Source organism: Cetorhinus maximus, chromosome 6 (genome assembly GCF_964194155.1).
Source record: "Cetorhinus maximus chromosome 6, sCetMax3.hap1.1, whole genome shotgun sequence".
Lineage (NCBI taxonomy): Eukaryota > Metazoa > Chordata > Chondrichthyes > Lamniformes > Cetorhinidae > Cetorhinus > Cetorhinus maximus.
In genome coordinates, this window is record NC_135884.1 from 99843258 (window position 1) to 99987436 (window position 144179).

Genomic DNA, 144179 nt, shown 5'->3' on the forward strand with positions numbered 1-144179 from the left:
AAGGAATTAAATGCATGGCTGAAAGATTGGTGTGGGAGGAAGGGCTTTTAGTTCATGGGGCACCAGCACCAGAAGGGAGCTGTTCCAATGGAATGGGCTTCACTTGAACCATGCTGGGACCAGTGTCCTGGCGAATCGAATAACTAGTGCTGTAGAGAGAGCTTTAAACTAAATAGAAGGGGTTGGGGGGGGATGGGTTCTGGAGAGGGCATATGTATGCTTACAAAGCAAAAGGATATGGCAGCATTGCAGGGCAGCTATTTAGGTAATGATACCAGAGTGTGACAGGAAGGGATAGTGTACAAACATAAAAACAGGCAGCAAATAGGGTCAAAGGGGGAAAAATGGGAAAAAGGCAAAATTAATGGCTCTTTATTTAAATGCATGTAGTATTTGGAACAAAATAAATTAATTAATGGCACAAATAGAGGTTAATGGGTACAATCTTATAGCCATTATGGAGACATGGTTATAAGGAGATCAAAGGTGGGAACTAAATATTCAGGGGTATGTGACTTTTCGAAAGGACAGGCAGGAAAGAAAGGATGCTAGGGTAGCTTTGCTAGTGCAAGATGAATAAGTACGATAGCAGGAAATGATCTTGAATCACAGAATCACAGGATTGTTACAGTGGAGAAGGAGGCCATTCAACCCATCATGTCTGCACTGGCTCTGTGAGCATTTTAACAGTGTCAGTCTCCTGTCTTTTCCCCGTAACCCTGGAAGATATAGAATCCATATTGGTGGAGGTAAGAAATAACAAGGGGAAAAAGACACTGGTGGAAGTAGTCTATAAGCCCTCTAACAGTAGCTACACTGTAGGATAGAGAATAAATCAGGAGATAATAAGGGGATGTAAAAAAGGCAGTATATTAATTATGGGTGACTTTAATATTCATGTAGATTGGGAAAATCAAATTTCCAGAGGTAGCCACGAGTAAGAATTCATAGAGTGTATTCAGGACAGTTTCCCAGAACAATATGTTGTGGATCCAACCAGGGATCAAGCTATTTTGGATCTGGTAATATGTAATGAGGCAGTTTTAATAAATGATCTCAGAGTAAACGATCCCCTAGGAAACAGTGACCATAACATGGTTGAATTTAGCATTCAATTTGAGAGTGAGAAACTTGGGTCGGAAACAACTGTAATAAACTTAAATAAGGGTAATTACAAAGGAATGAGGGCAGAGTGGAATGGAGTGGACTGGGAAAGGAATTTAGCAGAAAAGACGGTTGATGAACAATGGCAGGCATTTTAGAAAATAGTTCGTGACTCACGACAAAGATATGCCCCAGTGAGGAAGAAGGATTCTAGGAAGGGGATAAACCAACCATGATTAACCAAGGAAGTTAAGGATAGTATCAAAATCAAAGAAAAAAAACATATAATGTGGCAATGATTATTGGTAAACCAGAGGATGGGAAAGTTTTAAAATCCAACAAAAGATGACCAAAAAATAAAGAGGATGAAAATAAACTTTGAGGGTAAATTAGCAAGTAATATAAAAATTGACAGTAAGAGCTTCCTCACATATATAAAAAGGAAGAGAGAGGCCAAAGTGAACAAAGGCCCCTTAGAAAATGAGACTGGGTAAATAATAATGGGGAACAGGAAATGGCAGAGGAGCTGAATAAATATTTTGCTTCAGTCTTCATGGTAGAAGACACTAATAGCATTCCAAAATACTAAATAATCAAGGGGCAAAAGGTGAGGTGGGGGGGTGGTAGGGAGAAAATAAATACAATAGCTATCATTAGAGAAAAAGTACTAAGGAAACTACTGGGGCTAAATGCCAATAAGTCCCCTGGACCTGATGGGTTGCATCCTAGGATATTAAAGGAAGTAGCCACATAGATTCCAAGAATCCTTAGATTCTGGAAAAGTCCCAGAAGATTGGAAAACTGCCAATGTAATGCCCTTTTTCAAAAAGGGAGGGAGTCGGGTAACTATAGGCCAGTTAGCTTAACATCCTTCATTGGGAAAATGTTAGAGTTTGTTATAAAGTGTGTAACTGCAGAGCATTTAGAAATGCATAATATAATCAAGCAAAGTCAGCATGGCTTCATGAAGGGAAAATCATGCCTGACAAATTTATTAGAATTCTTTGAGGTGGTAACAAGTGGGATAGATTAAGTGGAACCAGTAGATGTAATATATTTGGATTTCCAAAGAGCATTCAATAAGGTACTGCACTAAGGCTACTTAACAAGATAGGAGCCCATGGTGTCAGGGGTAGTATTATAGCATGGATAGAGGATTGGCTAACTAATAGAAGACAGAGAGTTGGGATAAGGGGGGCATTTTCAGGATGGCAACCTGTAACTAGTGGAGTGCCACAGGGATCAGTGCTGGGGCCACAATTATTTACAATATATATTAATGACTTGGATGAGGGAAGCGAATGTGCTATCACCAAGTTGCACAAGATAACACAAAAATAGATGGGAAGATAAGTGGTGAAGATGACACAAAGAGTCTACAGAGGGGTTTAGACAGGTTAAGTGAATGGGCAAAAACTTGGCAGATGGAATATAATGTGGGAAAATGTGAGGTTATGCACTATGGCAGAAAGAATAGAGGAGCTGAATATTATTTAAATAGAGGAATACTGCAGAAAGCTGCAGCACAGAGGGGTTTGGGAGTCCCCGTGCATGAATCCCAAAATGCTAAAATACAAGCTCAGCAGGTAATAGGGAAGGCAAATGGAATGTTGGTCTTCATTTCAAAGGAAATAGAGTATAAAGATAGGGAAGTCTTGCTAAAACTATAGTTAGACTACACCTAGAATACTATGAACAGTTTTGTCTTATCTAAGGAAAGATATACTGGCATTGGAGGCAGCCCAGAGATGATTCATTAGGTTGATCCTGGGAATAGAGGGATTTTCCCATGAGGAGAGGTTGAGTAGGTTGGGCCTGTACTCATTGGAGTTTAGAAGAATGAGAGGCGGCCTTATTGAAACATGTAAGATTCTTAGGGGGCTTGACAGCTTAGATGCTGAGAGGCTGTTTGCCCTTGTGGGAGAGTCTAGGACCAGAGGGCATAATCTCAGAGTAAGGGGTCACCCATTTAAGACAGAAATGAAGAGGAATTTCTTCTCTCAGAGGGTAGTGAATCTGTGGAATTCTTTGCCGCAGAGGTCCTGTAGAGGCTCGGTCATTAACTATATTCAAGGCTGAGATAGACAGATTTTTAATCAGTTAGGGAATCAAGGGTTACGGGGAAAAGGCAGGAAAGTGGAGTTGAGGATTATCAGATCAGCCGTGATCTCATTCAATGGTGGAGCAGATTCCTAGGCCGAATGGCCTACTTCTACCCCTACGTCTTATGGTCTCGCAATATCTAAATGATGAAGCAAAGCAGCGACAAAGAAGGAAAGAAAAGGAAACAAATCCTGCATTCCAGGCCCCACTATTTTGTGAGACGTCCTGCCCCCTCTATGTGCCCAAAGAACTGTGGATCAATAATCAGTCTGTTCAGTTACATGAAATTTCATAGCAGAAGCTCACAGCCCTGAGTAGACATTATCCTTGAATCAAGGGACAATTGACGACAAGATCCTCATTATCAGACTTCAATCAATTCGATTCTCTACACATGATATCAAAAAATGGCTGACCATACTGGATAAAGCAAAGGCTATGGGCCCTGGCAACACCCCAGCTGTTGTGCTGAAGATTTGTGCTCCAAAACTAGCCACACCTCTAGCCAAGCTGTTCAAGTACAGCTACAATACTGGAATCTATGCGACAATATTGAAAATTGCCCAGGTCCCATCCTCAAAAAGCAGGACAAATGCAATCTGGACAATTACTACCTACCAGTCCACTTTCGATCATCAGCAAAATAATGGAAGGTGTCATTGGCAGTGCTATCAAGTGGCACTACACATCATGGCCTGCTCACCGATGTCCAGTTTGTGTTCCATCAGGGCCACTCAATCAAGACCTCATTATGATTTGGTCCAAACATGAAAAAAAAAGAGCTGAGTTCCAGAGATGAGGTTAGAGTGACTACATTTGACTTAAAGGCAGCATTTTACCTAGCATGGCATCAAGGAGCCCTAGTGAAATTGGCACCAGCGAAATCAGGGGGAAGACTCTTGACTGGCTGGAGTCATACCTAGCACAAAGGGAGATAGATGTCATTACTGAAGGCCAATCATCTCAGCCTCAGAACATCACTGCTGGAGTTCCTCAGGTAAAATATTGTTTTGTGGTGTTTTAAATGGGTATTAGAGAATGCTGCTTAGATGGTCCAAATATATTATGGGGCCATCGTTTAATTTGCCTTTAATTTGGGTCTGAGCCCAGCACAAAGCAGATGAACCTCATTCTGAGAACCACAAGGTGTCTTTGGGCTGCATTTTGACCTACAAAGCCTCAATGCCAACCCTCCATCTTTGTCCTGGAGACTCCAAGAATTAAAGCCACAGCTGTGAGCATCCCAGAAGAAAAATCATAATGGCATTAAAAAGAATTGTATGCTTCTTTTAAATTTTCTTTGAACACAGTTTTTTATTAGTGACAAAAATAGTGGAAATGGGCCAAAAAAGGCAATTTGACTGGGTGCAGTGGTTACATGTGGGAGGTCAAATGATGAATTATACAGGAATTTGTCCAACCTGAGCTGGCAACCCTCTGTCAATGTCCGATGTGCAATAGCAGTGAAGATCATGTTAGCTTTTTAAATTAAGTGTGTGATTGCACAAGCATTGACATTGCTGCAGCTACCTTGTCCTATTGGTTCTTATTCATGCATGAGCATGAGCAATATGTGTTGGCAAGTTAGATGACCACAAAACCTGACTGTTCTCACCTAACATCCACTTACATGCACTTTAAGCAGGGCCCAATGGAAAGAAACAAGACTGAGGCCCCTTTCCCAGCACTGAGGCAAATCGTAGGATCACTAAATGCTGCCATGGCTGACATCAGCTAATGCAGCATTGGCTGGAATGCCCCTGTTATGTACTGTAGGGTTCAATACTTTGAAGTATTTAGACTTGACCTTGTTTGTGCTGAGCTATGCAATAAAAATCTCCTTACTCACATTATAAATGCTGAAAGAATTTTCCCTGAGGAGTAATAGAGGCAAAACGTAAATCCTGGCCCAGTTCTGAATGGTCAGTTTCCAAACCCACGACCTCAACCACCTAGATGCGCAAGGGCTGCAGATGCATGGGAGCACCGCCACCTGCAAGCTCCCTTCCAAGCCACACACCATCCTGACTTGGAACTATATCGTCGTTCCTTCACTGTTGCTGGGTCAAAATCCTGGAACTCCCTCCCTAACAGCACTGTGGATGTACCTACACCACAGGGACTGCAGCGATTCAAGAGAGCAGCTCACCACCACCTTCTCAAGGGAAATTAGGGATGGGCAATAAATGCTGGCCTAGCCTGAGATGCCCAACGCCTGTGAATGAATAAAAAAAAAATTTGCTGTCAATCAAAAACATTTCAGACTGGTGTATCCAGCTTGAAATGTGTATCCAGTATCTGTAGCAATAAGCGAGAGTCCAGACAGCTGTGTTTCCTGCCTGTTGCCAGTGTTTGGGACATCTGCTCAGGGCTGGAGAGGAACTTACAGTGGGAGGGGGAGGATCCAATTGTCATGGTCCACGTAGGTACCAACAACTTAGGCAAGATGACGAAGGACAAAGGCATAGTCAGTTTGAGGAGCCAGGCACCAAATTAAGAAGCAGAACCTCAAAGGTAATAATTTCCTGAGCCACATGACAAATAAGATTAGAGAAATGAACACGTGGCTCAAAGGCTGTTATTGGCGAAGTGGGTTCTGTTTCATAGGGCACTAGCACCAGTACTGCGATGGTCTACACCTGAATCTTTCTGGGGCTGGCATTCTAGCAAGCCACATAACTAGGGAAGCAGAGGAGTTTTAAACTAAATAGTGGGGGCAGGGGATCAAATTTGGGAAGATGTGGTAAATCAAAGAGTAAAGACAAGGCAAGAAAGTAAGGTACTAATACGGGAAATGGAAATCAGAGTATGATAGGAAGGGACAGAGAGTACAAATCGAAGAGTAAATCAGCAGATAAGGCTAGATGTTACAAAAATAAATAAAGGACAAAACTAAAGACTGAATGAACGCAGCATTTGAAACAAAATAGATGAACTGAGAGTGCAAATAGAAATAAAGATGACCTGATAGCCATTACAGAGACATAACTACAGAATGACATAGATTGGGACCTGAATGCTGAAGGGTACATTAGAGAGGACAGGAATGTAGGAGAAGGTGGAGGGATTACTCTGTTAATTAATGGTGGTATTAGCACATTAGAAAGGGATGGCCTGAGTTCAGGAAACTAGGATGTAGAAGTGGTTTGGGTTGAGATGAGAAATAATAAAGGCAAGAAGTCACTTGTGGGAGTGGTATAAAGGCCCCATAATTGTAACTACACGGTAGGACAGAGTATAAAAGAAAAGGTAATGGGAAAGTATGGTTGCTAAATTTGCTGAAAACACAAAAATAGGTAGAAAACTAAGCTGTGAAGGGGACACAAGGAGGCTACAAAAGGACATAGATGGGTTAAGTGAATGGGAAAAGATCTGGTAAATGGAGTATAATGTGAGAAAATTTGAAATTGTGCATTTTGGCCGGAAGAATAAAAAAGAAGCATATTATCTAAATGATGAGGGATTGCAGAGCTCTGAGATTCAGTGGGATCTGGGTGTCCTAGTGCATGAATCACAAAAGGCTAGCATGCAGGTACAGCAGGTAATTAGGAAAGCAAATAGAATGTTATTGTTTATTGTGAGGAGAATTTAATAAAAATGTAGGGAGGCTATACTTCATTTATACAGGGCATTAGTGAGACAGGGTACTGGGTGTTGTATGATATTGTTATGTGCCTGCATGCCATTCTAATGTAAAGGCAGAGCAACGGTCAACATGGGACTGGCGAATAGCAGCACCCACAGTATGATGCATAGAGTCACATGAGTCAGGATTTTAAGCGTCGGCGAGCGGGGGCAATGCCCGCTCACCGACGGGTAAAATGATGCACGGTGACGTCGGGGGGAACTCCCAACATCACCGCACCCCATTTAAATTTTCAGGAAGGCAGGGGCACAGCGAAATCAGTTGCTCGCCCGCCGACCTGCCAATGGCCAATTGAGGCCATTGACAGAGTCAATTATGTAATTAAAGGACCTGCCTGTCCAACCTTAAGGTTGGTGGGCAGGCCAGGAGCCCCGGCGCGAACTAGAAAAAGCATGAAACCTCTTCCACGGGCGGGATGAGGTTTCATGTAGGGTTTAAAAAATTTTAATAAAGTTTTTGTGACAATTTTGGACATGTCCCAACTCATGTGACATTGTCACATGAGGGGATATGTTATGGAAATTTTACTTTTCTATTTTTAGATTTTGTACATTTTGAACCAATCTCCCTGAGGCTGCACAGAGCCTCAGGGAGATGAGTGCGTTCTTTTGTGCACATGTGTGAAAGAGCGCACTCTAGATTTTGGGAATCCAACCCCCCCACCACCCGCACAGGGAGCGCATAGCGCTTCTGTGCGGACATCATGCTGGATGGGCCTTCATTGGCGCTCCCACGTGTGTTAATGTTGATTTGAAAACATTCTTGTGAAACACCTTGCATTGGACATTGCACTACAGTGCAGGCATTGTATAAATGCTGTTGTTGCTGACTGGTACCTGTTGCCTTGTGAGTTCTTGCTGAAATAAGAGTGGGAAACTTGAGATAACCCCATGGAAGCAAGAGACAGAAATTTGCAAAGAGGGTCAAGCCCTCTGAAGTATGACAAAACAAACATTTTTATATCTCTGTAGATTAGGGCAGATAAGCCATGAAGTGGTGAGACTCATGCTTGCTGCCATGCAGGCTGAGATGCTAGCATCATGGCTGTGGATCTTAGTGCTCAAAGGAACATGCAGGTTCTCACAAAGTCAATCTGTCTACAGGTTACAGTTTAGCATTGGCTTCATGAATTTCCAGTTAGGGCCTCTTATCCTTGGTGATGTTTTGTTACTAATGCGGTGTAAGTCTCTTTCCAGTATTATCTTTGTTTCATTATCTGCTGACGAACCCTTAATGTATTCACAAGCTTATAGTTCAATGAGAGTCATATTTGCCACCCTCAGTAATTCATTCCTTGAACTGTGTTTGTTTCTCTTTAAATAGCTGTGCAGATTTAAATTGATTTTTCTCTCAGATTCTTCTATTACTTCCCACAGTCTCAACCCATTAATATTTCATATTCGCCAGCTGTCTTATTTCCGCGGGTGACTTTACACAAATTTACAGAAAGGATCAGCTAATCCTACTCTACCTAAATAAATGACGCCTGAAACCATTCATTTCCATTCTGATTCAGGTCACCAAACACTGTAATTCATTTTTAAAAGTCATACCCTCCTTAATGATAAATTATGTTGCACTAATTGTACTGAGAGGCAATGGTGTTAAGGCTTCACAGTATGTATCAGGCATGATGCATTTGTTTGATTTGCACTGTGCACTTGAACTAACATCTTCTGTTTAAATAGAGTCAGCTGACATTGTGGACATTGTCGACAACATCACAAACTTGCTATAAAAAGTTGTGTCCATCAGTGACTTTGCAGAAACTGGGACACAAACTATTGGCCTCAGATACCACAATGCTTAATGGCTTTTTGGTCGTAAACAGAATCTTAGAGGACAAGGGTAAAGATATAACAATAAACCTGTACTGGCTAGCTCACAATTAGAATTCTGTGTGCTGTTTTGGTTATTGCCAATACAGAAAGAGTATTGAAACAATAGAGAATGTTGCACCACTGGTGGTTGTGACATCAGCTGCTGAGACCCAAAGCTCTGGAATCCCTTCCCAAAACCTTTCCATCTTGCTACCTTCCTCTGCTACTTTAAGACGCTCCTTAAAACCTACTTTGCCCACCAAGTTTTTGGTCATCTGATTCCAGAGATGGGAGTCAATAATCATAAGCAGAGACTCCCCTTGGAAAAGGCTATGAGAAGATTTAATTGGTGTTCCTGAAATCCTGAAGGGTTTTGAAGGAATGGGTATTGAAGAAAATATTATTTCCTTTGGTTGGGGAATCAATGAGGGATTATCACAGAATCACAGAATCATAGAATCACACAGTGCAGAAGAAGCCCTTCGGCCCATCTAGTCTGCACCGACACGTGAGAAACACCTGACCTACCTACCTAATCCCATTTACCAGCACTTGGCCCATAGCCTTGAATGTTATGACGTGCCAAGTGTTCATCCAGGTACTTTTTAAAGGGTGTGAGGCAACCCGCCTCCACCACCCTCCCAGGCAGTGCATTCCAGACCGTCACCACCCTCTGGGTAAAAAAGTTTTTCCTCACATCCCCCCTAAACCCCCTGACCCTCACTTTAAACTTATGTCCCCTTGTGACTGACTCTTCAACTAAGGGGAAGAGCTGCTCCCTATCCACCCTGTCCATGCCCCTCATAATCTTGTACACCTCGATCAGGTCGCCCCTTAGTCTTCTCTGCTCCAACGAAAACAACCCAAGTCTATCCAACCTCTCTTCATAACTTAAATGTTTCATCCCAGGCAACATCCTGGTGAATCTCCTCTGCACCCCCTCCAGTGCAATCACATCCTTCCTATAATGTGACGACCAAAACTGCACACAGTACTCCAGCTGTGGCCTCACCAAGGTTCTCTACAACTCCAACATGACCTCCCTACTTTTGTAATCTATACCTTGATTGATAAAGGCAAGTGTCCTTTTTCACCACCCCACTAACATGCCCCTCCGTCTTCAGAGACCTATGGACACACATGCCAAGGTCCCTTTGTTCCTCAGAACTTCCTAGTGTCATGCCATTCATTGACTACTTCCTTGTCAAATTACTTCCAAAGTGTATCACCTCACACATTTCAGGTTTAAATTCCATCTGCCACTTATCTGCCCATTTGACTATCCCGTCTATATCTTTCTGTAGCCCAAGACACTCAACCTTACTTTTAACCACCCGGCCAATCTTTGTGTCATCTGCAAACTTACTAATCCTACCCCACACATAGTCATCTATGTCGTTTATATAAATGACAAATAATAGGGGACCCAGCACAGATCCCTGTGGTACGCCACTGGACACTGGCTTCCAGTCACTAAAGCATCCTTCTGTCATCACCCTGTCTCCTACAACTAAGCCAATTTTGAATCCACCTTATCAAATTACCCTGTATCCCAAGTGCATTTGCCTTCTTTGACAAGGTCCCACATGGGAGACTTATAAAGGCTTTGCTGAAATCCATAAAAACTACATCAACTGCACTACCCTCGTCTACACACCTGGTCACCTCCTCAAAAAATTCAATCAAATTTGTTAGGCATGACCTCCTTCTGACAAAGCCATGCTGACTATCCCTGATCAAACCTTGCCTCTCCAAGTGGAGATAGATTCTCTCCTTCAGAATTTTCTCCAATAGTTTCCCGACCACTGACGTGAGACTCACTGGCCTGTAGTTCCCTGGCTTATCTCTACAACCCTTCTTAAATAGCGGAACCACATTAGCTGTTCTCCAGTCTTCTGACACCTCCCCCGTGGCCAGAGAGGAATTAAAAATTTGGGTCAAAGCCCCTCCAGTCTCCTCCCTTGCCTCCCTCATCAGTCTGGGACACAAATCATCTGGACCTGGAGATTTGTCCACTTTTAAGCCTGTCAACACCTCCAATACCTTGTCACTCCCTATATCAATCTGCTCAAGAACCTCGCAGTCTCTCTCCCCGAGTTCGATACCTTCATCCTCATTCTCTTGGGTGAAAACGGATGTGAAGTATTCGTTCAACATTCTACCGATGTCCTCTGGCTCCACCCATAGATTGCCCCCTTGGTCCCTTATGGGCCCTACTCTTTCCCTGGTTATCCTCTTCCCATTGATATACTTATAGAATATCTTGGGATTTTCCCTACTTTTACAGCCAGAGCTTTCTCATATCCCCTTTTTGCTCTCCTAATTGCTTTCTTAAGCTCCACCCTGCACTGTCTGTACTCCACTAATGCCTCCGCTGATTTGCTTCCCTTGTACCTGCTAAAAGCCTCTCTTTTCCTTCTCATCGTAACCTGAATATCTCTGGTCATCCATGGTTCTCTGGGCTTGTTACTCTTTTCTATCACCCTAGAGGGAACATGCTGAGCCTCACCCTAGGGGGAACATGCTGAGCCTGTACCCTCCCCATTTCCTTTTTGAACGCCCCCCACTGCTCCTCTGTAGATTTCCCCACAAGTAACTGTTCCCAGTCTACCTTGGCCAGATCCTGCCTTATTTTACTAAAATCCACTCTCCCCCAATCCAAAACAATTTTTTACAACTTGAAGGTAAAATTATCACAAAAATGTGAAGAGAGAAATTTCTTCATGTGCCACAGGAGGGGTTGAATAGAGACCTTTGCATATTTTGGAGGAACACTGAATAAATATTTGAAGCAATTGAAGATAAAAGGCTATAGAGAGAAATCATAGAAAGAGAGTTAATTATAGATTGCTCCTGCAAAGAACAGCTACAGACACAACAAACTGAATGGCTTCATCCAGTTCTATGCTTTGGCTCATGCCAACTTAGAGAAGATGGGAATGACAATGTTTCAGAGCATCAATGATAGATATTTAACAGCCGTATCATGTTTGTGAACAGGAAGTATCCAAATCCATAACTCCTGAAAGCACAATTCTCCTTTTCTGTACATACTTTCCCTATTGCATGATTACTGCATACTATATAGAAGCAACTAAATTTGCAGCGTGAAGGGTTTACATATGTTTATTTCCTTTCTTCACATTACACTAGGCACCATTCGTCAGCCAGTGACCCACATCCTGGCCTCTGTAGATGGTGATCTGTAATTGGCCTGGCCTGGACCCCAGCCCTTATGGTGGTTTAACTGTTACTGGTAAATTTACTAAGAGCAAACAAAAAGTCTCACCCATCAATTTTTGCACAATGTTAAGGCCTATTAACAATTTACATGGCCAATGGAAAAAGAAGTATGCATTGTGACTCATCATTCAGAATGAGTCCCTGTGAACACAATGAAAATGGCATCAAACATGAACACTGCCAAAACAATGGCACAACTATATTAACAAAAGGTAACTTCTAGGGGGTTAACTTGCCCCAAAAATGGGCACAGGGATCATGATGCAATATTAACCTCTGCCCGTCGATTGTAATGCAGGAAGGAAACCAACTTCATGCTTCCTGCTTATTTCCATGATTGCTGTGTGCAGCCAACACTTTCCATGCTGTTCATTGGTTTCATGCTGGGGGTCCAATATTGTGAAGGTCAAGTTCTAAAGCTAGCCTACATCTCTTAAAGAGGAGGTCCATTGTGGCTGCTAATGGTGCTGAGATCATTTTGAATATTGTGCTGTGGGAGAATTAACAAAGGCAGACCACAGGAGACATCATGCACCAAGGTTTTCGGACTCTGCACTGGAGGTCTTGGTAGAAGATATGGAAAGAAGAAGAAACATCCTGTATCTCAGGGTGGCCAGCTGCCTTCCAGACACATGCTCACAAGGTAGTGAGAAGAGATAGCAGCAGAGGTCAAAGCCAGGCGTGTAGCCTCAAGGACCAGGGTGCATTGCAGGAAGAAGTTCAATGATCTCACACAAGTTTCCAAGGCCAGTGAATGCATCTTCAAATGCCATATCTTGCTAACTGCACCACAAGCCTCATTCACTGCTCAATTCAACAAATCCACATCACTCAGACACAATCTCTATCAATCAGGACTCATATTTAACATGCATATGTTTCACCTTACCCTCATGTACCCATGGCACTGCTGCAAGCCTCACACCCACATCTCAAGCTTGCACGTGTTGGCAGCTATCCAACCATGCCAGCTAAATCATCCAAACATATTGCACAACACTCACTTACACACTTTCCTCTTTCTTGTATGGAAAAGAACCCAAACACATGGCATTGCAGCAACAGCCAGAATAAATAATCCAGTAACTAACATGCAAGTAGCTCAAAAAGCACGAGAGGGAAGGAATACCTTCATTTAACTCTGTGTCTAGCTTTGCCAAAGGAGGCTGAAGTTGCAAAATAGCAACACTGGTGTCAAATCAGCGTTATACACTGATTGACGTCATGCAGGACCTGGGAGCGGGGAGCGCACAGGATGCTAATCACTGGGTTCTGTGCCTTTTGGGGGAGTCGGGATTCGGGCAGCACTGCCCCTCTTTCAAGTGGCCACTTCACGCCTCAGTGCTCACAAACAAGTGCGCCACCGTTTTGTTTCGCTCTGGGATAAAGTTCCAGCACTTGAGATCCAATTGTCCCGAAGTGAGAGCCTAGGTGTGTGAGGCCATTTGTTTTGACAGCCAGGGTGCATTCTGGGTGATGTAGTCTGCGCCCACCCTTGGCCGTGCCCTCACCCACCTGTGCAGGTGCCGGCCCACTAAAAGACTATATGTGCTATTTTCAGAGCATGCTCTCCCTCATGGGTGATTGAAATATCTTCACCCGGGCTTGGCAGACTGAAGATGTGGTAAGGCTTGTAAGTTTTTAAGTTTCTTATTTCCCTACTGTACAATTTCCTCTGATTTATTACAATGGTTTTAGCATTGTTCTAGATGTTTTATTCGTGCATGACAGGTTACACATAACTAGTAGACCATTGCCGTTGGGCCATTACTCTTTTATTTCTCTCCTGCTCTCACGTTACCGTATTTATCTGATTAATTGCTAATAGACCAAGTTCTTAATTACTACTATAAGTCATGTTGATAATTGCTGTACTGTGAGCTTATTCTTAATTACTAGCTTTCAATATCATTTATCAAATCATTTTCTCTGTTTTAACTACTAAGTCAAACACCATTGCTAATATATGTGTGATATACATGGAATGCCCTTAGCAACTATACTTCAAGTTCAATTATCTAATTTCCTTCTAAATTACTTTTTTATTTAATCTGACATATGGAAACACACACACACACACACACCGGCTGCTCATTGCGGGGACAAACACACACCCTCCCCCTCCTCCTTCTTCCCCAAAACCTATCCACACACTGGGCCAGGAGAGGAGGAAAACCCAAGCAACCCACTTTCAATACCCACTTTCATATGAATTCCACCAAGGTCAGCTCGGAGTGTGCACCACCAGAGACGAATGCAGGGTTGGTGTTAGTTAAACCCAACTCCTTAGCTCGGCCCCAGTTCCCACCCCCGCTCCCTGGTGATCAAGACTTGGGGCTTAGTCTGTCTTTCTCTAGCTTGGCTTCTTCAGTGAAAAGGTAAAAAAATATTTTATTAGTTAGCTCTGCTGCTTGGCACTTTTTAATGATCATCTTTATTAATTATTCATTTTTTTAAATTATCAATTTATTGCTTTGATTTAGTTTTTTTCTAAGCAAGTTGTATATGTTTTCTTCATATCTTGATTTTTTAAAAAATTCATTTTTAATGTTGTGCCAAACCAGATATCAGGCAGCTGCTGCGAGGTTTCTTGCTGAAGGGGGAATGAGAGGCTCAGAAGAAATCTGATTGCTTTTTGAGGGCTGGCAGAAGCGGTTATTTTTGCTCCAATAGAAACGGGAAGTGTTGGAAATGCTCAGCATGTCTGGCGGCATCTGTGTAGAGAGAAACAGAGGTCAGTGACCCTTCATCAGAACTAGTGCAGATCGTGGACATGAAGCATTGACTCTGTTTCTCTTTCCACAAATTGGCCTACTGAACATTTCGTACATTTTCTGTTTATATTTCAGATTTCCATCTGCAGTACTTAACTCTCCCAGTATTTGCTCCATGCTGGACATTTGTAAGTGTGGTTAGTTTCAATTTAACAAGAGAAACTATTTATCACTTAACGCAAAGTGTAATTTTTCTGTTAACAAAGCGCCCTTGTGGATACAAATAGCACTTTATTGCAGGTGAATTTGTTGGTGCTAATTTACTGGAAGAGTTTGCCATTTTTAAATTTGGAAGTGAAACCAGGAGTCATGTGCCAATAGAATACATTCAAGATTTTCTCATTTGTGCATGGGATTGTTATTTGAAGCTCTTGTGAATTTAAAGTCTTTTGGATGTTCTGCCCGAATGTTGCATAGGGCCAGGTTAGGGTTAGGGTTAGGGTTAGGATTAGGGTTAGGTTCAAAGAAGCGAAGCTTGTTGCATAATATGAATGACCAAATGTGTATAATTGTCTTACAAAGCCATGGTTGTAAAGTATATCATACTGAAGCCTGGGCTTTCAAGGGGCTTTATAAATACAGGAATGGAATACAAAAGCCAAGAAGTTTTGCTAAGCTGACATAAAACAGTTCGGCCTCACTGTGACTATGGTTCCCAATTCTGGGCTCCTAAAGGATGTGAAGGGGAGGGTTACGGTTATACGAACTAGGTGCAGGAGTAGGCCACTCAGTCCTGCAAGACTGCTCTGCTATTCAATAAGATCATGGCTGATCTGATTGTAACTTCCCACCTACTCCCAATAACCTTTCACCCCCTTGTTAATCAAGAATCTATCCAACTCTGCCTTAAAAATATCCAAAGACCCTGCTTCCACTGCCTTTTGAGGAAGAGAGTTCCAAAGACTCATGACCCCCTGAGAGAAAAGATTTCTCCTCATCTCTGTTTTAAATGAGCGACCCCTTACTTTTAAACCGTGACCCCTAGTTCTAGATTCTCTCACAAGAGAAAACATCCTCTCCACATCCATCCTGTCAAGACTCCCCAGATTCTTAAAGATTTCAATCTAGTCATTTCATACTCTTCAAAGCTGTGGATATCAGCCTAACATGTGCAACCTTTCTTCATAAGACAACTTGCCCATTCTTGGTATTAGCCTAGTAAACCATCTCTGAACTGCTTCTAACGCATTTACATCTTTCCTTAAATAAGGAGACCAATACTGTACACATTACGCCAGATGTGATCTCACCAGTGCCCTGTACAACTGAAGAATAACCTCCCTACATTTGCATTCAATTCCCCTTGCAATAAATGATAACATTCTATTAGCTTCCCTAATTACCTGCTGTATCTGCATACTAACCTTTTGTGATTCATGCACTAGGACACCCAGATCCCTCTGAATCTCAGAGCTCTACAATCTCTCACCAATTAAATAATATCTTCTTTTTTATCCTTCCTGCCAAAATGGACAATTTCACATTTACCCACATTGTACTCCATTTGCCAGGTCTTAATCTATCTATGTCAAGGTGAGGAGGGGGAAGTAAAGGACCCGGAAGCAGGAGAAGCACTAGGGCCCATGATTTCTCTCCCTGGCCCTGTCGTCAAGATATTCCTGCTCTGCCAGCAGTCATTAGGTGCACATGCGGAAACCCCTTTACTGCTAACTTTTTCTGCTGAAGGAAGTGTGTGTGTATGCCATGGTCGTCATTTTTACAGTTTAAGAGGTTTCATAGCACCCAAAAAGCATGTACTACAGAGCCCAACTTCGCCCCCTGGTGTCCTTAACTCACTTTGAAATTGCACTGAAGAGCAGCAATTAATAAGGGAGCCAATACGGATTATCAGGGTCTTTGATTTGTGGCAGATGCTCCTTTATTCTTATTATATAATCAGTTTAGGAATAGTTTAACCTCTGAGGGTTGCGATAACCTGCATCATCTTAGCGGCCTTCCTAGGAATCTTTTTTCTCACTCCTGCATCCAAATTTGAGAGGAACAAAGGACTGAAAGTTACCATTGTCATCCTTTAGATTGGCTCCAGTGTTCAACAACTGACTTCCCCACCCTCTCATGGTAGATTGGAAGCTAGATGTGCTGCAAAGTAGAAATTTGCACTCTGGGTTTAGAATTGTTTCCTTAGTTTTATTTATTCTTTTGTTGGGAGATTTAATCAGTGATGTGGAAATGGACTCTGCAAAGGGACATAGATAGGTTAAGTGAGTGAACAAAATTTTGGCAGGTGGAGTATAATGTGGGAAAATGTGAATGTGTCCAGTTTGGCAGGAAGAATAGAAAAGCAGTGTATTATTTAAATAGAGAGAGATTGCAGGACTCTGAGGTACAGGGGGATCTGAGCGCATGAATCATAAAAAATTAGTATGCAGGTACAGCAAGTGATTAGGAAGACAAATGGGATGTTGTTGTTTATTGCAAGGGAACTGGAATATAAAATTAGAGATGAAAGCAAAATACTGCAGATCCTGGAAATCTGAAATAAAAACAGAAAATGCTGGAAAAATTCAGCAGGTCTGGTAGCATGTGTGGAGAGAGAAACAGAGGTAACGTTTTGAGTCCATATGAGCTGGTCTCTCTTCACCGCTCCACTGGCCAAGCTGCTGCCATTCCCATCTTTTGGAATATCCCATGGCAGTGAGAAAATGTTGAACTTCATTTTCTAATGCCTTCCATAACTATTTAACCGGCCCATCTACAGATTAGCAATGAATGCTGTCAAGATGTACTGGAAGTCCACATTGTACAATTACTCAGAATGTGAGCATTATTTACCTTTCAGATGATACATTCAACCGAGGCCATGTCTGGCCTCTCAGGTGGCCAAAAAAGGCCTCTTGGTCCTATTTCTGAAGAAGAACCAGAGAGTTTTCCCTGATGTCCTGGAAAATGTTTATCCTTCAACCAACACCACTAAAAGAGATAACTTGATCATTTTCAGGTAGTTATTTGTGGGAGTTTTCTGTGCTCAAATTGGCTGCTGCATTTCCTACTTTACAACAGTGATTGCACTTGGAAAGTACTTCATTGTTCGTAATGTCCTTGGGGATGTCCTGAGGTTGTAAAAGGCACCAGTCTTTCTTTCTTCTTTTACCTGGGATCTCCCTAGAGCAGCAAATCTCTCGCCTACTCCCAGAGCTGAAGTACAGACAAGACAGCATTAAGTCTATCCCCCACCTCCACACCCAGGGTACTCTAGTGTTGCTATCCATTGGATGGCGGCAGCTTAGCTTCAAGGGCCTCCCTCTGCAGCAACTCCAAAACAGCTTCATTTTAAAGGAGCAGTTGACATTCTGCAACTTGCTCTGCTCATATGCTCCCGAGGCCAACTTTAAGAGCAAGTAGGAGGTCTCTAAGGAATCCCTGAACACCCTCTCCCCAAACCCAAATGCTCCCAATACAATTATATAAATGAGATGATGTCACATTATGGTGCAAGGTGAACTGAGTGCTTTTTTTTCTTTATTCTTTCATGGATGTTGGTTGTTAGCAAGTCCAGCATTTGATGCCCATCCCTATTTACACTTGAACTGCGTGGTTTCTAGGGCCATTTCAGAGGGCAGTTAAGAGTCGGTACATTGCTGGGGTCTGGAGACACCTGGAGTCACGTGTAGGCCTGGTAAGGATGGCAGATTTCCTTCCCCTCAAGTACATTAGTGGCCCAGATGGTTTTTACAACAGCCAATTGTTTCATGGTCACATCACTGAGACTAGCTTTTGTTACGACCGAGATGGAAGGACTGTGCACGAATTATCCAAGCCCAACTGCTCTGCAGGCCGTACCGTTAATTTAAATATTTGATTTTGTAACCAAAATGGCCAATTGTGTACCTATACCTCTAGTATCCAAAAGAAAATAGACTCTGACCCCCAGGCTTCTTTCAAAAACTTAGAATGATTAATTTATTGTAAAACAAAACTTCTTTTAAATAAGTTTCAAGTACTGGTTAACACACAATTGTAATCGGGAAGTATAACTATCTATCTCTTCCTAAAGAATTCCCGCAGCACACACACATACACACACAAACAAACAAAGGACAAACAGATAAAGTTTCTCTGCAGAGATGGGCTTTTGAGGATGAGCGTAAAAAAAAAGGATAAAGTCCACAGGGTCTCGATGCTGTCGGCCTGGAGTTCCCTCGTATGAAGACGGACCACATGGTCCCAATGGCTGTCTGGAAGTTCTCACTAACTGGTTTCAGCTTTGCAGGCACAGATGCAGACTAGTTACACTCAGATGAAGGTTCTCTGGCTACAAGTTGATAGCCACACACGATTTTAGGGAAGGTAGAGAGAGGGATCCAGCTAGGGTAGCCTTCCTTCCTCAGCTTGTTCCCCAACAAGTCTGCCTTCAAAACAAGCAGGTTCACAATTTAAGTATTTTTCCTCTCACCCATGTGATTTCCAGCAAGTTACCAACCTTCCTTTTTCAGTTTTTCCCCCCTCATCAATTAAAGTGATTGCATTTCGAAACAAACAGCCAGATCTTCCTCCAGTACCATCAAGGTCTAGTGATTTCTTGGAAGAGGCCTGCATGCTGACAGTTCCAAGGTGACCTTCTTTCAAAACAAAACCCAGAGCAGAATCCAAATGTCGAGATCATGCCAAGTCCTTCCATTTTGTAAAAGAAAAATTTAGTCTTGAGAAATATGGCTCTAACACTTTCAACCCCAGATTTAATTAACTGAACTCAAGTTCCAACTACTGCTATGGTGGGATTTGAACCTGTGTCCCCCTGGATTACCATTATATCACTGCCTCCCCCAGGAATCTACGCAGAAAACCCAAGGAGCAGCAGTCCCATATTCTGATGCTGATGTACCACATTATCGGCCTATAAAACAGTGTCTGTTGGAACAGAGAGAAAAGAGAAGAAAATCCAGAAAGAGAGAGGAGTAGGGGGGAAACGTAGGAATACATATTTTTTTAAAAGTTGGGTTTACACCAGCGTGACTCAGCTGTCTCTGGAAGGGGCTCTCATTTGCACCAATACCAACAGCAATCGCAACATGGTAGCACTGAAAGGGAAGCATAACAGACTGGCAAGAATAGAACAGGACATTCAGAAAGCGAAACCAAAGGAATAAAACGCAAACATGGCAAACTCTCAAACAGTTAGAATCTTTACCACAAAAGACAACTCTCACAAATACTTATGTAACTGAATTTATTCTAAAAATGCAACAAATATCTTACGTATACATAAGAGTAAATGCAACATAAATGCCAAAAATACAATCAACAGGAGAATATTAACTAAAATTAATAATAATACAGCAGGCCACTCAATAATACAACAGCATCATTATTTCCATTGTCTTACCATATTAGACCTAGTTCCCTTCTCAGTACTTTACACACTTCCAGAAAATGTTTCAATTTTATAATTTGTTCTGTGGTTTATTATTAATAGCAAATTATTACAATGCAAATATATTTAACGGGAAAATATTTCTTGTTACCCAAGCGTTTCTCGGCATCATATAGTGCATTTGTCATATAGTCTAAAAATCCATTTATTTATATACAAAATGCTAGAATCTCAATACAAAATGCTTAACTTGACAGTGCTGCATTTCACCATGCCAGGTTCTTACACTAGCCATTAGGATGTAAATTATTGATCTCTGAATCTTCCTGAGTGAAGTTAAGAACACACACATAAAAGACATTGTTATAGACACAGACTATTATAGTATTCACCTTTTAAGTGCTGATAAAGCTCATTCCCTCTCCACGATCCATGGATTCCGTCCTCTCTCTAATAGGACATGTGATCCTCAGACAAGATTCTGGCCCAGGTCACAAGTCACCTGCAGCGCTCATGCCTCCTTCAGTTATCCTCTCAGGGCCGGAAACTAGACATAAGATTGCCTTGGGCAATCAGATTCAAACCTGCCTGCCCTTTATTAAAAATACACATAGAAAAAACATAACATTTTAAAATGTGTCTCCACTTCTCTTATGATGTATGCACAGTGTTCAGAAGATAGATAAACTCCCTCTCTGTATTATCTGACCTACTGGCTTGTTTAATTCCCACTGCTATGAACAATAAAATTGATTCTTTTTGTGGTATTCGTTCAAATGGACTGTCAGTTTTCTTTTCGCCTTTTCCTTGAAGATGATGACATTATCATGAAGAATGAGCAAGATCCTGCTGACAGTTTCCTGCTGTGGGACTATCCAGTCCCAGCTGTGCAGATTAAGAAGCCTTTTGATTCCTTTATCATGCCAATGCAAATGATTTTCATTTTCATTGGCACCTCTTCCCCACACTAGAGTTATGAAAAATAGAGTCATAAGAGAGCGCAGGAAATCATCATGTCTGAGTCGCATAGCAGGAAATCAGCTTTGAATACTGGCCTGGAGAAGTAAAGGGCGATTCCACAATCTCATGCTGCCAGCAAGGGGGCTGCGCTTGCAGGCAACATAACCAAGAGAATCAGGGCTATGATACTGCTGGCTACACTCCTAGTGAATACAACTTCCCAAAGAGACTGCGAGATTGCAATTAGCAGCCCTGTAGTTTCACCCATTGCAAATGTTCAGAATGCAACAATTTGAAGGGGAAATATCAAACTACAGAACATGAATTGAATCAACCAGCCTCACATCTGGTAACCAGTTCCGAGCAATGGTTATTTCTTTTCCATTTTCATTCGGGTTGCCAACTGTGATTAAATGTATCCCTGGAGATTTCATCACATGACTTACTGCCATGCTCCAGCTATTAGTCGGCCAACACATCCATCCTTGTGACGCACTGCCTTCCTACGCCAATTGGAAATCAAAAAGACTCATTAGCCAACTGATGAGGCTCAACTGTTAGCCAAGCAGTCTTTTTTCCCCCCCATTTTCAATGTTTTCATATCTGGTAAAGAGAATTGTTCAAAGAAAATTTTTTAAAAACTATCCTTTTCAATGTCCCGATGATTTTTCTCCAGGATTGCACACTGCAGTGTCCTGGAGATTGACCTTCAATTCCTGGAGACTCCAGGCCAATCCTGGAGGGTTGGCAACTCCAATTTTCATGCACTAAATTCACTTTAAAATGAATCCTTCTGGACAGTGGCCATTTTTGGCTGTGTAGACCGTGTTAGCTGCATTCTTGATGGTGTTAAGCCACTTGCTGCTGATTGATGAAACACTGCTGCAGCACACCGCCACTTTCTCAATTAGGGATGGGCAATAAATGCCAGCCTTATCAGCAATGTCCAAATCTCATAAATGAATTAAAAAAAACTAAAACGGTTTATTAATTTGGAGGTTTCATTGTTAATCTTTATTTGTGTTTAAACCCAGGAGGGTGTATTTTAACATCCATCTGGTTAAAGGCAGGGGAGGGGGTCAGGGGCAAGGAACTTAAAGCTCATGCAGTGTTAAGCAGCAATTTGTGTAACACGGCAAATGCATTTCACAAGATCGCTTGTTAATAAGCTCTCTGCTGTAATCTGCTTGCTGGAAGAGGGAAACATCTGCAATTCATTTTGTTGTCACATGAACCAAGAAAACAGAATTGCAATAGGGCTGCAGCTCTTGATCAGTCTTCTACCCAAATCTCCCTGAGCACTTTAAATATATCTCCAGGTACGGTCAGCAACATATGTAAATGTGATACCACTTTGTTAATAAATAAATACTGTCTGTTTGTAACATATTGCTCATAAGATATACTGATAAACAGCCAGCGGGACTGTGAAGCCCAAGTTGGATTGTCTGTCGGAGGGCAGACTGGAACAATGGAGGAGTGAACTGCCACTGTGCATAGGAAACACAGCAGTGTTTTTTCCAGTACATACAGGAATTATGATGGTACTTGAGAACCCTGAATTAGTGTTGGGGGCTGTCTGCATATTGAATGGACCTTGTTAGGAATGTGGACTGTACCTTTAATGATACCCATCTTTCACCTCGGTCAGTTGTACTTCAAATTCACTTTTCTTTGCTGTGGGAACTGACCAAAATGATTTAGGGTATTTCATTCAGGACAGGATCCTCACAGATGGTGTCTGCAATGCTCTACAGTCTGTGTTTTGCCTGTTCAGTATATTGTATATGCGTGTGAAAGCAATCTCATTTTAATTAAATCTCTTTCACTGCAAGGTGCATGAAAACTTTCATTAAAATTATCTAAAGCATAACTTGCACGATACTAGCTACTCCATGGTAAACCCAGAGCAGTCTGTTAATCTGCACAGGGCACTATCTTCCCCCAACCTCACACCAGTATCCACGACAATAAGAAGACATTAGCTGTCATCATAAATTCTGCTGTGCCAATTTATTTTATGTGATCATGATGTCCCTAATAATGGTTTTAGGCTAGTTCAGTACGCTGGTTTTACTTTAACTTTTTACCACATATGGTCACTCACTTCTGTGGCATATTTTAAAAATTGCATGCAAATTACATTGCAATTAAGAATGAACAGCATTGTGGGAAGATAATGTTTGCAGTGATATCTCTAGAACCACTCCATTTATTGATATAAGTCATATTTAAGATGAATATTTAAATAACTAACATCTATTATTTAAGCCACCAACGAACATGTGATATAAACAGAAAGTATGATGAGGAGCTGTGGGATATCAATTATATAAATCCCACTTGTTAACTTGATCTAACTGTAAAAGCTCTCACTTGCAAGATCAGGTCACCTGTTTTTGAAATATGAATCATAGCACATAATTCCTGATCTTGTATCCTCACTGTCAAATTTTGTTTATTGGCTTTGATCTTTTTTCCCCATTCTGCCAATATTCTTGCCTCCTTAGTTCTCTCCTAAAGGTATTAACTCCTTGCCGTGCTACAATTCCACTGGTATTCTCAAGCAAAAAGCAAAAAACTGCAGATGCTGGAAATCCAAAACAAAAACAAAAATAAAAATACCTGGAAAAACTCAGCAGGTCTGATAGCATCTGTGGAGAGGAACACAGTTAACGTTTTGAGTCCGTATGACTCTTCAACTGAACTAAGGAAAAGTAGAAGAGAGGTGAAATATAAGTTGGTTTAAGGGGGTGGGGGTGGGACAAGTAGAGGGCCAGTGGTATGTGGAGATTGCCAAAAGATGTCATAGACAAAAGGACAAAGAGGTGTTGACGGTGGTGATATTAGCTAAGAAATGTGCTAATAGGTGACAATAAGGGTAGAAAGCAGGATGAGCAAGGTACAGATAGCCCTAGTGGGGGTGGGGTGGGGGGAAGGGATCAAAATAGGCTAAAAGGTAGAGATAAAACAATGGATGGAAATACATTTAGAAATAATGGAAATAGGTGGAAAAAGAAAAATCTATATAAATTATTGGAAAAAAGGGGGATCAGAAAGGGGTTGGGGATGGAGGAGAGAGCTCATGATCTAAAATTGTTGAACTCAATATTCAGTCCGGAAGCCTGTAACGTGCCTAGTCGGAAGATGAACTGGAGGAACAGCACCTCATCTTCCGACTAGGCACTTTACAGCCTTCCAGACTGAATATTGAGTTCAACAATTTTAGATCATGAACTCTCTCCTCCATCCCCACCCCCTTTCCGATCCCCCCTTTTTCCAATAATTTATATAGATTTTTCTTTTCCCACCTATTTCCATTATTTTTAATTTTTATTTCCATCCATTGTTTTATCTCTACCTTTTAGCCTATTTCGATCCCTTCCCCCCACCCCACCCCCTCTAGGGCTATCTGTACCTTGCTTGTCCTGCTTTCTGCCCTTAATGTCACCTATTAGCACATTTCTTAGCTAATATCACCACCATCAACACCTCTTTGTCCTTTTGTCTATGACATCTTTTGACTATCTCCACCTCTCCCTGGCCCACTATTCAGCTCTACTTGTCCCACCCCCCCACCTTAAACCAGTTTATATTTCACCTCTCTTCTATTTTTCCTTAGTTCAGTTGAAGAGTCATACGGACTCGAAACGTTAACTGTGTTCCTCTCCACAGATGCTGTCAGACCTGCTGAGTTTTTCCAGGTATTTTTATTTTTGTTTTTGTTTTCGTATTCTCAAGCACTTTGCCCTAGTGGTAATTATATATGTGTACACAGACAGTGAGCATTGATAAGCCTTCTCATCACAAAGGACATCAAAGCCAAGACCAAACCTGTTCTTCCTTAATGCCCACAGCACACATGCACATCCCCCACCCCGCCCTGCCACCCAACAGACAACAACGCACTTCATGCACGGTCACTGGATACCAACTAGGGATAGGGCTCCTGGCTGAATTAACCTCTCTAACTATGGTTACTACTATTGCAATGGCTGAGATTGGCTAACTCTTTTACAGATTCGGGACAGGGGGAGTGGGGGTGGTAAACCTGGGACTTTCAGGGTCAAGTCTGATCAGAATTGGACCAGAGCATGACTGGGGCCTGACCAACGTCATGAGCTTTGACCCGACAGTAATTTCCATTGCCCGAATCATTGCATGCCAGACAAGCTCTAGGCATCAGAAAGGCTGTTCACCCACTGGGCGGCAGTAAAGCTCCTATAGGATTCAAAGGCCTGTAGCAGCAACAAGTGACGGGTATCCTAATTTTTTCATTGTAGCAAAGTTCTGGGAAGTAAAATGCCTGGCCAGTCTGCAGGAGGACTGAGTGTCCCCAGATTCACAGACACTGCAGTGGAGTTATTGTTGCAGCAAGTGAAGGCAGAGGAGGGAAACCCTTACTGATGTAGCTAAGCAATTGTAGGGTTTCACAGTGGACTGCCCACAGCCAATGGACACTGATGATTAGGGCACTGAGTATCAATGCAACCTATAGTAAAAATGCAACAACAACTTATATTTAAATACACATAGGAAGCAGTTTTACGAACATATGAATTGGGAGCAGGAATGGGCCACTCGGCCCCTCGAGCCTGCTCCGCCATTCAATAAGATCATGGCTGATCTAATTTTAACCTCAACTATGCATTCTTGCCTACCCCCAATAACCTTTCACCCCCTTGCTTATCAAGAAGCTATCTACTTCTGCCTTAAAGATAGTCAAACACTGCCTCAGCCACCTTTTCAGGAAGAGAATTCCAATGTCTCTCAAACTTCTGAGAGAAATAAATTTTCCTCATCTCTGGTTTAAATGGGCAACCCCTTATTTTTAAACAGTGGCCCCTAGTTCTAGATTCTCCTACATCCACTTTCAATTCCCCTTAGGATCTTATATGTTTTAATTAAGTCGCCTATTACACTTCTAAACTCCAGCAGACACAAGCTTAACCTGTCCAACCTTTCCTCATAAGACAACCCATCCATTCCAGACATTAATCTAGTAAACCTTCTCTGAACTGATTCTAGATATCTATTTATATCTTTCATTAAATAAGGAGACCAATACAGTACACAGTACTCCAGATGTGGTCTCACCAGCACTCTGTATAACTGACGCATAACCTCCTACTCTTTTATTCAATTCCCCTTGCAGAAAATGATAACATTCTATTAGCTTTGCTAATTACCTGCTGTACCTGCATATTAACCTTTTGTGATTCATGCACCAGGACATCTAGGTCCCTTTGCATCTTGGAGCTCTGCAATCTCTCACTGTTTAGATAATTTGTATCTTTTTTCATGCATCCTGCCAAAATGGACAACATCACAATTTCCTACATTATACTCCATTTGCCAGATCTTTGCCCACTCATCTAAACTATCTATATCCTTTTGTAGCCTCCTTATATCTTCTTCACAACTTACTCTCCTACCTATCCTTGTGTCATCAGCACATTAGAAAAAAGAGTGAGGGATATTTTCTCCAAGTATGCACTGTGCTAAACGGGTCAATCACTTACAATGACTCCCTGTTTTAATTGCTTACCATCAGTACCCATGAAACAGCATGGTGCCTTTAACACCCACGGCCTTCACCGAGAACTGTTCCTTCAGTCACATCCTTACATACATCTTCTCTTTCATGCAGCTCGTTGAATATATCTGTGATCTCTCAGTAGGGGCTACATGCTGACAATTGGATCTTACCTCATGTCGTGTTAATGAAAGGTCATTCTCACTTATGACATTCTTTTCGAAGAACAGAACAGCCCACAGCGCAAGGGAGGTTTGCAAACCTTGAGCTGTCAGCTTTCAAATTCTACTAATCCCCTTTCTCCTCATCTCAAAAGTCTTCTCTTTTTCTCATTCCCTCCTTCCACCTTCTTCTTATCCCTTCACTCACGGCTCTCTCTCATTTCCTTTATCCCCTTTATCATTCCCCCTCTCTCTCTTTGACTGTCCTTTCTCTCGATCAATGTTAATTTGCAATATGATCATCCGTGGTGATGATCGGTTAATTCACAATCTAGGATTATGTGCTCCTATGAATTCCCTAATTAACACTTCGGACTCTAATATTTTTGTCAGGTGAGGTACAAGAATAAAATAAAATAATTTTAAGGCAGTTCATCAAGAAAACCAACACTTATCTTCACTGCTGAATAATTTTGCGCCTATTATCCATCCTTCGACACATCGAAATGGAGGTTAAAGTCTAGCCTGACTCTATTGTTAAGATTTCAATCAATCTGCTTTACAATACTTGCATGAGAGATTTTAATATTAATGTCCACAGCGTTGTACTCGGTAGAGATTCCCAAAGCTGCAGATTACAACAGTCTGATTAAAGCAATCTTTTCAATTTGCATTTCAAAATGTGCAGGGGATTGTCCGGCTTACTATGTAGTAACGGAACAGAATCATTCCCAACACTTAATTATGCAACTGAATCTCAAATATATTCAAATTCAGAAGAAACTAAACCCAAAGCTGATATAAAAGCTGGGGTGCATCTCTTGGAAGTCATTGTTTAACAGGCCCACCCAGGCACTCAGCCATACGTCTGATCGTGCCTTTTGTTGACTGGGATCTGTCTCACATCAGGTCTGACTTCCTGGGTAAAACATCCAAAGAGCTGCATTTCAGATATAGAAGTGTCGAACACAGCTTGGAGATACCAGTTGACCATGTATAATGCAAGGTTCCTGACTCAAAAATTAAATTAACTATGGGTGCTGGGGTCAAAGGTTGACTAAACCAGGATTCTTCAAAATAAATTCAATCAATAAGAGAAAAGCTCCAAGACTAGACTATTACAGTGTTGTGTTGTAAGAGCTAAAACTCAGCTCTGTAAAACATATGAAAAGTGTTAAAAATATAAATTTCCATGGCGTGGAATGCCCCATACCCTGTAGAAAATAAACCTTGCACCTTCAATGCTTGTGCTGTCTTTCAGAAGTCAGCCACTACTGACTGGTTACCTTTTAACAGCAACAAACTTTACATGGAATTATATTGAATGTATAGCACAGAAACAGGCCATTTAGTCCATCTGATCCATGCCAATGTTAATGTTTCACATGAGCCTCCTCCCACCCCTCTTCATGTAACCCTATCAGCACAACTTCTCATTATTTCTCTCTTATGTGTTTATCTATATTCTCCATAACTGCATTGAGCTGCCCCTGAACTTCATTGAATATGTGCACTTATATTGTGTTTCTAACACAGAAAAACATCCTAAGGCACTTCACAGAGGCATGGTGAAACAAAAACTGACAACAAGCCAAAGAAAGAGACAGGTTAACAAAAACATAGTCTAAGAGATACTTTTGAAGGAATCTCTTATAGAAGAAGCAAGGGTTGATGAGGGAGAGAGGCTGAAGGAGAGATTCTAGCCCTTAGGGCCTGGATGATAGAATAGAAGAGCCATCAATATCCTAACCAACTTAAACAATGCATTATCATTTTCCTTTGGTTGATGCTCTGCTCCCCCATTGAATCCATCATGCCATATTTCTAACCAATGGAGTGCAGTCTGTGAGCTGTTCCTGATCTCTTCCCATGCCTGTGCTTTCTGGCCTGGAGCAAATTACCTACTTTTGGATTTGCCTGCGACACAAGGTGTTATACAATCTTTTTGTCCAACAAGATGCTTAGGCAAAAAATACACATTCTCACTAATTGTTTTCCAGCCCCCACCTTAATCCATTTTTGGAAGGGAAGGAACGATCAGAGCAAAGTGAAACAGTGCAGAACAAAGCAGTAATGCTTTCTACCACATCTCAACGGGTTTTACCTTATATTTATTTTTCACTACGATATACGATCAAAATTTAAATTGCTGCTACAGGCTATCTTGGATTCTGACTAAATAAATCTAATTAGAAAAACCAGAAGGATATTGGTTGCAGGGGATTTCCTGCAACGTGGATTAAATGAACATATTAAACAGTTACTCGTTGTATTTGCGTATGGACGCTCAAAACAGCAGCATCCATTATGCTAAAAAGGATCTTAAAAGTTATTCCACAAGAGAATATTCCCTTCATTTTTTAATATATCTTTTATATTTAAATAATCCAGCCAATCCCATCTCCCTTCCAGTTTACCTTACAGGATAGCTGCAGAGACAAAGGCAATTGAGAACCTATTGTGACCGTCACACTGCAGGTATTTAGGTACTTGTTCTTTCATTGAACAATTTCTCTTTTAGCTCGTCTCAATTCCTCAAAATAAAAGTTGTGGCTATGCAAACTCATAAGGTCCTAATTCCTGCCTTTTTTTTGCAGTCCTGATCAAGCCTCCACCCCCAATTCTTTTTCCGGTGCATTGATGACTGGTCGGTGCCACTTCATGCTCCGTCTGGAACTGAAAGACATCATCAACTTTGCTTCCAATTTCCACCCTTCTCTCACCATCACATGTTCCATCTCCAACTCTTCCCCTCCCTTCCTCAACTTCTCTGTCTCCATTTCTGGGGATAGGCTGTCTAACTAATATTCATTACAAGCCAACCAACTCCTACAGCTACCTCGACTATGCTTCTTCACACCCTGCTTCCTGTAAGGACTCCATTTCATTCTCCCAGTTTCTTCCTCTCTGTCACATTGATTTTGATGATGCAACCTTCCACACCAGCGTTTCTGATATGTCTTCCTTTCTCCTCGATCGAGGATTCCCTCCCACTGTGATTGGCAGGGCCTTCAGCCGTGTCTGACCCATTTCCTGCACTCCTGCTCTCACCCCTTCCCCTCCCTCCCAAAACTGTGATGGCGTTTCCCTTAACCTCACTTTCCATCCCACCAGCCCCCACCATTTCTGCCACCTCCAGTATGATGCCACGACCAAACATATCTTCCCTTCCCCTCTACTGACAGCATTCTGAAGGGATCGTTCCCTTCAAGGCACTCTGCTCTACATCTCACATCCCCAATACCAACTCCCCTTCCCACAGCACCTTCCCATACAATCACAGGAGATGATTGATGAAAGGGAATAAGACTAATAAGATTAATTAATAAATATTAACAATAATATAAGACTTGCCCATTTACCTTCTCTCTCCTCACTGTCCAAAGCCCCAAACACTTGTTCCAGGTGAAGCAGCGATTTACTTGTACTTTTTTCAATCTAATACGCTGTATTCACTGCTCACAATGCAATCTCTTCCACATTGGAAAGACCAAATGCAGATTGGGTGAACGCTTCACAGAACATCTCCGTCAGTCCGCAAACATGACTCTGAGCTTCTGGTCACTTGCCATTTTAATTCACCACCTTGTTCTCACACTCACATTTCTGTCCTCGGCCTACTGCAGTGTTGCAGTGAAGGGCAACACAAGCTGAAGGAACAACACCTCATCTTCCGATTAGGCACTTTACAGCACTTTACTCAATACTGAGGTCAACAATTTCAGACCGTGAAGTCTGTCTTTCATTTTGATTCTGTTTTTTTTGCCATGTGCTGGTCTGAATCTTGTTTCTTATGTTCTTGCATTTGGACAGAGCTGCTCATTATTCTGACACTCACACTCTGGATAAATGCTTTGTTTCTTTGCTATAACAATTTAAACTCTTGCCATTTGTTCCATGACATCTTTGTCAACCTCTCCCGCTCTCTACCCTATCCCAGATCTTCTCTTTTGTTTTTTCTCCCCCTCCCCCTTTCAGTGGCATAAAACCCATCGCATTTCTACCTTCCTTCAGTTCTGAGGCAGAATCGCATTTGACTCGGAACGTTAACTGTTTCTCTCTCCACAGACGCTGAGTATTTCCAGCACTTACAGTTTTATTTCAGGTATTTAGGGTTAGGCAATGCTCCTCAGCTAAGAGCTCACTGAGAATGTGGCAGCCTGAGAGTTACGGATGTGCTGCTCAGCTGATTATGAACTGATAAATATTACCTGTTTCATTGTATTTGCAAGCGGCGGGTAGTTGGTGACATTAGTGATTCCAATTTGAAAGACGCTATATAAGTGCAGGTCCTTTCTTAATTAAGTACATATAGAATTTTTTTTCTCATTTAGTTGATGCAGTCAGGACAAGGGCGACCCGACACATGCAGTTAGCTTTAATTACTGGAACAGGTGGCTCTATTTTATTAATGGTTCCACTTTCGGACAGGGATCCTTTTTTAGGTAAAAACTTTGCTAATACATGAGTGACTTATGTATGACAACAAGTGAAAGCAAAGTGAGGAATATATATCTATCTATTAACCTTTTTTTAAATCTTTGTATTCCCATATACTAATTACAGGAAATAGTCGCTCGTAAATCAACATCACAAAAGCAGAGTATCTGGTTATTATCACATTGCTGTTTATGGGAGCTTACTGTGTGCAAATTAGTTACTGTGTTTCCTACATTAAAATAGTGGCTACACTCTAAAACTACTTCATTGGCTGTAAAGCTCTTTGGGATGTCCAATGGTTGTGAAAGGCGCTATGTAAATGCAAGTCTTTCTTTTATATTCATACGTGGTTGCCATCTTACAGGTTCTGTCAGGATGTCCCTACCTCACAGCACCACATGAACTGCAGTGGTTCAAGAAGATGACCCATCACCAGCTTCTCAAGGGATGGGCAATAAATGCTGGCCTTGTCAGCAACTCCCACATCCTGAGAATGAATTAAAGCAAAAAACATTCTACATGACATAATGGTCAAAGAAGTGATTCCTCCACCACCCCTCTGTTCCTGGTTTTCACTGTGTGTCATACCACAGAGAAATAGCATTATACTTCCATAACACAAGAATGTCAAAGGATTAGATTGAGTTAATTTCTAACTAGTTTGCTTGTTTTTAAAAAAATCATAAATAAGAAAAGAAAGTAACAATATGAAGATATTGTCAAATAAAGTGGGAATGTTTTGAGAAAATTCAAACATGCCCACAGGTGTCAAAAGTAACCTAACCTTGGTGGTCGCAAGTTACAATATATTGCTCGGGCTGTTACAGCTCAAATGTCAGAAGTGCAGGGTGTACTTCTTTCAATCACATTATCTCTGCTGTTGCTACAGAAAGCTGGTATCCAATGTGTCAGGAAGCCCAGAAAGAGTCACTGCAATCATTTGTGATTTTGTGCCTTGGCCAAGTTATTTTTATGGTAAGCTATCAATTAGGACAACTTGCTTATTTGATAGGACTTCAGTTTGATGCCCTCTGCCCCTCGAATGCATTCACTCAGCCCCACACTTAAGTATCAGCCTAGATTATGTTCCCAAGTCGCACGATTTAGAGGTGAGAGCACAGCCAACTGAGCCAAGATGACATAAGCTGGTGTGCATGTGAGTGAAAGGTCAGTTTTTACTCAGTAGGCAGTATACATTTCCAAACTACTGCACATGCTTTTAGTTTAATTAGATTTGCTTGGAAGGCACATATTCACGTCATCCAGGTTCCCCATACTGTTTCTATTTTTGTATATTCCCATAGCATTAACATCTATTTTAGTTTCATACTGATCTTTGCATTTCTTTATCCCTTTATCCCAGCCCCCCGCCACCAAGAGGGGCTGAAACTTGCTAAGACGCTGTTCCACAGACACCAACAGCTCTCCACTATCTCCACTGCCTGACTCTAGGCAGTGAGAATCACAAATTATTCGATCATGGGAGAGCATTGTAGCCGGGGAAAATCCTGTCCTCACCAGATACCCAACACACGTGCACCTTCCAACATGAGTGACTGAACAGCAGTCAATAATAGGAACCCTGGCCGGTATTTCCTCCTTCGCCTAGAGACATTGGGATAGCCCAACTCCCTAGTCTGAGAGAAGCTAAGTCAGCCCAGACGAAGGTTTGAACCTGGGAGCCCCTGGTCTGTAAAATCACAGTACAGTTACTCACTAAGCCAGCAGGGCAACTATTTTTATTTTTATGTATTTAATCAACTAAAGGTTAGAGCTGTGTGGCATTCTTTGAATGAAAAGTACATTAAATTAATGTAATTTGAACACAATATAAAAACAACCATCCTTGACCGACAGAGAGGCAACATTCAAAGACAATCAAACAACAGCCAAACTTTGTGTCTGTATCAATCGTGTTCTTGTCTCTCCGGTGAAGGGATCAATGTTGGGACCTGACCTGGAGATCATGCTTGGGTGAGTTTGCTACATGTTGACCACCAGTACAGCGATTGACAGGACGGGAGTAGTGAGTCCATACCACAGTGAGCTAGCGGAACCTGTCAGGCTTTCTTTATTCGATTCGCTTCTATCTGTGTTTTCCATGGTGCCAGATGGCCTGCCTCTTGAGCTGCACAGCTCGTGCAAGTTGCCTTGGAACTGTAACTTTTTCGACTCCTTCCTCAGAGAATCCCAGATGGAGGCAGTATCCGCAGGGCAACCTTCCAGAACCGAGTCTGCACACGCGTGGAAGTCATCCCAGGACCTGCACAGAAACATGGGACAGAATAATTTGACCTTCTCAGAAGGTGTAAGAGATACATACACACTTAAGAAAAAACGCTCCGTAGTAGCTAATTAACAGGCCTGTCATGGGAACACCATTAAGCATCATTGGGATTCATCAACTGGTCCAAATGACCTGCCATTTACTTCTAAACCAGCATTGTGCATCACAATATACAAATTCCCCATGTGGAGCGATGTAATCTCCTGGGAGATGTCAGAAACCAGATCAGAACACAGGCCATTTGGGTGGGGGGAAGCTGGAAAATTCCTCTTTGACCTCCTCAAGTGACCAAAGCTGATCCAGATCAATATTAGCAGGTGCCTACCTCCCACGGCAGAAGAGTCATATTCGACTCAAAACGTTAACTCTATTCCTCTCTCCACAGATGCTGCTAGACCTGCTGAGTTTTTTCAGCATTTTCTGGTTTTGTTTCAGATTTCCAGCATCTGCAGTATTTTGCTTTTACTTATCTCCTATGTCATGAACTCTAACGAGTCTGTGAAGCTCTGCAAAGGTGAAGATTATTGACTTCTAAAACCAATGTGGAACACTAGAAAATGAATTGATACATCCCACGAGGCTATCTAACTTCAAGAATGCCAAATTGATTGTGAAGCCTGTGAAAAAAGATTCAACTCTGTCTTCGGAGAATATTTAATTACATAACAACAAATTGCATTTCTATTGTGTGATTAGTATAGTGAAATGATCTAAAGTGCTTCACAGGAGTGTCATCAGACAAAATTGGGTACCGAGTCACAAAAGGGTTCATTAAGACTGGTCAAAGCTTGGTCAAAGAGATGGGTTATAAGGTAGAGAAGGAGCAGGTAGAAATACAGAAATCTAAACATTTAAGGAGAGAATTCCAAAGCTTCGGCCTTGGCAGCTGAAGGCACGGCAGTCATGGGTAGAGCAAAAATAATTGGGGATGTGCCCAAGAGGCCAGAATTGAAGGAGCGCAGAGATCTCAGATGATTGTAGGACTACCGCAAACAATAAAAACACTGTGGAATTTCTGAATGTGGTACATAAATATCAGTGAGTATTCATCCAAGGCAATAGTGGTGGGATGACACTGTGGGTCACATTTTCTATGGTCACTACTTTAGCAATGTTGAATGCTACTCATGCCAGCATTTTATTGATGTTCAGCAATGCTGGGGCGGGGGGAGTTCCAAATCTAGATCAACATCTTCTCCCAATCCTCAGTTTTTTGCAGAGGAAGAAAAGATTCTGACAGTCCAGCAGACCCTTTAAACCACAGGTAGCACCAGAATACTTCAGCACCAGTGATTTTCTACTGCACAGTGACCCCCCCCACCCCACTCCCCAATGTGATAGGCTCCCCTCACCATCAGAAACTCCGTGAGAGCCTTGCCAAAATAATCTGCAAAACAGGAAATCACACTGGGGGGGTCAGCAATTGGACGGACAGGCAGTGGGAAAGCCCACCCCTACCAACACTGAGGGAACTATCTTGGAAATGAGGAAAAGCCTGGCACACAGTGCTTCTGGTCCATCTTCTTGCTGCCCCACAGTGGGGCAGTCTTCACTTCTTAACCGACCTTGGTATTAACACCAGGAACAGGAACGTAACATGAGTAGAGGGGGAGGCAGGAGTCCAAATTTGTGAAACTGTGGCACAGACTTTTCATCCAACTGGATGGGAGTGTACCAAAGTGAGACGGCAAGAAAGGACAGAGGGAACAGAAGAAACACAAACTGCCAGAGGATGAGAAACAGATGAGGGATGAAACCTACAGTAATTGAAAAGGAAAAGACAAGTCTGCCTGAAGTAGACAATAAGCTTAATACATTCGAAACAGTGCCTTTGTAATTGATGCTATTTGCCCGGTATAGGGACAACTTGTGATAGGGTGGATGGTATATGTGGTAGAGATTGCACTTGATACTTTCCTTCTTTTTGCCCAATATCCCCTTCAAGAGATTGAAACTTCCTTAAAACATCCAGAATTATTAAATGAATTCAGAGTGGTTTAAAATTTGGCAAGTAATCAGCTTAATTTTTAAATGCTGATAGTTCATTATAGAAAGCAGAAAATGTAACTATTAAATATATTGAAATGTTAATTATGAAACCAGTGAGGTAATTAATTTAGTGAGTGTTTTTATTACTGAGTAAACTTTGTGAATTATAAGACTAAGATGGTAATTTAGTAAATAACTAAACTATAAAACGGAGTTTCAGATTAGGAAATGGGGAAAAAGTGGTGAGTGAAAACTGAACGTATCTTGGAAGTAACTTTAATTAGCAGATTGAATAAGCAACTTATTGGATTGGCAAGTTAATTATAAAAGTGGAGGGTAAAAGTTCACTGGGCATCACTGGTTGCAAACTGAGAGAGATGTCCTGTAATTTAAGAACCTAGAATGATGAATTGCTAGTCCGTAGCTGGGAAGTGGAAATAATTTGGAGTGGGGGAGGAAAAGGTTGTAGTGGACAGCAGGTCCCTGCAGAACCAACTATAGATGGGTAAATATTCAATGTGGCTGGCTTGCCGACAAGGGGATCACGATGCACAATTACCCTACGCCCGATCGAGGTGATGCAGACAACACACAAACTTTGTGCTGCCTGCTGATCTAATGACTGTGGCATGCAGTCCAGAGCTAAATGTGCTTCTGAGTGGCTATACAGATATGTGCAAGGCTAGCATGAGTTAAAGCCAGCCTGCATCTCTTAAAGGGGAGGTGCATTCTCACAGCAGCAGGTATTCAAACTGTTTCAGAAAGTGGTTCTCAAAGAGTGTCAATAGCGCAGTAGGACACAGAGAGAGCTCTCAGGTTCTCTGGCCCAGGACTGGATGGAGGTCTCAGCCCATGACCAGGGGTCAGAAAGGAAGAGAGTCGTTATGTTTCTGCAGAGGGCCAGGAGGACTCCAGGAATGCACTGAGCCTGAGATCTGCGTGGGAGCAGGTAGCCCACTCAGCTCAACGTAAGTAGCTTGTCCCTGAGGAACAGGCTACAGTGCTGTGGAAAGTTCAATAACCTCACACAAGTAGTCAAGGTCAGTGAATCATCTTCAGATGCCATCTCCTACCCATTGCACTGCTAACCTCACACTGCTCAATGCACCACAACCCCATCACCCACCCTTCGAAAATCTCAAGCAATCAGGACTCATGCCTAACATTCATACGCTCCACCTCATCCTCACACTCTTACCATTGCTACAAGCCTCACACCCACAACTCTCAGTTTCCACTCACTTCCTTCTCTCTTAGAAGACAAGGTGGTGCATAACAGGAGGCAGCAGCAAAGAGCAAGTGGGGTTCAGGCATGACTGCATCTCCTCAGCCCTTTGGAGGAGCCAATCCTCAGAATAATTTGGTGCATCAGTGACCGAGGCCATGATAACAAGCACCGCAGCCTTATGCAGCTTCCCAAATCCCACTTCCCCCTCATCCTGCAATCTGGTATGAAGTACTACCTGCAGATGGGATGACTATGGATCTCCTGCTTTCTACTCAAACACCTTCCCTCACCACAACCCTCCCCTCTGCATTTATAGATTAATCATAGAATGCTTACAGCACAGAAGGAGGCCCTTCAGCCCTTCATGTCTGTGCCAGCTCTCTGCAAGAGTAACTCAGCTAGTTCCATTTCACTGCCCTGTCCCAGTACTCCTAATTTTTTTTCTCTTCAGATAATAATCTATTTTCCCTTTGAAAGCCATGATTAAATATGCCTCTACCACACACTCATACAGTGTGCTCCAGACTCCAGGTGATGAGGGGGAGACATGTGCCCTGTTGAGCGGGTGGCCCTTGTCACCAAAAAGTCAATACTCTGGCTCGACGTGGCCGCTCCAAGATTGTGGGAATAACTCACTGGTGCCGGATAAAAGGACCGGGGTTCTGCCAGCATAGCGAGCATTCACCAAAACGATTCTCCATGCATGGTCGCACACCAACTGCACATTCAGGGAGTGGAACCCTTTGTGACTGTGGTGCATCTCCCCATTGAGATGTGGCTCCCACAGAACTACGTATGTGCAACCACTAGTTCCCTCCACCATTGGGAATCCCACTACCCTGGCAAAGTCACAGGCCCGGTCCTCCTGCTTCTCTCTGATTAGAGAGAAAACCGTGAAATCCCCTCTCCTCACATACAGGATCTCAAAGATCTCCCGGATGCAGCAATTCATGGCAAGCTGAGAGATGTTGGCGATGTCACCAGCTCCAGCCTGGAAGGATCCTGAGGTGTAGTAATTGAGGGCAATGGTGACCTTGACAACCACTGGCAGCACCTTGGTCACTCTGCTCTGCGGCTGCAGATCCAATTGGAACAGGTTCTACAGTTAAGTGACCACCTTCTTGGTGAAGTGGAGCTGCCTCAGACACTGCTCCTGAGTGGAGACAGGAGGAGTGCTTTCTGAGAACCATAGGTGGCTTTGTCCTTCTGTGGATCGCTCTCCCCCTCCTCCTCCTCCCTCTGCGCACAGCTTCTCCTCTATGCTCCTGTGCTCCACCTCCCCATAGTGCTGCAGCCCAATAGGAACTACAACTGTAGCCCCCAGGACTGAGAGCAAACTTTCTGCTCAGAGGCCTTCAAGATCCGCACAACTCCTTGCAAAGGTTCAGCACCACTTCCCTTCCAACCCAGAGAACCTGTGTGGGCTCCAACAACACGGTGCACAGGACTTCCACTAAGTCTGTAAACGTAAAAAAGGAAATCCAAAGCACCTCAGCTGAAAGTTCTTTTTAAATAGCACTAGTGAGGGTGGGAGTGGAGGGGTGGGGGGTCTCTCATGCAGCTGAATGTATGTTCAGCTGTGCATGTTTAAGAGAGAGCATTAATAGGGACTGCGAGACTCCAAAATGGTGTCACTGGGTGCCAAATCAGCATTTGATGCTGCCTGACTGCCCACCTGACATTCACACAGGACGATATCTCCCATCCTAAGGTAGTGGTCAGTATCGTGGGCCGTGCTGGATGTGGCCACAAACAGCTCCGTTGTCATTTTCTTTTATCCCCTCTGAGCTCTGGTAACACTGAAACCAGCGGTATGATGGAGCCCAATTTTACAGCCAGAAAGTTTGCTGGGCAACTGAAACGACTTGCAAAAAAAAAATCAATCCAAAATGCAATATTTTTTATATATTGCCATGAGGAGTTTGCAAGCTGTGAAACTCCAACAAATATCCTTTTTTTTATTAAAACCCATGAAAATAGATGAAAGGACAGCAGCTGTTACCGGTTTCCCATTGACTGAACTGCGCCAGTAATTTGATTTTGAAACACTATATAAGGTTATTGGGTGACAAGTATATATCGCAAGAACACTGTGGTTGGAGACTGGAGGTAGGGGAAGGGAGGAATAGCTTTGCCTTTCTGTTTACCGGCAGATGGAATACATAGCTGTCAATTTGAAATCAGCCATAGCCTGGGGTGGGGGCAAAAGATCCATGAGAACATTAATAATGATGAGAACCAGCTTGGGAGGCACACGAACGACCTCCGCTGAGCCACAGTAGTTGGTGCAGGAACAGCAGCAGGCTGCCTGTGGGATTGGATAAAATAGCAGCATTCACCTACACAAAATAAAGACTTGCATTTCTGTTGCACCTTTCACAGCCTCGCGACATTCCAAGGCACCTTACAGCTGATGAATTTCTTTTGCTGTAATGTCAGGAAAGGAGCAGGCAATTTGTGGACAGCATGGACCCACAGACAGCAAAGAAATAAATGACCAGATATTCTTTTCTAAGTCATGGTGGGTGGGGGCTAAATATTGGCAAAGGCACGAGGGAAAACTCCCTTTCTCTTCTTCGGAATGGGATCTCTACAACAACAACCTGCATTTATATAGCCTCTTGTTAACATCGTAAAATGTCCCAAGATGCTTCACAGCAGAGTTATCAGACAAAATTTGACACCAAGCCTCATAAGAAGATGAAGATTGGTGAGCAAAAGCTTGGTCAAAGGGGTAGGTTTTAAGGAACATCTTAAAGGAAGGGAGAGGGATAGAGAGGAGAGGGTTAGTGAGGGAATTCCAGAGCTGTGGACCTAGGCAGATGAAAGTGCAGCAGCCAGTGTTGGAGTGCTGAAAATCAGGGATACACAAGAGGTCAGAATCGGAGGAACAGGGTTGCAGGGATGAAGGAGGTTATAGAGCAGGGGTTGCCACATGTCGATCACAAGTGACTGGCAGCTCGCTGTCTGCCAATGAGTAGCTCACATTAAGAGTTAGAAAAATAACCAATAGTATTACAGGATTCAAGTCATATAATTATTTTTCCACCACAAGCTAACTAGTTTGCCAACTTTTGTAAACGACACTGGCGCCTGAGTCAGCATCATGCCGTAAGTGTGGGTCCGACCGCCATAAGTAATAACAAGAGTGGCAATTGCGGCCTGCCGTAGGTGACGGTCAACAAAGGTCGAGAACGATCTGTACTAGCACAGCTCTGCTTGCTAGTGTGCGGCAGGAAAAATAATTGACCCTTGTTGACATCGTGGATGCAGAGGCAAGTCCATTTTAAAAAAACGTACTATATCCATCAAGAGTGGAAGAAGTTTTTTTCGTTTTCAAGCATTAAAGGCAAATGTGTCTGTTTAATCTGTGGTGTCAGAGTTGCAGTGGGAAAAAAGAACGATGTCAAGAGGCATTTTGCAACAGTGCACAAGCATTTTGAAAGGGATTCTCCTACAGGAAGCAGTCTGTGGTCACAAAAAGTAAGTTAACTAAAAGCTGCAGTGCAGAGACAGCAATCTTTTTTTTTGAAACCAACCAAGAAAGCTAATGCTGCAACAGAGGCACCTTCCAAAGCTGCTTATTATTTGACCAAGAACAAGGCAACGTTTACAGGCGGTGAGGTTGTGAAGGGTGCGATGACTCTGAGGGCCGAGTCCTTATTCAAAGATTTCAAAAACAGCCCTGAAATTATGTCTGCCATTTCAGACGCGCAGTTAGGAGCAAACACCATGGCAAGAAAGGTATCTGCATTATCGGCTGACGTGATGGAGCAAGGAGAGAGGGATTTAAATACATGCAAGTGGTTTTCTATTCAGTGTGATGAATCGGTTGACACAAGCAATACTGCCCAGTTGGCAGTGTTTGTTCGAATGGTGTTTGAAGATCTCACCATTAAAGGGGAATTCTTGACATTGTTGCTCTAAAACCCACAACCAGGGGAGTTGATATCCACAACGAGATCAAGAATGATTTTGCAAAAAAAAATGTGCCAGTGGAGAAGCTCATGGCAATAGCAACCAATGGTGCGCCAGCAATGACTGGGCACCGTGCTGGTTTCATTGCAGGTTGTAAACTAGACCCCGATTTCCCACGTTTCTTGAACTGCAGCATCCATCAACAGGCAAGTTGTGCCAAAGTAATGGGGTTTGGTCACAATCTGTCTCCTGCTGTTAGAATTATTAATTCGATTTGTGCAAAAGCCAAACAGCACCGAAGCTTCAAGTCATTTCTCGACGAACTGTCAGCTGAGTGCGGCTGAACTTACAGGTGTCCCCAATCAGATTTTGGTCCCAAATGATCTTCAAATTACTTTAAGTTAACAAATCATCTGCTTCATTGAACGCAATGAAATTGATCCAAATTTTAAATTGGTGATTTAATGGTGACCTATAAAATCTGCTGGGCAGGGGTTCTGCAGGAGAAGGGTTGGAGATCCCTGGCTTAATACGTATCCTTATCAATCCATATATTTTCAATGTATGTTTTAGTAGCTCAGGATATTTTTCATTAATCAGAAGTAGCTCTCATTAAAGAAAAGGTTGGCGACTCCTGTTGTAGAGACATGGAGGGGAGAGGCTATAGAGCAATTTGAAAATTAGATTATGCCGTTGCTGGACTTGACAACCATATAGATCTGAGAGCACAGGAGTGATGGGTGAATTGGAAATAGCCTGAATTGGGGTGCAGCTCTCTCTCAGCACTGCACTGGAGAGTCAACATAGACTCTGTATTCAAATGTCTGGAATTGAACTTCAACCCACAACCTTTGGGCTGTGGGTAAGAGTGCTAGTACTGAGTGACAGCTGATACTGAAGCACTTTTATGGGAGCTGTTGAATTGCACCAGCCCTCCCTGTCTGCAGTGTTTGAATTGTCACCTTTCCTGAAGCTCTGTAAACCTTGACGAGGAAACAATACTGTGAAAGAACAGAGAGCTGGGGCTAATTAACAGCCCCAGTGGCGGGCAGAAAACCCACAGGGTCGAGGAGAAGATCAGGTTTACACCAGGCCCAATGTTAATCTCCCTTGACATCAATCGAGCAGGAGGTAAAATCAAAGTTAGACCTGGCTCAATGGGGCCATTTCTACAATTCATGGTAGTTGAGAAATGGATGGAGAGCTCAGGAGCATCTGGTGAAGGAGGGCATTACTGAGGGCAGCACAAGGGTGGTGGGGAGGTGGTGAGTTCAGTCACTAGTAAGGGAGGCACTGGATGAGAGATGTGGGGTTGCCTAGGCCATTCTGAATGGGAAGTGCATTGTAAGTTATAGATTAATATTGTTCTGTTGCCATTCATATTCTGTTTTGTGTTTAAGGTTCGTTCACTTCTATTGATTATCCCGTCTGCAGTTGACAACCTGCAAACTCAATGTCTGCACTTTTAGATCTCAGAAAAGCAGCTCAGTCACAGCAAAGGCCAGTTTAGGGTCCCATTTTTAGCCCATGATGATTTTTGAGGAGCAATTTGCACTTGCAGCAATGTGGACCACTGCTACACTCTTTTGGTCAAAATTACCCACAAAAACAGTCTTCAAATTTTAAAAAATTCTTTGCACACAGAAGCCTGGTCACTGTGAGGGTCAGGTTGCTAGGAGTGAAATGCCATAATTTCTGCTTTTCTGTAATTAAGAATGATTTTTTACACGGCCATCAAATGACATTTATTACAATCCCCAGCTGAGGTTACCCCTGGACAAGCCTGACCCCAGAGTTGAGCCCAGCTTAATAGATCCTAACTTTTATTTTGTTTGTTTAGATACGTGGAGAGTGGCTACTCAACAGAGGCACAGGGATCAGCTGATGACCTTTTTACGAAAGAATAAAACATTTATTCAACAAGAAAGGATTACAACACTCCTTCGCCCACAACTATACCTTTACAGGTATATACAGATTTGTAAGGGTAGCCCAAGTTACAAAAGCTATCTTATACTCTAATGTTCACAGTAAGTACACAGTCCATGTAAATCTATGGCACCCCACTATGGCACCACATTCTGAAATCAAGTGACAGATGCCAACTCAACCAGATGCTATGGATCTCTCCGCAACTCCCCGACCCACCTCCAGACGCTTGTCACACCGTGAGCCAACCAGTCTCACTGAACTCCATCTTCCAGAGTTTCCAATCTCCACTCTCCAAGACTTCGCCTTGGAATCTTCTCCCAAACCGACTCTTTCTCTCAGATGCCTTCTGCAAGGGTTTCAAACTCTCCTTCTGGTGTTCCTCTTCCCTGGGTCACCACATGCATTCAAGCTGTCTTCCACACACTCTGTCTCACTGACTCAGCCGTCAACAGCACACCACTGCTTAATAATGCCCATAGCAAAGAGTTACAGACCTTCAGTTATCTCTTTGGACCTTCTTGCCTCCTGCAAGCTGTTCTCACTTTAAATCTGCTTCTGCAGATTTCATCTCCTTAAATCTGAAGCTTGGAGCCTTCCTCTCTGCCCCTTACTCTTAACTTCGCTTAACAGGACCTTTGCCCAGGTTCCTATCCTTCCTTTGACTGGAAGATCTTCTTTGGGCTTTCCCCTCTTCCACTCCCCTGGAATATTTGGGGTTTTTTTCAGCTTGGGACTGGCTGTCTGTCCCCTTTGCTCCAGTCTCTCCTGGCAGCTACTTTCAGAACCAACTGCACTAAAACAGCTTCCAAAACAACTGCTGTTTCTCTTCTTCTGTGTTTGTGTCTATGGGAGGAACCTGCCTCGCTGGGCCCCTGTTGCTAGGCAACATTCCAATCCTTCTAACCTTGTATGTAAAACTCCTTACTAGAAATGCAAGCACCTTTTTAAAGTGAAACTAAAACTCCATTCGATCTTTCTTAACACACAGAGACAGAAATACAAATAAAACTTAACATTTAAATCTAAAACTCATTCCTAACATCTACAAATACCGATATAACTTACTTAAATTATCTCTATTTCCTAACACATTGATTTAATGTGCATTATGATCATAGATTTGCTTAAATATTTAATTAATTGCGTGTATAAAACTAAAAAACAGTTACCCTACTACTTTAGTGGGTAAAGGCACTAGCTCAGGTTTTCCAAATGAGCAAATGGTTGGACATGCGAAAAGCACCCACCCAACCTTTATTGTGTTGTCATGTTGTACATCTCTGGGTCATTCTCAGAATGTTGGGGTGGGGGGTGGGGTGGGGGGTCCCAACTTGGAAAACACCTATGATTGGTGGGTAGTAAATCTGGAGATGCTGCAGCATTTTAAGGGCTGCAGCAGATTAAAGGGGAGCCTCAGTGACCACATGCTTTGCAAAACAATAAGGTAATTTGGACAATGTGAATATAAGAGCATAGGAAGTCAGAGTTTGGCACACTTCTCTATTGGGGCCATTCAAATTCTCTCGCAGGAAGTCAAGCAAAGCCAATGAGTATCATAGAGCCCGAAAAAGAGCAAAGCAGGGAGAATGAGAGGAGGGCAATGATCACTGTTAATTCCATCTTAATCATTCTATGAAATGGAAACAGTAACATAAGATGTTTAATGATTTCATCAGATCAACTATGTTAGGAGGGATACATCATTATCATCTATAAATGCAGTATCTGAAGTATAAATGACACTCACAGTTCCCTCCTCCCTCTAACCATGTTAAAGTGTTTTCAGAAATTACCATCAATGCTCATTCTGCAGAATGCTGCACTTGAATCCCACCTTGCCCTGGAAGTGTTGAGTGAATTTTAACTTTTGTATTTCACTGGGAAATAGGATGCATGAAGGGAATGGAAATAAAAATTGGGGTGGGGGCGATATAAATCAATCTGTGTGAAAGTTGGGTGGTATGTAAAAGTGAGCAGTGTATGAAAATGTAAATGTGTAAAGCAGAGGTAGTGAGTGTAAATGGGGGTGGAGAGGGGGTGTGAATCAGGGTGTGTGTAAATCAGTCAGTGTGAAAACCAGAGTATAAATCAGGTGCGTAAACTTGAGCAGTGTGTAAACTGGGTGTGCCTAAATCGGGTAGCGCGTAAATTGGACAGTGTGTAAAGTCGTGTCATCGTTCCACTCTTGTCCCGACAGTAAAAGTGAAAATTCACACCATTTTCTCAATAACACTGTCAAGGCCAAAGTTGTCCTTGGAGTTAATGTGGCTGCAGGATGGATGACATCTACACTGGCCAACATCCTGACAATGGCATTACTATGTATCAACCTAACAATTGAAATCTCCCACTTACTGTAGTCTGGCTGCTAGGAGTCAGCCCATTAAAAAAGGGAAAAAGTGAAAACAATATTTAGCCTTAAAGGTCCCATATTTTATGCCATTGTCCCATAATTTGCCTTGTCCCGTGTCCCATACGTTGGTTTCCCCGGGACAACATTCATCCCAGATTTCTCCGGGCAGCGACAGGGAGGCTGCTGAAAAATCCTCCTACCATTGCACAAGTATCTCTGAGCATTGGCAGCCCATCCAGCCCACACTCCACCACAAGGAGCAGGCAGACACACACTGGCCAGGAAGAAAGACGTTTGGCAGGTGGGCAGTTGGTGGGGCTTCCAAGCTTGGGAAACCAGTTCCATTTCAATCTTTGGGGTGGCCTTCTCTTTGTCTTAGAGCCAAATTTATTCTGCTGCTTGGCTTTGAGAACATTAAGGATTCCACGGTACCATTCTCAGACCAGAGAACCATATCTTTTAGATATCATTCATTCTGAGGGTCCTACAGGCCTGAGGGAGGGGCGGGGGGGGGGGGGGGTAGCATCTGGCAGGCCTAAGGGGTGGGAGTGGGCATCTTGAGGGCCCTCAGAGGGGTGGGGGAGGCAAGCCATGCAGGGGTTCCAGCAGGCCTGGGGCAAGGGGAGGGAGGAAGGGTTCTGGCAGGCCCTGGGGAGAGTTGGTGTTTGGCAGGCCCAGGGTGGAGGAGAAGAGGGGTTTCTGAGTGAATGGGGAGTGGCGTTGGTGAGAGGGGCTTCTGAGTGTGTCTGTCAGGGGAGAGGTGTTGGTCAAAGGTTTGTGTGAAGGGGAGAAGTGTGGAGCATCTGAGAGCAATGCATAGCTTTGAGGGAGCAATGTGTGGCGATGGGGTTGGGGAGGCAGACTGGAAGTGAACTATTTTATCTGTGGAATGTTATGAGCACATAGTTTTGTTCTTGAACAACTCTTCTGGGCCTTCTGGACCCTGTTGACACTGCTCCCTCAAAGGTGCCCCATCCCATCCCCCAAACCCCTCAACCCCAGGTCTTCAGTCTTCCAGAGCTTGTGTCTTTGCCTGGATCTGGAGGAAAGGTTTTGCTAATATGCCTGAATTACTCTACAGCAAACCCTGTTTGATAATATTCATCAGCTATGGAACTGTCTTACGGCAAAATAATTTCCTTATTCAGCCTTTGGAAGCAAATGGAGACCAAAAATGGACCTTACTCAAAGTATAAAACGTGAAACAAATTTAAAATAACTAACAGGCGAATAAGCTAGTAGTAATACATTTGTTGTAAGAATTACATCTAAGCTCTTCAGAACTACAATTTTAGAAAATCTAATCCCCTGTACTTAAGTCTAAACTAGATTCCTCTATTCCACAGTAATTCTTAAATATTTTCAATTCTTTCAGCTGAAATCACTCCAGAAAAGGTGCCAAATCTAAGGGAATAGTTTAACTCTATGTTTGTGAGTGACAGTAGGGTCCCTTGTTTCCTAAAGCGTGGAGAAGCACCGATGTCTGACCTCAGGAACATTCTCTTCCCTTTTAAGGCTGTAAAGTGATGGGCTGTTGATTTTTTGGTCATTTGGGCCACTGCTCTCTGAGATTTACCGAAGCTGAAAGCCATCATTCTGAACACTGCTCAACAGAAAACCCTTAGCTTCTTTCCCTGGTTCTCATCGTGATAGAATATCTCAGCCTCTGCACCTCAGTGCATCAGGCTAGGGAAAAATCAGCATTGAATTCCATCAGAGTCACACATCACTATCCTCCAGTGTGACACATCACTGTCCTCCAGAGTGACACATCACTATCCTCCAGAGTGATTTGTCGCTATCCTCCAGTGCGACACGTCACTATCGTCCCATGTAATGCATCACTTTCCTCCAGCGAGAAAAATCTATATCCTCGAGTGTGACACATCACTATCCTCCAGTGTGACACATCACTATCCACCAGAGTGAGGCATCACTATCCTCCAGTGAGAAAAATCACTATCCTCGAGTGTGACACCTCACTATCCTCCAGTGTGACACGTCATTATCCTCCAGAGTAACACATCACTATCCTCCAGCATGACACATCACTATCCTCCAGTTTGACACATCACTATTCTTCAGAGTGACACGTCACTATGCTCGATTGCGACACGACACTATCCTCCAGTGTGAAACGTCACTATCCTCCAGAGAAACACATCACTGTCCTCCAGAGTGACACGTCACTATCCTCCAGTGTAACACATCGATATCCTCCAGCGTGACACATCACTGTTCTCTAGAGTGACATGTCGCTACCCTCCAGAGTCACTGTCCTCTAGCGATAAAAATCACTATCCTCCAGTGTGACACATCACTATCCTCCTAGGAGAAAAATCATTATCCTCGAGTGTGACACATCACTACCCTCCAGAGAGATGCGTCGCGATCCCCCAGTGTAACACATCACTATCCTCCAGAGTGACTGATCAACATCCTCCAGTGTGACAGATCACTAATCTCTGCCAGAGTAACATGTCACCATCCGCCACAGTGACACCTCTACGCTCCAGCATGACACGTCACTACTCTCAAGAGTGACACGTCACTATCCTCCAGATTGACATGTCGCTACCCTCCAGCGCGACACGTCACTAATCTCCAGTGTAACACATCGATATCCTCCAGCGTGACACAACACTATACTCTAGAGTGACACGTCACTATGCTCCAGAGTGACACATCACTATCCTCCAGAGTGACACATCACTATTCTTCAGCGTGACACATCACTATCCTCCAGTGTGACACATCAATATCCTCCACTGTGACACATCACTATCCTCCAGAGTAACACATCACTATCCTCCAGCGTGACACATCACTATCCTCCAGAGTGACACGTCGCTATCCTCCAGGGTAAAACATCACTATCCTCCAGTGTAACACATCATTATCCTTCAGCGTGACACATCAGTATCCTCCAGAGTGACACATCACTATCCTCAACTGTGACACATCACTATCCTCCAGTGTGACACATCACTGTCCTCCAGCGTGACACATCGATATCCTCCAACATGACACTGTCCTCCAGAGTAACACATCGATATCCTCCAACATGACACATCACTATCCTCCAGTGTGACACATCACTATCCTCCAGTGTGACACATCACTATCCTCCAGTGTGACACATCACTATTCCCCAGTCTGACACATTGCTATACTCCAGTGAGAAAAATAACAACACTCCAGAGTGACTCATCACTATCCTCCAGAGTAACATATCACTATCCACTGGGGCAACACCCCACTATCCTCCAGCATAACACAGCATTATCCTCCAGTGTGACACATCGCTATGCTCCAGAGTGACACATCACTATCCTCCAGTGTGACATGTCACTATCCTCCAGAGTGACACATCACTATCGTCCAGAGTGACACATCACTATCCTCCAGAGTGACACATCACTATCCTCAACTGTGACATATCATTAACCTCCAGTGTAACACGTCACTATCCTTCAGCGTGATACATCACAATAATCTAGAGCAACACGTCACTATCCTCCAGCATGACACATAACTATACTCCAGTGTGACACATCACTATGCGCCAGAGTGACACATCACTACCCTCCAGCGTGACACATCACTATCCTCCAGAGTAACACATCGATATCCTCCAACGTGACTCATCACTATCCTCCAGCGTGACACATCACTGTACTCCAGAGTGACACGTCATTATCCTCCAGAGTGACACGTCACTACCCTCCAAAGTGACATATCACTGTCCTCTAGCAAGAAAAATCGCTAGCCTCCAGTGTGACACATCACTATCCTCCAGTGTGAGACATCACTATCCTCCAGTCTGACACATTGCTATACTCCAGCGAGAAAAATCACAACACTCCAGTGTGACTCATCACTATCCTCCAGAGTAACATATCACTATCCACTAGAGCAATACCTCACTATCCTCCAGCGTAACACAGCACCATCCTCCAGTGTGACACATCGCTATGCTCCAGAGTGACACATCACTATACTCCAGTGTGACACGTCACTATCCTCCAGAGTGACACATCACTATCCTCCAGTGTGACACGTCACTATCCTCCAGAGTAGTACGTCACTGTCCTCCAGCGTGACACATCACTATCCTCCAGAGTGACACATCCCTATTCTCCAGAGTGACACGTCACTATCCTGCATTGTGACATGTCACTCTCCTCCAGAATAACACGTCACTATCCTTCAGCGAGACACATCACTATCCTCAAGTGTGACACATCACTATCGTCCAGAGTGAGACGTCGCTACACTCCAGTGTGACACGTCACTAACCTCCAGAGTGACACATCACTATCCTCCAGTGTGACACGGCGCTAACCTCCAGAGTGACACATCGCTATCCTCCAGTGTGACACGTCACTATCCTCCAGAGTGACACATCACTATCCTCCAGTGTGACACATCACTATCCTCCAGTGTGACACATCACTATCCTCCAGTGTGACACATCACTATCCTCCAGAGTGACACATCACTATTCCCCAGTCTGACACATTGCTATACTCCAGCGAGAAAAATCACAAAACTCCAGTGTGACTCATCACTATCCTCCAGAGTAACATATCACTATCCACTAGAGCAACACCTCACTATCCTCCAGCGTAACACAGCATTATCCTCCAGTGTGACACATCGCTGTGCTCCAGAGTGACACATCACTATCCTCCAGTGTGACACGTCACTATCCTCCAGAGTGACACATCACTATCGTCCAGTGTGACACATTACTATCCTCCAGCGTGACACATCCCTATTCTCCAGAGTGACAAGTCACTATCCTGCATTGTGACATGTCACTCTCCTCCAGTGTAACACGTCACTATCCTTCAGCGTTACACATCACTATCCTCAAGTGTGACACGTCACTATCGTCCAGAGTGACACGTCGCTACACTCAGTGTGACACGTCACTAACCTCCAGATTGACATGGCGCTATCCTCCAGCGCGACACATCACTATCCTCCAGCGTGACACATCACTATCCTCCAGTGTGACTCATCACTATCCTCCAGTGTGACTCATCACTATCCTCCAGTGTGACTCATCACTATCCTCCAATGTGACACGTCACTATTCTCCAGAGTGACACAACACTATCCTACAGAGTGACATGTCACTATCTCCAGAGTGACACCTCTACGCTCCAGCATGACACATCACTACTCTCAAGAGTGACACGTCACTATCCTCCAGATTGACATGTCACTACCATCCAGCGTGACACGTCACTATACTCCAGTGTAACACATCGATAACCTCCAGAGTGACACATCACTATACTCCAGAGTGACACGTTACTATCCTCCAGAGTGACACGTCATTATGCTCCAGTGTAACACATCACTATTCCCCAGTCTGACACATTGCTATATTCCAGCGAGAAAAATCACTACACTCCAGTGTGACACATCACTATCCTCCAGTGTGACACATCACTATTCCCCAGTCTGACACATTGCTATACTCCAGCGAGAAAAATAACAACGCTCCAGTGTGACTCATCACTATCCTCCAGAGTAACATATCACTATCCACTAGAGCAACGCCTCACTATCCTCCAGCATAACACAGCATTATCCTCCAGTGTGACACATCGCTATGCTCCAGAGTGACACATCACTATCCTCCAGTGTGACACGTCACTATCCTCCAGAGTGACACATCACTATCGTCCAGTGTGACACATCACTATCCTCCAGAGTGACACATCACTATCCTCCTGGAGTGACACATCACTATCCTCAACTGTGGCATGTCACTAACCTCCAGTGTAACACGTCACTATCCTTCAGCATGAAACATCACAATAATCTAGAGCAACACGTCACTATCCTCCAGCATGACACATAACTATACTCCAGTGTGACACATCACTATGCGCCAGAGTAACACGTCGCTACCCTCCAGCGTGACACATCACTATCCTCCAGAGTAACACATCGATATCCTCCAACATGACTCATCACTACCCTCCAGCGTGACACATCACTGTCCTCCAGAGTGACACGTCATTATCCTCCAGAGTGACACGTCACTACCCTCCAAAGTGACATATCACTGTCCTCTAGCAAGAAAAATCGCTAACCTCCAGTGTGACACATCACTATCCTCCAGTGTGACACATCACTATCCTCCAGTCTGACACATTGCTATACTCCAGCGAGAAAAATCACAACACTCCAGTGTGACTCATCAATATCCTCCAGAGTAACATATCACTATCCACTAGAGCAACACCTCACTATCCTCCAGCGTAACACAGCACTTTCCTCCAGTGTGACACATCCCTATTCTCCAGAGTGACACCTCACTATCCTCCAGCGCGACACGTCACTATCCTCCAGAGTAACACATCGATATCCTCCAGTGTGACTCATCACTATCCTCCAGTGTGACTCATCACTATCCTCCAGAGTGACACATTGATATCCTACAGCGTGACACATCATTATCCTCCAGAGTGACATGTCACTACCCTCTAAAGTGACATATCAGTGTCCCCTAGCGAGAAAAATCACTAGCCTCCAGTGTGACAAGTCACTATTCCCCAGTCTGACACATTGCTATATTCCAGTGAGAAAAATCACTACACTCCAGTGTGACACATCACTATCCTCCAGAGTAACATATCACTATCCACTAGAGCAACACGTGACTATCCTCCAGCGTAACACAGCACCATCCTCCAATGTGACACATCACTATCCTCCAGAGTGACACATCACTATCCTCCAGTGCGACACATTGCTATGCTCCAGAGTGACACATCACTACCCTCCAGTGTGACACGTCGCTATCCTCCAGAGTAGTACGTCACTGTCCTCCAGCGTGACACATCACTATCCTCCAATGTGACACGTCACTATCCTGCATTGTGACATGTCACTCTCCTCCAGAATAACACGTCACTATCCTCCAGCATGACACATCACTATCATCCAGTGTGACACATCATTAAACTCCAGAGTGAAACATCACTATCCTCAACTGTGACACGTCAATATCCTCCAGTGTGACACGTCACTATCCTCCAGAGTAACACATCACTATCCTCTAGAGCAACACATCACTATCCTCCAGTGTGATACATCACTATCGTCCAGAGTGACACGTCGCTACACTCCAGCGTGACACGTCACTATCCTCCAGATTGACACGGCGCTAACCTCCAGCGCGACACGTCACTATCCTCCAGAGTAACACATCGATATCCTCCAGCGTGACACATCACTATCCTCCAGAGTGACACGTCACTACCCTCTAAAGTGACATATCACTGTCCTCTAGCAAGAAAAATCACTATCCTCTAGTGTGACACATCACTATTCCCCAGTCTGACACATTGCTATACTCCAGCGAGAAAAATCACTACACTCCAGCATGACACGTCACTATCCTCCAGAGTGACACGTCACTATCCTCCAGAGTGACACGTCACTATCCTCCAGAGTGACATGTCACTATCTCCAGAGTGACACATGGCTACTCTCCAGCATGACACATCACTATTCTCCAGAGTGACACATCACTATCCTCCAGAGAGACACATCACTATCCTCCAGAGTGACACATCACTATTCTTCAGCGTGATACATCACTATCCTCCAGGGTAAAACATCACTATCCTCCAGTGTAACACGTCATTATCCTTCAGTGTGACACGTCACTATCCTCCAGAGTGACACATCACTATCTTCCAGTGTGACACATCACTATCCTCCAGAGTGACACATCACTATCTTCCAGTGTGACACATCACTATCCTCCAGAGTGACACATCACTATCCTCCAGAGTGACACATCACTATCCTCCAGCGTGACACGTCACTATCCTCCAGAGTGACACGTCGCTATCCTCCAGGGTAAAACATCACTATCCTCCAGTGTAACATGTCATTATCCTTCAGTGTGACACGTCACTATCCTCCAGAGTGACACATCACTATCTTCCAGTGTGACACATCACTATCCTCCAGAGTGACACATCACTATCCTCAACTGTGACACGTCACTATCCTCCAGCGTGACACATCACTATCTTCCAGTGTGACACATCACTATCCTCCAGAGTGACACATCACTATCCTCAACTGTGACACGTCACTATCCTCCAGTGTGACACATCACTATCCTCCAGAGTGACACATAACTATCCTCCAGTGTAACATGTCATTATCCTTCAGCGTGACACATCACTATCATCCAGTGTGACACATCACTATCCTCCAGAGTGACACATCACTATCCTCAACTGTGACACGTCACTAACCTCCAGTGTAACACGTCTCTATCCTTCAGCGCGATACATCACTATCCTTTAGAGCAACACGTCACTATCCTCCAGCATGACACATCACTATACTCCAGAGTGATACATCACTATCCGCCAGAGTGACACGTCGCTACCCTCCAACGTGACTCATCACCATCCTCCAGCGTGACACATCACTGTCCTCCAGAGTGACACGTCATTATCCTCCAGAGTGACACGTCACTACCCTCCAAAGTGACATATCACTGTCCTCTAGCGAGAAAAATCACTAGCCTCCAGTGTGACACATCACTAGCCTCCAGTGTGACACATCACTATCCTCTAGTGTGACACATCACTATTCCCCAGTCTGACACATTGCTATACTCCAGCGAGAAAAATCATAACACTCCAGTATGACTCATCACTATCCTCCAGAGTGACACATTATTATCCTCCAGGGTGACACATCACTATCCTCCGGAGAGACGCGTCGCAATATCCAAGGAGAAAACTCACTATCCTCGAGTGTGACACATCACTATCCTCCAGAGTAACACCTCACTAACCTCCATTGTGACACGTCACTATCCTTAAGTGTAACAGGTCACTATCCTTCAGCGTGACTCATCAATATCCTCCAGTGTGACACGTCACTATCCTCCAGAGGAACACATCACTATCCTCTAGAGCAACACATCGATATTCTCCAGGGCAAAACATCACTATCCTCCAGAGTGGCACGTCACTATCCTCCAGTGTGACACGTCATTATCCTCCAGAGAGACATGTCACTGTCCTCCAGCATGACACATCACTATCCTCCAGTGTGACACATCATTAAACTCCAGAGTGAAACATCACTATCCTCAACTGTGACACGTCAATATCCTCCAGTGTGACACGTCACTATCCTCCAGAGTAACACATCACTATCCTCTAGAGCAACACATCACTATCCTCCAGTGTGATACATCACTATCGTCCAGAGTGACACGTCGCTACACTCCAGCGTGACACGTCACTAACCTCCAGAGTGACTCATCAATATCCTCCAGAGTGACTGATCACTAATCTCAAGAGTAACACGTCACTATCTGCCAGAGTAACATGTCACCATCCGCCACAGTGACACCTCTACGCTCCAGCATGACACGTCACTACTCTCAAGAGTGACACGTCACTATCCTCCAGATTGACATGTCGCTACCCTCCAGTGCGACACGTCACTAATCTCCAGTGTAACACATCGATAACCTCCAGAGTGACACATCACTATACTCCAGAGTGACACGTTACTATCCTCCAGAGTGACACGTCATTATGCTCCAGTGTGACACATCACTATTCCCCAGTCTGACACATTGCTATACTCCAGCGAGAAAAATCACTATCCTCCAGTGTGACACATCACTATCCTCCAGAGTAACATATCACTATCCACTCGAGCAATACGTCACTATCCTCCAGCGTAACAAAGCACTATCCTCCAGTGTGACACATCCCTATGCTCCAGAGTGACACATCACTATCCTCCAGAGTGACACATAACTATCCTGAGTGACACAGCACTATCCTCCAGTCTGATACATCACTAACCTCCATGGTGAAACATCACTATCCTCAACTGTGACACGTCACTATGCTCCAGAGTAGTACGTCACTGTCCTCCAGCGTGTCACATCACTATCCACCAGTGTGACACATCCCTATTCTCCAGAGTGACACGTCACTATCCTGCATTGTGACACATCACTATCCTCCAGTGTGATACATCCTTATTCTCCAGTGTGACACGTCACTATCCTCCAGAGGAACACATCACTATCCTCTAGAGCAACACGTCGATATCCTCCAGGACAAAACATCACTATCCTCCAGTGTGACACGTCACTATCCTCCAGCATGACACATCACTATCCTCCAGTGTGACACATCATTAAATTCCAGAGTGAAACATCACTATCCTCAACTGTGACACGTCAATATCCTCCAGTGTGACACGTCACTATCCTCCAGTGTGACACATCATTAAACTCCAGAATGAAACATCACTATCCTCAACTGTGACACGTCAATATCCTCCAGTGTGACACGTCACTATCCTCCAGAGTAACACATCACTATCCTCTAGAGCAACACGTCACTATCCTCCAGCATGACACATCACTATCCTCCAGAGTGACACGTCACTAACCTCCAGAGTGACACATCACTATCCTCCAGATTGACTCGGCGCTACCCTCCAGCGCGACACGTCACTATCTTCCAGAGTAACACATCGATATCCTCCAGGGTGACTCATCATTATTCTTCAGAGTGACACGTCACTACCCTCTAAAGTGACATATCACTGTCCTCTAGCAAGAAAAATCACTATCCTCCAGTGTGACACATCACTATCCTCCAGTGTGACACATCACTATTCCCCAGTCTGACACATTGCTATACTCCAGCGAGAAAATCACTACACTCCAGAGTGACACGTCACTATCCTCCATAGTGACATGTCACTATCTCCAGAGTGACACATGGCTCCGCTCCAGCATGACACATCACTATTCTCAAGAGTGACACGTCACTATCCTCCAGATTGACATGTCGCTACCCTCCAGCGCGACACGTCACTATCCTCCAGAGTAACACATCACTATCCTCCAGCGTGACAGATCACTAATCTCAAGAGTAACACGTCACTAACCTCCAGAGTGACACGTCACTATCCGCCAGAGTAACATGTCCCCAACCGCCAGAGTGACACGTCTATGCTCCAGAGTGACACGACACTGTCCTCCATTGCGACACGTCACTATCCTCCAGTGTGACACGTCGCTATCCTCCAGAGTAACACGTCACAATTCTCCAATGTGACACATCACTATCCTCCAGTGTGACACGTCACTATCGTCCAGAGTGACACGTTGCTACCCTCCTAAGTGTCATATCACTGCCCTCTAGCGAGAAAAATCACCATCCTCCAGTGTAACACATCACTATCCTCCAGATTGACACATACCTATCCTCCAGAGTAACACATCACTATCCTCAAGAGCAACACGTCACAATTCTCCAGTGTGACACATCACTATCATCCTCCAGAGTAACACGTCACTATCCTCCAGTGTGACACATCACCATCCTCCAGTGTGACATATCACTATCATCCTCCAGAGTAACACGTCGCTATCCTCCAGTGTGACACATCACCATCCTCCAGTGTGACACATCACTATCCTCCAGTGTGATACGTCACTATCCTCCATTGCGACACGTCACTATCCTCCAGTGTAACACGTCACTATCCTTCAGCATGACACATCATTATCCTCCAGTGTGACACATCACTATCCTCCAGAGTGACACATCAATATCCTCCACTGTGACATCTCACTATCTTCCAGTGTAACATATCACTATACTCCAGCGTGACACGTCACTATCCTCCAGAATGACACGTCACTATCCCCCAGCGTGACACGTCACTATCCTCCAGAATGACACGTCGCTATCCTCCGGAGCAGCATATCATTATCCTCCAGCTTGACATGTTACAATCCTCCAGCGTGACATACCACTATCCTCCAGAGTGACACGTCACTATCCTCCAGTGTGACACGTCACTATCCTCCAGTGTGACACGTCACTATCCTCCAGTGTGACACATCACTATCCTCCAGTGTGACACGTCACTATCCTCCAGTGTGACACATCACTATCCTCCAGAGTGACATGTCGCTACCCTCCTAAGTGTCATGTCACTGTCCTCTAGCGAGAAAAATCACTATCCTCCAGTGTAACACATCACTATGCTCCAGATTGACACATCCCTGCCCTCCAGAGTGACACATCACTATCCTCCAGATTGACACGTCACTATGCTCCAGAGTGACACGACATTATGCTGCAGAGTGACACGTCCTTATGCTCCAGAGTGACACGTCATTATGCTCCAGAGTGACACATCACTTACGTCCAGTGTGACACATCGATATCCTCCAACGTGACTCATCACTATCCTCCAGTGTGACACATCACTGTCCTCCAGAGTGACACGTCATTATCCTCCAGAGTGACACGTCACTACCCTCCAAAGTGACATATCACTGTCCTCTAGCGAGAAAAATAACTATCCTCCAGTGTGACACATCACTATTCCCCAGTCTGACACATTGCTATACTCCAGCGAGAAAAATCACAACACTCCAGAGTGACACGTCACTATCCTCCAGATTAACACATCACTATCCTCTAGAGCAACACGTCACTATCCTCCAGCATGACACATCACTATCCTCCAGTGTGACACATTACTATCCTCCAGAGAGACGCGTCGTGATCCCCCAGTGTAACACATCAATATCCTCCAGAGTGACTGATCACCATCCTCCAGTGTGACAGATCACTATGCTCCAGAGTAACACGTCACTATCCTCCAGTGTAACACGTCACTATCCTCCAGAGTGGCACGTCACTATCCTCCAGTGTAACACGTCACTATCCTCCAGAGAGGCACGTCACTGTCCTGCAGCATGACACATCATTATCCTCCAGTGTGACACATCATTAAACTCCAGAGTGAAACATCACTATCCTCAACTGTGACACGTCAATATCCTCCAGAGTAACATGTCACTATCCTCTAGAGCCACACGTCACTATCCTCCAGCGAGACACATCACTATCGTCCAGAGTGACACGTCGCTACACTCCAGTGTGACGTCACTAACCTCCAGCGCGACACGTCACTATCCTCCAGAGTAACACATCGATATCCTCCAGCATGACCGATCACCATCCTCCAGTGTGACAGATCACTAATCTCAAGAGTAACACGTCACTCTCCTCCAGGGTAACATGTCACCATCCGCCACAGTGACACCTCTACGCTCCAGCATGACACATCACTACTCTCAAGAGTGACACGTCACTATCTTCCAGATTGACATGTCGCTACCCTCCAGCGCGACACGTCACTAATCTCCAGTGTAACACATCGATATCCTCCAGAGTGACACATCACTATACTCCAGAGTGACACGTTACTATCCTCCAGAGTGACACGTCATTATGCTCCAGTGTGACACATCACTATCCACTAGAGCAACACGTCACTATCCTCCAGCGTAACAAAGCACTATCCTCCAGCGTAACACGTCAATGTCCTCCAGGGTGACACATCACTATCCTCCAGAGTGACACTTCGCTACCCTCCAAAGTAACATATCACTGTCCTCTAGCGAGAAAAATCACTAGCCTCCAGTGTGACACATCACTATCCTCCAGAGAGACGCGTCGCGATGCCCCAGTGTAACACAACAATATCCTCCAGAGTGACTGATCACCATCCTCCAGTGTGACAGATCACTATCCTCCAGAGTGACACATCACTATCCTCCAGTGTAGCACATTGATATCCTCCAGCGTGACACGTCACTATCCTCCAGAGTGACATGTCGCTATCCTCCAGCATCAGACGTCACTATTCTCCAGAGTAACACATCACTATCCTTCAGAGTGACACGTTGCGACCCTCCAGCATGACACATCAACATCAATGTTCTTCAGAGTGACACATCACTACCCTCCAAAGTGACACGTCACTATCCTCCAGAGTGACACGTCGCTATCCTCCAGAGTAACACATCACTATCCTCTAGTGTGACACATCAATATCCTCCAGTGTGACACATCACTATATTCCAAAGTGACATGTCACTACCATCCAGCGTGACACCTCGCAACCCTTAAGCGTCACTCATCACTATCCTCCAGTGTAACACGTCACTATACTCCAGAGTGACACATCACTATCCTCCAGAGTGACACATCACTATCCTCCAGAGTGACACATCACTATCCTCCAGAGTGACAAATCACTATCCTCCAGTGTGACACATCACTATCCTCCAGTGTGACAAATCACTATCCTCCAGTGTGACACATCACTATCCTCCAGAGTGACAAATCACTATCCTCCAGTGTGACACATCACTATCCTCCAGTGTGACACATCACTATCCTCCAGTGTGACACATCACTATCCTCCAGTGTGACACATCACTATCCTCAGTTGTGACACATCACTATCTTCCAGAGTGACACATCGCTACCCTCTAGTGTAGCACATTGATATCCTCCAGCGTGACACATCACTATCCTCGAGAGTGACAGATCACTATCCCCCAGAGTGACACATTGATACCCTCCAGATTGAGATATCACTGTCCTCTAGCGAGAAAAATCACTATCCTCTAGTGTGACACGTTACAATCCTCCAGCCTGACACCACTATCCTCCAGTGTGACACATCACTATCCTCCAGAGTGACATGTCGCTACCCTCCAAAGTGACACGTCACTATCCTCCAGAGTAACACATCACTATCCTCCAGTGTGACACATCAGTATCCTCCAGTGTGACACATCAGTATCCTCCAGAGTGACACATCAGTATCCTCCAGTGTGACACATCACTATATTCCAAAGTGACATGTCACTACCATCCAGCGTGACACATCACTATCCTCCAGAGTGACATGCCCTTATCTTCCAGAGTAATACGTCGCTACCCTCCAGCATCAGACGTCACTATTCTCCAGAGTAAAACGTCACTATCCTCCAGCGTGACACGTCACTATCCTCCAGTGTAACACGTCACTATCCTCCAGAGTGACATGTCCCTATCCTCCAGAGTGACACGTCGCTACCCTCCAGAGTGACATGTCACTATCCTCCAGAGTGATACGTCGCGACCCTCCAGCGTGACACACCACTATCCTCCATTGTAACACATCGATATCCTCCAGCGTGCCACATCAATGTCCTCCAGAGTGACACATCACTATCCTCCAGAGTGACATGTCGCTACCGTCCAGAGTGACATGTCACTATCCTCCAGCGTGACACCTTGCAACCCTCCAGCGTGACTCATCACTATCCTCCAGTGTAACACGTCACTATCCTCCAGTGTGACTCATCACTATCCTCCAGAGTAACACGTCACTATCCTCCAGTGTGACAAATCACTATCCTCCAGTGTGACACATCATTATCCTCCAGAGTAACATGTCACTATCCTCCAGAGTGACACATCACTATCCTCTAGTGGAGCACATTGATATCCTCCAGAGTGACAGATCACTATCCCCCACAGTGACACATCGATACCCTCCAGAGTGACTTAACACTGTCCTCTAGCGAGAAAAATCACTATCCTCTCGAGTGACACATCACTATCCTCCAGAGTGACACATCACTATCCTCAGTTGTGACACATCACTATCCTCCAGAATGACACATCACTATCCTCAGTTGTGACACGTCACTATACTCCAGAATGACACATCACTATCCTCAGTTGTGACACGTCACTATACTCCAGTGTGACACGTCACCAACCTCCAGCGTGACACGTCACTATCCTCCAGAGTGACATGTCACTATCCTACAGAGTAGTACGTCGCTACCCTCCAGCATCAGACGTCACTATTCTCCAGAGTTATACGTCACTATCCCCCAGAGTGACACATCACTATCCTCCAGAGTGACATGTCGCTACCCTCCAAAGTGACATATCACTGTCATCTAGTGAGAAAAATAACTATCCTCCAGTGTGATACATCACTATTCACCAGTCTGACACATTGCTAAACTCCAGCGAGAAAAATCACTAGCCTCCAGTGTGACACATCACTATTCGCCGGATTGACGAGTCGCTATCCTCCACGGAGAAAAATCATTATCCTCGAGTGTGACACATCACTATCCTCCAGTGTCACACATCACTATCCTTCAGCATAACACATCACTATCCTCCAGTGTGACACATCACTATCCTCCAGTGTGACATGTCACTATCCTCCAGCGTGACACATCACTATCCTCCAGTGTGGCACATCACTATCCTCCAGTGTGGCACATCACTATCCTCCAGTGTGGCACATCACTATCCTCCAGAGTGACACATCACTACCCTCCAGTGTGACACATCACTATCCTCCAGAGTAACACGTCTTTATCCTCCACTGTGACACATCACTAGCCTCCAGCGTAACACGTCACTATCCTCCAGAGTGGCACATCACTATCCTCCAGAGTGACACGTTGCTACCCACCAAAGTGTCATATCACTGTCCTCTAGCGAGGAAAATCACTAGCCTCCAGTGTGACACATCTCTATACCCCAGTATGACACATTGCTATCCTCCAGCGAGAAAATCACTATCCTCGAGTGTGACACGTCGCTATCCCCCAATGTAACACATCGATATCCTCCAGAGTGACTGATCACCATCCTCCAGTTTAACAGATCACTATCCTCCAGAGTGATAGATCACTATCCTCCAGCCTGACAGATCACTATTATCCAGTCTGACACGTTGCTATACTTCAGCGAGAAAAATCACTGCCCTCCACTGTGACTCTTCACTATCCATCAGCATGACATGTCACTGCCCTCCACAATTACACATTGATATACTCCAGAGTGATACGTCACTATCCTCCAGGATGACACGTCGCTACCCTCTAGAGTGACGCGTCACTACCCTCCAGAGTGACACATCGCTACCCTCCAGAGTGACACGTCACTATCCTCCAGCATGAGACATCAATATCCTCCAGAGTGACACATCACTACCCTCCAGAGTAACACGTCACTATGTTACAGAGTGACATATCCCTATCCTCCAGCATGACACGTCATTATCCTCCAGAGCAAAAGGTCACTATCCTCCAGCATGACACGTCACTATCCTCCAGTGTCACACATCACTATCCTCCAGCGTGACACATCACTATCCTCCAGTGTGACACATCACTATCCTCCACAGTGACACGTCACTTCCCTCCAGAGTGACACATCACTATCCTCCAGAGTAACAGGTCACTATCCTCCAGTGTGATACATCACTATCCTCCAGTGAGACACATCACTATCCTCCAGAGCAACACTTTGCTATCCTCCAGAGTGACACATCACTACCCTCCAGAGTGACACATCCCTATCCTCCAGAGTAACAGGTCACTATCCTCCAGTGTGATACATCACTATCCTCCAGAGTAACACGGCACTATCCTACAGAGTGACACATCACTATCCTCCAGAGTGACACATCCCTATCCTCCAGAGTAACAGGTCACTATCCTCCAGTGTGATACATCACTATCCTCCAGAGTAACACGGCACTATCCTACAGTGTCACACGTCACTATCCTTCAGCATAACGCATCACTATCCTCCAGTGTGATAGGTCACTATCCTCCAGAGTGACACGTCACTACCCTCCAGAGTGACACATCACTATCCTCCAGAGTAACAGGACACTATCCTCCAGTGTGACATGTCACTCTCCTCCAGAGGAACACCTCTCTATCCTCCAGCGTGACACGTCAGTATCCTCCAGAGTGACATGTCACTATCTTCCAGAGTGACACGTCGCTATCCTCCAGAGTAACACATCACTATCTTCCAGTGTAACACATCAGTATCCTCCAGCGTGACACATCACTATACTCCAGAGTTACATGTCACTACCGTCCAGTGTGACACATCACTATCCTCCACAGTGACATGTCACTATCGTCCAGCGTGACACAACGCAACCCTCCGGTGTGACTCATCACTATCCTCCAGTGTAACACGTCACTATCCTCCAGCGTGACTCATCACTATCCTCCAGAGTGGCACGTCACTACCGTCCAGAGTGACACATCACTATCCTCCAGAGTACCACGTCACTATCCCCCAGTGTGACAAATCACTATCCCCCATTGTGACACATCACTATCCCCAGATGGGACACGTCACTATGCTCCAGTGTAACACGTCTCTATCGTTCAGCGTTACACATCACTATCCTCCAGCGCGACACATCACTATCCTCCAGAGTGACACGTCACTATCCTCCAGCATAACACATCACTATCCTCTAGTGTGAGACGTCACTATCCTCCAGAGTGACACATCACTATCCTCCAGAGTAACACTTCTCTATCCTCCAGCATAACACATCACTATCCTCTAGTGTGAGACGTCACTATCCTCCAGAGTGACACATCACTATCCTCCAGAGTAACACTTCTCTATCCTCCAGCATAACACATCACTATCCTCTAGTGTGAGACGTCACTATCCTCCAGAGTAACACATCACTATCCTCCAGAGTGACACATCGATACCCTCCAGAGTGACATATCACTGTGCTCTAGTGAGAAAAATCACTATCCTCCAGTGTGACAGATCACTATCCTCCAGTGTGACACCTCACTATCCTCCAGTGTAACATGTTACAATCCTCCAGAGTGACACATCACTAGCCTCCAGTGTAGCACATTGATATCCTCAAAAGTGACACGTCGCTACCCTCCAGCGTCACACGTCACTATTCTCCAGAGTAACACATCACTATCCTCCAGAGTGACACGTCGCTATCCCCCAATGTAACACATCGATATCCTCCAGAGTGACTGATCACCATCCTCCAGTTTAACTGATCACTATCCTCCAGAGTGATAGATCACTATCCTCCAGCCTGACAAATCACTATTCTCCAGTCTGACACGTTGCTATACTTCAGCGAGAAACATCACTATCCTCCACTGTGACTCTTCACTATCCACCAGCATGACATGTCACTGCCCTCCAGAATGACACATTGATATCCTCCAGTGTGATACGTCACTATCCTCCAGGGTGACACGTCGCTACCCTCCAGAGTGACACGTCACTACCCTCCAGAGTAACAGGTCACTATCCTCAATTGTGACACATCACTATCCCCCACAGTGACACATCGATACCCTCCAGAGTGACATATCACTGTCTTCTAGCGAGAAAAATCACTTTCCTCTAGTGTCTCACATCACAATCCTCCAGAGTGACACGTTACAATTCTCCAGCGTGACACATCACTATCCTCCACTGTGACACATCGCTGTCCTCCACTGTGACACGTCACTATCCTCCAGAGTAACATGTCACTACCTGCCAGTGTGACACATCACTAGCCTCCAGAGTGACACATCACTATCCTCCAGAGTGACACGTCGCTATCCCCCAATGTAACACATCGATATCCTCCAGAGTGACTGATCACCATCCTCCAGTTTAACTGAACACTATCCTCCAGAGTGATAGATCACTATCCTCCAGCCTGACAGATCACTATTCTCCAGTCTGACACGTTGCTATACTTCAGCGAGAAACATCACTACCCTCCACTGTGACTCTTCACTATCCATCAGCATGACATGTCACTGCCCTCCAGAATGACACATTGATATCCTCCAGAGTGATACGTCACTATCCTCCAGGATGACACGTCGCTACCCTCCAGAGTGACACGTCACTACCCTCCAGAGTGACACATTACTATCCTCCAGAGTAACACATCACTATCCTCCAGATTGACACGTCGCTACCCTCCAGAGTGACACGTCACTACCCTCCAGAGTGACAGGTCACTATCCTCCAGTGTGATACATCACTATCCTCCAGTGTGACACATCACTATCCTCCAGAGCAACACTTCGCTATCCTCCAGTGTGACACGTCACTATCATTCAGCATGACACGTCGCTACCCTCCAGTATGACACGTCACTATCATCCAGCATGACACGTCGCTATCCTCCAGTGTGACACGTCACTATCCACCAGAGTGACACGTCACTAACCTCCAGCATGACACATCACTACCCTCCAGAGTAACACGTCACTATCCTCCAGATTGACACGTCGCTACCCTCTAGCGTGTCACGTCACTATTCTCCAGTGTAACACATCGATACCCTCCAGCGTAACACATCACTATCCTCCAGAGTGACACATCACTATCCTCCAGAGTAACACGTCACTACCCTCCAGAGTAACATATCACTGTCTTCTAGTGAGAGAAATCGCTATCCTCCAGTGTGACACATCACTACCCTCCAGGGTGACACATCACTATCCTCCAGTGTGACACAACACTATCCTCCAGTGTGACACATCACTATCCTCCAGAGTAACATGTCACTATGCTCCTGTGTGACACACCACTAACCACCAGAGTGACATGCCACTATGCTACAGAGTGACTTATCACTATCCTCCAGCATGACACGTCATTATCCTTCAGAGTAAAAGGTCGCTATCCTCCAGCGTGACAAGTCACATCCTCCAGAGTAACACATCACTATCCTCCAGAGTGACACGTCACTATCCTACTGAGTGACACATCACTATCCTACAGAGTGACACATCACTATCCTCAAGTGTGAGACGTCACTATCCTCCAGAGTAACATGTCACTACGTTCCAGTGTGACACATCACTATCCTCCAGAGTGACATGTCACCATCCTACAGAGTGACACATCATTATTCTACAGAGTGACACGTCACTATCCTCCAGTGTAACAGGTCACTATCCTCCAGCGTGACACATCACTATCCTCCAGAGTAACACGTCTCTATCCAACAGAGTGACACGTCACTATCCTCCAGTGTCACACGTCACTATCCTTCAGCATAGCACATCACTATCCTCCAGTGTGACACGTCACTATCCTCCAGAGTAACACGTCACTATGCTACAGAGTGACACATCACTATCCTCCAGAGTAACACGTCTCTATCCTACAGAGTGACACGTCACTATCCTCCAGAGTCACACGTCACTATCCTTCAGCATAGCACATCACTATCCTCCAGTGTGACACATCACTATCCTCCAGTGGGACACATCACTATCCTCCAGAGTGACATATCACTATCCTCCAGTGTGACACGTCACTATCCTCCAGTGGGACACATCACTATCCTCCAGAGTGACATATCACTATCCTCCAGTGTGACACGTCACTATCCTCCAGTGTGACACGTCACTATCCTCCAGAGTAACATGTCACTATCCTCCAGAGTGACATGTCACCATCCTACAGAGTGACACATCATTATTCTACAGAGTGACACGTCACTATCCTCCAGTGTAACAGGTCACTATCCTCCAGCGTGACACATCACTATCCTCCAGAGTAACACGTCTCTATCCAACAGAGTGACACGTCACTATCCTCCAGTGTCACACGTCACTATCCTTCAGCATAGCACATCACTATCCTCCAGTGTGACACGTCACTATCCTCCAGAGTAACACGTCACTATGCTACAGAGTGACACATCACTATCCTCCAGAGTAACACGTCTCTATCCTACAGAGTGACACGTCACTATCCTCCAGTGTCACACGTCACTATCCTTCAGCATAGCACATCACTATCCTCCAGTGTGACACATCACTATCCTCCAGTGGGACACATCACTATCCTCCAGAGTGACATATCACTATCCTCCAGTGTGACACGTCACTATCCTCCAGTGGGACACATCACTATCCTCCAGAGTGACATATCACTATCCTCCAGTGTGACACGTCACTATCCTCCAGTGTGACACGTTACTATCCCCCAGAGTAACATGTCACTGTCCTCCAGCGCGACAGGTCACTATCCTTCAGTGTAACACATCGATATCTTCCAGCATGACACATCACTATTGTCCAGAGTGACACATCACTATCCTCCAGAATGACACGTCGCTACCCTCCAAAGTGTCTTATAACTGTCCTCTAGCAAGAAAAATCACTAGCCTCCAGTGTGACTCATCACTATCCTCCAATGTGACACATCGCTATATCCCAGTATGACACATTGCTATCCTCCAGCGAGAAAATCACTATCCTCGAGTGTGTCACATCACCATCCTCTAGAGTGACACGTCGCTATCCCCCAATGTAACACATCGATATCCTCCAGAGTGACTGATCACCATCCTCCAGTTTAACTGAACACTATCCTCCACAGTGATAGATCACTATCCTCCAGCCTGACAAATCACTATTCTCCAGTCTGACACGTTGCTATACTTCAGTGAGAAACATCACTACCCTCCACTGCGACTCTTCACTATCCATCAGCATGACATGTCACTGCCCTCCAGAATGACACATTGATATCCTCCAGAGTGATATGTCACTATCCTCCAGGGTGACACGTCACAACCCTCCAGAGTGACACGTCATTACCCTCCAGAGTGACACATCACTATCCTCCAGAGTAACAGGTCACTATCCTCAATTGTGACACATCACTATCCCCCACAGTGACACATCGATACACTCCAGAGTGACATATCACTGTCCTCTGGTGAGAAAAATCACTATCCTCTAGTGTCTCACATCATTATCCTCCAGAGTGACATGTCACTGTCATCCAGCATGACACGTCGCTACCCTCCAGAGTAACACATCACTACCCTCCAGTGTGACACGTCACAATCCTCCAGAGTGACACATCTCTATCTTCCAGAGTAACACATCACTAGCCTCCAGAGTGACACATCACTATCCTCCAGCGTGACACGTCACTGTCCTCCAGAGTCGCACATCACTATCCTCCAGAGTGACACGTCGCTACTCTCCAAAGTGTCATATCACTGTCCTCTAGCGAGAAAAATCACTATCCTCCAGTGTGACTCATCACTATCCTCCAGTGTGACACATCTCTATACCCCAGTATAACACATTGCTATCCTCCAGCGAGAAAATCACTATCCTCGAGTGTGACACATCACTATCCTCTAGTGTGACACGTCGCTATCCCCCAATGTAACACATCGATATCGCCCAGAGTGACTGATCACCATCCTCCAGTTTAACAGATCACTATCCTCCAGAGTGATAGATCACTATCCTCCAGCCTGACAGATCACTATTCTTCAGTCTGACACGTTGCTATACTTCAGCGAGAAAAATCACTACCCTCCACTGTGACACTTCACTATCCATCAGCATGACATGTCACTGCCCTCCAGAATGACACATTGATATCCTCCAGAGTGACACGTCACTACCCTCCAGAGTGACACATCACTATCCTCCAGAGTAACACATCACTATCCTCCACAGTAACAGGTCACTATCCTCCAGTATGATACATCACTATCCTCCAGTGTGACACATCACTATCCTCCAGAGCAACACTTCGTTATCCTCCAGTGTGACACATCACTATCATCCAGCATGACACGTCGCTACCCTCCAGTGTGACACGTCACTATCATCCAGCATGACACGTCGTTACCCTCCAGTGTGACACGTCACAATCCTCCAGAGTGACACATCTCTATCTTCCAGAGTAACACATCACTAACCTCCAGAGTGACACGTCACTAACCTCCAGCGTGACACGTCACTGTCCTCCAGAGTCGCACATCACTATCCTCCAGAGTGACACGTCGCTACTCTCCAAAGTGTCATATCACTGTCCTCTAACGAGAAAAATCACTATCCTCCAGTGTGACTCATCACTATCCTCCAATGTGATACATCTCTATACCCCAGTATGACACATTGCTATCCTCCAGCGAGAAAATCACTATCCTCGAGTGTGACACATCACTATCCTCTAGAGTGACACGTCGCTATCCCCCAATGTAACACATCGATATCGCCCAGAATGACTGATCACCATCCTCCAGTTTAACAGATCACTATCCTCCAGAGTGATAGATCACTATCCTCCAGCCTGACAGATCACTATTCTTCAGTCTGACATGTTGCTATACTTCAGCGAGAAAAATCACTACCCTCCACTGTGACACTTCACTATCCATCAGCATGACATGTCACTGCCCTCCAGAATGACACATTGATATCCTCCAGAGTGATACGTCACTATCCTCCAGGGTGACACATCGCTACCCTCCAGAGTGACACGTCACTACCCTCCAGAGTGACACATTACTATCCTCCAGAGTAACACATCACTATCCTCCAGATTGACACGTCGCTACCCTCTAGCGTGTCACGTCACTATTCTCCAGTGTAACACATCGATACCCTCCAGCGTAACACATCACTATCCTCCAGAGTGACACATCACTATCCTCCAGAGTAACACGTCTCTACCCTCCAGAGTAACATATCACTGTCTTCTAGTGAGAGAAATCGCTATCCTCCAGTGTGACACAACACTATCCTCCAGTGTGACACATCACTATCCTCCAGAGTAACATGTCACTATGCTCCAGTGTGACACACCACTAACCACCAGAGTGACATGCCACTATGCTACAGAGTGACTTATCACTATCCTCCAGCATGACACGTCATTATCCTTCAGAGTAAAAGGTCGCTATCCTCCAGCGTGACACGTCACATCCTCCAGAGTAACACATCACTACCCTCCAGAGTGACACGTCACCATCCTACAGAGTGACACATCATTATTCTACAGTGTGACAGATCACTATCCTCCAGTGTAACAGGTCACTATCCTCCAGCGTGACACGTCACTATCCTCCAGAGTAACACGTCACTATCCTACAGAGTGACACATCACTATACTCCAGAGGTGACACGTCTCTATCCTACAGAGTGACACGTCACTATCCTCCAGTGTCACACATTACTATCCTTCAGCATAACACATCACTATCCTCCAGTGTGATACATCACTATCCTCCAGTGTGACATGTCACTATCCTCCAGCGTGACACATCACTATCCTCCAGTGTGACATGTCACTATCCTCCAGCGTGACACATCACTATCCTCCAGTGGGACACATCACTATCCTCCAGAGTGACACATCACTATCCTCCAGTGTGACACGTCACGAACCTCCAGAGTAACACGTCGCTATCCTCCAGCGTGACACATCACTATCCTCCAGTGGGACACATCACTATCCTCCAGAGTGACACATCACTATACTCCAGTGTGACACACCACTATCCTCCAGAGTGACATATCACTATCCTCCAGAGTGGCACATCACTATCCTCCAGAGTGACACATCACTATCCTCCAGAGTGACACATCACTATCCTCCAGAGTAACACGTCGTTATCCCCCAATGTAACACATCGATATCCTCCAGAGTGACTGATCACCATCCTCCAGTTTAACTGATCACTATCCTCCAGCCTGACGGATCACTATTCTCCAGTCTGACACGTTGCTATACATCAGCGAGAAAAATCACTACCCTCCACTGTGACACTTCACTATCCATCAGCATGACATGTCACTGCCCTCCAGAATGATACATTGATATCCTCCAGAGTGATACGTCACTAACCTCCAGGATGACACATCACTACCTTCCAGAGTGACACGTCACTACCCTCCAGAGTGACACGTCATCACCCTCCAACGTGACATATCACTGTCCTCTAGCGAGAAAAATCACTAGCCTCCAGTGTGACTCATCACTATCCTCCAATGTGACACATCGTTATCCTCCAGAGTGACACGTCACCACCCTCCAGAGTGACACGTCACCACCCTCCAGAGTGACACGTCGCTATCCCTCAATGTAACACATCGATATCCTCCAGAGTGACAGATCATTATCCTCCAGCATGAAAAATCACAATCCTCCAGTGTGACAGATCACTGTCCTCCAGTGTGACACGTCACTATCCTCCAGAGTAACACATCGCTATCCTCCAGAGTAACACGTCACTATCCTCCAGAGTGCCACATCACTATCCTCCAGAGTAACACGTCACTATCGTCCAGTGTGACACGTTACTATCCCCCAGAGTAACATGTCACTGTCCTCCAGCGCGACAGGTCACTATCCTCCAGATTGACACGTCGCTATCCTCCAGCGTGACACCTCACTATCCTCCAGTGTAACACATCGATATCTTCCAGTGTGACACATCACTATCGTCCAGAGTGACACATCACTATCCTCCAGTGTGACACGTCGCTATCCTCCAGTGTGACATGTCACTATCCCCCAGAGTAGCACGTCACTGTTCTCCAGCGCGACAGGTCACTATCCTCCAGAGTGACACATCGCTATCCTCCAGTGTGACACATCACTATCCTCCAGAGTAACACGTCACTATCGTCCAGTGTGACACGTTACTATCCCCCAAAGTAACATGTCACTATCCTCCAGTGTGACACGTCACTATTCTGCAGAGTGACACGTCACTATCCTCCAGTGTGACACATCGCTATCCTCCAGTGTGACACGTCACTATCCTCCAGTGCGACAGGTCACTATCCTCCAGAGTGACACGTCGCTATCCTCCAGTGTGACACGTCACTATCCTCCAGAGTAACATGTCACTGTCCTCCAGCGCGACAGGTCATTATCCTCCAGCGTGATACGTCGCTATCCTCCAGAGCGACACGTCGCTATCCTCCAGGATGATACATCACTATCCTCCAGAGTGACATGTCACTATCCTCCAGAGTAACACATCACTATCCTCTACTGTGACACGTAACTATCCTCCAGAGTGACACGTCACTCTCCTCCAGAGTGACACATCACTACCCTCCAGAGTGACACGTCACAATCCTCCAGAGTGACACATCACTATCCTCCAGTGTGTCATGTCACTATCCTCCAGAGTGACACGTCACTCTCCTCCAGTGTAATACATCACTATCCTCTAGTGTAACAGATCATTATCCTCCAGTGAGAAAAATCACTATCCTCCAGTGTGACATGTCATTACCCTCCAGAATGACACATCACTATCCTCCAGAGTGACACGTCACTACCCTCCAGAGTGACACGTCACTATCCTCCAGTGTGACACATCACTATCCTCCAGAGTGACACGACACTATCTTCCAGTGTGACACATCACTACCCTCCAGAGTGACACGTCGCTACCCTCCAGCGTGATATGTCGCTATCCTCCAGAGTAACACGTTACAATCCTCCAGAGTGACACATCACTATCCTCCAGTGTGACACGTCACTATCCTCCAGAGTGACACGTCGGTATCCTCCAGAGTGACACATCACTACCCTCCAGCGTGACACATCACTATCCTCCAGAGTGACAGATCACTATCCTCTAGTGAGAAAACTCATTATCCTCCAGTATAACAGATCACTATCCTCCAGTGAGAAAAATTACTATCCTTCAGTGTGACATGTCACTACCCTCCAGAATGACACATCGCTATACTCCAGAGTGACACGTCACTACCCTCCAGAGTGACACTTCATTATACTCCAGACTAACAAGTCACTATTCTCCAGCGTGATACACCAATATCCTATAGTGCTATTAAGTTCTGCCTCTTACTCTGGGACTTCCATACACACTGTCTGTGGGACATGCATACTAAAAGACCTAAGCCCACAAACTGATGTTATGTGTATATTTTTATAGTTTTGTATATAGTTTTATGTATATTGCTACTTTTAAATTGGTGAAATTATTCAATTATCTTAATTCCAGCCTGAAAAGAAGTAGGCGGGTGATATATCTGTCTTCTGAAAATGATGGATTCGGTAAAAGCAAATGGAAAGCTTAATTCAGCAACAAAATGAATGAACAATTATTATTTTATAAATGTACATTTTCCTGCCTTGCAGTTCCATTATCTCCTAACAAAACAAACCCCTCACAATTGACATTATCATGTCATCTCAAATATAACACGGTTAATATGACACCCAGATTTTTAACAAGCCCCTTTAAACATCCCCTCTGTAACTTTTTGCTCTGTCTTTTTACATGATTCTCAAATTCACCGTTCGACGGTGATTAGGACAAAAACAATTAAAGTGGCTTTTCATCATGTTAACGTGCCATCAAATATAAAACCATCAACTTAAAGGTTAAATTTGAATGTTACCAAATTAAAATGTCATACTTACTTAACCTTTATATAAATCTGCATTAATGTGCTCCCCATCTGCTGTTGCCACCCTGGGTCCCGAGCCATTTTGAGACCCATATCCACATGCATTTGGTAAGCTACAGGCAGCAAACTAGTGCTCAGAAGCACTTCAATGGTTGAGGCAGGTGGAGCTGGCTGACAGTCAGAGCCTGACTTGGGGATACTGTTTTTGGGGGTGGGCAATTCCCTGCAGTGCTGCTCCTCCTGGCCCTACAAATATGGAAGTTGAAAATATCTTTGGACTGTGTTTATAAAGGCCTCCAGCAGTTAAGCTGCTCAACATCGGCACAGGCAGCCAAAGTTTCGGTGACCTATGTTCCACTTATTCAGAATTTGAATTGAGGCCCCACATACTTCAGGTGACCTCCCACATGAGAGTGGCAGTGACTCCAGCTGCCCTTCTCAGGACCCTACCCAATGTGGCAGCAGCTGGAGACCCAACGCAAACAGGGCAGTAAGTGACACAACCCCATTTTCAGGCCAGACTGGGTACTCAAAATCAACCCTGTTGTGTGTGGGGCCTGTCAACAAGGTTTCAAAGTGTTTACACCCACAGTAGATGCCTCTCCAAAAGAGATTCTGTCCATGTTGACAAGGCACAGTCAACTTTTGCCAAAATGGTGGCACACAGCGCTGAATTTTCCTAGCCCATGGTGGCAGGATCAGAGGTGGGGAGGGGGAGCGGGGAAAGCATGGGGGAGCCACATCGGCACAGTGCTCTGATGCATTCCTGCCACTGGGGGTTTCCTGGGCTGGCCTAGGAAACGAATAGCCTGCCTGCTGCATGCAGGCAGCCAGGCAACTTATATACTTACGGCCCCAGTTAGAGACAATTTTGTGGCCAACTCCATGGAGGCTTCCTCCCTTTGGCAGGATGGGAGCTCATCGGAGCTGGAGGCTCTATCCCCCAGAGAGGTGGGGAGGAGGGGGGTTGTGGGGACTTTCAGGAAATGCTGCACCCACCACCGAAATGCTTCCACAGAGGGGATTTCCCCTCGGCTCCAAGGGGCCTATCATCTTGGTCCCTCCCAAATTTTCATTTAGATTTACATATCCATCAGCATCTTCATGGTGAGGCGCCCTTGTGTTTGCCTACCTACCTCAGCAGTGCCCACCTCTCCCTGTGGGGATGCTGAGGCTGCAGAGCTGCCCACCCTCTGATTGGAGCAGCAGCATCGGGGGCCACCCAATGTCCTTAATTGGATGGCAAGCACGGAGGTGGCCAATTAGGAGGCCACCTCTGGGAAGATTGCTCAGCCGGTCTCCCTCCAGCCACATTTGGCTGCAGGGCCCCCAGTTGGTCCTGACACCAGGCTCCTGAAGCCCATGGGAAAATTCTGCCCAAGGTGTTTGTTTACCAACATGCAGCAGATTGCATTATAATGCTTAGAGATGAGAGGTTGAAGGGTGATCTCACTGAAGCATTTGAAGGGGGCTGACAGAATAAATAGGGAACAGCTCTTCACCCCAATAGGAGAATCTGAAACAAGAGGACATAATCTCCAAACTAGCACTATGTCAGTTTAAAATGAATCCAGGAAAATCTTCTACACATGAAGGCTTGTGAGAAAATTGCAACAGAACAGGTTCAATTTAAGGTGATTAAAAGAGAGATAGACACTTGCTTCAAAATTAAAGGTATTAAGGGGAAAGGCCAGGTGTTTGGGATTAAAAAGATTAAATGCCTATATGATTAGCAAAATGACACAGTATGCTGCACAAAGGGCTGAATGGCCTCATTCTGTTCCTGTTCCCAGAACCCATGAGAGAGGTACCAAGTGGAAATCAGATGCTGCTTCATTGGGAGAGAGGGAAAACTAAGTTAAGAACAGCTTTTTTTTTAATTAAAAAAAGTGTTATACAGATTTTACACATTTGGAGACATGACATGGTCCAGAGTATATGTTATATTACAGATTCCACAATGTTTTCAGTGATGTGTGAGAGGCACCAGCACAGTTCTGGACATCTGGGTGATACAGTAAAATCTTTGTTATCCAACATGTGCAGAGAATAGGCGTTGCTGGTTAATCAAAAATGCTGATTAACGGAGAATTCCATTTACCAACAGAATACAGCACAATACTTGTAGCAAGAACACAGGAAATAAAGAACAGTATTCTTTTTACTTCTGATCTTCAACAGTACATTACAACATAAATTAAAGTATAAAATAATGCAGTTTACAGGTAGAAGTTCTGGATAACTTCGTAATTACTTCCACTAGGCAAAGTGATGATTTGTATTAGGAGAACATCAGAAATTCCGGTTAGCAGAGTAATCTGGTTGGTAGAGTGCCAGATAACACAAAAAGTTTGCTGTATTACCAACTGAAGTCAATCGTTAGCAGGAAATTACAGCCACTATATCTCTGTGCAATGGATGTTTCTTCCAAAGCTGCTTCTTTTTTTCTTCCTCAAAACTTCCCGCAAACCTGCTGACCAGATGTAAAGCTGATGTTGCCGATTGAATGTCCATTGTAATTTCCACTGATTTCAGTGAAGATGTAAAATCGCGCACTTTCTAACCAGGCGGTCAATCCAAACGCCAATTTTACACCTGGGCATGAAGGTAAAAACTTACCCCCCATCCCATCACCTGTTGATCTCATCTTTGTATTTCACCCCCACCCCCACACTCCTGTGTGTCAGCTGTGGCTCAGTTGGTAACATTCTTGCCTCTGAGTCAGGAGATTGTGGGTTCACGGTCCCACTCCTGAGACTTAAGATTGAAAATCTAGGCTGATGCTGCAGTGCAGTATTGAGGAAGTGCAGCACTGTTGGAGGCGCTGTATTTCAAATGAGATGTTAAATGAAGACCCTGTCTGCCCTCTTGGATGGATTAAAAGATCCCATGGCTTTATTGCGAAAAAGGGAGCAGCAGTTATTACCATTGGGTTCTGCCCAATATTTATCTCTCAATAGATATCACAAAAACAGATCATCTGGTTATTATGACACTACTGTTTGTGGGAGCTTGCTGTGCACAAATTGGTTGACTGTTTTCTAAGTTACAACATTGACTCCACTTTAAAAGTACTTCAATGACTGTAAATCACTTAGAATATCCTGTAATCATGAAAGGCGCTATATAAATGCCAGTGTTTTTTTTTCTTGGAATGGTAATTTAGCATTTCTTGACATGTGGCTTTCTGTATAAATATGTTGCTGTTGCTGCTGGTGGGCCAAAGATGGATGAGATGGATCACCCCCACTTTTCCCTCACCCCCTGTAGAAAAGGGATCTCTATCTCTAACCTTAAAAACACAAGAAGAAAGCGCCTCCTTATAGTAAATATCCATAAGCTCACCGGCACACTGTGTCCAGTTCTTTCACTTCTTCGGTTTCCCCTTCCATATTTTTGGCCAGGCTGTCTCCCAACTTCAGCAAACATTCAGCAAATCCTTTGTAAATGTGACTACATTTCATGCCAGTCTCACCAGCTTCACTGAAGAGAAGAACTGGAAATTAAAGTGAAGATCATTACACAAATACCAGAGTTTGAATGAGCCTTCAATTAAAAACAGTACCTTGAGTACACACAGGACTTGTTTGTATCTGCCACCATTGCTTATAAGTTATGTCTTATTATTTTCTTCCAAGATATTTTAAAACCTTTTATCTTATTTTCTCCCCCATTCCCCTCACGCTAGGTTAGCTCCCATCCAGTTAAATACCCCTCCTCAGCTGGGCAGGCAGTGGTGACAACGATCTAGCCTATCTATAGTCCCTATAGATGCCACTGACATCCTTCGCGCAAACAATCACCTTTCAAAGCGTTATTTTAAGATTATTTTGGTTTCAACGCAAATTTGCAAAAGGAAATTCTTCATGGTGAGATTATACAATCAAGGTTATACAATCAACAGACTTGTGAGAAAACTTATTGCTCATGGAATAAAAGGGACAGGAGCAATGTGGATACAAAATTGGCTGAAAAATAGGAAGCAGAGAGTAATGGTCGATGGATATTTTTGGGGCTGGAGGAAGGTTTGTAGTGGAGATCCCCAGGGGTCAGTGCTGGGACCCTTGCTTTTCCTGATATATATTGATGATCTAGATCTTGTTGTGCAGGGGACAATTTCAAAGTTTGCAAATGATACGAAGCTTGGGAGTGTTGTGAACTGCGAGGAGGACAGTGTAGAACTTCAAGAGGACATAAACAAGTTGGTGGAGTGGGCAGATAGGTGGTAGATGAAGTTCAATGCGGAGAAATGTGAGGTGATGCATTTTGGTAGGAAGAACATGGACAGACAATATGAAATAAGGGGTGAAATTCTGAAGGGGGTGCAGGAGCAGAAAGACCTGGGTGTATATGTGCATAGATCATTGAAGGTGGCAGGACAGGTGGAGAGAGCAGTTAATAAAGCATATAGTATCCTGGTCTTTATTAATAGGGGCATAGAGTACAAGAGCAGGGAGGTTATGCTGAATTTATATAAGGCCCTTATTAGACCTCAACTGGAGTATTGTGTACAGTTCTGGGTGCCACCTTATAGGAAGGATGTGAACACATTGGAGAGAGTGCAGAAGAGGTTTACAAGAATGGTTCCAGGGATGAGAAACTTCAGTTACGAAGATAGATTGGAGAGGTTGGGACTGTTCTCCTTGGAGAGAAGGCAGCTAAGAGGGGATTTGATAGAGATGTTCAAAATCATGAGGGGGCTGGACAGAGTAGATAGGGAGAAGCTGGTCCCACTCATAAAAGGATCAAGAACGAGAAGGCACAGATTTAAAGTGATTTGCAAAAGAAGCAAATGTGATGTGAGAAAAAACTTTTTCACACAGCGAGTGTTCAGGTTTGGAATGCACCGCCTGGAAGTGTGGCAGAGGCAGGTTCAATCGGGGCATTCAAGAGGGCATTAGATGATTATTTGAATAGAAACAATGTGCAAGGGTACAGGGAAAAGGCAGGGCAATGGCACTAGGTCATAATGCTTATTTGGAGAGCCGGTGCAGACACGATGGGCCAAATGGCCTCTTTCTGTGCCATTAAAATTCTGTGATTCTGTGAAGGTGAGTGCAATGGCCAGTAATATACCACCAGCCAACATTGCAGGCATTTATTTAATGTTATCACATACGTAGAGACAATGTAAACATATTATTTTAACTCAAGGGGCGGAAAAGCAGTCAGAACAGTTGGCTGTGAAGAATGGGCAGGAGCGGGGTAGGGGGGTGCAGAATTTACCCGTATTGGGGCATTAGGGGCTCTAAGGGTGGTGATCATTTTTAGTAACGTGCACTTACTTACATTTGAATGGTAACACAGACCTAACTGAGCTGGGAGAATACTCTGAGCAGTCCTGGACATCACACCTTAGGTGGCACATATTGACCTTGGAGGGACTGTGATGTAGATTTACCAGGATGAGAGAGAGAGGTGGCATGGTGGTATTGTCACTGGAATAGCATTCCAGAGACCCAGGGTAATGCCCTGAGACAGCCCTGGTCTATATTGGTGACAATTCAGAGTGAGACATTTCTGAGTGATTAGCAGCAGCATATTGCTGTCATTTCTTGTTTGATCTCGCCACAAAGCTGACTCCCACTTATTGTTACAATTAGTGAACAGAGCCTTGTTGAACTGGTCCCAAAGCAACTGAATACAGATCATGGAGCCAACATCATTTTGGTCTACATCCAAATTGATGAACAGCTCTTCATATTCTTGTGATTTGAGTCAGTGATAAGGGATGGCACCACTGGCCTTGTGTGTTAATGTATCATTAACACCCCTTGATCTGTTCATCACAACACAGGCTACTTTGGAGCCATGCAGTTGCCTTCAGGTTGGTTGAATACTTGACTGAGCTAGTCTTGATTCCTTTTGCTTACCAAAGCCAAAGAGGAATCTACAACACTGAGATGGGATGAATCTTGAAGTACATTTTACCGAATAGCATTCAGAGTGTGATTACTGAGAAGGTGAGGCGTATGAATCAGTTGGGAATCTGGAAACAGAAATAAAAGTTTTTAGATGACCCCATTGTGAAAGGCAGTCAAATAATAAAAGAAGAAAAACTTGCATTTATATAGCACCTTTCACAACCTCAGGTTTTCTCCCAAGGTGCTTTACAGCCAATGAAGTAATTAACGTGTAATCACTGTTGTAATGTAGGAGACATGATGGCCAATTTGTACGTGGCAAACTCCCTCATAGAACAATGAGGTGATGACCAGATCACCCGTTTTAGTGATGTTTGACAAGAGATAAGTATTGACCAGGACAGAGTGAGAACTTACCTGTTCCTCTTTGAATATTGCCATGGGATCTTTTATACCCCAACATAGGCAGAACAAACACTGGAATGTGGGCTGATGAATGGCCAATGGAGTTTAAAATGATCAGATTAAAAGTACTGGGGAGACAAAATAGACAATGGAAATATAAATTAAATGGCTCTAGACAACAGAAGAGAGAGGTCTGGATGGATAACTTACTAAAATCAACAGTACAGTGGGTGCCAGCAGTAGAGAAAGTTAATTAGTTCATGAAATCTATAGCTAGAGGGATAAAGCACAAATCCCTAGAGATGCTATTAAGCCTGTAGAAGGCACAGATATGGTCACACCTGCAGTATTATGTACAGTTCTGCTCACCATTCTGCAGGAAGGCTATCCAGATATTGGGCGCAATAGAGAAAAGTACAAATTGAGACATCTGATCCACAAAGAGAGGTTGAAGAGAAGACAAGGCTACAAAATATATTATTCAGGTGTTTTTGAAGAGAACAGACAAATTGAGCCATTATAATATGTTGGAGAATGCCACAAGCTCAATATCTCTGGGGCCTCAACTTTTTACAATTTATATAAATGACTTGGATGAAGAGACTGAAGACATGGTGGCTAAATTTGCTGACAACACAAAAATAGGTAGGAAAGCAAATTTTGAAGAGAGCTTAAAGTGGCTACAAAGTGATATAGATAGGTTAAGTAAGTGGGCAAAGATCTGGCAAATGGAGTATAATGTGGGCAAATGTGAAATCATTCATTATGGCAGGAAGAATAAAAAAGAAGCTTATTATCTAAATGGTGAGAGATTGCAGAGCTCTGAGATTCAGAGGGATCTGGGTGTCCTAGTGCATGAATCACAAAAGGCTAGTATGCAGGTACAGCAAGTAATTAGGAAAGCTAACAGAATGTTATCATTTATGAGGGGGATTGATTACAAAAGCAGGGAGTTTATGCTCCAGTTTTACAGGGCATTGGTGAGACCACATCTGGAGTACTGTGTACAGTACTGATCTCCTTATTTAAATAATTATGTAAATGCTTTAGAAGCAGTCCAGTGAAGGTTTACTCGGCTAATACCAGGAATGGGCAAGTTGTCTTATGAGGAAAGGCTGAACAGCTTAGGCTTGTAACCACTGGAATCTAGAAGAGTAAGAGGTGACTTAATTGAAACCTTTAAGATCCCGAGGGGTCTTGACAGGGTGGATGTGGAGAGGATGATTCCTCTTGTGGAAGAATCTAGAACAAGGGGTCACTGTTTAGAAATAAGAGGTCGCTCATTTAAGAGATGAGGAGAATTTATTTCTCTCAGAGGGTTGTGAGTCTTTGGAACTCTGTTCCTCAAAAGGTCTTTGAATATATTTAAGGCAGAGCTAGATAGATTCTTGATTAACAAGGAGGTTAAAGGTTATCAGGGGTAGGCAGGAATGTGGGGATGAGATCAGCCATGATCTTATCGAATGGCAGAGCAGGCTCGAGGGGCTGAGTGGCCTACTCCTGCTCCTAATTCATGTTCGTATGACATGTTCCAAGCTTAGACGAGGGAAATTGGATGAACAGTTTAGAAACTTTATGCAGAGAATATTGAACATGTGGAATGGACTGAACAGAAATGCAAGAAAATTGGGCAGGCATTTGAGGAAGTGAATGACTGAGAGATACTAATTGTAGTATCCCAGCCAGAAGACAGGAAGGAAAATATATATATATAAAATTATTATTTTTGCTTTTATAAATGGACAAGGTTTTATCCTGACTAGACATGACTCATGCCATCACTTATAAAGGGGGAAATCAGAAATCAAAAACACTTTCTGTTTACAGATGGGTAGTGAGTAGAGAAATTAAGACTGTTTGAATTAATCCCCCTCTGGTCCGTAGTAGTAGAAAGAGGCCAGGGGCTATGTAGGAGAGGCCAGAGGTCTTTTCCAGTCCTATATTTTCCTATGTCCTTTATTCACTCTGCTGGTTATGTTTTCAGTCATCAATACTACCCTAGAAACAAAAAAAAGTCTTCTATTATTCTGTACTATATACATCAGACTGAAATGAGCTTTGACTCACCAATAGCATTCCTGGCTCTATGGAGACAAGAGTTCTGGGCTTTAAATACTGGGTTCACATCCAGCAGAATACTTACATTTGATAATAGCGGAGTGGTTTCCTTCTTCCCTCACTCATCATCCCTCTCCTCAAACTCTACCCCCCCACCATCCCCACCATCGTAATCCTGACAAACAGAAGGACAGAGCTCCAGCCTCCAAATACTGGGCTGACATCCAAGAGGATGCCCCTATTCAGTGGAAATGGAATGGCAACCCCGCAGTACATCAAGCTGGTCCTCCAGGGAAGGGATTTCTAAGTCAGGCTACTGACCTCTCCATATAAAACAGGGACTTCATTACAGAAAAAACCCAGGGCATAATATGCTGAGGTAAAGCAATGGATGAAAAGGGTTTCTTCATATGCCATCATGTACAGAGCAGAAGATACATCAGACTGTCACTAAGACATGTGAAAATAATATATAATGAAGCAGGTTAAAATTACACTTTAACATGTACATATAGGTTTCCTTTCAAAAGTATGACAGATGTAAGTTTGGATCTTCAAGTCTTTAATAATTTATGTAACAGTTATGTTACTGAAACTGAACTAAACATGAGGCCACGACTGAGCAGCAAACAATGCAGCCCTCTTTTCTAAATTAATTCTGGTATGCACTTTTATCAGCTTACTCCTGGCTGTTTCAATTGATTCACTCTTTTGAGAGGTCACTTTGTAAAAGAATACCAGTATTCTGAAGCTCTTACTTCACTATCTGATCTCATACTAAATGTAATTTAGCTAATCATACTACTCAAAATTAATGGTAGCAATACACACTCTTCAAAGTTTCAGTTTTGTTCTGTTGATCTATGCAGATGAAGGCGATGTTGTAATTTATATAAACCACTTAAGAACATTAGAATGCAAAGAAGCAGAATGCATGTGGAGAAATGGTCATTAGCCACCAAGCTGGCACCTTTGAACTGACTATTTCTTTTTATTATTGTAAACTGTCCAAAATTAATAATTGTCTATTATTCTCTAATAGTGCACAACAGTAAGGTAATTAGGTATCCACGAAGGGCCATTAGAGAGAGACAATTGGTTATATATAGCTTGAGGGGCATCACTCTGCAAGCTTGGGGCAAGGCAAGGAGACTGTCTTCCATGAACTACCAGAGCCGGTCTGGGAATTGAACACACACTGTTGGCATCATTCTGCATCAAACTTGAGCCATCCAGCCAACTGAGTTAAAATGAAGGCTGTTTAACAGAGAACTGCTGAAGTAAAATAAGTTCCACATGAAATCTTGTATTTTAATCCAAAGATAAACAAAATATTGCACTCTACCAAAAAGCTGCATCAAACCATGTTTTAAATCTATATTCAACAAAACAACGATCAAAAATGTTTCTTCAAAAACAATAAAACATACAATATAAGGATACAATTTATTACAGAGTGGACAGGAAATGCCTAATTACGTCAAGCGAGAGCAATGAATGTGTCTGGAACATAGGCACGCTCACTGGAGTATGGTGGAGCGGGTGATCATGCTGGGGACACCTGTCCTCCCACCTAATATTTTCATTTACTCTATGCTCCCCTGTTCCCCACCTCCCAACACCTGCTGCAAGTTCCAGAATGTCTCTTGGTGTTCCCCCTACTCCCAAATCTTTATACATGGTTGCATGTCCGATCCAGTAAAAGTGGTTTTTGACGCGGCCATTTCCTGCACTTTCAACTTTTCCCTCGGTTTAAATATCTAATCGTATTGTTGTCTCCACCAACAGGTTTTATAGGATAAATCCCATATTACCTTCATTAGCTAAGATCATTTTCATCTTGTTCAGCGAGTTTTTCAAAGCTCCTTGTGGTTCAGGATTCGTAGTCACAGGAACAAGAGCTGCCATGATCGAGGAAAGTTTAATATTAAAGGTGCCAAAGACATGGGGTTTCCAGGGCGAAGGGGTTCAGAGAAATCCATGGATGCACATTTAGACAGTCCATCATCTACTTCTTGCCGGAAACCTTTCACTGAAGAATGCGGTTCACAAAAGGTGCAGGATGACAACATCACTGATGCCTATGATCTGGAATATGTCTGCACAGGTAATGTGCACTGGATTAGAATGTGTTCCACCCACAATTTTCAAGTGGATAAGTTGAACATTCAAGGTAGTGTTAAGACATAGATTTCCAAATTGGGGTCTGTGAACCTTAAAGGTTCCATGAGGGGATCCTGGGGTTTTCAAACCCAGTCAGATTACTGACTGTCTGAGGTCAGGCAGGCCATGTGCCACAAGCAGGGTGCTTTTAGAATTCCATATTCAATGCTTTTTCCCTATTTTCTTATTTAATCTCAGGATATTATTTCCATTCTTCTAACTTAATTTTAAACAAACTGTTCTGTAATAATGATACTGTTTTCCTTTGGGTGACTGACACTATCTTTTGGCAGTGAGGATGAAGGGTCCCTGGTAGTTCATTGATATGCTCAGGAGCCTTTGCACTGAGAAGTTTAAATGTTACTGCCTTCAATAGTAGATGGCAATTATTTTTTTCTTGGGGGACAGGGGATTAAAATTAGTCCCGAAAAGCTGAGTGTCAACTTTGTACTGATAACTTCTGGAGGAAGTGACAATGTGACCTTCTGTAGCGCCAATGATGCTGACATACTGCTTGTTTCCAAGCAATGTGTAAGAGTTTATCACAATGTTTTGGAGGTAATAACATACTTTTAACATTCCACTCAGTCTCACAAAGCTTCTTCAACCCCCAAGTTAACCAACAAAAGTATCAGTTTTGAAGAAAACGTACATAGGCTCAGCAAGGATATCTGAGTAATATTTTTAGCACTAACCCAGAGTAAAGCATGATTCCATGGCCACTGGCAGTCCTGTGGCACTTTGGCTAACTAACCATCTCTGAGCAGGTTATTTAACTATGGGGATCATAAGAGCCCACTAAACTTCCACATGTGTGCACTTTCCGGCATGGGTCACTGAATAATCACCTTGCGTGATTGTCCTCTACCCCCACCCACCCCCACCCAACACCCTCTTCACTAGCCATGGGAAATTGAGGTGAATGGCAGAAACCACCCCTCACCCCACCCCTGCTGTCCAGCTGAGAACGGTTAACTAAGCACAGACTGAGGGTCAAACCTGAAGAACTGCCTGATCTGCATGCCTGAGCTCTCTTCCAGGCAGGGCCATTATCCATTACATTCTCTGGGAAGTTATTTTTTCTCCCTTTTAAGCCATTTTAGATTCATCATGATTCCCCACCCAGGAGGAGATTGGGCTGAACCTCAAATAAGGTCCTCAGCTCTCTTTTGATGCTGCTCTTGCATCACCCACTAGGAGGTGCATGTGACCAGTCCAGGGCCAATGTCACCATATTTGCTTCTCTCATTCTGAAGGAAACAACTATCGTTAATGACTCAACGCAGGTAGCATGTCATTGAAGCAAACCTGGTGCCTGCCACTGTTCTGGGGTACTGTACAGCAGTGCCACTGAACACTGTAAATTCAGAAATCTCAGCTTTTGTTCCACTTCATAACATGCACCTGTTGAACATTTACAACAACCTGTTTTTGCAGACATTTTTCATGAAAGAAGATACTATACGTTTTAAAGTACTCAAAGAAACTAAATAATATAACGAAAGGTTGCTTAGTTCAGATTTCCCAGTTGCGTGCTGTGTTATTGAGGGAGGGAGCAGCAGGACTAAACATTGCGTGCAACTACTGCTGTTTACTTCAATTCCCTAATTACTCAAATGAGTCCCTCATGAACATAGGCAATTAAGAAAGTGCTTTTCACCACAAACTCAAGCCTACACTTGATAATCTGTAATGTGTATAAAAGGAAGATTTCGTGTATGTTGGCTGATTGTGACTATTGTGAAATCAGAATATTAACAGCTCAGTTTTGAGTTGATGATAAAGACATTATTGTATTAAATCCGAGTGCTGCAAGTGAAGGTTTTAGTGAACCTGAACAACTGACTTAGGTTTATTTATAGAACACACTTTTATCTTAAGTTGTTTATTATCAAGTTTCAGGAAAGATGAACTACAATCCCTTTACAATAACTTTACAATAAGTCACTGAGTGCTTGAAATGGCAACACACAATTACATCATCAAAGAATGCAATTGTGACACAGGTAGATATTTCTACAGGGCAAAAAGTCACTGTAACAGTACTTGCAATAAGTACCACCAGCCTGTTTTGTGTGATTTCACAAAGCTTTGCTTCATTGAAACTTTTGCTGTTGACAATGAACTAATACTGAGACCTAGAAAATGTCCAAGATAACCAAACTATAATCCTGGATCTGATGCCAAAATAATTAGTACCTCTACTACCTGCCAAAACAAGAAGACAAGTTTACTAAGATAGATGTCAAAAGGGATCTAGGTTGGTATTCATTCATGGAATCAAGTGGCTATATATATATAACTTATAATGAAGTATTTTCTTTTGCTATTTCAAAATCTAATAACTCATTAAATTATAAGTTACTACTTTACATATACTTCAAATACTGTACATATATATTTCCTCCAGGGACATTTTGCTGTTTTTCTACCCATTTTTTTCTCAATCACTGATATTTTTCAGGTCATATGGAAGTGAGCCAAAACCAATCAAGAGGTTGTCATGTTTGATCACTGGTCTCCACTGAGGCAGCTACTCTCAGCTGGGGCAGTGCCATGCCTTCGCAGTGGTTCCTACTGGAAGGTGCAATTGTGTGGTCGTTTAGCAAGGATAAGATCAGGTTCAGCTGTGTTACCCATCATGGTCAAATGGCCTGACACCGTTCACTGTCTAACCTCACAGTCCTGGAGTACATCTCCATAGACAGTAGCTTATGGAGAGACAAAGAGAAATTTGAAGCAAAAATTTTAAATTTGCATTTGATAAAATCTATTGCAACAATGTTCAGGATTCTCAAATACATTCAATCAAAGCGGCAACAATTGCTCTCCCCATTAGAAACACAGAACTTAAGCATATGCCAATGGTCATCGTGACTGATTGAGGGCAGGAATTGTCTAAGCTTTTGCCTTTCCTTTATGGCCTATTTGAGTGCATGTCATGCAGCCTGATGGGCCACATATAAGTTAAATCAATATTACCATTAATAAGCAGGTACCTGAAGCTGCAGATACTAAGGGATGAGGTATTCTTAGTTAGGACCAATTCTGAGTTATTCATACAAGGAGCAATAGCTTGCTCCAAACCTTCAGCCAGAAAATTCGAGAGAGGACAAACCTGAACTAGGAAGATAACTCTGCAATCTCACTCTCAAAGAGTGTGGGTCAGAAATAGGACTATAATGTAACAGCCCTAATTTTCTTCAAGTCTCCACTTTGAGAGCAGAATTAACCCTTATCTGCAGGATTAGCAATTGAGCTGCTTGGTCTTCAGGGGCAGGATTACCAGGGTGCATCATAGGATTTAAATCAGAGATGAGGAGGAATTACTTTTCTCAAAGGGTCGTGAATCTGTGGAATTCACTACCTCAGAGTGTAGTGGATGCCGGGATGCTGAATAAATTTAAGGAGGAGATAGACAGATTTTTAATTAGTAACGGGTTGAAAGGTTATGGGAAGAGGGCGGGAAATTGGAGTTGAGGCCGAAATGAGATCAGCCATCATCGTATTGAATGGCGGGGCAGGCTCGAGGGGCTGAATTGCCGACTCCTGCTCCTAGTTCTTATGTTCTGATGTTTAGTCTGGAGCACAGACTTAATTTAAGGAACTCCAAAGGAGAAAATTTTTTACAATTTATTTTTAAAACCCTTTCTTTTAGAAATGTCCTCATCCACTCTATGACAGGAATTTACTTGCAGACTGGTGGCAAGGCTTGCACAGGGCAGCTGTTGTCATGCAGCCACCATGCTGCTCCCGATGCTCAATTCCAGTATCAATTCTGGAGCACCAAGGTGGCTGCATACCATCAGCAATCACTTAACCAGATGCCCATGTGAGGAACTTTGGTGATGGTCTGTTCTTGCCATGAGGCTGACTGCCTCTCCAGCCATATTCAGTGATAGGTCCTTGTGGGCCGCAAACTTCCATCCCTGCATCCAATTTCCCTCTTTTGCCACAAATCCATCTCATAATCTGGTCCGAGATGGCGTTTATGGGCTGGTGAGAGCGCTTGTGTGGCACGCCTATCAATTCTGAGCCACGAAAGAAAATCGGACACATCTTATATGCCACAAGCTTAACTTTTATTGGGATTTTGTGGTTCTAAAAAAAAAATCTTCCTCCCTGGGAACCTGGAGGACTGTGTTTAGGCTGAAGTTGATCAGAACTCTGAGGGACAAGTATGAATCAACAATTGGGATAGACTCCCCTTGTATTCTCTAAGCAATTCCTTTCCAATTTCTTCTTATCAGTTGGGGACACCCATCGGCATATATTACTTTATCTATAGCCCACTTCCTATGTCTCTGTTTTTTTCAGGTGACCGCCAATAGAATCTCATAAAATGCCCTTGAGCTTTTAGTCCACTGCCAGTAATAAACTAACTGTAAATCTCCGATTCACAGCTCATTTCTTACTTGAATATCAGGTTAACATTCTTTAATTCATAGGCACAGTTTTTGATTTTTGTGGAGCCCCTAAAATATTTATTCAGGCCTGCCCATTTTTTATCTCATTCCTTCCAGCAATAAAGATGTTTCTGATGTGATCCAGGTGTCCTATAAATACTTAAGTAAGGTCAAATTTGCCAATCTCAGAATCCCAATGGTAAGCTGCACTTACTGAGCATGCACATTAGAGAATCAGGACTAAGTGAATACAGTATTGTTTCGAAAACCAGTTTGATTATATATAGAAATTATTCATAGTTTTCATTTGTGAAGTTGTTTTTGATCAGCCAGCTACCCAATTAATACCTCAGTCAATCACTCCAGGCTAATAAACTCAACTTTCTTGGTGCACAGCTATAAGATCTTTTCAAGAATCTTTGAAGTGTTGTACTGTTGTCGGGAAACACATAAGCCAATTTGCACATAGCAAGGTCCTCACAAACAACCCTAGATAATCTGTTTAGTGGTGGCTCAGGAATGACTATTGGTCATTACACCAGGAGGATTTCCACTTCAAATAGAGCCATGGAATATTTTACATCCACATGAGAAGATAAATGGAGTCTCAGATTGACATCTCAACCGAAAGCCAGCATCCCTCAACAGTGCAGCACTCCCTCAGTACTGCACTGAAATGTCAGTCTAGATTATGTGCTCAAGTCTTTGCAGTGTGAGACTGACACCTCATGAAAAACAGCATTACTTTCTTTTCTTTTAAAAATAACTTTATTTTTCTTCTACTTCTACTTCCATTTAATCTTTGCTGGAAATCCCCGCACAGAGTATTGTTTTATTGACTGGTACATTCATTTTTATTTATTTTTAGCCTTTAAAATAAATATCAAAGTTGACAAAATAATGATCCAAAAATTCAAATGTTCACTATCTAGGTTATTAATCAAATCTGATTAGTGCTGCACTGTGCTGTGATCCTGTTAGAGACCGTTAAATTGAAACTCGAACTGCCAGCGAACACAGAAATAAATTATGCCATGAAATTTCACATCTTTAAAAACAAATGAATTTTACTATACAAGAAATAGGTAAAAAAAAACACTACTGAATAAGCAATTTCTCAGGTAAATATATATACTTTACATCAAAAAGCACAATAAAACACAATCACCTGTGCTTTAAACTGAATTCTTCAACTCAACGTTTCCCTTTCCACTTAGACTTCCCCCCCAAGAAAGTCTTTGGTTACATATCAGGCTCTTGAAGGTTCATTCACTTTTCCTGGGACCAACCCAAAAATATGCCTCAGCCCTGTGAAATTCACTTTGATTTCTCCTCTGTGTTCCAGCTATTCTCCAAGGTAAGAAAATTTAATTGGGATCCTTCCATTAGCTTTTGGCTAAGTGATCCTCCAATTTCTCTTCAAAACCTCACAACTGTGGACTTCTCAGCTTAAACATAGGCTTCATTACATTCTTGCTTGGTGCCACTGTCCCAGAAATACCCCTGATTTCCGCTAGCCCTTTTGCTTTTGGTCTACAGCTGCTTTTCACCTCTTAGCAGGCTCCTTCTTTCTTTGCCTCCTGAGTTCAGGACTTACGCCCACCAACCTGGGTGCTTCTAGCTCCAGTCTCAAAGACTTTCTGGGAAAATATCCCACAGACAACTTCCCAGAATTCCAATCAAGGCTCCACCCTGAATTACTCATCTCTATGACAATAGAGGCTAGTCGAGATGTCCAATACATTTTTAGTTTTATTAATTCTTAACTTCAAAACCAAACCTTCTGACTCTGGGACACACCTGAACAATTTACATTTCTAATGAAGTCAGGGCAATTATGCTCAGACTTACTGTGTGCAGTTCCCCAGCCGACTGAAGGTCACCAGCTGTTTTTATTATTTTAACCCTCCTAACTTTGACCTCATAAGAACATAAGAACTAGGAGCAGGAGTAGGCAATTCAGCCCCTCGAGCCTGCCCCGCCATTCAATACGATGATGGCTGATCTCATTTTGGCCTCAACTCCAATTTCCCGCCCTCTCCCCATAACTTTTCAACCCATTACTAATTAAAAATCTGTCTATCTCCTCCTTAAATTTATTCAGCGTCCCAGCATCCACTGAACTCTGAGGTAGTGAATTCCACAGATTCACGACCCTTTGAGAAAAGTAATTCCTCCTCATCTCTGATTTAAATCTACCACCCCTTAGCCTAAAACTATGGCCTCTCATTCTAGAACGCCCCACAAGAGGAAACATCTGCTCCACGTCTACTTTGTCTATCCCCTTTAGCATCTTATATACCTCAATTAGATCTCCTCTCATCCTTCTAAACTCTAGCGAGTATAGGCCTAAACTGCTCAATCTATCCTCATAAGACAAGCCCCGCAACTCTGGAATCAAATCTAGTGAACCTCCTCTGAACTGCCTCCAGTGCAACTACATCCTTCTTCAAGTAAGGGGACCAAAACTGTGCACAGTGCTCCAGATGCAGTCTCACCACTACCTTGTACAGTTGCAATAACACTTCCCTATTTTTATACCCTATTCATTTAGCAATAAATGCCAAAATTTCATTTGCCTTCCTTATTACCTGCTGTACCTGCATACTAGCTTTCAGGATTCATGCACGAGGACACCCATATCCCTCTGCACTGATGCATTCTGAAATTTCCCTCCATTTAAATAATAAGTCGCCTTTTTATTCTTATGACCAAAATGGATAACCTCACACTTACCCACATTAAACTCCATCCGCCAAATTTTGGCCCATTCACCTAACCAGCCCATATCCATTTGTAAATTTCTTATTTCTTCATTGCAACTTACTTTCCCACTTATTTTGGTGTCATCTGCAAATTTAGCTTTAGTACCTTCTATCCCTGAATCCAAGTCATTAATATAGATTGTAAATAGTTGGGGCCCAAGGACTGAACCCTGTGGCACCCCACTAGTTACAGCTTGCCATCCAGAAAAATCCCGACCCTCTGCTTTCTGTTGGTTAGCTAATCCTCTATCCAAGCTAATATATTACCCCTAACTTCATGTGATCTTATCTTGTGTATTAATCTTTTGTGCGGCATCTTATCAAAGACCTTCTGGAAGTCCAGATATACTACATCTACAGGACCCCCATTATCCACTTTGCTTGTCACACCTTCAAAGAACTCTAGCAAATTAGTCAAACACGATTTACTCTTCATAAATCCATGCTGACTCTGATGGATTGCAGTTTGACTTTCCAATGGATTCCAACAATTTCCCAACCACAGACATTAAACTAACTGGTCTATAGTTTCCTGCTTTCTGCCTCCCCCCTTTTTGAATAAGGACGTTATATTTGCATTTTTCCAATCCTCTGGAACCTTTCCAGAATCCAGGGAATTTTGGAATATTTTAGTCAATGCATCCACTATCTCCGCTGCCACTTCCTTTAAGACCCTGGGATGTAGGCCATCAGGTCCTGGGGACTTGTCACCCTTTAATCCCAATAATTTACTCAGTACTTTTTCTCGAGTGATGGTGATTGTTCTAAGTTCCTCCTTCTCTATATCCTCTGCACTACCTGTTACTATGGTATACACCATACACATGGAACCCTTTGAACTGCCATTATTTGAGGTATTCTGGCAATTTCTAAAGTCCAGCATTTTAATTACCTTACCCTTACAAATGTAATCTTCCCAAAGCTAAAAATTACCTCTAAACCATGAACTAGATGATTATAAGAGCTGATAAATGCAAGACTGGATGTAGCATTTGCCTTGCTCCACCTATTACATTCAGTAGCAGGCACAGATTACCTCTGTGAAAATTGCTTGTACTTTTACTGCTATCCTTTGATTGTTCTCGGTCAGTTTAAGTTACCTCCACCCCCCAAACAAAATAACTAAAGTAAATGATCCAGTCATTTTTTCATTGCTGGATGTGGACCTTGCTGTAGGCAAATTGGCTGTTGTGTTTCCTTACATTACAAAAGTGACTACAATTCAAAAGTACTTACTTCAGTGCAGACCACTATTTTTTTAGTCATTCATGGGATGTGGGTGTCGCTGGCTAGGCCAGCATTTACTGCCCATCCCTAGTTGCCCTTGAGAAGGTGATGGTGAGCTGCCTTCTTGAACCGCTGCAGTCCATGTGGTGTAGGTACACTCAGTGCTGTTAGGAAGTGAGCTCCAGGATTTTGACCCAGCGACAGTGAAGGAACGGCGATATATTTCCAAGTCAGGATGGTGAGTGACTTGGACGGGAACTTCCAGGTGGTGGTGTTCCCATCTATCTGCTGCACTTGTCTTTCTAGGTGGTGGTGGTCATGATTTTGGAAGGTGCTGTCGAAGGAGCCTTGGTGAATTCCTGCAGTGAATTTTGTAGATGGTACACACTGCTGCTACTGTGCATCAGTCATGAAGGGAGTGAATGTTTGTGGATGTGGTGCCAATCAAGCGGGCTGCTTTGTCCTGGATGGTGTCAAGCTTCTTGAGTGTTGTGGGAGCTGCACTCATCCAGGCAAGTGGAGAGTATTCCATCACACTCCTGACTTGTGCCTTGTAGATGGTGGACAGGCTTTGGGGAGTCAGAAGGTGAGTTACTCATAGCAGGATTCCTAATCTCTGACCTGCTCTTGTAGCCACAATATTTAAATGACTAGTCCAGTTCATTTTCTGGTCAATGGTAACACAGGATGTTGATAGTGGGGGATTCAGTGATGGTAATGTCATTGAACATCAAGGGGCGATGATTGGATTCTCTCTTGGCGGAGATGGTCATTGCCTGACACTTGTGTGGCGCGAATGCTATGTGCCACTTGTCAGCCCAAGCCTGAATATTGTCCAGGTCTTGCTGCAGGAGTCGCGAATGGTGCCGAACATTGTACAATTATAAGCGACCGTCCCCACTTCTGACCTTATGATGGAAGAAAGGTCATTGATGAAGCAGCTGAAGATGATTAGGCCTAGGACACTACCCTGAGGAACTCCTGCAGTGATGTCCTAGATCTGAGATGATTAACCTCCAACAACCCCAACCATCTTCCTTTGTGCTCGGTATGACTCCAACCAGTGGAGAGTTTTCCCCCTGATTCCCATTGACTCCAGTTTTGCTAGGGCTCCTTAATGCCACACTCTGTCAAATGCTGCCTTGATGTCAAGGGCAGTCACTCTTACCTCACCTCAGGAGTTCAGCTCTTTTGTCCATGTTTGAACCAAGGCTATAAAGAGTGGCCCTGGCGGAACCCAAACTGGACATCAGTGAGCAGGTTATTGCTAAGCAAGTGCCACTTGATAGCACTGTTGATGACCCCTTCCATTACTTTACTGATGATTGAGAGTAGACTGCTGGGGTGGTAATTGGCCGGGTTGGATTTGTCCTGCTTTTTGTGCACAGGACATACCTGGCAATTTTCCACATAACCGGGTAGATGCCAGTGTTGTAGTTGTACTGGAACAGCTTGGCTAGGGGCGCAGCAAGTTCTGGAGCACAAGTCTTCAGTGCTATTTGCCAGAATATTGTCAGGGCCCATAGCCTTTGTGGTATCCAGCGTCTTCAGTTGTTTCTTGATATCATGTGGAGTGAATTGAATTGACTGAAGACTGGCATCTGTGATGCTGGGGACCTCTGGAGGAGGCCGAGAGGGATCATCCACTCGGCACTTCTGGTTGAGGGTTGTAGCAAATGCTTCAGCCTTACCTTTTGCATCGAAGTGCTGGGCTCCTCACTCATTGAGGCTGGGGATATTTGTGGAGCCTCCTCCTCCAGTGAGTTGTTTAATCGTCCACCACCATTCACGAATGGATGTGGCAGGAATGCAGAGCTTAGATCTGATCTGTTGGTTGTGGGATTGCTTAACCTTGTCTATCACTTGCTGCTTATGCTGTTTGGCACAAGTAGTCCTGTGTTATAGCTTCACCAGGTTGACACCTCATTTTTAGGTATGCCTGGTGCTGCTCCTGGCATGCCCTCCTGCACTCTTCATTGAACCAGGGCTGACCCCCTGCTTGATGGTAATGGTAGAGTGGGGATATGCCAGGCCATGAGGTTACAGATTGTTTTCAAGTACAATTCTGCTGCTGCTGATGGCCCACAGCGCCTCATGAATGCCCAGTCTTGAGTTTCTAGATCTGTTCGAAATCTATCCCATTTAGCATGGTGGTAGTGCCACACAACACGATGGAGGGTATCCTCAATGTGGAGGCTGGACTTCGTCTCCACGAGTGGTCACTCCTACCTACACTATCATGGACAGATGTATCTGCGGCAGGCAGCTTGGTGAAGATGAGGTCAAATATGTTTTTCCCCCTTGTTGGTTCCCTCACCACCAGGAACAGTCTCGCAGCTATGTCCTTTAGAACTCAGCCAGCTCAGTCAGTGGCTGTGCTATCGAGTCACTCTTGGTGATGGACATTGAAGTCCCCCACCCAGAGTACATTCTGCATCCTTGCCACCCTCAGTGCTTCCTCCAAGCAATGTTCAACATGGGGGAGAACTGATTCACCAGCTGAGGGAGGGCGGTACGTGGTAATCAGCAGGAGGTTTCCTTGCCCATGTTTGACCTGATGCCATGAGACTTCATGGGGTCCACAGTCAATGTTGAGGACTCCCAGGGCAACTCCCTGCCGACTGTGTGCCACTTTTCCACCACCTCTGCTGGGCCTGTCCTGCCAGTGGGACAGGACATACCCAGGGATGGTGATGGTGGTGTCTGGGGCATTATCTGTAAGGTATGATTTCGTGAGGATGACTATATCAGGCTGTTGCTTGACTAGTCTGTGAGACAGCTTTCCCAATTTTGGCACTAGCCCCCAGATGTGAGTAAGGAGGACTTTGCCGGGTCGACAGGGCTGGGTTTGCCATTGTTGTTTCTGGTGCCTAGGTCGATGCCAGGTGATCTGTCTGGTTTCATTCCTTTTCTGTGACTTTATAGCGGTTTTTTACAACTGAGTGGCTTGCTAGGCCATTTCAGAGGGCTTTTAAGAGTTAACTGCATTACTGTGGGTCTGGTGTCACACGTAGGCCAGACCAGGTAAGGGTGACAGATCTCCTTCCCTGAAGGACATTGGATGTTGCAGGAGGTCCAATATATGAATTTGGCTGTCTGATGGCAGAGACATATCTGGCAGTCAGACCAAGGTGATAGCTGACTGCCAGATGCCTCTCTGCATAAGCCAGGAGCTTCCTAGGCTTATCTTCATGCTCGTAATACTTTGGATTAGGAAATCTCATCATTTATTCAGTGTTATTTCAGTCTAGAGCCTGTCTAATTCTCTTTTGCTTTTCATGAGTTTGGCAGAGATGAAGAGGGCCAAAGCAGTTTTGTTTCATGTTTCAAATCAGAAATACTTTTTGCACAAAAAGAAGGAAGAAGGAAAAGAAATTGCAATTATATAGCACCTCTTGCAACATTCAAGAGTGGTCTGCACTGAAGTAAGTACTTTTGCATTGTAGTCACTTTTGTAATGTAAGGAAACACAGCAGCAATTTGCCTACAGCAAGGTCCACATCTAGCAATGAAATAAATGACCAGATCATTTGTTTTATAGTTATTTTGATTGGGGGGTGAATTTTGGCCTGGAAATGGAAGAGAACACCCTTGCTCTTCTTCAAATACTGCCATGGGATCTTTTACATCAACTTGAAAGGACAGGGGAAAACCAAGGTTGGGCATCTCATCCAAAAGATTGTACTTCCAACACTGCAGCACCCTCTCAGTATTGCACTGATGTCACTGATCTAGGATTTGAACCCATTATCTTCTAACTGAAAGGTGAAAGTGCTATCACTGAGCCAAGGCTGACATTTAATGATGTTTAAACATTTTTTTTTACCTTTTTAGCTGTATTATATGCATTAATATCAACTCTAAGAAGTAGTTTGGCATGTTCCAATAGCATAATAGGGGTACACTGGGAACCATGAAAGCTGCCCATCTGGTTCAAAATATCCACCTAGGTAACAACTGTGGACCTTGAGTTTTTGCAGTAGCTGGGGAAGTGGGGTTGGGGGCGGATGTTTTTCACATTATGTATGACAACAAGTTACAGTGAGAGATATCAGCAACAAACAACAAGTTCATTCACATAATGCCTTTAATTTAGGAAAACATCCCAAGGTGCTTCACAGAGATATAAGAAGAAACAGAGACTGAGCCAAAGAAAGAGATATGAGGTGGAGGAATCAAAATCTCCGGTCAAAGAGGTGGATTTTAAGGAGAGTCCCAAAAGCAGTGAGAGAGGAGAGGAGGAAGAGACCTTTGTGGAGAGAATTCCAGGGAGAATGGGGCATTGGTGCCTGAAGCCAATTGTGGGGTGATGAGGCCAGTCAGAAGAACCAAGAGTTTGGTCCAGGGGTTGTAAGGCTGATGCTGAGGCTGCAATCAGTCCAGTTCAGCCGGAGAAGGTAGATGTGGAGATCAATGACATCAGTGGTGCGGATACAAAGTTACTGGTGGGGACTGAAACAACCAGTCTTCCCAATATTTAACTGGAGTAATTCATGGCTCAACCAATTCATGGCTTATATTGGATAAGCAGCCTGGGACAGGAGCTCAATCCTGCGATATCCCTATCTCTGTGACACAATAATGTTTGCCTAATGTGAGGAAGCTATAGATTCACTTGAACTACAAAACAACGCAAACTAACAGGAGATTCATATAAGAGGGTGACAGAACCAATTTTACAGCTAGTAATATGGTAGAGTTGTGAAATAGAGGTGCAGTATGATCAATTAACAGTTTTAGAAGAATATGAAATCCAATGCCGGAGAATTAATTGATCTCCATACAACCACCAAATCCAATACCCTGAAATTCTATTGAGACCCTAACACCATTCTTGAAAACAGTGCTGAGGAGGCTGGCATTTTATTGATTCTCAGGTTTAGTGCACTTTAGAAGTATTTTCTCATAATTATACTGGGCCCTAAGGATGGAAGGACAAAACGTGTCTTTACAATGAATTCAGGAGAGTAAATATTCTTTCATATGCACTATGATTTACTAAAATTTATATTAAATGAGAACAGCTTTTCAAACGAACCTTTCACTGAAGCACGTTAGAATGAGAATCTTCCTCCTACTTGAAGATTGAGCTGCCAGCTATTCCATCCTTCAATATTCTCTAAACCAATCTTTCACAAAACTCTTTCTGTAGTCGCCTTATTTCTCTCAGCCCCTTCTACTGTAGTAATGAGGGAAATCAGAGAGCAGCTTTTATTTAGACCATTTACCACAATTAAGCTCTAATGCCAACTTTTTTCCTCCATAGCAGACCCCCGAAGACTCTCCTGCACAGCACACAATTCATAGGAAAGCATCCCTGCAACTTTCAACAGTTACTTTCATTTCTCCATCAATAATTTTAAATTCTGCTAAATGCTGTCAGTCTTCATTCAAATATTTACCATCAAGATAATTATTCAGCAATCTGTGGTGCTGAAATATACATAGGACATAGTCAGAGATGGGTTGGGGATGGGAATAAACACAATTAGTGCAGTAATGAGAAAAAGAACATTATCTACAAGTAAACCTTGCAGACATTGGCCACAATCAGTTAATGATTATAAATTTGTTTAATAACAAAGAAGATGACAAGAAGATTTGGGGGACTTGAGAATGTTGCTCCATACAGCCGCCTAATGACCGGAGCCTGTGATGCACCATGATAGTTGACAAAGCAAAATTGATAGGGAGATATTGATATACCAAATTACAATGTAAATATTAACTGAAAATTATCAGCATCATAATAGACAATAAAGTTTGATGCAGGAAGTTTTCAGTGCAAGATTATTTTAATGACAGAAAATAACTAGGAACTTTAACTAGAATTTCATATGCTTCTGCCAAATTAAGTTATTTTAATGAGAATGATAATTGATAATACATTAACACTCCAAGAAGGGGGTCTATAGTGGCTGGGTAGCAGGACAACCCACTAGCAGGTGGTTTGTTATTACTACCTTCAAATGCCAGTTTTAATTTTGAAAGTTCTCATCTATGGTATTCAGAGGAGGAAGGCACCTGCAACCCAGCAATTAGGGACAGACCAATGCAGCTTTATTGGTGTCAAAGGCTCCTTGTTGTAGATAGATCCAGGAACAGTTCCACCAAATTCAGTATCAGGGAAATCTCTGGGAATTGCAAATTTTGGAGCTGCTGAACAAGATTTGACTGCTGAAACCACACAGGGCAATGGAATTGGAGCACACTAACCTATTGAATTAGTACAGTTGCAAAGTACTTACGTACTGAGTAAGTGGAGCTATCTTGCTACTGATGCCACTGCAAGTGCACTCCAACGCGTTTAGTCAGGCTGTCAAGACATGAGAGTTCAGCACCATGGAGAGATCCCTAGTTTTGCCCCTTAAACAAAAGTGACTGAGTTGGCACCAACACGATGTGCTAACTATTTGATCAATACTATGTACAGCAGACTGCACGGCAGTAGCAGTTCCATATGCAATTGCAGATTAAGCCAATTATTTGGCTGAACTTTTGTTTGCGAATGCGGGATCCACACCACAAATGGATCAGTCTGTGATCTGGCGCCTTTGGCTCACTCCCTTCCAGTTTTACTGCTCTCTGTGCCTTTATGTTTAGTCAGCTGGAAGAGATCAGCCAACGTGAAGCATCGGCTTAAAGTTTAAAATTTCAGTACACCCTCTATGTAAAAGTAACAAGTAAAAGCTTTTGTTTCACTCTCCGCAGTCCTGACCGGTAAAGATAATAAATTGCTATTTTTTTTTGTCACAAACACGTTTCAGGGTTCACAGCTTTTTCTATAATGAAGTTAGTCTTTCGCTCCGTGAGGGTTTGATACCACGAGGGTTTAACCTTTAAAAACACTTCAAAGCGTTTTTCTAAACCATTGAGGAATTTGTATAAACAGAGGACGCTTCTGTCGCAGAGCAAACCTTAACAGGAATCCACCCTGAATATTCAAGTAGGCAGCGGACCCTGATACCATCTGAAAGAAGTGGCTGCCCAGTCCCCCTTAGTTTCTCAGATGGCAACTGAGACCGGCAGAACAAGCAAACCTGATCATTGGCATCTCTGAGCTGCCCTATTGCATATAGCAGGAATCGGCCCTTAAAACATATCTTATCTTTCTCTCCTTTAACAACGCTCTTCAACAAAAGATCGGTTCATTTCAATTCTTAACACTTTATCTACTGGTGCCCTTAAAAGTTCCGATGAGGATTTGGTAACTTGCTTCACATAATTAACACCTTCAAAGTAAACTGCGGCGATCTCCTTGACTTACCCAACTGAAGAACTATTGACAACAAAAAATACACCGATCCAAGGCGGGAACCCATTGTAGCAGCAGCCGATTTATCCTTTCGGAGCTAACTTGCTGGGAGGCAAAATGCCACGTTAAATAAAAAATCTTCCAGGAGCTGGGATTGGAAGGGGGGTGGGGATCAACCCAGAACCACGCCTCCCAACAGCAGGCTCGGACCGAGCTCCCCAGGGAAGGGACCTTTCACGTAATGTTGCTCTGGCTGGCGGATTAAAATTTCATTTCCGAATTATTTCAAGCTAGCATTGTGAAATCCACCCTGTTGAGGGATTTAGTGCGACTCGCCTAGGTCACGTTTTAGCTCAGGACTGAATTTGCAATCTTGTAGCAAAGCTTTGAGTGAGCTGAGTTAGCTGACTTTATCATTGAGTACGGCTCAAGAAGCAGCTCACTGAAAGCTGTCAGTTTCTCGTAGTTACCACCAATTCGCTGGGTTAACGCTGACAGCAGGCTCCTTATAGTTCTTCACTGTCAATAATCAATCCATCGTTTCATTTTTTTTAAAAGAAACTGCTTTGGACTTATTTTCACCAATAAAATTCCGGGATCTGAACTTGGGCGGAGGTTGAACTGGTCTAAAATTTCGAGGGGTCGATCACTTGAGATCGGCCGGAAGCATCATGGAGATCACCAAGCCGCTGATCCACCAAACGAAGTTCGAGTGAGGAGCTGAGCTGGTGCAGTGCTGCCCACTGCTCTTTCCTGCAGACCCCCAAACGGGGGCGAAGTTCAAGCACCTAATTTGATCGAGAATTCGCTCTCAAAAGCCACATGGTTGCAAACTGGTTGATTATATATTTACTTATACACTTGATTTTTGGTCAACATTTCCTAAATGTTTTCCACCTATGTATCTATTTAAAATCCCAATCCTTGTGGGGCTGTATGGTTCTTTGAATAATTTGTCGTCTGGAGTCTTTTAGTCTGGCAGTCATTCATTGCGACTCTGTAGTGAGCCAGGATGGACACACAAAGTCCTGAAGCTCTGGAGCAGTTTTTTAATGTTTCCTCGTGACTTGCTCACATGATCTTTGGCAGAAGTATTAGTTTGCAGAACCTTCAGTATCAAAATGGTAGTTAACTTCATGTTACACGTCGCTGCAGCCAAGAAATACTTGCATTTATATAGCGCCTTTCACAACCACCGGACGTCCCAAAGCTCTTTACAGCCAATAGCGTACTTTTGAAGTGTGATAATTGTGGAAATGTTGCAAACTCCCACAAACAGCAAAGTGATAATGAGCAGATTAACTGTTTTTTGCCAAAGCTGATTGGTGTCATGGCCAGTATGTATTTCTCAAAGATAACTCCCCTGTTCTTCGAAATAGTGCCATAGGTTCTTTCGCATCCACTCGAAGGCAGTCGGGGCCTCTGTTTTAACAACTCATCCAAAAGACATCATCTCCGCTAGTGCAGCACTCCTGTGCATTGCCTTGGGAGTGCCAGCCTTGATTTTATTGCTGAAATTCTGGAGTGGGCCTTGAACCCAGCAGCTTCTGACTCCAAGGCAAGCATGCTACTGAGTCACAGCTGACACAAGGATAAGGATACAAATGAATATGGACATAGAGGAAGCTCTTTCCCTTCCACACAATTGTCTCACTTTATCACCTGTATGCCACTTGCTTTCAATGCTCCTGTAGACCTAATTCAATCTCTCCTATCTAGGGACAAAGATTATAATTCATGAGTAAACATGCACATTCTACACTCTATGTAGCTTTCTGTCATGAATGAGCAATATGTTCTTAACGAATAAACTAAAATGCTCATTCTATGAAAAACACTTTTGGGGGGGGGGGGGTGGCGGGGGCACATATAGGACATAAAGCTTCATTCTTCGTTTGGGAGGAGAAATCAGCTAAATGTTTCTTAGCACTCAAGCCAGTTTCAACTATGATGCACACTATGGTGCAGAATTAAAGCTGGATGTCCCTTCTGATTGAATTCACTGTTTGCAAAATAGAATGAAATATTGCTTTCATTCATTAGCAAAGACGACTCAATAGGACTTTGAAGCACAAGCACTAATAGTCATTTAAAGAGGTCCCATTGAGAAAGTATGGTGAGATTAACTATAAAAGCTAAATTGGTAGGTAATTTAAGTGTGCCAGTTGTTTGATACCACTGTCGCACAGCGGCATTACCTATTCTACTCTTTTATCCGTAGATTTGCTCAAATAGCCTGGGCCTTAACACAAAATCAATTTCTATTGCGATAGTAGCAGTCCTTTTAATATATTCCATTAAATGCACAAGAGTAGATAAAAAAAATCAGATCAACCCCAAATGTATGAGCATTGAGTTCACACAGGATCACCAGACAGACATAAAAATTAATATAGGGGTGAAGTGCTTTTGGAACAAGTAGCTATACTCCAGTATTCTTTGCACTGGCCGATCTGCTACAGAACACCATCTGGCATTTTGTTCCCAAATGGCATCCACGCTACCATTTCTTTTGATCACATCAGCAACATATGTAAATGAGGGAAATGAAATACTGTGGTAAATCTCTCTGGACAGCTCTTGGACTCTTTTTGATCATCTCTGCATTATCTTCCTAGAAAGAACTAAATTACATTGTATTGTTGTTTAATAAAGATTCACGCCATATTTTTCCTTCCTTCTACAATCTGCAGGCTTTTAAATCCCAAGCTTTCAATCTAATGTTTCACATCTTTTCTACTCTTTTCAACTTTGAAAGTGTCTTACATTGAGCCAAGTCTCTTGTCTAGATTTTGTAAAAATTAAAGAAAGCCATCACTCTTGGATTGTTTAGAAATTGACAAATGCTGGAGTTCAATTGGAGCCCACTGTACTAGTTTGTATCACCCTCCATGATGCTGGTGTTGGACTGAATGCCAATTTATGTTTATATTATTCAATAATACCTGTTAGTAGCTCAAGTTTAAAATAAGAAATAATTTATTCAAAAAAAATCCTTTGATGCTGTAGTGGATCTTTTTATTTCCTGAGATTTGTAGGGAAAATTCACAAAGATAAGGTACTGGCATATTGAATTGTGACAGAGAACATCTATATCCTGAAAGCAGGGTTCACTGGGTTTTCTTTAGCCCAACTTCCTAATCTCAGTAATTAACAATTCTACAATTTAGCTACAAAACACTAGCACAATAATTGACAATAATCAAATCAATGAACCTTGCATCAGGTTAACCATGTGAAAATTTTAGTGCCAGAAAGTAATAACAATGTAGCAATGTATCTTCATGGAGCTCATATTGCAGCAACTGAAGGCAGAAAAAATAATTTCTTGTTCGGCAGCTGCAATTTCACGTGCATTATCCATTGATCCATGAGGTTCAGGTTAGAAATTGTAGATTGCATTAGTTAGGTTACTTATACTCTTGGGAACCGAAAATGAACTGTGAACTGACAGCTTAAATAACCATTATTCCAATTTTCAAACCACCCTTGTACAATTTCTAACACATTATATCCACAAGTTTTATTTGAAATAATGCATTTATTTTAAACATTACAGTTCTAAAATTGTGACTACAGAACAGTTTTCCCAAACTTTTGAACCATCATAAAAACACAACAAAAATAGTTACAAAAGTGTCATATACAAGACAGTAGTTTACCTGACAAGTGGATCGGTAAAAACAAATCTGGAAACAATGTTAAAAATAAGTGTAAATCAGTGCTAATGATTTAAGGATAAACCAATCCAGATAATTTCCAAAGTCTTTATTGAACATTTTTGAAACATTATCCAAAACAGGAAGTTCCCATATTAAAGGTAAAAAGTAAGCAAAATGTAAAATTACAACAAAATCATAAATGATGAAAAACATTATGCAATAAACAAACTTGCCAGCTTTGATTTTTTTTCTATTTTTTTCCAAACTAACATGATAGAAACAAACTATGTTCTGTGAAATTTCACAAAGTAACAGTCCAACACTAATTTGAAATATTCTGAAAAAATATTTTTGGATGTTCACTTAGCTTCTGACAGTTGTATTTAGCTCTGTAGCTCTGAAGTCAGAATTTCCAAATGAGAGGCTGTTTAGTGCCTCAAGGAATTCAACAGGGGCAAGGGAGAACATAAGCCTATTCTTCAACTGAGTTTATTTATGTTTGATGCATTTAAGAAAGCATGCAGGTCTCAATTTGTTGCATTCTGTGTTGGTTATTTAGCCTGAGCTGCTTCATCAATGTAACCATGAGAGGGGAAGAGATTTTTTTTCATATATACATGGGTTACTTTTAACCTGAGGAACATACATGTAGATATTCATACAAAATGGCCTTAACAGATTAGAGGAAAGTTGAAAAAAGAGCATGTTTGAAGCAGCTTATACATCAGGTTACTGCTCTAACCTGTGGCTCCAACCATAGTTTTCTTACCACAGATGAGAGGCACACAAGCCCTCGAGTTTGATTTTAAAAAAAGATTAATTAGTAACATATAGCTATGTGAATTGTATAATTATAACACAATCCTTACAGATCATGAAAATGCCATCAGCTATGGAGTACAGTTTAGCTCAGTGGAGTCACCAGTCCTTGAAGCATCATCATAAGTCTCCGAGCTCTTTTGCTCACACTACTGTGAGGTTCTGCCTGGTTGAACTGGTACAGTTTCTGTCTGACTTGATTCAATACAGAGCCCATGTGATCCCTAGCAACTGGGTCTGTGTGATCCAGATTCATGACTGCATCCTCCAGGTAACTGAAATGAAGTTGGAGGTTGGTTACTGTATGGTTAACACAACACAAAAATGATTATACCTTTTCATAATATTCTTCATAAACAGAAAATGCTGGGAAAAACTCAACAACAATCCGCAATTGAGAGAAAGAAAGAAAGAGCTTGTATTTATATATTGCTTTTCATATCCTTAGAATGTCCAAAATTGCTTCACAGCCAATTTGGAAGTGGAGACACTTCTGCAGAAAAACATGGCAGGTATCCTGCACACAGCAAGATCCCGTACACAGTGAATGAATGGATAACCAGATAATCTGTTTTTAGTGATATTGAGTGAGTCAAGATGTTGGGTAGAACAAGAGCTCTTTGCTCTTCTTCAAATAGTATCCGAGGAATTATGTCCACCTGAGCAGAGAGATGGTGCCTTAGCTTAACATCTTACCTGAAAGATGGTACCCTTGGCAATGCAGCACTTCACTTGGGTGCCAGCAAGTCCTGAAGTGGGTTACCACAATAGGTGGTGCCTTTCATTGAAGCATACAGCTCTGATGAAAGATCCCAATATTTTTATTCTATCACAGGATGTATGCATGAGATAAGATGCATCCAAGGATGCATGAGTAAGTGAGGGTGGAAACTGCAGAGGCACTTGCCAAAATTTTCCAATCATCCTTAGACTCAGGGGTGGTGCCAAAGAACTGGAGAATTGCAAATGTTACATCCTTGTTCAAAAAAAAGTGAAAAGATAAGTCCAGCAACTACAGGCCAGTCAGTTTCATCTCAATGGTGGGGAACCTTCTAGAAATTATAATTTGGGACAAAATTAATAGTCACTTGGGCAAAGATGGATTAAGGACAGTTAGCATGAATTTGTTAAGGGCAAATGGTATTGACTAACCTGCTCAAGTTTTTTGATGAGGTAACAAAGGCGGCGGATGAGGTTAATGCTGTTGATGTGGTGTATACGGATTTCCAAAACGTACTTTATAAAGTGCCGCACAACAGACTTGTGAGCAAAGTCAGAGCTCATGGAACAAAAGGGACAGTAGCAACGTAGATATGAAATTGGCTGAGTGACAGGAAACAGAGCAGTGGTTAACAGGTGCTTTTTGGACTAGAGGAAGGTTTGTAGTGGAGTTTCCCAGCAGTCGATATTAGGACCTCTGCTTTTCCTATTATATATATGTTAGTGACCTAAATCTTGGTGTACAGTGCACAATTTCAAAATTTGCAGACAATACAAAACTTTAAAATAAAGATAGTGTAGATGTAGAACTTCAAAAGGACATACACAGGTTGGTGCAATGGGCAGACAAGTAGCAGATGAAACATAATGCAGAACGATGTTAAAAAAGATGAAAGATTTGGTAGGAAGGACGTGGATAGACAATATCAAATATACAATTCTACAGGGGGTTCAGGGGCAGAGGGTCCTGATGCACATATGCATAAATCTTTGAAGGTGGAAGGACAGGTTGAGAGAGCAGTTAATGAAGCATACAGCACCATTCGCTAAATCAAAGGGGCATGGAGTGCAATAGCCAGGGAGTTATGTTAAACCTGTACAAAACACTGCTTCAGCCTCAACTGGAGTATTGCGTCCAGTTCTGGGCACCACACTTTAGGAAAGATGTGAAGGCATAAAGAGGGTGCAAAAAAGGTTAACGAGAATGGTTCCAGGAATAAGGAATTCCAGATAGGTAGGTAGATTAGAGAAGCTGGAGCTGTTCTCTCTAGGGAACTTTAAGGGGAGATTTGATAGAGGTATTCAAAATAATGAGGGGTCTGGACAGGGCAGGTAGGGATAAACTGTTCTCATTGGTAGAAAGATCGAGAATCAGAGGATAATGATTTAAGGTAACTGACAAAAGAAGCAACGGCGACATGAGGAAGAACTTTTTTACACAGTGAATGGTTAGGATCTGAAATGCACTGCTGAGAGTGTGGTGGAGGCAGGTTCAATTGAGGTATTCAAGAAGGAAATGCATTATTATATGTAAAGGAAAAATGTGCAGGGCAATGGGGAGAAAACATGGGTGTGGATCTAGGTGAACTGTTCCTTCAGACAGCCAGAACAGACACGACAAGCCAAATAGCCTCCTTCTGTGGTGTAGCCATTTGATGAGTCTATATACAAGGTAGGATGTCAATTAGCCCAGCATTTATTGCTCATCCTTAATTTCCCTCAAGAAGGCAGTAGTAAACCACCTTCTTGAATACAATTGAGTAGCTTGCTCAGTCATTTCAAAGGACAGTTAAGAGTGAACCACATTGCTGCGGGTCTAGAGTCACATATGCCAGACCGGGTAAGGACAGCAGATTTCCTTTCCGAAAGGACATTAGTGAACCAGATGGATTTTTAACAATCTGGTAGTTTCATGGCCACGATTACGAACACTAGTTTTTTTATTCCAGATTTAGCAAACTGAATTTAAATTCCGTAGTTGCAGTTGTGGCATGTGAACTCGTCTCTGGATCATTAGATAAGGCCTCTGGCTCATTAGTCTGGTAACATAACCCCACATTAGAAATATCAGCCCTTTCTTCTTTACCAAGTGCCAATTGACAGGCTGTGAACTCTCAGTTGCTTTTGTGTTTTTCAAATTTCCAGTAAGGGTGTTTTTCTTTTTATTGCTAATTGTCTTTATGTCGCACCTTACCTGAGTTTTAGTTCTGTGCGTGAATTGAGATCAGTGGAGAGCTGTTGAATAAGTGAAAGCAAAACCGGCTGGGTCAGAGGACAAGGATGCTGACCAAAGACCAGCTGAGAATCCACAGTTTCACATACATAAAGTACCAGGTTGAGGTCTGCCGCAGTCAAAGCCTGATGGATAGAAAATAATTAATGAAAGCAGCTAATAGCTCAATTTATTGCAAACTACTTTAACAAGTGTTTGTTGCTCAAGTCAATACTTTGTTACTATTAGCTTATGGCAGTTACTCAATAATCAGTGTACCACAAGAAAACTCAACAATTTTACTCAGTTATTTCTACAAATTAAATGACCTGTGATTCTGCAAAACTTATAAATTACACTTCATTATAGGGAGTTTTTAGCATTGCGCTCAATTATGATGCTCTACGCAATCAAAAAAGCCTGTCAACTCACTCAAATATGAAGAATGGTCATTTATCACGCCACCGGATGGCAGCCAACAATAAAAGGGAGGAAACATCCTGTACAAGGGGCCATTAAAAAAAGTACTGTGTTTTTCATAGGTGGTTAAAAGCACATCCACATTTCAAAAGGTGCAAAGCAAACGGATTAATGCAATGGGTTAAATGTCAATAAGCTCCAATTCCTCTTATACCACAGTAATATCAATATCACTGCAAATCATTCGAAGACAATTGGAATACTGACTTTTTTCCCCTGAAATGTATTTTAAGAACCTAGACACCCCCTTTTTTTCTCTGGAGCCTACTTTACAAATTCCAATGGATAATTTCAGTAAATATTTTTAAGGAGGATACATCAAAAACTATTTGGCATTTCAAAGCTGAAAGGAAAATTCAGCTCTCCAGGGATTGAAAAATGTATGAAAATATGTTCTGTGGCTATTAGCTGTATTCTGAGAACACCCAGAGAGTCCATTAAGCAATTAACCCTTTCCTTGAACTGGGATATTGTACAGTTCACATTTGTCAGTGTTCCTGCCATAAAGTGGAGCGCATTTCCACAGAATACTGCACTTTGAGTGGAATAGTGACAATTTTGACACACGGAACAGTTACTGTAAAGGCTTCATATCAAATCAGAAGCAACCCAAAAAAATCATTGATGGCAATATGTGTTTCGCCTGGAAATTTGAAGACAGGTAGATTCAACTGAACACAATACCCTCACCCCCAAATTAATCTGATTGTTCTCAATTTTGCATTTTCCCAACCATTAGCATCCCAACGTTGCTCTACTAATTTAATAAAAATAGCTTCCTGTTAACGACTGAAGAAAGGCAAATTTTAACACTGTGCTGATTTTCCAGCCTATGGAATCTTAACTACATGCAACTTTAATGCCTCGATCAGTAAAATGCAATACATCTTGTTGGTAGTAATATTACACTACTTCAAAAAGGCTTGGTATTTAAATTTAGGTCCTAAGAGGAAGTAGCATCCTGTTTACCAACTTAGCAAGAGAGCCAGTTACTGCCAAACAATTCTTTTTGTAATCTGCACTCATTACACAGGCACAATAATTCAGCAGCAATTAACCTTCCACCAGTAGGCTGCTGCACAGTAATAATTCTTTGCAACAGTTCTGCAGAAAAGCAGTTTAAGTAACATTGGATCATATTACCGTATTATTATTTTTGGCCAGCCTGTAATCACGTGAATTTGCATCACAGTTCCAAATTAGCTGCTTGGCAACAAAATATTTGGTAGGAGAAAAAGTACCCAAAACATCACAATTTTGTAATGTTTTCTAAGAGGAAATAAGTTTCCAAGATGTTTCCACTTGCAGGCAAGACAAGAACTAGGGGTCATTAATATAAGATAATCACTAATAAATCCAACTGGCAATTCAGGAGAAACTTCTTTACCTAGAGAGTGGTTAGAAAGTGGAGCTCACTACCACATGGAGTAGTTGAGATAAATAGCATAAATGTATTTACAGGGAAGGTGGATAAGTACACAAAGGAGAAAGAAATAGAAGGATATATCGATGATCAGATGAGGGGTAGAAAGAAGCTCCATGAACACCAGCAGGGGCCTGTTGGGCTGAATGGCCTGCTTCTGTGCTGTCATGCTTTGTAAATGTTGGATTTAGGCAATGGAAACATGGGCCTTCATTAGTATCAGTGTAAGAAATATAAGTGCAAGACCCAACATAATCAACAACTAGTTGTTTATGTATATATATATATATATATATATATATATATATAGTGCCTTTAACATAATAAAATGTCCCATAGAAGCATTAACAAAATTTGACACCAGGCCACATATGGAGATATGAGGGAAAATGACCAAAAGCTTGGTCAAAAAGATGGGTCTTAAGGAATGACTCAAGAAGAAGTCGAAAGGCAGAGATATTTAGGGAGGGAATTCCAGAGTTTTGAATATTGGCAGCTAAAGGCACAACCGGCAATGGTGCAACGATTAAAACGGGGATGCACAAAAGGCCAGAATTAGAGGAACACTGATAGCTCAGAGGGTTGTAGGGCTGAAGGACGTTACAAAGATAAGGATGGTGAGACCTTGAAGAGATTTTAAAAAACGGATGGGAATTTTTCATAACCAGGATCCAAAGTAGGTCAACCAACACAAGGGTGATGGTGAACAGGACTTGGTGAATGGTAGGACACAAACAGCAGAGTTTTGGATAACCACAAGTTCACAGAGGCCAACATTCCCCATCCAGTTTGGTGTGGAAATAGACATTATGTGTAGAACAACAGGTTGAATTGCTATTCTCATGCACAGGCATTTAAAAGGAATTGCTGCAGCATAAACATTACTGGGTCATTGTAGAGAGGTAAAGCAGCAAGGTATACGTGTTCTGATAAAGTGTTAAATGACCATTCACGTTCAGTTCCGTCTTTGAATTCACTTCATCAAAATACAGGAAGTCACTAGATACTATCCTTTTTGTGACATATTTTCTAACAGTCGCTTGAAAAGATAGAAGAGAATGTTTTGCATCTGGAAAATTAACTGCACTCAGCCACACAATGTAGGTGCAACAAAGTTGGGTTGCTTCAACTTTGATGTAAAAATGTCAATAGGTTTGTTATTTTAAATTATTAAATCAGATGACAATGCTTTGTGAAAGCCTACAAATTAATTTATGTAGCAAATACATTATAAAAAATAGCATTTAATCTTTTTGGCCTGAAGTTTCTTAGAAGAAACGAAAATGGAGAATGGCATTGAATTATTCATTTCTAGACCACCAGTGAATTAGCCTGAATGCAGTCTTTTACTGAACTTGGTCGTAGGCTTCACATTTCTGGATATTTCATGACTTCAGAAGACAGGCATGATGAGATGATATAAAGCATCATAAACATCAGTCACTGGGATGGATGTGTGATCAGTTTTAAAATTGTGCAACATCCTTCAGGACCAAAGATAATTCCAATAAAAAAACTACTGACATAGGAGTCTCAAGTTCCCTCTACCCATCACAATCAAAGAGGAGAAAATTCATCTCAATCAGAATTATGGTATTTGACCATCAAAACCTTTCAATAAACAAGTGAAGCCAAACGTTTTATAGAGCTTCTGTAACTGTAAACTTTACAAAAATGACTCTGAGGTGTAATTAAATCGATAAAACAGAATGGAGAAATGCATTCAGTACAGAGTAAAGGCTGCTACTGACAGAAAGAAGTGTGAATCAAAATCAGATCATATGGAATAGCTAAGAGCACCTAACCAAGATATCTCCATATGGCATGAAAACCTAGAGTGGTGCTAGAGATGCTGTATAGAGATTAAACCAGTAATAAATTTAGATCTTAGCATTTATGTGCAAGGAATAAAAGTACTTTATAAAATAAAGCACCAGCTATTAACTTAATTACTTCTCTTGAACTCACATTATTGGCCTTTATTTAACTTCCTATACATACCTGTTGAAAGGCTTGGTTAAGTTGTCCCTGTTGCAACAGCTGCAAGATGTGAGCCTGCTGGGATTGGAAATCCATGTGAGTTGTTGGAATGGGGGTCCCAGCAGCTGAACGCATGGCCTGCATAATACTGGAAGTAACAACAGCCTGTTGCTCCTTCATTGCTAGGCCAACTTCGCCTTTCACAATTCTCTGTACTTGAGTCAGAATCGATTCCTGTAAGCTGTTGCATATCATACATGAGTTTGACTAACAATTATCTGTGAAACCCTACATTTGTAAACAGCTCTTCAATCACAAAATGCTATGCACACACAAGCACACTGTCCCTATACAGTACTTATTTTGCACTCGGCATGTTACATGATGCATTTCATTCAATCTGCAGTTAAGATATCCCATATAAACTCCTCAGTTTTTATCTGATGCTTTTCAATTGATCTTAAAATGATATACTGAAAAACAATTAAAAGAATTGGCACATTACAATTAAACATTTTCAAATCCTCTCACAATACATTGGTTGCGGTAATTCTTGCAGAAGTTCCACCTCAGTTATATCCCATGGTGACTTTATCCAGGAAACCTCTTCCAGCAGAAAGCTGCAGCAGCTAACTCAGCAAAGAAAAAGGCTGCATAACAGGCACAGAGAAAGCAAGCTAGCCCACCTGAGGGCATCTAAATTAGTAGACTGGGAATTAATTGTGATCCAAGGAAATGTGGCACAGGCTGTTTAGGTTTAGAACATGTAGGTTGGAGAGGCATTTTGCTCAGTTATTATGAACTGTTCTGAGGGTTTTGTAAGATTATTGTAATTCTTTTATCATCTCTGATCCATGTAGGTTTTGCACTGTAATACCATTGCAGGTCCAATGTGCTAGCAAAATAGTTGTAAATCACTGAGTGCAAAACCTCCCGAAGGAATACTTCTTTAAACCGCCTTGTGCTCTTGAAAAGTATGTGACATGCAACTTGTCAAAGTTGAATGCAGTCTGGAATTTGAGTAATATGGGTTTTTTTCTCAATTTAAAATGCTCAGGAAAAAAAAAAATCACAGGATTATCTTCTGCCAAATCTCATCTGTGGCAATTTAGGAGATTAAATAAATCAGTCCACGATAGTGTGAACTGTACCCAGTGTGTTAGAATAGGGGCAATGGGTCAAATAGATTTTTATTCCATACTTTCTTTACATAATAAAATCTAAACACCCACAGCATTATTTTTAAACCACCTAGACGAATATACATGCAACTCAGTCAAATATAATGATCATAGTCAGGCCACAATTCTCATACTGTACATTACTAACAAATTGTTTTCAGGAAAATTGTCTTGCATGGGAATTGGTATCTTCAATAAAGCAAATTCATGGTAAAGCTGCAAATAAGGCATCAATCGAATTAACGTATACTGCACCATAAGTCAATACCTGTACTGTCCAATGGTAGTAACTGCTTTCACTCAATTTTCTAATAATTTTTAGAAAACTGACTCCACCACAAATATTACAAATAGTAAGAAATTCAAAGGCTGAAAATCTGAATCAAAAAACCGAAAAAGTTTAAAATCCACAGGACAACCAGCATTCATGAAATGGTGTCAGCTGTGGTTGTTGGTGGCATTCACACTTGAGTCAGATGGTTGTGGGTTCAATTCTCACTCCAGGGATCTAAACACAAATATCTAGGCTGACAATTCAATGCAGTACTGAGAGAGTACTGCACTGTCAGCCATGTCATCATTCAGATGGGGACGTTAAAACGAGGCCCTGTCTGCCCTCTTAGGTAGATGTAAAATATGTAATTTTGAAGAAGAGCAGGGGAGTTATCCCTGATGCCCGGGATAAGATTAATCCTTCAATCAACATCACAACAGATCATCAGCTCATTATCACCTTTGTGTTTGTGGGAGTTTGCTGTGCACAAATTGGCAGCTGCAGTACAACAACGACTATACTTCTAAAGTGCTTCATTGGCTGAAAGGTGCTTTGGGATGCCCTGAGGTGGTGAAGGGTGCTTCATAAATGCAAATCTTTATTTCTTATAAAGAGAAAGAAAATCACAACATTCCCAGTGCAATCTTTTTGTGAAGCGTTGCATTATTTCCAGAAATTTTGCGTTTTATTCTATTGCATGCCTTTCGAATTCTGTTATGTAAAAAGAGACATTATCTGCCTCGATGAGAGGAAAGCACCTCAGACTTTCACTGGCATATTTCCACACCTTTTCTTGGGTGCAGTTTCCAATTTGTAAACAACTGTAAGCAGCACATTTCTGCTCAACAGTGTCTAGATAAAAGATCATTTTAGCAAGAAATATGCCACTTGCTTCCACAGAGAGAAAAACAGCTAGCATAGTTTCTGTTAGCTGAATAATTCACACCCTTCTACTTTCTAAATTGTCTGTCTATCCTATTTGTAGGTCCACGTTATGCCCGTGGCGTCCAATTTTCAGCCCTACATAGAAACACAAGACATTGTTCTGCACCTCCAAATAAAAGGAGGAAAAGACACAAGTGTGGACCCATCTCCTTTATACAGAATGACATATTGGCATACAAGTGCAGAACACCAAGACAAGCCTGAATAGAATTAAAATCCTACTCTCTTTGCAATAATGTATTTTAAGGAATTTTTGTGAATTACTCCATTATCAAAATAAGAATTAACACTGAAACGTGCAAAACTTTCCCACTTCAGACACCCAGTTCTAGGTTTGCAACTTGCCACCCGGACAAAAAAACTGACATTATTGATTGACCACCCATTATAGAAGCTGCTCAATTTTAATTTCCATTGAAATTATCGGGCATAGCAACCAACAATTTATATAGCACCTTTAATGTGATAAATATCCCAAGGGACCTCACAGGAGCATAATTAAACAAAATATGGCACCAAGCCACATAAAGAGATATTAGGTTAGATGATCAAAAGCTTCAGAGGTAGGCCTTAAAGGAGGAAAGCCAGCTAAAGAGGTGGACAGAACAGAATGCCAGAGGTTAGGGCCTAGACAGCTGAAAGCTTGGCCAGCAAAGGTGGAGTGACTGAAATTGGGGATGCATAACAGGCCAGAATTAGATAAGCACAGATTTCTCAGAGGGTTGTGGGTTCTTAAGTTTTCTGCATGTAAGATGTGGGAAAGCAGCCAGGAGTGCATTGAGGTAACAAGGGGATAAATCAGGATTTCAGCAGGTGAGCTGAGACATGGTCATATATCATGGAGTGGAAGTGGGCAGCCTTAGTGATGGTGCAAATTAATGACCGGAAGCTCAACTCAGGGTCAATTATGGCACCAAGGCTGTGAACAGACTAGTTTACTCTTGCACTGTTGCTAGGGGGAGGGATGGAGCTGGTGGCTAGGAAATAGTTTGGAGCAGGGACCAAAAACAATGATTTCAATCTTCCCAATATTTAGCTGGAAGAAATTTTTCACCCAGTACTGGATGTTGGATAAGCAGTTTAGCATGGGGTCAAAGTGCAAAATAAAGCTAAGATGACTAACAAGGTTAAAAAGACAAGTCTAAAGACATTGTATCTTAATGCGTGGAGCATTCGCAATAAGGTAGGTGAATTAACATTACAAATAGATATAAATGGTTATGATATTGGTGCAATTACGGAGACATGGTTGCAGGATGACCAAGGATGGGAACTGAACAACCAGGGTTATTTAATATTTAGAAGGGCACGCTAATAGGGAAAGGGAGTGTGGTAGCACTTTTAGTAAAGGAGGAAATCAATGTAATAGCAAGGAAGGATATTGACTCGGAAAATCAATGTGGAATCTGTTTGGGTGAAGATAAGAAATACCAAGGGGCAGAAAACATTGGTGGGGGTTGTCTATAGGCCAAACAGAAACGGAGATGTCAGGGAAATTAGAGATGCATGCAATAAGGGTACAAGTGTAATCATGGGTGACTTTGATTGACATATAGACTGGACAAACCAAACTAGCAACAATACTGTGGAGGAGGATTTCCTGGAGTGTGTACATGACGGTTTTTCAGACCAATACGTTGAGGAACCAACTAGAGAGCAGGATATCCTAGACTGGGTATTGTGCAATGAAAAAGGATTAATTAACAATCTTGTTGTGCTTGGGAAGAGCGGCCATAAATTGATAGAATTGTTCATTAAGTTAGGAGTGAAGAAGCTGAATCCGAAACTAGGGTCCTGAATCCAAACAAAGGGAACTACGAGGGTATGAGGTGCGAGTTGGCAATGATGGATTGGAGAACCTTACTAAAAGGGTTGACGGTGGATAGGCAATGGCTAATACTTAAGGAACATATGCATGAATTACAACAATTATTCATTCCTGTCTGGCGCAAAAATAAAACAGGAAAGGTGGCTCAACTATGGCTTACAAAAGAAGTTAGGGGCAGTAGATGATCCAAAGAGGAGACATATAAAATTGTCAGAAAAAGCAGCAAGCCTGAAGATTGGGAGCAGTTTAGATTTCAGCAAAAGTGGACAAAAAGATTGATCAAGAAGGGGAAAATGAAGTATGAGAGTAAACTTGCAGGAAACATAAAAACTGACTGTAAAAGCTTGTATAAATATGTGAAGACAAAAAAATTAGCAGAGACAAATGTAGGTCCCTTATAGTCAGAAACGGGGGAAATTATAATGGGGAATAAAGAAATGGCAGAAGAATTGAACGCATATTTTGGTTCTGTCTTCACAAAAGGGGACACGAATAATTTCCCAGAAATGTTAGGGAACCAAGGGTCTAGTGAGAGGGAGGAATTGAAGAAAATCAATATTAGTGAAAAAAGGAAATGGTGCTGGAGAAAGTAACGGGATTAAAGGCTGAAAAATCCCCAGGGCCTGATAATCTACATCCCAGAGTACTAAAGGAAGTGGCCCTGGGAGTATTGGATGCATTGGTGGTCATCTTCCAAAACTCTATAGACTCTGGAGCAGTTCCTACAGATTGGAGTGTGGCAAATGTAACCCCACTGTTTAAAAAAGGAGGGAGAGAAAAAAAACAGAATTACAGACCAGTTAACCTAACATCAGTAATGGGGAAAATGCTTGAGTCTATTATAAAAGACGTAGTAACAGAACACTTGAAAAGCATTAACGGGACTAGACAAAGTCAGCATGGGTTTATGAAAGGGAAATCATGCTTAACTAATCTACTGGATTTTTTAAAGGATGTAACAAGTAGAATAGATAAGGGAGAACCAGTGGATGCGGTGTATTTGGATTTGAAGAATTTCAAGAATTTGATAAGGTCCCACATAAGAAGCTAGTGGGCAAAATGAAAGCACATGGGATCAGGGGTAATATACTGGCATGGATTGAAAATTGGTTGACAGACCGGAGAGACAGAGAGTGGGAATAAATGGGTCTTTTTCCAGATAGCAGGCAGTGACTAGTGGTGTACCGCAGGGATCAGTGCTTGGGCCCAGCTATTCACGATACATATAAATGACTTGGATGAGGGAACCAAATGCAACATTTCCAAATTTTCTGACGACACAAAACTGGACGGGGTTGTGAGGAGGATGCAAGGAGGCTTCAGGGCGATTTAGGCAAGATGTGTGTGGGCAAACAGATGGCAGGTGCAGTATAACATGGATAACTGTGAAGTTATACGCTTCGGTGTGAAAAACAAAAAGGCAGAGTATTATTTAAATGGTGATATATTGGGAAATGCGGATGTACAAAGGGACCTGGTGTCCTTGTACACCAGTCAATGAAATTAAATAGGCAGGTGCAGCAAGCAATTAGGAAGGCAAATGGTATGTTGGCCTTCATTGCAAGAGGATTTGAATTCAGAAGTAGGGATGTATTACTGCAGTTATACAAGGCCTTGGTGAGACCACACCTGGAGTATTGCGTGCAGTTTTGGCCTCTCTACCTAAGAAAGGATATACTTGCCATAGAGAGTGCAGCGAAGGTTCACTAGGCTGATACCGGTGATGGCAGGACTGTCAAATGAGGAAATTAGTGAATACAAACCCAGTCGAACCAAAGTTTAGAAGAATGAGAGGGGATCTGATGGAACATATAAAATTCTAACAGGGCTGGACAGACTAGGTGCAGAAAGGATGTTTCCCCTGGTTGGGGAGTCTAGAACCAGAGCCACAGTCTCAGGATACGGGGCAGACCATTTAAGACTGAGATGAGGAAACATTTCTTCACTCAGAGGGTGGTCAACTTGTGGAATTCTCTACCACAGAAGGCTGTGGAGGCTTGGTCACTTAGTATATTCAAGAAAGAAAGAAATTTTTGGATATTAGGGGCATCAAGGGGTATGGAGAGAAAGCGGGAATATGGCGTTGAGATAGAGGTTCAGCCATGATCATATTGAATGGCAGTGCAGGCTCGAACAGCCGAATGGCTTACTCCTGATCCTAGTTTCTATGAAATAGAAATGAGTCGCAACAATCTGGAACACGCTGCTCACGAGGATGGAAGTGGAAACAATCAATGATTTCAAAAGGAAACTGGATGGGTACTTGAAGGAAATAAACTTGCAGAGCTACCAGGATTCAGCAGGGGAATGGGACTGACTGGATTGCGCTGTGGGGAGCCAGCATGGAACTCTGGCCTCCTTCTGTGCATAAATGACACTACGAGAGGGCATGGCTAGAGTAGTGGGGTACTTTACCAGAAGTTTGGCCCCATGAGCTAGTGGAAGGGAGGGGTACTGTGGTGGTAGGATCAGAAGGTTGCAATCTTAGTGACAAAGAAATCCAAGAGATCATGCCACATTGTTGGGAGACAAGGGTGAGGGAGGCAGGCGAGGGTTTAAGGAGGCGATCTGCAGTATAGAGAAGAAGCCGGCATTATCTTTGCAGTCCAGGTTATTCCTAGAATAGCGAGCAGGTTTAGCAGAGGAGAGCAGGGCCCAATAGTGCTTCATGTGGTCTAGCCAGATCTGGTGGTGAATGGCTAAACCAGCTGTCCGCCATTTCCTTTCAAGTCTGTATCCTTTAAGACTTAAGGGAGTGGAGACGAGGGACATATGGTGTGTGTGTGTGTGGGGGGGGGTGAGGAGATGGTCAGGATGGGACAGAATAATGATTTTATTGGTTACAAGGGCAGGTGGATGCAAGGGTGGAGTTGTGCAAATCAGTAGCTGCATAAATGTTGTGCTAAAAGGAGGGTCAAAGTCTAGACAGCTGGGATTTTGAAAGTGCAGCTGTAAGTGAACTGGAGCAAGAAGTTTTTTCTCCAGGACATATACAGGAGGAACTTGGGTTCGGAGGAGGAATGGGATGTGATTGGGGAGCTATAGAAGCAAGTGATCAGAGGTAGCCGTGGCCGTGATTGATACAATGGAACCCACAAGAGATGGCATGGTTATGGGTGTGGCCATGAACATGGGCTGAGGAGTTTAAATGAAGGGAGAAATCTAGAAAGGATAAGCAGGCTATGAACTCCCATGACAGAGAGCATGATGAGTTGATATGGAAATTGAAGTCACCGAGGATGAGAAGTCACTCATTGCAGAGGCTGAGGGAGGAAAGCAGTGATGATAACTGTGATGAGAACATTTTTTATTGTACTTGGGTGAAAAAAAATGATGATTTTGAATGAAAGAGAAGATGGATAGAGCAAGGTGAAATGCTCATTGGAGTGTGTGCCAGGGAAGTGGGGGGTGGGGGGCAGCCAAGCTGTGATCTGGAGATTAGTGCCACACTGCCACCATGACGGTCATGATGAGACAACTGGTGAAAAATAATATCCAAGCAGGGAGGCTAAGGGTGAAAGTGTCATCACCCCTCAGCCAGGCTGTGATGTTGACACAATCATCCACAATAAGTTCATGAATAGCAAGGGCCTTGTTCACAAGCAAACAGACATTCTGGAGGGAGGCGTGTAGAGAGCAGAGTCCACCACGTCAGAAGTAGAAGGGTCGAGCTGGACAGGAAGGGTATTGGTAAGATTAGCCCCCAGCTGGAGCACTGAGCGGGAAAGTTGATGAGAGACTGGGATGGGGCAACTGGGGTTGCTGTTCATAATGAACCAGCAGCAGCCTCAAAGAACCTTTTAGAGGATGTCTGAAGAGGCACAGAAGGAAGCTGTAAGTCTTATCTAAGAGGGAGTCAAGCCTAGAACAGCAGCAGGAGAGCAGGAAGGACTAGGAGTGTTGGGGTATTGAATTGGGAGGGCAGAGTACCTGAGAACGAATAAGTGAAAGAAAACATAACATTGGGAGAATGGGGTCTTGGAGGGGTAAGGAGAAAAATAAGTTAAAAAATAAAGAGCAAAAATCGAAGAGTGATGGGCATGGGTCCAGAACAAGAGCCAATATACACATGTAAATGGACTCATGGAAAGTTCAAGTTACATAGGCTTGGTTTTTCTACAATGGACAAGCTGCAACACCAGTTTTTATACCTTATAGTCAAGGTTAAAATCTAACCCCTACTATCTGATCAGGTTTTCAGAACTAATTGTAATGCAAAACTTACCTCTGCTCTGTACTGAAACACCGTATCCCCAAACTCAAAGCATTCCCTACTGCAGCAGAACAAAATTATTTTCTACACTCCCAATACCCCCAGCAAGTTGGTTGGCACAACCTTAGCCTGATTTCACAAAGTCTTTACAACCAAAGATCAACTACATCTCATCTTTCTTCACCTAATTCAAGCCTCAGTCTGAGTTATAAGGTGAGTATGTTGACCCAATGTATGCCAGCAGACACATATTTAAGGTGATTGGCAAAAGAACCAAAAGTGACATGAGCAAAAATCTTTCACAGTTAGGATCTGGAATGTACTATCTGAAAGGATGGTGGAGGCAGATTCAATTGTGGCTTTCAAAAGGAATATGAAAAGCAGCCAAAAATAAAAACTTTGCCGGGTTACAGGGAAGGGATACGGAAGTGGGACTTTTGGGAAAGCTTTTTCAGAAAGCCAGCGTGGAAACAATGGGTTGAATGGACTCCTTCTGTGCTGTAAACATTCTATGATTCTGGGTATCCAAATTCATATTGTTAACATCACAGCACAAGAAAAAGCACAACATCAGGGCCAGAGAGAGAAATCATGGGCTCTGGTGTTTCTCCTGTTTCTGGACCCCTCATACTCACCCCTACTTTAACCCCCCCTTTCACATCATTCTGGTGCCCAGAATTGGGAACCATAGTTACAGTGCAGTCGAACTGTTTTATAGATTTAGCAAAACGCCTTGGTTTTTGTACTCTGTGCCTCTATTTATAAAGCCCATCAAAAGCTCAGGTTTCAGCATGATACACTTTACAACCATGGCTGTGTCAGGCAATTACATGTAACTTGGTCATTCATATTATGTAAACCTGGCCCTATGCAATACCCGGACAGCAACATTCAAAAGACTTGAATCTCAAGCACCACAAACAACAATCCTATGTACAAATGAAAATATCTTGAACTATTCTAGGCAGCATCTGTGGAGAGAGAAACAGAGTCAATGCTTCAGGTCCACGATCTGCACTAGTCTGACAAAGGGTCACTGACCTCTTTCTCTCTGCACAGATGCCGCCAGATGTGCTGAGCATTTCCAACACTTCCCATTTCTACTGGGGCAAAAATAACCCCTTTTGCCAGCCCTCCAAAAAGCAATCAGATTTCTTGTGAGTCTCTCATTCCCCTTCAGCAAGAAACTCAGCAGCGGCTGCCCGAGATCTGGTTTGGCACAACATTAAACATGAATTTTTTAAAAAGTTAAGGTATGAAGAAAACAAACATTAAAAGCAATAAATTGATAGTTTTAAAAATGAGTAATTAATAAATATGACCATTGAAAAGTGCCAAGCAGCAGAGCTAACTAATAAAACCATTTTGCCCTTTTGTTTAAGAAGCAGAGCTTGAAAGAGGTAGACAAGGCCCCAAGTCCTGGTCACTAGAGAAGGGGGGAGGAGTGGGACCAAGCCAAGGAGCTGAGTTAAATTAACACACTCCAAGCTGGCCTCAGCAGAACTCATAGAAAGTGAGGGTCAGAAGTGGGCTGCCTTTCAGCCTGGGTTTTCCACCTTCCGCCTGGTGTGTAGATAGGTTTTTTGGGGGAGGTGTGTGTGCTCAATCCCACTATCGGCTCACACACTCTTTGCAGCTTTCATGAAAAAGCTCAAACTTTTCAAAATTTTCTTCCTAACTCTGCCTCCTCATCCTTCATAATATCCTGGTGAACCTACAATGTACCTTTTCTATTATTCTTTCCATTTGAGGATGCTCAAAATTACACAGTCCATTTCCTGCTACAGCCTTTCTCAGCCGGCGCTTACTCACTCACCCCTACACCCGGGACGTTTGGAGATTTCCTGGCTGAGGAGCAGTTCAGGGTGGTGTGAAGTTGGCAAGACGCACTTCCTCTCAGCCTTGTCTAACACTCCAGCAACACTCCAAGCCTCTCTGTTGCTGAAACCACGTTCCTTCTGGTGTCCCCTACCCGTTCTGCAATCTTGACTCGTAGTCCTTGACTGGACCCGCACCTGCATGGGAGGTTCAGCGCTGCCAAGGGCGGACTACATCACGCAGAACACACCCTGGCTGTCACCACAAATGGCCCCTTATATTACAGAACTTTGTCCTGGAGTGGATCACCCACTGCGTGCTTGTTTGCGAGCACATTGTAGCGTGCCACTTGAGAGAGGGGGCAGTGCTGCCCGAACCTGGGACCCCCCAAAGGCACAGGCCCTGATGATCAGCATTGTGTGTACTGCATCTACCGGGTCCTGCATAACAGTCGGCGTTTTGCTACTCACTTGCTGACAATGATGTGAAGCTGATGTTGCACTTCTGAACGCATGCCATTTGTGATGGTGGCAGCAAGGTGATCAGTGGCATTCTGGAAGCGGTCAATCATTTGTTGCAGCTGACTAATCAGAGGATCTCGGATTTCTTGCTCTTGTGCCTTCTTGGACTGAAGGTGGATCTCTAGTTGCTGGATATCTGTGTGGGTGAAATGCAAAGTCTCAAAAGATTTATATATAAAAAAAGATGAAAGTTGATGTTAGAGAGTTGGATAACAACCAGAAACGTACACATTTCAATAATAGTCATAAGAGTACTAAACAGTAGAGTCAACGCACTGAATTCTGCTCCAAGTTAAAATTGAGAACATGAAATACATTTTGTAACTTTCAGTGCTGTTATATACAACTTCCATGATAATGTTTCCTGTTGAATTGCATAATTCACACTTGCTCAAAAGAAAATTGCAAGGGCAAAAGTGCATGTCAGTCCTTTATTAGAGCATGTACTCAAACCATAGCCAATGTACTCCAAGCAAAAAAAAAAGTCAAAAAATGGAGAAATCACAAAAAAAATCTGTGGGCTTTTGGGAAAATGTAATTAAGTAGGGCTGAAACTTACAACTTCTGCATTTCACCCGAAGATTGTGCAAAAAAATTATATTTTTCTTTCAATCTTTTTTGATCTCTTCCCTTCAAGACAGCTCAACACAATTACCAATTTTCATGGGCAAGTCTAGACAATAATTAGGACATGGCTACAGAACTGTGTGTGGGGTGGTGGTTGTGGAAAGCAGCGGAACACATCCCAACCAACACACAAATGGTTCACAGGAGAGGATCAAAACCTCTGAGTGGCCTTTCCCCCATACCCCCTGTTGTCCCTAGCTTCGAGGTTAAGCTAACTGCAGGATCTCCATACCTCCCCCAGCCACCAACTTGACAAAAAGCAGCTAATTCAGCCAACACCACAGATTGAACCTGGCAGCTTCCTGGTCTATATGCCTCTAAAAATACACCGCCCAGTATATTTATCCACTGAAGTACAGAAAAACTAACTTCATTATCATTTAAAAATATCAAGTTTTTAAAAAAATATAAGAACAGCTATGGATCACTCTGAATCTATTGAATCAAAACAACACTTACATTCTTGTGTTCCTTGCTTGAAGCTGTCATTTATTTGCTGGAACATTGACTGACAAGCTTTTTCAAATACAGGTACAACTATACTCTGGAACGACTCTCTGTAACTTGACTGTATCGGTCCTTGCAAGGCGTCTGCTGCAGCTCTTCCAATACTCTCTGCAGTGTTCTGCAATCACAATACCAAAAAGAAAGGTCTATCAATCAGGGAATGGTCTGATGGACCTTTAAAGGAAAAAGAATAGATGCAACATGAAGTCCATGAGGAATCGAAACTGAACATTACAACAGCCACAGTCTCCAGCTCAAGTTTCTGTATTGGTGATAAATATTACTTTCGAAAGGAATATTACTTATAACTTTAAGCCATTGATGCTTAAACAGAAAAAAATCCAAAAGTTTAGGTAATAAATGAGAGAACAGTCACATTAAATAATAAAGGCTGCACTTGTAGAGTACCTTACTCATTTCTTAGAAATATCTCAATTCATAATAAAATTCAGGCTTCATAGGTTAGAATTTCAAAACTCAAACCAATTATTCAGTTTTAAAAGATAAATTTTAAAAAGGCCATCAATTTATTGTGCCACATTCATCTGAAATGGTTCTGCAACTAGAACAATTGGACAACATAAAACCAAAAATACTGCAAATGATAAATGCGGATTCAAACACTATGTACAATATAAACTCAGCAGGGGAAATCTAGCAGCTCATGTACTTTACACTGGGCTTTAGTATCTGAAGGGTGACCCTTCAAACTCTATGCCTATGAGCTTTGAACTTGCCTGTTTTCATGAAGAGATTTCACCACTCTGAGGCAGGCCAGCTGCTCCAGCTGGGAGGACTTGCCGTAGTGAAGGTGTACAGCAGTGATTTCCAAAAGGGGAGAGAAATACTATTGGTGCCCACATTTTAAGAACAGATCCCTAATTCAGAGTGGCATTGACAACAGCCATGGAGAAGTCGATGACCTAGACAGCCTTTATGGAGGAGTTGACTGGCAGCATAAGCAGAGATCCCAAAGAAAATGAGGGAAGAAAATGTAACTGGGGCTAACACAGGAAACATGATTAGGAGGTGAAATATATAAACTTGTGGAAATAGGTCATCTGAATACTAAAAAAAATAAAATTTAATCCATGCCAAAAAGGCTGTAGAAATTGAGGAAGTTTTGAAGTTTACATTTTCAAAAAGCTTACCTTTGATTTTACCATTTTTGTTATATTCTCTTTTAATATTCCTTCAATTGCTGCAAGCTTGGTTGTAATATGGTTATTCAGTAGACCTGACACTGGCTCCAAATTTTTGGAAATACCTTTCAAAAGAGTTTGAAGAATCTTGTGTTAATGATTCTTCAATATGCATTCTAAAACCTTGTCTATACAGAAACACAGATTTCCATCAACACCGTTTTATGATTAATCAGGGCATGAGTGTTATGGCACACAGTTCCATGGCGACAATAAAGTAAACCCCCACTTAAATTTGAATTGGTTTGTAAACAAAGGATATGTAAGTCTTCAAAGCTTATTGCTGTTAACTTGCCTTGAAATCAGAACGATGTTTCACAAATACAAACTGCAATATAAAGAGGGAGCTCTCATATATGCAAGGAGGCAAAAAGACCCACATCAATAGGTGGGTTGCCAAGAAACCTCCCCAGGCAAAGCACAACAAGAGCCAACAAGTGGCACTGGTAACAGTGGAGGCCATCATTTCTTCTGTCTGAGCTCTCATACCTACGCTTTTTCACAATGCCAACCCATCGAGACCTCTTTCTCCTTTCCCCCTACCCACATCCAGCATTGGGTTGCAGCCAGGGACATAAAACCATCAATGCATTTTTGATTCATTGTGGCTAATGGTACTGTAAATCCACCCTGAAATATTAAATGGCCAAGTCTTAACATAAGAAGCATTTGCATATCGGAGGTCTTCCTGCAATATATAACAAATCATTAGTGTTTCGTAATTGAACCTGTCAGTTTCCAATAAACTGAGAAATACACCACATCCCATTTACTGGACAGACAGTGGCAGTTATCAGGCAAAACATTCCACATTAGTGGTTAATTTTCTTATACCAAGAAGTCTTCCTATTCAGTAATCTGATAAGTGAATTGGGGCCACTGGCATTTTGTCACAATAAGAAGTTTCAGATTCAATTGTAGTTAATGTGCTTAAATGTCTGTTGATCACAAATGTATACATCTGCAACTAATAGGACTCCCCATTAGATGAGGGGCAAAAAAATCCAAATGAGTTACATGATTTTTTTTTAATAAACTTACATTTATGTCAAAAAGCTGGGTTTACAGAGCATCAGTAAAAAGATGACCAGCTATCCTCAAATTACTTCCCAATTGCACATCTTTACACAATTATAATTTTCCCATATTTTCAAGTGTTTTATATAGGTGTGGACCAATTTTTGGCAGAAACAAACTCCCACTTAAATATATTTTACAAATTGCTGACTGAACCCCTACTTAAACTATAGGAACAGCCCACAAGAAATTAATTGCTGAAATTGCTTGCTCATTTAATTGACACTTTCTGAAACTGCCTTTGCCGTGCACAATTTTACCACACAATTTTGTATCTTTCATTGAATAATTTACATGTCAAAAACTCCACGAAAGGTGCTGAAAAGCTATCCCTGTCAATTTCATCCAAGATTTCAAAAACTGATGATTGTGCCATAACACCAGAAATTCACCTGTTAACATAAACGTTCTTACTGAATTTGTTTCAACTTCTGTTGGACATTTAATCAAGAATGTCAGCACACTTCTGCAAACCAGCCATTTCTGTGGAAAAATACTGCCTACTGTCAGTAACATGAATAGGGAAGATTCCAGGGAGAGATCCATTAAAGTTAACATCACATCCTCTGCATGTAGCACAATGTGACCAGAAAATAAAACAAGGAAAATGAAATGGCTAAAGACTTGTAAACCGTTGATCCCAATTCCTTGCAGTAATCTTAGAATCAAATTGAGGCATATAACAAGCTGAACAGCTTATTTACTGACGCAGTCGAGCAGCCAAATTAAATTAATTGCCAAAAGTGACTCAAAACGTGGACACACAAGATCAAATGTTCCAACCAAAAGTTCCAACATCAGACTTTTATTACTTAATAAGGCTACATCCACACAATGGGATTTCAAAGCCAGCAATGAAAAAAAAATCAATGAATGAACTACATATCTAGTTACATCGACAGTGAACACCATTATGATTGTCCTGCTTAAATGAGTCACATTCTAATTAGGCATCAGATTAAGTGTTTATAACTTGCAATCATTTCCCTATCAACTGCAGAAATGATGGCATGGTGCACAATATCATCCAATGGGTACTTTGAGTGCGATATTTCAGCAAGATGGAGATTTACTCAACAATCAATAATGGAAATGCTTACAGAGTCATTTATTTAAGGCAAATAAATGGGAGCCTTAAGTGGCAATAAAGAAACTCCATTTTCTTGCCAGTTTGGTCACCACTGTTGTGTTTACTTTATGAATATCCAACCAGAGGTTTTACACAATTATACTTTCCCCCTATTTTCAAATACTCTGAATAGGTGAATACTCAATTTTTGGCAGAAACAGATTCCCACTAAAATATATTTCATAAATTGCTGACTGTGTATGATTAATCCTTGCACAAACTAGGAGAACAGCCCACAAGAATTTGTGAATTGAATTTGAGTTGAACTTCTTTTCTGGACACTTAACATGTCACACGAATAAATTGCAGAATTGGAAAACATTGAAATTATGCCAAAATTCTTTCCTGGTGAACTTTATATGCTTCAACATTCAGCAAAGTTGTTCTCAGTCCTTACTCACATTGTGGTAAAGTTTTCTTCATCTCATCCCGAACAGTCTTCTCTATACGATTACTAATAGAATTCGCCAAATTCTGAGAGAGCTGATGAGACAGCTGTTCCTGAAAATGCCCACTTCTTTCATGTCCTTCTGCCAAGATCCTATCTGTTCGCCTCTCTAGAGGGTTAAGTTAAGGCAAACCATTACAAATTACTTAATTATAGTGAAGAGAACCAATAATGGGCCATCTTTGTATCAAAGCACCAACTCAATAGCCAGACAGGTAACCGACATTCAGTGAGTTTGATTTAAAATAAAAAATAAAATGAAGGAAAAGGGGAAACAAATTTGTTGTTCATGAAGGACCAAAGCCCATAGTAGAGGACCGCACAAAGGTTCAAAAGAGCATATATCAAGAAAAGGTATCAAGCAAAAAGCCATATCTTGGTGGCGGGTTAGGCTTTAAAAGCTGCAAACTGAGGAAAGGAGGAAGGCTGATGAAGGTATTTGAGAAAAGGAACTAAAAAATACAGATTTCAAAACGAGAGAAATAATTAACTCAGAAAATCAAAGCCAGCAAACATTGTTGTAGCCATACGCTTCATGAAAAGATTAACGTTGAGAGAAGGAACCAAAAGTTGCACCCAGCTGTGCTGCTTGAAAAACAGATATTAAAACAATCCACGTTATGATCAAGGTTGGCCCCATTGGAATACTAGGAAAAATGGTTTTGATATGGGTAGTCTCCTGAGAAGCTGCGCAATTCCATTCTGAATTCCATTCAGAACCATCAAAATTTACACTATGCAGATTAGTAATGAAATCTGAAAATAAGCTTAAATGTGTGAATAGATTAATAGCAAAAAATGTCACCTCTGGTTCTTTGGGTAATCACCATAAGTCTGTGGTCTCTGTTACCAACCCTTCTGCCACTGGAAACAGCTTCTCTTTATCTATCCTATCAAAACTCTTCATGATTTTGAATCTCTCCTCCTAATCATCTCTGCTGCAAGGAGAACAACCCCAGCTTCTCCACTCTTAACAGCAGTATCTCATCCATTCAAGTAAATCTCTTCTGCACTAAGGCCTTGACATCTTTCCTAAAGTGCTATGTGCAGAATTGAACTTACTTGCTTTTGTACCCAATTCCTCTGTTCATAAACAGCCTTCTCAAGCTGCCCTGCCAGCTTCAAAGATTTGTGCATATACATCCTTCGTCTCTGTTCTTGCATTCCTTTTAAAATAGCACCATTTAGTTCATATTGCCTCTCCTCATTCTTCCTACTAAAACGTGTCACTTTACACCTTTCTGCATTGAAGTTTCATGTCATATGTCTGCCCATTTCGCAGTCTTTCTGCATCTTCCTGAAGTCTGTTACTGTTTCCTCACTGTTTGCTACATTACCAAGTTGCACGTCATCTACAAACTGAAGTTATGCCCTGTACATCCACTTTCAGGTCCAATTACTGACCCCCTGGGGAACACCACTATATTATTTGCTGCAGTCTGAGAAGTAACCATCCACCATTGGACTCTGCTTTCTGTCCCTTAGCCAATTTCATATCCATGCTGTCACAGTGCCATTAATCCCAGGGGCTTTAATTTTGTTTACAAGTCTACGATGTCATTCATTGCCAAACACCTTCTGAAAGTCCAAAGTATAAAACCACAAAACCCTCATCAACTCTTCTTCATTCCTTCTAAAGCTCAATCAATCAAGGCAAATACAATTTGCCTTTTTCAAATCTCTGCTGACATTCATTTATACTTTTCCATGTGTCAATTAATTTTGTCCTGGATTATAGTTCCTAAAAGTTTCCCACCACCAACTTTAAGTTGGCTGGTTTGTAATTGCCAGATTTATTCCTCTCCCCTTTTTCAAAGAGCGGTGTAACATTTGTAATCCTCTCAGCCTCTGACAACAACCTGATATTTGAGGTGGTCTGGGAGATTGTAGTCAAATCCTCGCAATTTCCACCCTTACTTCCCTCAGCAACGTAGAATGCATCCCATCTGGAAAAGGTGACTTTTCTACTTTGGATTCTGCCAATTTGTTAAGTACCCCCACTTCATCTATTTTTATCTCATCAAATATCACTTCTTCCTCCTCCTTTACTGCTACACTACATCTATCTTCACCTGAGAGGAGAATGCTGCCGAAGTGCTCATTTATTGTTTTAGCCATGCCCTCTACATCCACAAGAATATCTCCTTTTTGGCTCCTCATCAGCCAGGCCCTTCTTTTTACTAGTCATTTACTATTTTTATAAAAGACTCTCATGTTTCCTTTTATGTTAGCCACTAATCTATTCTCATTCTTTTTATTTGCCCCTCATTCCTTTTTTAAATCTTCTCTGTGCTTTCTGTATTCAGCTTGATTCTCTGTTACGAACCCTAGGTCTGTGATAAGCTTCCTTTTTCTGTTTCATTTCAATCTCCAGTTCTTTAATCATCCAGGGTACTCTATAGCTTTGGATGTCCTTCCTTTCCCCCTCATAACAGTGAGTCTACACTGTAGATGAACCAGCTCCGCACTGAATGTCCTCCAGTGTTTAAATACAGCTTTAACACCAATTTTTGATTCCATTCCACCTGGGCCAGATCCCTTTTCAACTCACTGAACTAAGCTCTTCTCTAGTTTAATATTTCCACCCTCGATTGATCCTGGTCCTTTTATCATTTGTAAGCTTGACAGTACAATCGCTGTTCTCCAAAAGCTCCTTACTGAAGCATGCTTCACCTGGCCCAGTTCATTCACCATTTGTTGCAGAAGGCCCCCAAAAATTTCAATAGGGTTTGCCTGAGCCCTTCTTTAGAGCCACTCTAAGCCCAAAAATCACACTACAGGTTGCAATCACATCTGGGAAGTAGGTTTCTAAGTCATGCAGTCTCAAATTGGGCCCTTGATTACTGTGAAATGACTTGTGCCAGTCTCTTTTATCAATTGCAAGGTGTTGTTCTTTCATCTCAAATTGTTTTTGAATTGCAAAGAGCTTGGCTGACACAAGAAGGTGAAATATTAATAACATACCCAATAAAAAAAGCTACGGTTTTGTCAGATAAGGGAACAAAAATCACTCCGCATGAATTTCCAGGCAAGATAGATACTGAAAATGACATTCAATCCAATAGCAATTATATAAAAATAAATTTACAACACATCAACAATCATCAAGATAAAAATGATTAGCAGAAAATACTGGTAAGAGGTGAAACAAATACACCACAGTGGCAGTGGTTTTCTTACATCTGAGGGGCATTCTGGATATTTATTTGATGGCACATAGTATTGTAAGGATATGAAGCTAAGTCACAACTTTCCTTTATGCATATGATGCTAGCATACCAACTAATGTATAAACGTCATATTTTCATTACTCAATCTTTCCATAACATGTTAAAAAATTCATTTCACGGGTGTGGACATCACTGGCAGGGACAGCATTTATTGTCCATCTTTAATTGCCCTCAAGAAAGTGGTGGTAATCCCCCTTCTTGAACAGCTTGACAGTGTGGTGGAAATATTCCTACAGTGCTGATAAATAAGGAATTCCAAGGTTCAGATCTTGCATCGAAGGAACGCAATATATTTCCAAGTCAGGATGGTGAGCAACTTGAAGAGAAACCTGTAGGTGATGTGCCTATGCACCTGCTACCCATGACCTTCTAGGTGGCAGCATTTGTGGGTTTGGGAGATACTGTTGAAGAAACCTTAGGGAGTTCCTGCAGCGCATCTTGTAGATGGTCCACACTGCTCCATGATACACCGATTATGGTGGGAGTGAATGTTCAAGAAGAATGATCAAGTGAGCTGTTTTTTCTTGGATGGTTTCAAGCTTCTTGAGTGTTGAAGGAGCTGTACTCATCCAGACAAATGGAGAGTATTCAATCACACTCCTGACTTGTGCCTCATAGGTAGTGAATAGGTTTTGCGAGGTCAGATGGTGATTCACTCAGCACAGAATTCTCAGCCTCTCACTGCTGTTGTAGCTATAGTATGTGTTTGGCTGGTCATCAAGTTTCTGGGTAATGGTGACATCCAGGATGTTGATGGTCAGGGATTCAACAATGATAATTCCACTGAAGGGAAATTGGCTGGACTCTCTTGTTGGAGATGGCCATTGTCTGATAGCTGTTTAGCACAACTATTATTTGCCATTTACCAGCATAAACATGAATGCTGTCTAGGTCATACCGCATGTGCGCAAAAGTCCTTCATTATCTAAGGAATTGTGAATGGAACGAAACATTGCCCAACCTTCAGCAAACATTCCACTTTTGCCCTTTTAATGGAAGGAAAGTTACTGAAGAAGCAGCTGAAGGTGGTTAGACCTAAGAAACTGCCCTCAGGAACCAGTACAGCCATTGTCCTGGACTTAAGATGATTGGCCTCCAACAATCATAACCGCCTTCCTTACCGCTGGATAAGACGCAAGTCAGTGAAGAGTTTTCCCTCTGATTTCCAGATTTTATGACAGCTCCTTGGTGCTACAGTTAAATCCTTCTTGATATCAGTAGGCACTCTCAACTCACTTCTAGATTCAGCACTTTTGTCCATGTTTGGATCAGGGTTTTAATGAGATCTGGAGCCATGTGTTCCTGGTAGAGGATCGAGCACATAAAGCCACTACTGGGGAATGTTTCTCTGAAGCATGACTGATGTAACACAATCAAGGGAGTATGGAGATTATAAATCTTGAGAACTATCCTTTAATAGTTTATACAGATATTGAAACCTCAAACTGTATGACTTGCTAACATCTAAGCCAGTTCTTTGGAGTTTCTAATCAGTCTTGTTGTGAGGGCCCAATCTACTACTATTGCCAATACGCTACTTTCAGTGGATAGAATCATTTAATCAGAGAAGATGGTTTATTTTTCGTAGTGTGTTAAGAAATTCATCATGGCACACATGAATACCTGAGATATTATCAAATGTGCTTACTTTTTAAAATCCATTGTTTCTAACAGAATAAATATGACTTACTCTATTAAGCTAAACACCAAAGTCCTTTACCACTATGTAGGACAAAAGGATACGTTCTTGTTCTTGCTGCGTGACCATAATCCGTTCCACATGACCCATAATGGAGCCCTGCACTGCATCCATATGATCGGTGAGCCTCTGCATAAGCTCTAACTGGTTCTGTCTCAATTCACAGAGCTCCCTCTGTTGGCTTCGTAAGAGAGAGAGCAACTCTTCCTGGTCTGTGTTGAACTGCTGCTGGCGAAATAAAATAAATCTTAAGAGGAGATTTCCTTTTTTAAATAAAGATTAAGTTAGACATAGATTGAATTACATGATATTGAAGGAGGTCCTGAGTTGCTCTTCTTCTAAAACAAGTGTAATTATTTTGTATGAAGGGTAAAAATAGTTTTACTGGCTAGGGTTTGGTGGGAGTATGCAAAAGGACAATGATTAAGCTCCCTCAATGACTTTAGTTGAGCAGCCATGCAGACCAGGAAGTGAGTAATCAGCTGGTGTCAGCCAGGGAAGCAGGGTGGGCACTCCAGACAGTCCCAAAATAGTTGTGCATGCAACGGGAAAATTAGTCAGATCCCTGCTCCTCATGCATTAGGCACTATACAAAACAAACAGGTCAAGAATAATTGAAACTACATATAATTTATTTAAAATATTTCTGAAAAAAGAGGCATTTGTCAAAGCTTTTTGTCTTGCATTCATCAGGACAATTTACAAGAAAATACCAATGTGAGTGGAAACAACATATTTATACTGTATGAGAAGAGAGTGCTGATTGGTTAACATGTTAGAGGCGTTGCCATGGCAAAAGCACCAGTTGATGGTGGCTAACAGTTAATGGCCAAACATTGTTTGAAATTTAAACCAGGCAGCTTGACTCTGATTAGTCACGACATTGCTCTGAGGAATGAACCAGCGAATGACTGTCACTTATTCTGTTTAGTTGAAATAGGTGCAATATGTGTACATGTTATTTCTGTCTGCAAACAGGGCCCTGTGCATTAACATATGTAGCTTCCAGTACATGCAAATGTGCCATACTGTGAGCCTGACTGACAATCTTAAATTGGTTGCCAGCATAATCATTAGCACACCGAGGATTATGTAACAAACGTTGTCACATCCAATGTTGGACCCCGCGTTTTGAGTTTTGCAAGCACATAGCTTGTCCCATCTGCTGTTCGCAATGGGCATGGTGTTGATATGATCAGGCAGTCTTTGGGACATATGGCTTACGTATCTAGCATCACACTGGCACAGAAATTTATACACCACATTACTCATTTGTGTGATAGACAGAATGCCTTTTTGGCTTGATGGCAGCATCCTGTTAGTGGCAAATACCACTCGTGTTGCTTTGGCATAGTAGCAGCGTGAAACAGCTAGCTTCACCTATTACTCAAATTTTTGAGGTGCCTTGCCCTCCTATGGTAATCTGAGGTAGACTGGGTACACTTCAGGGCCAAAAGTGATGGCCTTGCCCCCGTTCATGAGTTTGCCCAATATACAGTGTGAAATGATCTGATCAGGGTAGCCATTATCCTGCAGGATGTCTTTGATGCCCCCTATTTCAGCATCAAGCTTGCATGGTGAGCAAATGGCTCGAGCCCTATTTATGAGATTGCCGATAAGGCCACTCTTAGCATATGGAACTGCAAGAGTCCCAATGCATGTATTGACCAGTAAAGGTAGGCTTGCAGTAGGCAGACTGTGGTACAGAACCCCGGCAGATTTCTCAACTAGTACATCAGGGAAAGGGAGTTCATTTGACTGTGCCATGCCAAAGGTGAATTTGAGTGCAGGGTGGAGTCCATTAAGAAATGCAGGGAAATTATTACATGCAGCTGCGAATTTAAATATGGCAAACTTATCATCCACACATTGGAAATATGGTAGGAGGTTAGGTGTCATTCCATCGAAGACTCGTTTCTCATGAAATCCAATAAAGATGTTTGCGAGATCATGGGGCTAGAGGGGATCCCATGGCAACACCATCTATTTGAGCATACATGGTGTCATTAAAGCTGAACTCAACTGCGCAACTTGCCAAGTTCATAAGCTCAATGAATACTGATTCACGCAATGGTAGCAGGTCTAGGTCACCATGACATAGTACTGCAGTGCAAATATCTATGGCTTCCTCAAGTGGGACATTGGTGAATAGGCTCGCAATGTCAAATGAGCACACAGGCACAGCATTGCTAGCGATATGCAAGTCCTGTATGGTCTCTGCAAATGTGAAGGAATCCTTCACCGTGCATCTGGAAGAGTTGCTCAGAACAGGTTGTAACAATTCGCCCAACCTTCTGGCCAATTCATGCTGTGCAAAACCAGTCATAGATAAGATAGGGCGTTAGGGCTCTTAACAGTTCCACGCGCTATAAGATTGGCCTTATCAGCAACCTCATAAATAGGGCCCAAGCCATTTGCTCACCACGCAAGCTTGATGCCGAAATAGGGCGCAAAGATATCATGATCAGATAATTTCACGCTGTATATCACACAAACTCATGAACGGGTCCAAGGCCATTATTTTCAGCCCTACCTCTGGTTACCCCGGAAGGGCAAGGCATCTCAAAAATTTGAGCAACAGGCGAAGCTAGCTGATTCACGCTGCTACCATGCCATAGCAACAAGAGTGGTATTCACCATAAACAGGATGCTGCCGTCAAGCCAAAAAGACGTTCTGCCTATCACACATATAAGTAATGTGGTGTATGAATTTCAGTGCCAGTGTGATGCAAGGTATGTAGGCCGTATGTCCCAAAGACTGGCGGATCGTATCAAACAGCATGTCCTTTCCGCTGTTCACAACGGGCAAGGTACGGACTGTACCCAACCAGCCCGTGCTTGCAAAACTCAAAACAGTGTCCAACATTAGATGTGATTCGCGACTGGACAACACTTGCTAAATAATCCTCAGTGTGCTAAGAATTACGCTGACAGCCAATTTAAGATTGTCAGTCAGGCTCACAGCGTGGTGTATTTACGTGTACTGGAAGCTACATATATTAATACACAGTGCCCCGTTCTTTGCAGACAGAAAAAACATGTACACATTCTTTGAGACATACGGCCTACATACCTGGCATCAAACAGATGAGTAAAAAGCCTACACAACTGAAGATCTACATTTTATAATCTAGCACAAACATGATTTAGACTCAACAAATTTAACATTATCTATTTCTGCTCAAGTATTTTGATTCTTAATTTCGCTGGTGCTGGTTGCACAATTAGGAGTCCCCCTAGCAGCTAATTAGCAGCTAACTTCGCTTGCACAAAGAAAATCCATGTGCAATCCTCAATAGTCAATGACAAGCAGCCAACTTGATCCTATTCTCAGTCACTAATATAAGGAGATTTTAAGAGCCTAAATCATAAATGGGTTGAAAACCATGTGCAACAGACAGCAGCAGTATCAATGACATCAACATAGTCATCTCTTCAAAAGGTCGCTAAATTTCAATAATTTACCCCATTGAGTTAACTGTAGAATTCCACTCACAATGGAGCCACATAATAAAATGTCTAAAACACCTCAGCATGAATGAGGAAACTAAAAGGTAAATGCAACATTCTTTCAAAATTTGTTAAAATTTCAGATTTCAACTAGAGATTGTTGAGGTGTCAGCTGGGAACTCTCCATTCTAAATAGCAGTCAGGCTGCATAAATTTGAATTAAGCCACGTGAACTTCTGCAACTTCAGCTCCTCCCATGAAGATATGCTTGACAAAAACGGATATAATAATTTCTAGAGTTTTACCAAATGCAGGCTACTCCTCTTAATTCAAAGTTGCCTAACTCAAATTACTGAATTCAATTTTTCAGCACAAAATTCCCACTTTGTGCTATTTACATTGCTTAATACAAGTTATTGGATAGTTCATTTTTAAGTGCAAAAACAAACAACTGGTACGTGAAGACTATACATGGTAGAAACATTTTGCATGTACCAACCTGCTGCTCTGACCGTGGGGATTGTGTGATCTCCCTGAACGAAAAGAAAAAGAAAATTACTTTACATTTAAAATCTCTTTGAAAAACAAAACTTGTTAGTATCCTTGCTTGAGGCAATAAACCCACAACCTGCCAACATAAATTAGCAGCTAACTTTGCTTGCACAAAGAAAATTCATGTGCAATCCTCAACAGTCAACGACAAGCAACCAACCTGGTCCTATTCTCAACCAACATCCACATGCTTGTATTTTACAACAGGGTTCAGTGGATAGTGATCAGGAAAGGGAAACACTGAGACCAATTTAGTACCTTACCTGCACCCCAGCTGAGGTTAGCTCTCTGTACAGAGGAACAATGGATGCATGACTCAGCTAACCTGGTGGTTTTATTAATCGAGTCACAAGGGAAACACTTTCTCCTTTTAACAGAAAGGGCAGCTTCAATAAATTTGATCATTTTTACATTTTAAAATCATGTTTCCTAGAAAAACTCCAGTGTAATGAACCAAAATGTTGAAATGAGGTTCATTGTGGGCTAGAACAAGTTAAAAATGTGTATTAAAAAACAAAAAACTTCTGCGGATGCTGGAAATCCAAAACAAAAACAGAATTACCTGGAAAAACTCAGCAGGTCTGGCAGCATCAGCGGAGAAGAAAAGTTCTGTTCTGTTGAAGGGTCATGAGGACTCGAAACGTCGACTCTTTTCTTCTCCGCTGATGCTGCCAGACCTGCTGAGTTTTTCTAGGTAATTCTGTTTTTGTTTTAAAAATGTGTATTATTTAGTTTACCAACAGCAGACTCTGTACAACAACTACTATTTATACTGCACCTTTAATGCAATAAAATGGTATCACAGCAGTGATACAAACCAAAATTAGACACTAAGCCACATTATGTGATAGTAAGCCAAAAGCTTAGTCAAAGAGGTAGGTTTTTAAGGAACAACAGAATGGAAGAAAGAGGTAGAGAGGTTTAGGGAGGGAATAAAAAAGCTTAGGGCCTAGGCAGACAAAGGCATGACCACTAATGGTGGAGCAATCAGAATTGAGGACGCTTAAGAGACCAGAATTAGATGAGTGCAGATATCTCAAGACCATTGTGGGGCTAGACGAGATTACAAAGATAGGAAGTAACAAGGCCATGCAGGATTTGAAAACAAGCATGGGAATTTTTAAATCAAGGCATTGCCTGACAGGGAGTCAATGTACATCAGCGAGCAATGGTGTGATAAGTGAACGGGACTTGGAGTGAGCAAGGACAAGGGCAGCAGAGTTTTGGACGACCTCAAGTTTATAGAGGATGGAATGTGAGAGGCCAGCAGGGATGTGTTGGAATAGTCAAGTCTAAAGGTAATAAAGGGATGAGTGAGGGTTTCAGCAGAAGATAAGTTAAGGCAGAGGCAGTGATGGGTGATGTTAGGGGGGTGGAAATAGGTGATCTCAGTGATGGTGTGTCAGATGTGGTCAGAAGCTCAACTCAGGGTCAAATATGATGTGAAGGTTTAGCCTCGCTGTTGTCAGGGGGAGGGATAGAATTGGTAACTAGGGAATGGACTTTGGAGCCAGAGCTGCAGACAATGGCTTCAGTCTTCCCAATGTTTATGAAGAAGATTTTTGCTCATCCAGTCTGATAATTTAACAATGGAGGAGTTGATAAAGGTGCTGGTGAATAAAGCTGATCAGCGTACATATGAAAACTAATGCTGTGCTTTCAGATGTCGTCATCGAGGGGTAGCATGTAGATGAGAAATATGAGGGGTCCAAGGAACGATCCTTGGGGGACACCAAGGGTAAAGGTGCACGAGTGGGAAAAGAAGTGTTACAATATGGCAGATGGTAATTGCCAGGCTGACCAAATCCCAAAGGGAAACTTGGTCAAGCTATGACAATGATTTTGCAATTTACATTTATTATGAAAAGATATGTATACTGTTAAGGCAGAAGTAAAGAGTCCACTACAACCTCAGGAGATTTTGAAGATTAACTTAAAACATTTATTAACAAAAGAAGTTAAACACATAAGCTTACAGTCATATAGTTAAACTTAGTCTTATAACAGTTCCCAAAGGATTTCTACTTAACTAGACTCCCAACTACACACCCCTTTCTGGCCTCAGTCCGAATAGATTCTTAATCTATAAAAACATTCAGCAATATTACCACAAGCACCCACTGTTGCTGTAAGGAAGGCATTTCACAGCTTCTCTCTCCCTCTCACTCAACAATGGAACTCCAAGGCTTATGACAAAACCTTGCACGCTGGACCAAGCCAGCACTTCTCCAGGGTGGCTAGAGGCTGTTGTTTCACAGGCCTCTTTCATACAGTCCACCTCTCAAGATCTCACATGGCCACTCATCTTTCCTTAAATATATTTTCTCCCTTTTCGTTCTTGAAATCCATTGTTTCAAACTTTATTTGCAACACCAACTCTTTTAAATATAAGGTCTTTCATGTTTCTGTCTCATCTTTGCTTTTGGGTCAATAAAACATGATATCCCCACTGCTTGTTTACCTATCAACTCCTGCCAGATGCAACCATTTTCCTTGTTACCTTCTAAAGCCCCTTTGAAATTCAAACCTCTCAACTTATCTAAAAATGCAAATGTTAGCTCGCCCATTTCCATTTCAAAATGCCTGCTCTCATCTAACCCTTTGGTGATTTAACCCTTGCAGTCTGACTGTCTTCAGTTTAATTAAATCACACACACACACACACACACACACACACACACACACACCCATAAGCCTGCTTCAGTAGTAATATTAGGAAAAATGATATTTCCTTTACAGAAGCCACTGCAAATGATCGTTGTTGTCAGTCCCTCGAAACGAAGATGAGGCCCACCAGGCTTTATGATTTATGTAAAACAAAAAGAGAATTACCTGGAAAAACTCAGCAGGTCTGGCAGCATCGGCGGAGAAGAAAAGAGTCGACGTTTCGAGTCCTCATGACCGTTCAGCAGAACTGAGTATAGTTAGGAGAGGGGTGAAATGTAAGCTGGTTTAAGGTCGGGGTGGGGGTGGGGGGGGGGGGGGGTGGTTGTAGGGACAAGCAAGCAGTGATAGGAGCAGAGAATCGAAAGATATCACAGACAAAAAGAACAAAGGGGTGTTGAAGGTGGTGATATTATCTAAGAAAATGTGCTAATTAAGAATGGATGGCAGGACACTCAAGGTACAGCTCTAGTGGGGGTGGGGTGGAAAGGCTGACATGGTATTACAGTTGTAGATTTAAAAATAATGGAAATAGATGGGAAAAGAAAAATCTATATAAATTGTTGAAAAAAACAAAAGGGAGGGGGAAGAAATGGGGGAGGGAGTTTAAGATCTAAAGTTGTTGAATTCAATATTCAGCCCGGAAGGCTGTAAAGTGCCTAGTCGGAAGATGAGGTGCTGTTCCTCCAGTTTGCGTTGGGCTTCACTGGAACAATGCAGCAAGCCAAGGACAGATATGTGGGCAAGAGAGCAGGGTGGAGTGTTAAAATGGCAAGTGACAGGGAGGTTTGGGTCTTTCTTGCGGACAGACTGCAGGTGTTCTGCAAAGCGGTTGCCCAGTTTGCGTTTAGTCTCTCCAATGTAGAGGAGACCGCATTGGGAGCAACGAATGCAGTAGACTAAGTCATCTTCCGACTAGGCACTTTACAGCCTTCCGGGCTGAATATTGAATTCAACAACTTTAGATCTTAAACTCCCTCCCCTGTTTCTTCCCCCTCCCTTTTGTTTTTTTCAATAATTTATATAGATTTTTCTTTTCCCACCTATTTCCATTATTTTTAAATCTACAACTGTAATACCTTGTCAGCCTTTCCACCCCACCCCCACTAGAGCTGTACCTTGAGTGTCCTGCCATCCATTCTTAATGGATGCCGCCAGACCTGCTGAGTTTTTCCAGGTAATTCTGTTTTTGTTTTGGATTTCCAGCATCTGCAGTAGTTTTTTGGTTTTATCTCTGTGTTTATGATTTATGTGTCTTCAGGTAATTCAGCAGGCCAATCCTGGAGCCACAGATCTTTGGACACAGGACAAGAGCTGCCCTGAAGAGAGGGGGGGGGGGGTTCTTGAGCCAGGATTCTGTATTCTCTCCTTCTGCTTTCGTCACTTCTGCACATCAGAGTTTATGCCGTCAGTGTCTGACTGAGCTGCAGCTTCTTGAATGAGGCACCACCACATGGCAAAATTCGCAATAAATTCCTCCCTCGTGCCAATGTCAATTTTTCTCCTTTCAATAGGCTTTTAGAGCCTCCTTAAAACTCTTTCTCTGTCCTCCTTGAGATCGGTTGTTGAGATAGGGTGCCATCCCACTCAATTCTACTGATAAAACCAAAGAGCTCTTTTACACAGGTCTGGATTCTGTATTGGCAGCTATCCCAAATCAAGACAAATTAATCCTACTAGAAGATTACAATGCCAGAGTTGAATGCAACTACACTGTCTGGAAGGGCACCACTGGGAAAGGAGTGGTGAATTCAAATGACAACAGTCTCTTCTTCCTCACCAAGTGAACTGAAATGAGCTCATCATGACAAACACACTCTTTTGTCAGAAAGATAAATGCAAGACAACACGGAAACATCCCAAATCCAAGCACTGGCACCTCCTGAACCACGTCACTGTCCAAGCCTGAGATCGAAAGGATGAACACATCACCTAAGCCATGTGGTATGAGGCAACTGCTGGACAGAACAGAGACTTGTATGCTCCACATGAGCGTACACCTGGCACCCAAACACCAAAGGTCCTCAAAGAAACCCAGAAGATTTAACATGCACATTCACCAGGATATAAAAACAAGAGCACAATTCTAGGTGCAACTTTCTTCCCATCTTGCTCTCACAGGCTCCAATGATGCCAGTGTGGAAGGGCTTTTAGCAAGTGATACTCTGGCTACAATTAGATAAATAGTGGAACAAGGTAAATGAAGTCCCACCTAGTGGGAAGGTGGAGGTCGTCAAGAAGGATGAGGAGGGATAGTTTACTTTTGGCACAATAACACGGATGTCATTTGTGACTTTGCTAAGAACCATTTCAGTACTGTGGCAGGGGCAGAAACCTGTTTCATTCAAATGTGAAAGTCCAGGAAAGCTAGGCACAGAAGAAAAGACAATAGTCTGCATTGATGGTGGGGTCAAGGGTTGGTTTTTTGAGGAGAGGGGTAATAAGGCAGATTTAAAGCAAAGAGGGGCAGCACCTGAAGAGAGAGAATCATTAACAATATCAGGTAACACGGAGGCCAGGAGGGGAAGTTGGGTGGTCAGTCAGCAATTTGGCGGGAATGAGGTCGAGGGTTCAGGAGGTGAATCTCATGGAAAAGTTGAGCTCAGGGAGGGCTCGCGGGAACAGAGGGAAACTAGAGAAATATGTGAATTCAAGGCTGGAGTTGGTGGGGGGGTGGGTGTGTGCGATTGTGTGCCGGGGGGCGGAGGAACTATGAGGAAGTTTGGCCCATGGGATTAAAGCATGAGAGGCAGCTGATCAGAAAATCTCGATCTTAGCAACAAAACAAGTTCATGAGCTTCTTGCACTTATTGTTGGGGGTGAAGGTAGGGTAGTAGGTTTAAAGAAGATTGCTGCTTTTCTCTATGGCAAGCCGTGATTTATCTTTATTTCCAGGATGATTCTGCTTTATGTGCTCCCACCAGATCTGGCACTAAATGGTTAAACCTGTTGTCTGCCACAAGTCTGCATCCCTTGGATTTAAGAGAGAGAATTGAGAAGTGAACATCCAGAGTAAGAGAGAATAATGGTGTTATTTGGGATTAGGATATCAGAGATGGTGGTGAGGATCAAGTAAATCAGCAGCTGCAGAAATGTTGTGGTGACGGGGCTAAAGGCTAGTGGCTGGAGATTTTGCAAGTGCAGTTGCAAGTGAATTGTGGAATAATTTTTGCAGGGGCAGGCACAGAGGGAGGTATGGTTGGGGTGTGAAAGGGAGATTTTAATGGAGAGTGATACAAGGAAGTGATCAGAGGGTGATACCAAAGGAGTTGCGGGACCATGTGAGACAGCAAGATCAAGGCAGTAGCCATGAATATGAGTTGGGGAGTCTACGTGGAGGTGGAGATTTAGGGAGGATTAGAGGGCTGTGAAGTCAGAGGAAAAAGAGTATGATAAATTGGGATGGAGTTTGAGATCACAGAGGATGAGAAGTTGTTTGGTGCAGAGGGCGAAAGCAGGGGAGGTATCTTGCAAAGCACATTTTTTAACATACTTCTAAATTTCACACTGAAATCTGAACAAATGAACAACTTGTATTTACATAATGTCTTTACTGTACCAAAGTACTTCACAGAAATATTACCAGGCAAATCTTGATACCGAGCCATAGAACAGAAATGACAGGTGACCAAAAGCCTGGTTGAAGTGGTAGGTTTTAAGGAGCAACTTAAACAAGGAGAAAGAGGCACAGCTGTTTAGGGAGGGCATTCCAGAGCTTAGGCCTAGATAGCTGAAGGCACAGTTGCAAATGATGAGGTGAAAGAAATCAGGCATATGCAAGAGGTCAGAATTGGAGGAACACAGAAATTTCAGGGACTTGTAGAGTTGGAGAAGGTCAGAGATATGGAGGGGCAAGGAAATGGCAGAATTTAAAACAAGGATAAGAATTTTAGTATCCAGGCATTGCCAGACTGGGTGCCATCGAAAGCACAGAAATGATGGGTGAGTTAGGATGAGTTTGGGAGGCTCCCCAGAACAGCACTGGAATAGTAGAGTCTGGAGGTAACAAATATATAGATGAGATTCAGTTGCAGACAAGTTGAGGCAGGGACAGAGATAGGTGATCATAGGGAGGTCGAAGTAGGTAATGGGGCTGGAAGCTCAGCTCCTGGTCAAATAAGAAACCAAAATTGCGAATGGTCTAAACAGACAGTGACCAGGAAGGAAGATCAAGTCAGTGATTAGGGAATTAAATGTGTGACAGGAACCAAAGATCCAATATTTCATTTAAGTAGATGTTTTTTCCAGTGTATCTTATACAGATAAATATTCTACTTCTTACATTAGTAACACTGATCAATCTAAGCAATTGACAACATGCATAGTAAAAACTTTGGCACATGCAAACTCAATGCAACAATTTTCACCAAGCAAAAAGCACCCAAAATAGATTGATATATAAATAGATGTTATAGAATGAGTTTAAGCACTCAGGTCTACAAATACTACTCAAACATTTATCCTGTACAGAGAGAAGTTAATGTTGCATCTGCAGCTCTACCAGTGGCTGCATGTTGAACAGTGAAGAAGGCATTTGATAACACTCATGATCTACTGAATCAGAAACAAGAGTTGAAGTGCCTCACGAGAAATTTATGCACATTACTTAAGTTGACATTTTAGTGTGGTACTGAGGGAGTGCTGAACTGTCACAGATTCAAACTTTCAGTTGAGGCATTGAACAGACTCGGTTTTTCCCTCTCAGATGGATGAAAACGGTCCTATGATAACATTCAAAAAGAATAAAGGGTGTACTTCCACTGTCTTGACCTACATTTATCCCTCAACCAAAGCTACTAAAACGGATTTTTTTTTATCTTGTTGCTATTTGTGGGACCTTGATATGCACAAATTTACTGCTGCATTTTGTTTCATTACAGCAGTGATTCTGCTTCAAAGTAATTCATTGGCTGTGAACAGGCATGAGTTTACTATGATAATTCAAAGTTTTTTGCATTCGTTGAATTATATAAATAGAACAGCTAATTAGAAAATTAGTGCTTAAAAAAATTGATTAGATAATTTGTATTAAGCAACTTTGAATTAAGAGTACTGTACATGGAGTATAACCAATGGATTTCTACCAATTACCCTACAATCTGATCAGCCAAAAGATAAAAGTCACATGTAACAAACCACATCCAATGACTTACTCCCTCACCTCCAATACCCAATTAAAAATCACATATGCCCTGCTAAACTGTAAATCAAATGGGCATAGTAGGCTTGCAAATAGACCACGAGAGATTCCACTCATCGATGGAGAGGCATGCAATGCCTGAAATGAAATTATATAGGCATTGTTGTAGTGCCCTTTTACTTGTGCATTGTCAACATGTACCTGTTTCACAATGGCTGGAATCTCTTGTGGTCCCATAAATCGTTACTTCTAAGTTTTCGGTATTGGAGGTTAGGGAGTAAGTCACTGGGTGTGATTTTTCTTTTAAACATGTGAATGCACGTTACATTTTGGCTGAGCAGATTGTAGAGCAGTTCGTTGAAATCTATTGGGTTTGTTCCTACAATAAAAATACATCTTTCTCAATAGAAAGAAAATAGAATTTATAGAAGCTAGAAACTTTAATACATGCTTAAAATAGTCTAAATCCAAATAGTCTATCTGACTTTAATGTAAAAGAGAAAAACTTGCCAATATTTTTAATCCATTTTCTAAACTTGTCAAAAAGTACTTTCCATCTAAGTAACACTTAATAGTCTTGCTAACATTTTAATAGTTATTGAGAGAATGGTTACTATCTGATGGAAAGTTAGTTCACATTTGGACTTGTAGAGATATTTAATCAGGCATCCTTCATGCTTAATAACATTTAAAGTCACATCACCTACATACTGCAGAACAACAGCTGTGAAAAACATCACAGAAATGCATAGAATTTCGCAGCCTAGAAACAGGTCATTCATCCCAACAGGTCCACGTAATGTGTTTATGCTTCACACAAATCCCTCTCCCATCAGTATTTAAATTGCAATTGATTTTCCAAGAAGCACAGTTTCAAGTTCTTACCCATCTTCCTTTTTGCTCTTTCTTCTCAATTTGGGAGAGGATCGAGGAGATGTTTTTGATTTCCAGTCTTTAGTTGGAAGTCTGTGAGAAGCAGACTTTGAACCAAAGCTACATGACGTGGAAGCAAGACTTGCTACTTCATCATCATGATCGCTGTGTTAATAAAAAAAATAGGAATATAAATTTCCAGGGCATGCTTTGTTTTATTAAGACCACCTTCCTTCATCATCATAACCTTTTTTTTGACCCGAAGCAGTTACTCCATTTTAATGACTGCTCCATTTCTGCTAATTGCAGACTATAATGAGAGATAGCCTGAAGTAAAATGGAACCCATCATTTTCATTAGGTACAACTGAGTTAATGTCACTTCTATGAGCTTCTTTCCTCAGTCAGGCTATTAGGATAAACACTAAAATGCAAGTCACTTCACTCCACAGTCATACACTTGTATCTATTTATTTTCCTGATCAAGCAATAGCCAGTGCTCCTCTGTCCAACCATCCCCTCCATTCCCAATACCACATATTAAAATCGACAAATTTGACCAACGAGCAGGTTTGGTACTTTATGGAT

General features: G+C 42.7%; 2 protein-coding genes across 2 annotated transcripts in view; both read right to left on the reverse strand.

Moving 5' to 3' along the window:
- Window positions 1-31141: 31141 nt before the first annotated feature.
- Window positions 31142-100125, reverse strand: nrn1la (neuritin 1-like a). The gene is made up of 3 exons (XM_078542960.1): window positions 98931-100125; window positions 76121-76271; window positions 31142-33382 (listed from the first exon to the last, which is right to left on the reverse strand). Exons 1-3 carry the CDS (start codon window positions 98983-98985, stop codon window positions 33103-33105), a joined length of 486 nt encoding a protein of 161 aa, XP_078399086.1. The 5' UTR covers window positions 98986-100125; the 3' UTR covers window positions 31142-33102.
- A 2314-nt stretch (window positions 100126-102439) lies between these two features.
- Window positions 102440-144179, reverse strand: part of edc4 (enhancer of mRNA decapping 4) — a 99797-nt gene continuing 58057 nt past the window's right edge. Inside the window, exons 20-29 of the mRNA XM_078544168.1 lie at window positions 143605-143757; window positions 134863-134896; window positions 130958-131141; window positions 125938-126093; window positions 123280-123395; window positions 122081-122246; window positions 120944-121130; window positions 110236-110455; window positions 106314-106477; window positions 102440-103674 (exon numbers count right to left, since the gene is read on the reverse strand). Coding sequence (XP_078400294.1) covers window positions 103485-103674; window positions 106314-106477; window positions 110236-110455; window positions 120944-121130; window positions 122081-122246; window positions 123280-123395; window positions 125938-126093; window positions 130958-131141; window positions 134863-134896; window positions 143605-143757 — 1570 coding nt within the window. The 3' untranslated portion in view covers window positions 102440-103484. The remainder of the gene's footprint in view (window positions 103675-106313; window positions 106478-110235; window positions 110456-120943; window positions 121131-122080; window positions 122247-123279; window positions 123396-125937; window positions 126094-130957; window positions 131142-134862; window positions 134897-143604; window positions 143758-144179) is intronic.

Coding starts and splice junctions, on each gene's coding strand:
- nrn1la (XM_078542960.1), bottom strand. CDS start 98,985: ATGGGTTCCCGCCTTGGATCGGTGTATTTTTTGTTGTCAATAGTTCTT. Junction 76,272..98,930: donor GTCAATAGTTCTTCAGTTGG/GTAAGTCAAGGA, acceptor TTTAATTTCCAG/TTCTTCTCTTCAGTGAAGCT. Junction 33,383..76,120: donor GAACTGGACACAGTGTGCCG/GTGAGCTTATGG, acceptor GTTTCTGTGCAG/GTCCTGGGATGACTTCCACG.